Source organism: Notamacropus eugenii, chromosome 1 (genome assembly GCF_028372415.1).
Source record: "Notamacropus eugenii isolate mMacEug1 chromosome 1, mMacEug1.pri_v2, whole genome shotgun sequence".
Classification (NCBI taxonomy): domain Eukaryota; kingdom Metazoa; phylum Chordata; class Mammalia; order Diprotodontia; family Macropodidae; genus Notamacropus; species Notamacropus eugenii.
In genome coordinates this window covers 523,777,649-523,885,211 of record NC_092872.1, presented here as the reverse complement: position 1 = coordinate 523,885,211, position 107,563 = coordinate 523,777,649, and the positions used below count along the sequence as shown (strand labels likewise).

The 107,563-nt window shown below is 38.5% G+C and overlaps 1 protein-coding gene across 2 annotated transcripts; it reads right to left on the bottom strand.

Annotated features, from left to right (window-relative positions):
* Nucleotides 1-221: 221 nt before the first annotated feature.
* NUGGC (nuclear GTPase, germinal center associated) lies at nucleotides 222-88,325 on the bottom strand. 2 transcript variants are annotated; one of them, XM_072633821.1, is made up of 18 exons: nucleotides 88,005-88,320; nucleotides 77,683-77,772; nucleotides 75,020-75,128; nucleotides 72,835-73,057; nucleotides 66,175-66,402; nucleotides 62,938-63,147; nucleotides 56,287-56,462; nucleotides 51,574-51,592; nucleotides 48,569-48,658; nucleotides 47,228-47,333; nucleotides 45,293-45,426; nucleotides 36,596-36,760; nucleotides 26,529-26,686; nucleotides 22,915-23,053; nucleotides 17,559-17,667; nucleotides 14,839-14,975; nucleotides 12,011-12,101; nucleotides 222-626 (listed from the first exon to the last, which is right to left on the bottom strand). In XM_072633821.1, exons 1-18 carry the CDS (start codon nucleotides 88,237-88,239, stop codon nucleotides 466-468), a joined length of 2,580 nt encoding a protein of 859 aa, XP_072489922.1. In that variant the 5' UTR covers nucleotides 88,240-88,320; the 3' UTR covers nucleotides 222-465. The 2 variants fall into 2 exon arrangements, 1 of the variants encoding a protein (XP_072489922.1); XR_011972402.1 differs by lacking the exon at nucleotides 17,559-17,667 and having other exon boundaries at nucleotides 88,005-88,325.
* Nucleotides 88,326-107,563: the final 19,238 nt, after the last annotated feature.

The following is a 107,563-nucleotide window of genomic DNA, read 5'->3' as shown; positions in this document are numbered from 1 at the left end:
CTGGGAAACTAATCAAATCAACAGTACCATTCCTGAAAAGGACATGCCAATCAACTGCCCTATGACTCCATTCACTATTCCCTGGCCAAAACATCCTTCTCTAGCCACCATTCTTTCATAGGTATTGTCTTCCCCTTTTAGAATGAAAACTTCTTGAGAGCAAGGACTATCTTGCTTTTTGTCCCCAGATCCAACATACAGTATCTGACACACAGGAAATATTTAACAAGTACTTTTTCAATTATTCATACATTCATTCACAGGGATGCAGGCATCCAGTTTATTTACAGACTCAAAACAAAAATCATGTTCATCAGAGAACAAAGACAGCCCAGATTATCCCAATGACCACAAGAAATATTGACTGGCAGGCTGGAAAAAATTATTTTCTGATATTTCAGTATACAAAAATATACAAAAATCAATTTTTATTTTGTTTCAGGCTCAATTTCTAAATCCTGCAGCCTAATCACAAAGGATAAGTGCTGAGTTTTTGGAGGAGCCAAATTTTCTAGGTGACATTCTCATGAGAAATTCTTGCATTCCCCTCCTCATCCTGGCATTCTCTGCAATTTCTCTCAGGCTCTTATACAATTTTTCCATTTCTCTGTATTCACTCTTGACATCTACAAAAGAACAGAACATGTAGGAGTTAGACATTTTTTTCAAAGTTTAATTTTGTCACAGATGACCACAAGGAACTTGTGTGAAGAAATACACTGGTTCATTGCTCGTTATTGTACTGTGGGATCTTGAAAATCCTGGCTCTTATCCTTACTATCTGCATAACCATGACCAAGTCACTTAACTTGCAGAAGCCTCAGTTTCTTCATATATAGAATGAGGGGCTTGGATCAGATGGTTCTAAGTTCCCTGAATCTAAACTCTAAATCTGTGATACTATGAAATACTTGAAGGAAGCTATCATGTCCTCTCCCAAGGCTTGTCTTCTCTGGCCTAAACATTCTTGATTCCTCAGTTTCCTCATTTGTAAGGCAGAAGGATTTTAAACCAGCTATTCTGACTACTAATCCAAATGCTTTCCACTGTTTGAAGATGATGCCTATGTAAGGTTCATTCCATTTTCAAGGCTCTCAATGAGCCAAATTGTAACTCCTCACCTGTAACTCCTACTCCACAGATTCAGTTATATTCTGAATCCATATCCTAGCTTTGGAAACATAGTAATTGCATACAGCTGCAATCTAACATAACAGAGTAATTTTAAATTTTTCATCCTCACATGAGAACATGCTGTGATATATCGTGAACAAAAAATTAGGCAGGAGAACTGGAGCAAAGGATTTCATCTAAGAATGAGTGAGAGGGAAGATAAGCTAGTCACATGGAGAGAGCAAGAATAATTGGTGGACAACCTGTCAGCTTCACCGGAATCCTTGTGATGACCAGAGAAAATAAGGAAGGTCCTAACACATGGGGTGAAATGCCTGTGTTGGACTTAATATGGGAGGACATATGGACAAGAGTCATTCCAGATGGGTAGGCAGGGATGCACTATCATTGACACTGTGGACCCACTGAAGAGAGTCCTCTGGCATTATCTCCCATATACATTGTGTTGCATTGAGCTAAGATGTACATAATTAATTATGTGTTGTCTCCCCCTTTAAAATTTGAGCTCCTTGAGGTCAGGGACCATGTTTTTTGTCTTTCTTTGTATCCACACTGCTTAGCACAGTACTTGGTATACAGTGAGCACTTAATATATGCTTAATGAATTACTAATTTCTTGAGGCAATTGTAGCAATTCTATACTAATGAGAGTTGGGAATAACTGCTTTAAACTGACATAAGAAGATAGTGTTCAGATAAAATAAGATCAAACACAAAGCCAAAGCAAGTAAACTTTGGGACCATGCAAATCTAGCCACATCTTTGGAGCAGAGTGAGGGGAAAAGATCATGAGTTTTATATCTATATATGAACATCTTATCGCAGGGCATGGGAAAGTCACCAGTGATCTTCTGACCAACATAAAGGCTTCATGAAGGTTTCAGGAGCAATAAAAGTTCTATTACAGACAACAGTTCTAGGCCTACCTGGACTGGTTCCATAAAAACACAACATCGGGGAAGAACAACCCATCAAAAGAAGTTGGGTCTGCTTCTTCCTTTCCTTATGGTTATATTGGTTTGTAGAGGAACCAAGGACACACGTCCTCGAGTAAACAAAAGCTCTGAACAAGGACTTGTAGAGGAAAGGGAAATAAAGGGCATGTAGGAATGGTGGCCATGAGGAATGGGAGCTTCAAGGAGCACAGACATTACATATCTGCACCAGTGAAGATCCCAGAGAGAATGAGGGGAAAGCTGACAACAGACCAGTCTCAACAACATATGAGCTAGAGACTTGACTACTCAGTACTATAAATTTTGTGAAGCTGTAACTATTTCCTTGCTAAGGGGGCTTGGAGATGAGCCCCTTTTCTGTTCTTTCCATGCCTTTCAATAAACCTGTTCTATGTTTGTTTACTTTTGGCCTACAGTGCTTTCAAGGGCCTGCAGAAGAGCCCAAAGAGGAACACATGAGCCCAAATCAGAAGTTCCCAGGGTCTGAGCCCTGGGTGAGGGTAAAATGAGCCATAGAGTTTTCATTATTGTTATTATTACTCTTATTATTATCACTAATAATTATAAGGTAACAGGTTAATAAGGGAAAGAGTCAGGATTTGAATCCAAGTCCTTTGATTCCAAATCAATATTTCCCAGGAGAAATCTATACTGGAAACTGTATAATCTTAAAGGCACTTTGGAATCAATCTATCAATAAGCAGTTGATAAGTGACAAGCACTGATCTACGTGCAGGAGATTCAAAGACAAAAGTGATACAGTCCCTGTCCTCAAGGAGCTTATGCTCTTTCAGGTGAAACAATCTATACATCTATAAGTAAATAAAAAGTATATACAAGGTTAACATAAAGTAATTACAGGGGTCTCTACTAGCCAGGGGAATTAAAAAGCATTCTGTAAGAGGCTGAATGCTGAAAGGAGCTAGGGATTCTAAGAGGCAAAGGAAGGAAGGAAACAAATATTTATTAATTTATTTATTTGTTACTATGGTCCAGGAACTGTCCTAAGCACTTTATAAATATTATCTCGTTTGATCCTCACAATAACCCTATAAGGTAAGTGCCCATTTTACAGTTGAAAACAATGAGGCAAACAGATATTAAGTGACTTGTCCAGGATCACACAGCTAGTAAATGTCTGAGGTCAGATTTGAGCTTGGGTCTTCCTGACTCCAGGCCCAATACCATCAACTGTAGCACCTAGCTGTCCAGAGGTGAGAATTCTAGACATGGGAGACAACCAACCCACGTAAGGCATGGATATAGGAGGTGCAACGTTATATATGAAGAACAAGAAGGAGGTCAGTTTGGTTAGAATGTAGAGGAAATAATGTGGAATAAGCCTAGAAAATTAGGCTGCAACCAGGCTGTGAAGAGCTTTACTTGACAAACAGAGGGATCAATTTTCCACATATTTCAAAAGCAAAGAAGACTCCAAAAGGATAGAAAAGCTCTCCAATATTATTACACAAACCAAAAATGCATCAACTACTGACCAACACACCCAATTTCTCATGCCTATAAAATCTTTCATTTAATTTTATACATTTTAATCACTTCCACTCACAAGCTGAAGTATTTAAATCAATGTAATCTTTGTTGCAATTGATGGCATCTATGTGGTTTTCTCCCCCACATTTTTCTAGCTCCTTAGGTATCAAACACAAATTGAAGTATAAGGTAGCAGGGTCTTAGCACAGTTGCCAGAGACCTTGCTGGTATCATACTAACTGGAAGGACTTTTAAAAGGGCAGGAACAGTATTTTGCAGTGTTCACTTTAGTTTAATCTTTCTAAATAACTTGTTCTCTTGTAGTAAAGCCATAATACTGGGAGAGATTTCAGGCATCCAACAACTTGAGCAACCAGGGTGGGGAGGTGAAGATAATATTTCACAAAACCCATGGAAGTATTAAGCAGCTGACTCACTCTCAAACTTCCAGTCATATCAAAAACATTTTGGGAGTCGAAGCAAAGAAGGAAACTGGACCATGTGAGAAATTCTCAGCCTTGGTAACTTTCCCAGGGTCAGTGGCTAAAGTATAAGACTGTAGGTTTCACTTGACTGGTTTCACTCCACTGGCTATATGTGATGGTAGGGAGAGACAGAACATGGTGGAGGGCTTCCTCTTCCCTTTCTGATAATCTTAATAATGACAATACTTGATAATACCTATCCACTAAGAAAGTCCTGCAGGATCATCCATGACTCCTCCCTATACAAAAGCAAAGAAACCTGACAAAGACAGGGTCAGGTTAGGGGACAAGTCAACTATGCTGGGATCATCTGTTCACCACTTTGGAACATACTACAATGCCTTATTTTCTGTTTTCCTTACAGTAAAATCATTTTGCCTGTACACTGATTGAGAAGGGAAGCAAGATTGAAATCTACAATAGTAAGGGCACAATTAAAGAGTATTATAAGTTATTGTTGGAATTTATCCATTGGCCTAGATTCGAAACATAAAACCCAGGAGTACCCAGAAGGCTGAGCCAGCTGGTACTTGCTATGCATGTACAGTAGGAAGTTCAAGCTTCAAGTGCCACCTGCTGGTTTTCACCAAATGAGTGCCCCAAGAAGAGACCTGAAGTCACATCAGATACAACCAATAAGAAGGAAACATTGTCCTGTGGGACTGCTGCTTTCTCCATACAAAGTGACTCCTTTATAATATCCCTAGCAAGAGGTCTTGATATATCTACTTAAAGACCTTCAGTGAAGAGGCATCTACTACCTTTTGAGGCAACACAGTCTATTTTTAGATTGAGCTCCAATTACTCAGAAACTTTTCCCTACATTGAGTTTAAATCCATCTTTCTGTAATTTACACCCATTGATCTTAGTACCAGCCTCTAGGGTCAAGCAGAATAATCTAATCTACCTCCCACAGAGCTATCATGTCACTTCAATCCTTCCCTACCCCAGTGTTCTTTTCTCCAAATTAAGCTTCTCCATATCCTTCAATTAATCTTCAGTTGCCATATTCTCTGGTTTTCTCATGATCCTGATCAAGCTTTTCAGGATACACTCCCATTTTGCAAAGATGTGGCACCCAGAACTGAACACAATAGGGTATGAATGGTATAGAGGAACCTTTATCTCTTTCAGTAGGTATCATGGCATATTAATATAATATGTCATTGTACCATGAGATAAACAATCAATTAATCAATGAGCATGAATTTTATATGGAAAGCAATGAAACATAATGAACAGAAAACCAGACTTCCTTATGATTCTTCATTTAATGCAATGAGCATGCACATTGGTCTTTTTGGTCTGTTTTGGTCTGCATTATTTCATGTAAGGTTTCCATATTGTTTTTTAAAAGTAGCATGGAAGAGTGAATAGTGAGGTATACTTCAAGTCAGGAAAACATGGGTTTAAATCCTTCCCCTGTCACTATTGATCTGACAAGCAGCAAAACATTTTCTAAGTATCATCTGGAAAATGAGAATAATACCCATCTTAGAGTATCTACCTCGTAAGGTTGATGTGAGGCTCAAATGAGATAAGATATGTTAAGTACATGACAAACCTTCAAATGCTATGCAACTATCAGTCATTATTAACTGTGCCTGGTATATATCTTTATTCAGATCTGTGATTCCGTTGGTGTGCATAATTCCAGGTGAGGAAATGCCCTTTACCAACACCGAGAGGCAACTGTCCAATCCATCAGTCAAAAGCACATGTGAAGCACCTACTACATGCCAGGCACTGAGAATGCAAAGAAAAAATGAAACAGTTCCTACCCTCAAGGAGTTTATATTTTATCTAGGGAAACAAAGTATATGTATGTAAATATTCACAGAATAAATATAAAGATATTGCGCAGGTGGGAGAGTAGGTATATGGATCATTAGTTATTGATATCCCTTTGGTTACATTTTGTCACCAATAAGGTGTAAGATTTTCCCCACACATTTGATATATATGTTAGTCTCTTATACTCTCACATTTGTATTGCCTCCACCACAGATCTCCCCAATACACATTTGGTCAAATTCAACTGTTTTTCTCATTTGTACTCTATTTTATCCCTTGTCACCTTAGTCCATGAGCATATCCACAAATGTTTAGTTAGAATCCAAGTACAGTATTATCTTGAATACTTGCATGACAGAGCAGTAGGTTGAAAAATAGTTTTTGTAAATCTTTTCCATTTTTCTTCTTGTGTGTGTAATCCCCTTTCAGTGTTTACCCTTGAATGCCCTTGAGATGACTTTGCCTTGTTGAGTATCTTGTCAACCTTTCTTTAAACTGGCTTTACCCTTCATTATTTCTCTTTGATTTCTGAAGCAATATTACTTATAATCTCTCATCCTTCTTCATAACATTTTCACAAACAATTTTACATCCTAACCTGTGTTGTCATTTGGCAAGCAAGTCAGATATTTGCTGACTAAGGTGTTTTCTGGGTTCTTTGGTGATCTTGTGGAGATTGATTTACATTGGTTAAACTTCTAGATAAAATTGTTACAGTTCATAACAATTCCACCTCTGTTGTCTAGCATAAGCATGTGTACATATAAACACAAAGTAGTTAAATACAAGGAGGTTACTCAGCCATAGTATACTTCAAAGGAAGGACCTGAACCTAAACCTTCCTAACATTAAGGAAGACTGCTTCTCTCTCCATTCTGCCATGTTGCCTTTCTTATTGAATTCATGTTGACTGACTGATTGTTTGTATCATGACAATGATAGTATATTAATATACCATAATCTAGTCAAATTTTTGTCAGTTTATTTACAGGATTATGCTAGTGAGATGATGCTTCTTTTATGCCAAAATAAATCATTTTCCTCTGTTAATAATTTCCTTTGAATATAATTCTTGCAGTGGATTCACTGGGCCAAAGGGTATGAAAACTTTTTATAACTCTCATTTTTAAATTCAATATTGTTTTCAAAAAGAGGTGGGGACAATTCACAGCTCTGCCAACAGTATATTAGTGTGCCTCATTTACCACAGTAATACCAGCACCAAAATTTATCATATTTTATTATTACCTTTGCCTAAAATTTCTTTGTAAGAATTATATATGCATGTATTGAGGGTATTCTTGATGAAAATGTAAGAAAGAAACATGCAGGCACTTTCAGATGTTTTTCTTCAGTAGAGTATAGCTTCATATTCACATAATTCATTGGAAAATATAAGGAACGTAAGAACCCACTGTATATATTATTTGTTAAATACTAAACAGAGAAAAGATGACTTGGCAGAGTAAAAAGAAGTTTTAAATCAAAAGTCAAATTAATTATCATTAAAGTCAAATAGAAACAGGAGCCACTAATCTGTACATAAGGATCCTTGTATATATTAACTTGAGTTTAAAATGTAATGTTATCTATGTTTTATTATATTTTTATTTGTTTTGTTAAATATTTCCTGATTACATTTTAATCTGGTTCAGACCTTGTAGACCACTTCTGCTTGAATAGATATCCTCAAATAATGACTATATTAAGATGATTTTTGAAAATTCCATGACAAATAGGACTATAGAAATAATTCTGCAAAGCCATCCATAGATAATCAGTATCAAGAACATTGTCCAACAGGGAGATATATACTGATCAAAGGTGCTCATCAGTGTCTTCAAGGATGTCATGCCTCAAGTTCAAATGGAAGAGGGATTTCTTAGGGATGGAGAGCTTCTCCAGATGCTCCTGTTTACAGGTAGCATTATGCCATCAACAACCAGAATGCCATATGGTCTTCTCAATGAGATCCACATACATAAGAATAAAACTGATCAGGAACCTGTGTTGCCCAGATTATGACATGCAAAGGGATGCACAACCCATTGAAGTAGCCCACCAGTACATTTATATTGACCAGGCACTGCAGATGGAACATGAGCTGAGGCTAACATTTAATAGTAGGAGGAGATCAGGCTGGACTCAATTTGGGAAATTGTGCAATATTTTTAATGATCCAAAGCCACTTCCTGGTGTAAAAACCCATCTTTTTAACACTAGCATTGTCCCACGGGTATTATATTCTCCAAAGAATCAGAACAGCAGATGACCCAGACAGCAATGGAAAGACACATGGTGGGTGAAAGTAGAGTATTGCACATTAGTAACAATACCTTGCATGGGAAACATTTAATTTTTGTTAAACATGTATAACATACATAATATCGAATGGGGTAGACCTTGTGTGTGGCAAAAATAAACTATGACAGATGAACCATCTAAAAGTTCTGCTGATAGCCACAGAATTTTAAAAGAATGAAAGGAAATCCTCTAGCATGCCAGGCAGATCCTCTGTGGAAGATTAATGAAAAAAGAATCCTACTAGTTGAGATGGAATGGAGCTCCAAGTTTCCTGGACACTCTCACTCTCTCCCGCATACATAGACTCATTTCTCCCAAATGGCTCCTTTCACATTGTACCAACTCACAAACTATCTCATCGTAATTATAGTTCTTTTGCTCCAGACATCAATTTCTCATACTCATTTCTAACCAATATTGCTATCATGACGTCTCTTATATAAGCCAGGGGAAGAATTGAAACCCATAGGCAACATTTTTCATACACATACAAATCCCTCCCTTTGGGGAAGTGGGTGGAATTGATTTTCTCTGACCATAGTGTCTCCACCCACTGGGGCCAGCTCAAAGCATGACTTTCTCATGAGGTCTCCACCAAGTACCCAACCCCTCTCCCATCATGCCTAGGAGAGGTAGTGGAGAAGACAAAATCTCCTGGTAGGGAACTACCTGTCTGTTTAGACATAAAGAGATTCACTAGTGAGAGTTTTAATCTAGGGCAGAGGTTCTTAGCCTGGGGCACATTAGCCCCTAAGAAGTACATGGTAAGGTCCATGAACTTGGATGGAAGAAAAAAATATTGCATCTTAGTATTTACTAAGCTTCTATTTCCTTAGTAATCCTACGTATTATATACATTTAAAAACATTATTCTTAGAAGAGTCCCATAGGCTTCATGAGACTGCCAAAGGAATTCATGATACAAAAAAAGTTTAAGAACCCCTGACCCAGGGCAAGGATTTTAATCTAGTGCAACCTGGTCATCTCTGAGCTCCATCACAAATGCTATGTGTTAGTTTGTTGTTGTATACCCAATAAAAAAAAATAATTGGGTAGGAAAGAATCAGTCTGTAGATCTGCAACATTGTGCCATTTCCTTCAACTGAGTGGGAAGGGGATGTGGTTTCCACCCACCACCATAAAATCAGACTGCCCTAAATTGATTTTTTACGTTAAGTGCCAACTCCTCCCTACATGTTATTCTCTCAACCCTGCTTTGTGTGTACCACTCCCATCCCCACCGAGATTGAATTTGGACTCATTATTCCTAAACTCAGACCATATGCTTCCACCTATTGGCTTGCATCTGGCAGCACATGAATTTCTGTCCTTGACTATGCTACTGACTGCTCATTTGATTCCTTGTCAGAGTCACTGTCTTGGGACGATGTCATTCAACTCTCTCATTTGTTCTTATCCCCTTAATCTTCTGCACACACTGATTCTCTACCATAAGAACAAGGACATATGGTAGAAAGTGCTCTGATGAAATGTGTATGGCTGGCATAACTTTATAGGAGAGAAGAATCCATCAGACTATGGTTTAGAGGTTATATTTTTAAGGATCTGTCCCTTAAAAACATCCAGTTCTCTGAGTTTTGTCTCAACTTCTCCGAGAAATTCATTTGGTTTCTCAGGAAATCTCTCCTACTAGGAAAAAGAAGCATTGACCAGACAACAGTTGTACTCCAGCTTGATTGAATTAATCTACACTGAAAAATAGTTGATAAGATGGGATTTTGACTTAATAAATCTGTCTCTTATAAGCTTAGCTAGTATGAATCAGTCTCCCAAGTGTCTGTTTACTTCTGGGGAAACTGATCAAGTCAAGTTCCAGAGCCCACAAAACTAAGAACTAGACTTTGGACCTGAAGTTACCCCATCCATCAAGAGAGACATAAGGCTCAGCCTGAGAAATTCTCTTGTTGCCACCTCTTAAATGTAACATTAATTCAGTTAATTTCTGAGCCAACTTTGAACTTACTTCATTCTATTTCTCTGAAGAGTAGAAAATTTATATAAAATATAAGCTCCTTGAGGGCAGAGACTGTCTCACTTTTGTATTTGTGTCCCCTGTGCCTAGCACAGTGTCTGGTGCATAGTTTGTACTTCTTGGTTGAATGATTGATGACAAGAAAGACAGTATGGCATAACAGAAAGATCATAAGATGTGGTGTCATTTGGGTTTGAATCCTAGCTTTGTCATTACCTATGTGAAACTGGGCAATTTATATATCTATAAAATGAAAGAATAATTCTTGTAGTAACTACCTCATAGATGGCATGGACTCTCTCTCTCTCTCTCTCTCTCTCTCTCTCTCTCTCTCTCTCTCTCTCTCTCTCCCTCCCTCCCTCCCTCCCTCTCTCTCTCTCCCTCTCTCTCTCTCTCCCTTGTTTTTCTGAATCTTCTTCTGCCCCACCTCCTTCCCTCCCTTCTCTTCCCACCCCTATGTTCTCTTTTTCCACATAGAGACTGAGGTGGGCTCAGTACTGTACCATTCAGATCTCACCTTTGCCAAGGCTTGTCATCATTATCCACATACATAAGAATTATTCAGTGGAGATTGATACCAGGACTCAGTTTATGACCAACATCATTCTGGATACCACATTTAAACTGCTAGCTCCTCCTTGGGGCAAACCCAACCCACCCAGAAATCTGCACCCCAAAACTGCCAGACAGCCACACCCAAACACACTCATGAAGAGCTTTAAAAGCCAGAGGATTTTGTTTTGTAGTTTTCAGTCATATCTAACTCTTTGTGGTCCTATTTGGAATTTTCCTGGCAAAGATATTGGAGTGGTTTGCCATTTCCTTCTCCAGCATTTTACAGATGAGGAAACTGAGGGCAAATCAGGTTGAGTCACTTGCCCAGGGTCACACAACTAGTGTCTGCGGCCCAATTTAACCTCAGGTCTTCCTCACTCCAGGCCTGGAGCTCTATCCACTGTACCATCTAGCTGCTCCAGAGGATTTCGCATTTTATGCCAAATACAATGGTGTTAGATTTGGAGCCAGGAAGACTTTGGTTTGAATTCCATATCAGACATTAACTGTATGAGCCTGGATAAGTCACTTAATTTTTCTGCAGTGCCCTCAGTCCCCTATAACTGAAATACACTCCGTCCTGCTTCCCTCTTTCCTTAAAGTGCAACTCAAACACCATCTTCTGCATGCAACCTTTCCAGATCTCCCCAACTGCTAGTAGCCTCCCTCACACAGTACCCTATATTTAACTACTTTGTGTTTGCATCTGTATATATATATATATAAACTTCATAATTGTATTGCACATATTTTTATATGCAATTGTCTCCCCACATTAGAAGGTAGGTTAATTGTAAGTGTGGATCATTTCTTTATTTGTTCTCATATCCCTGGTACATAATAGGAACTTAATATAAATATTCATTAATTGATCTCTAAAATAAAATCTTTAAAATCTCTAAAATAATAGCACCTGTCTGACAGGGTTGTCATATAGATCGTAGTTTATAAACCTGAAAGCATTGCCTAAATACCAGTCATTATTATCTCCTCTTCTACTTTTCACTTGAGTCCTGCTTAGGAAGATGCTACAGGGCTAGGTATGCTGGGACAGGCAGGGTGTGCAAGAGACAGTTTTCATTCCATTGTGAGCATTTACACCTAAGAAACCAACAAACAACCATAAGTCAGGGCTTGGTTTATTGTTCTGTTAATGGAGAAAGTGATGGAGAAAGTACAGATTAAACTTAAATGTATATTCTACATACATTTCCCCCCAGAGTGCCAGTTGTTAAACATTTACTAGCATGCCCTGGGTGGGAGTGTCACTCACTTATAGAAAGTTCCATATCTTTACCTGATAGCTCCATGTAGAGGCTTTCTCCCCTGGGTGAAGCAAGGATCAGCATGGTGGACACACGTCCCTTTACTTTTTCAATGATTCCATTCTAAGGGATATGAAGCATTCTGTTAGAACATTCCTGTTCAAAGGGATGGAAAGCCTTGCAGATGAACCCTCCCCATCCCCTAGACATGAGGGCAAGTGTGCAGACTGGACCTGGTAAACCCTGTAACGGCTATAAAAAATCATGTCCATGATCCTCAAGTCCCAATGTAGAGTAAAGGGAACTTCTCAGACAAAGAAAAGGAAAAGTGTAGACTGTTAAAGGAAATCTATACTGAAATTAGGTAGGCTCTGGGTGCTGTTCAGGTGTGTTAAACCAAACAAATCAGCAAGAATTGTGTCCTAAAGCCAAGAGAACAAAAATGCCTGAAATTAGAGCTATCTATAGTCATATGAAAAAATGCTCTAAATAACTATTGATTAGAGAGACGCAAATCAAAACAACTCTGAGGTACCACATCACACCTATCAGATTGGCTAACATGACAAAACAGGAAGATGATAAATGTTGGAGAAGATGTGGGAGAGTTGGAACACTAAGTCATTGTTGGTGGAGCTGTGGGCTGTTCCAACCATTCTAGACAGCAATTTGGAACTATGCCCTAAGGGCTACAAAAATGTGCATACCCTTTGACCCAGCAATATCACTTCCAGGGCTGTATCTCAAATAGATCATAAAAATAGGAAAAGGTCCCACATGTACAAAAATATTTACAGCAGCTCTTTTTATGGTGGCCAAGAAATGGAAAACAAGGGGATGCCCATCAACTGGGGAATGGCTGAACAAGTTGTGGTATATGAATGTAATGAAATATTATTGTGCGAAAAGAAATGATGAACAGTTGGACTTCAGAAAAACCTGGAAAGACTTATATGAACTGATGCTGAGTGAAATGAGCAGATGCAGAACATTATACACAAGAAAAATCACAGTGTGTGAGGATTATTTCTGATAGACTTAGACCTTAACAACAATGCAAGGACATAAAACATTCCCAAAGGACTCTAGAGACAATATGTCATCCACATCCAGAGAAAAAACCATGGAATTGGAATGCAGAATGAAGCAGACTATTTTCTCTTTTGTTATGTTTTGGTTTGGTTTGGTTTTTCTCATGGTTTCTCCCATTCGTTTTACTTCTTCTATGCAATATGGCTAATGTGAAAATATGCTTAGTAAGAATGTATAATAAGAATATAATATTGCATGCCATCTCAGGGAGCGAGAGGAAAGGGAGCGGGAGAAAATTTAAGACTTATGGAAGTAATTGTTGAAAACTGAAAAATTAATTTTGTTAAAAAAGAGAATAAAAATTCCTACAGGGTGGGAATAGTTTCATTTTTGTGTTTGGACCTCAAGCAATTAATACTGTGCCTAATACAGTTTTTGTTGCTATTTAGTCATTTCAGTTGTATCTGATTCTTTGTGACCCTTTTTGGGGTTTTCTTGGAAGAGATACTGAAATTGTTTGCCATTTCCTTCTCCAGCTTATTTTACAGAAATAGAGGTAAACAGGGTTATGTGACTTGCCCAGGGTAACACAGCTAGTATCTGTGGCCAGATGTGAACTGAAGAAGAGAAGTCTTCCTGACTCCAAGACTGGTACTCTATCCACTATGTGTAAGGTGATATGGAGATGGCTCTGGAGGAGAAGTGAGGCTAGTGACTTGCACAGCCCTCCCTCACTCAAAACAAAGTCAAGTGCAAGTCATGTCATCATTTCTCTGATGGCATGGTATTCTTTGGCAACAAAGGACAAACACAAACAATCAAGGTGATATGGATCTGTTTTTTGGGGATTTTTAAAGATGCAAGTTCCCAGGATCATGGCTCATAAACAGTCCCACTGCACTTGCATGTCATTATATAACCATAGATAATCTAAACGTCTGAGCTTAACCTGTAAACACAGCACTGCACCTGCTCTATGCTGACACATTGTGATATAACCAAACTTAATGTAAACCTATGAGCTTATTGTTGGCATGATGCCTTTTTGGTCTGTTTCTCTACAAATCAAATGAGCACTGGTCAGTAAGCACAGAATGAGGAATGCTGGGGATATTGTAGGAGTGAATGGATGCCCCAACCAACCCATCTGTCTCAACCTGCTGCCATCAAGAATAAAGTAATATGACCCCCTTATCTGTGGTCTCCACTATTGTCCTTCTGAAATCTACCCAGATCCAGAGTGAACCTGCAGGGAACTGAGGAGCTCCTGTCCAGCAGGCACCTAGCTGCCCATCTACCACAGAGTAGGCACTTAATAAATGCCTGTTGAATAAATGCATGTTGGACAAGCTGGACTCTCTCTATATGCAATTAGTTCAGTGTGTGGTATAGAATAGGTGCTTAATAAATGCATGTTAAAAGAATGACTGCTGAATGACAAAGCTAGATTCTATAATATCTATATTGTGTATCTATTTGCCAAAGCTACAAACAATTTGCAGTCAGGTGCTTATCATCATTGTACAAAGAATAACTTCTATTCTATCTGGGGACATGTTGCTGGGGTCATCAGTTAAGGAGAGTAGGATACAAGAAAGCAGGGTCGGGGAGCTATGTTCCTAAGATTATTGTCACAAGAGCGCTAAAAACCAGGTTTTGGCAGTGAGAAAAGAGATCAGAAAGCAAGCTGGCCACCATGGCTCATTGTGGACCATGGAAATTTGCTCTTGGAAACTGTTCAGGCCAACATTCCAGTCTTTCCCCTGAAACCCCAACACTACCCTGCCACCTCCCTAGAATCAGAAATCAAGAGAGGGATGTGGAATACCTTCAATTGCTGGAACTGATTCTTCATACTTTCTTGGGCCCTTTCAAATAAACCCTCGGCCACTTGTCTGTCCACACCTCTTCTGATGGCATCTTTCATTCGCTCACACGCTTTCTTGCCAGTTATGTGAGCTGCCTCTAGTGAAAACAATAACCATAATTACACCCCAGTTGAAAAAATAAGTATGTATGAGTTTTCCCGGGCGTTAGAGAGAAAAAAATTACTATTTCTATGAGAATTAAAATAAATTATAAAATAGGGGGGAGGAGAGAAATTATAATTTTGTTATTTATATGATGATTGTCACCAAGGAAATCTCTGATAACAGCAAAGTTAGATTGATCAGGATACCCAGCACTTAACAGTGTCTGACTGTTTTCCCTTCTCCCTGTCTCCCTCTCTCTCTCTCTCTCTCTCTCTCTCTCTCTCTCTCTCTCTCTCTCTCTCTCTCTCTCTCTCTCTCTCCCTCTCCCTCTCTCTCCCTCTCTCTCTATCTCTCTCTCTCTCTCTCTCATACATACAAGTTTAACAATACAAGTTTAATAAATATTTGATTAAGCTCATCCAATCTGGTCCTGTCATAGTGAGGAAGGATTGTGAAATATTCTTTTTCATAATTAAGAAAGACAAATCTAGTCCTTTCCTTTTTTTTCACCTTTGTAAGAGTTATTCCGGCAAAACTTAATGGACCTAGGTCACTAAAGACCTTGGGGGTTATATTTCTTTCCATCTCAAGAAGAGATTTGTGTATTATCACAAGATCAAAGTTGAAGAACAGAGCTTTCTGTTACAGCAGCAGTTTTTAAATCCCTCTGGGAGGGGAAGAGGAAAGTTGGAGAGAGAAGGATGGATGGCACTGGAAGCAGCACCTGAGCATCATAGAGCCACAAGTGTCAAACATAGGGTTTATAGGGCACGTTGTGTCCTGCACTATACCCTAGTGCAGTGAGAACCAAATTAAAATGCAATCAGGAAATATTTACAAAATAAAAGAAAATGCAACAGAATATAATGTTGTCAGTTTAGTGCCCTCAGCAGTCTTTATGTATGATTTCAGTTTGACCTGACTAGCCACTTGGCTGAGCAGGAAGTGATAATTTTGCCTACTTAAGAAACCACTAAAACAATTGCAAATTTACTGCACTCTCTGTATTTCATTTCTTTTTTTATTTAGACATGACATAGGCAGCATGGTTTATTACTATGTGCTTCTCTGGTATTTTATGTTTTGCTTACCAGTTTTGTTTTGTTTTGTTTTGTTTTTAAATAATGGCTTTCTAGAAAATGAGATTATTTCAAGTGTGTTCTGAGTTGGTGCAGTTGTGAGAAAGAGAGACAGAGAGAGGGAGAAGGGAAGAGAGGGAGGGGGAAGGGGAAGGGAAGGAGGGAGAGGGAGAGGGAGAGGGAGAGGGGGAGAGAGAGAGAGAGAGAGAGAGAGAGAGAGAGAGAGAGAGAGAGAGAGAGAGAGAGAGAGAGAGAGAGAGAGAGAGAAACCTGTGGATAACTGATTACACCAAATTGAACTGCCTAGGAAATCTTTACAGCCTAGTGATCAAAAGAATCACCTAGGGGCTCAGAGTCTTATGAATTTTGTTAATATCTACTTTCAAGCTTTCTAACATTGCAGAGGGGAGAAATTATAAGGAGCTGGGTCCCTAACCCTAGATTAAAATCCTCATACACTAAAATCATTACCTCTAAGCTAACAGGTAACTCTACACTAGAGACTTTAGGGTTTTATCTACTTTCCCCACCCCACTCTCAGGTGAGAAAGGAAAGAGACAATGAAGGTGGAAACATCAAGAGAATATGGGCGGGGTTAAGGGGAAAAAAAAGAAATTTACATAATAAATTTTTTATATATTTAAAAGGAATAGCAAGTTGTACATAACAGATTTGTAGTTTCATGTGCAATCATCTTTTTATTATTCTACTAATGTTATGGAAATGCTTGTTTTATTTCATAAATTAAAAATTAAATACATTTTTAAAAGAGAGAGAAAATCATTCCTTGAGCCAGCCTCTTGAGAATGGAAAGGGTTCGGGTATGAAAAGTGCTCATCCCACTTTCACCACTACATTTGTGGGGCATCACTTCTCCAATTGGGGATAACCAGCTGTTCACATTTAAATTATATGTGTTTTAAATAATTAAAGCACAAAGCTATGGGAAAGGAATGCAAAATATCAGCAGAGCATGGTAACATGGTATAAGGAGAGCTTTACTGGGAATATTTGCACTCAAGGCAAATACCACAAATTACCATACCCAGGACAAGCCACATGAAGCACAGGCTCATTTGTGAGAAAGAACTGTATGAAGAAAAAGAATGACTGGGAGAAGAAATCCATGCTGTCATCTGTTAGCTTCCTATTCAAGTTGCTCTTGAAAACTAGGTGCTAAATTCTGTCATTCCTATTCCTCCTGAAGGACTGAAGGTGCTTTCAGCTCCCTCTAAATTCAAGCATCCTGGGGAAAAGCTCTCATTCTCCTAGCCTAGTTACAGTTCTAGTGATAAATTTTCTTAAAACTAGAAAGGCAATTAGTGCCCAAAGACAAGATAGATAGCTCACCTGTTTACTTTTTCCTCTTATTATCTGGTTTTTTTGTGTGTGTGAAATAAGCTATTGTGGTGATCTGGGAAGAAAATAGGACGCTAGTCTTGGAGGAATTAATGAAAAAAGCACAAAGTGAACACAGGACCCCCACAAGCTTATACCTTCATAACATGGCTTCAGATCATTCTGAACAGAGTTGCAGAGAGATTCATAGATTTTCTTCTTCTTTCTGAGGATGTGTTCTTCCAAGCCTCCCAAGATAGCATTTATCTATGAGAATTTATTTTCAGAAAACATGAATAAATCGTTCATTCAGTCATGTGTCAGACTTCCCTAAAGGTCAAACATCAAGATCTGGAAGGGTTCTCAGAGGTCAACTAGTCTAACACCCTTATTTTAGAGATGAGAAAGCCAATGCCTAGAGTAGTAAAGGGACTTGGCCAGCATCACACAGACTATAAGGAACACATCATGGAGTCAAAGACATCACTGATCCTCCAAAACACTAGCATCATGAGAGGTCCATTCACAATCAACCTTTTTAAACTTCTGCAACCTTGGGGGGCAAGGGGGGAAGGGAGGAAGAAGGAAAGAAGGAAAGAAAGAAGAAACTTTTGTTTAAATATGTAAATAGGTGTAAGTGGCACCTTCTGTTTCTTTCCTTTTTGTATTTAATTATTTAGCCCGGGTTAGGATAAACTGGGTTGAGCCTAAAAGAAAGCAAAGCCAGATTTGAACAACAACTAAATTCTGATTCCTGGCAAGTTCTGCCTTGGGGGGAAAGAGTGATTGTAAAAGCTTTGCAAAGTTGGGCCAAAGGTAACCCACCAAATTCCAAATTAGAAGATATGGAAATGCCAAGGCTAAGAAGAAGACTATAAAGCCTGTCATTGTTCACTTGTGTTCGACTCTTTGTGGCCCTGTGGACCAACTGCTCATGGGGTTTTCTTGGCAAAGGTACAGAAGTGGTTTGCTATTTCCTTCTCTGGTTGTATGCAAACAAGGTTAAGTGACTTGCCCAGGGTCATATAGCTAGTAAGTGTCTGAGTTCATATTTGAACTCTGGTCTTTCTGACTCCAGGTCCAGTGCTCTAACCACTGTGTCACTTAGCTGCCACAAAGCCTGGTACCCCCTTTAACTATTAACTATATGGTCCATCTAGAATCTTAGAACCAGAATCACAGAATCAGAATCCCAGAACTAAAAGCAATTTTTAAATGTCATCTAATCAACCGCTCCAACAGTGCTATCAAAGTCAAATGGAAACAGAGGTCCCTAATTCACACATAAGGATCAATCAGTCTCTCTGCTTTGTAGATTTTCAGGGTCGCTTTGTCTCCTGGTTTTCCTCCTACCAATCTGACCACTCTTCTGTCTCCTTTGCTGGCTCTTCCTTCAGATCACACCCTCTAACCTGCCAGCCTCAATTCAGCACTAAAGTGGTTTCCTAAAGTATGGTCCAACTATAAAATCCCCTACTTGGTAATCTCCAGTGGATTTCTTATTACCTTTAGGATTAAATAATAAATGTTCTGTTTGGCATTCAAAACCCTTCATAACCTATCTTCCTCCTACCTTTCTAGGTTTTTATGCCTACTCCCTGACATGTACTCTTTGATCCAGTGACATTGGCCTCCTGGCTGTACCATGAATAAGACACTTCTATGTCTTGGCCCCAGGAATTTTCTCTGACTGTCCTCCATACCTAGATCCCTCCTCCACTCTGACCACTGACCTCCTGGCTTCCTTGAAATCCCAACGAAACTTTCCCCAACTTCTCAATTCTAATGCCTCCTCTCTCTTAATTATTTCCTATTTATCCCAAAAATAGCTTGCTTTGTATGTATTTGTTCACATGTTATCTTCCCTCATTCATCAGCATTGTACATCAATTTCATGATGGCATGTTTGCCTGGGTTCTGGATAATGGACAATGTTCTCGTGCTTTCCCAGTCACCAATGAAGTGAAACAAGGCCAGGTGCTTGCTCCCATGCTTTTCAGCATGATGTTTTCAGCCATGTTGTCAAATGCTTTCAATAAGGATCTAAACAGGTTGGTCAGTTAGCTCACTGATGGTAAATTCTCCAACTTGAAAAAACTACAAGCCAAGACCAAAGTGGAGGGAGTTTTGGTGCATGATTTTCTGTTTGCAGATGATTGTGCTCTCAATGCAACCTCTGAAGCTGAGATGCAACAAAGTATGAATCAATTCTTGGCTGTTTGTGCTAATTTTGGCCTAATAATTAACACCAAGAAAACCCAGGCACTCCATCAGCCACCATCGCACCATCCATATATAGAACTATTAATTACAGTAAATGGAGGATGTTTTGAATGCTATAGATAAGTTCATTTACCTTAGTAGTATACTTTCCAGGGATGTACACAAGGATAATGAGGTTGATTCACACACAGCTAGGTCAGTGTTTGGAAGGCTCCCAAGGTAAGTATGGGAGAGAAGAGGTCTTAGACTGACTACCCAAATGAAGGTCTACAGAGTCATTGTGCTAAGCTCATTGTATGCTTGTGAAACCTTGATAGTATACCAGTGTCATGCCTGGAAACTGAATCACTTCTATTTGAATTGTCTTAGGAAGATTCGGAAGATCACCTGACAGGATAAGATATCAGACACTGAGGTCCTTTCTCAAACTAAACTGCCAAGCATTCATATGCTACTGCAGAGAGCTCATCTCTAATGGGCTGACCGCGCAGTTCAAATGCAAAACATACTCTTGCCAAAAAGGCTATTTTATGGAGAATTCACACAGGGCAAGCATTCACAAGGTGATAAGAAGAGGCGATACAAGGACACTCTCAAAGTCTCTCTTAAGAATTTTGGAATTGATTGTGTGACATGGGAGACACTGGCACAGGACCACTCAGCATGGCATGCCCACTTCAGAGTAGGTGCTGTGCTCTATTAGCAAAGCAGAATTGAAATAGTACAAAGGAAACACAGGATTCACAAATTTGGAGAATCCATCCCAAATGTTCACACAGACTATTTGTGCCTGATCTGTGGTAGAGGATTCCAAGCTCGTACTGTTCTGTTCAGCCACAGTCAGACACAATGAAGCTTGACTCTAGCATAGTGATGTCTGCCATTTTGGTCCTGGAAGAGGAACAAAAGACAACAACCAGTCTTTGACTGCTAGATGGTAAACTCCTTGAGGGCAACGACTGTCTTGTCTTTTGTCTCTTCTTGTATCCCTAGCACTTACTGGCACATAGTAAGCCCTTCATAAATACTGATTGACCCCTGATCTACAGCATTTCCAACAAATGGCCATCCAACCCACCATTTCCCTTTATTTTATTTTTGTGGTTGGTGTTCAGTCATTTTTCAGTTGTGTCTGATTCTCCATGACCCGGTTTAGGGTTTTCTTGTCAAAGGTATCAGAGTAGTTTGCCATTTCATTCTCCAGCTCATTTTACAGAGGAGGAACTGAGGCACACAGGGTGAACTGACTTGCTCAGGGTCACATAGATAGCAAGTATCTGAGGCTAAATTCAGACTTAAAAAGATGAGTCTCCCTGACTCCAGGCCTGGCACTTCTATCCCCTGTGCCACTTAGCGGCCCCATTTTTTTTTTTATTTTTCAGGCAGCCCTAATTGTAAGGAAATTCTTCCTTCCCTTGACCTAACATCTCCCTCTTTTGTGATCAATTTCTACTCTCTGGGGCCAAGAGGAATAATTCTCATTCTTCTTACATACAATGATTCACATGGTAGGTGGAAAGAGCACAGAATTTGGAATCACATGGGTGCTGACATGGTTTAGGGGGGCTGAGGTCCCCAAAATGTCAGAGCACAAGGTGAAGTTGCCTTGAACAAATTCATACATACAAACTCTCTTAGACAAGTGCAAAGTTTACTGTAACACTTAACAAAGCTGGCAACGGTTCTTAGGGAACCTGCAAACTAGTGAGGATGGTGCTAGGGCTTATATGGAAAAGGGACTGGGAAAAGAATGTCAAGGATGCTAATTAGGGAATCTAAGGACTTCAGAGGAATATGCAAGGGGTCCAGGTGCCTTGAAAGGAGGCAACAATGATCTATGGATGGGAAAATTCAGGGAGTCAGCAAAGATAAGCTCTGTTGATACCAGACACTGAGGGAGAAGACAAGACAGAAGGGTTGCCAGAGCATGATCCTTGGGGATCTGGCATCAGGGGAAGAGTCCTTGGGCCAGGCACCCCTGATAGCCTTTATCAAAGGATTTCCAAGGTCAGGCCTGTATGTGCTTGCACCAAAAATAGAGATTTTCTCCCAAGAAACTAAGTTGTTTCCAGAGATATGGTCTTAGGGTTGGGGCCCAAGCACAAGCATCCCCATCAACAGAACTCAGGTTTAAACTCTGTCTTTGCCATGTACAATCTCAATGACCTTGAGCAAATCTCTTCACTTTCCTGGGGTTCAGATTCCTCCTCATTGGTAAAAGGAGAGGATTGAATCAGAGGGCCTAAGAGGCCTATACAGCTCTAAATCTATCATTCCATGAAAAATTTGAAGAAAGCTGCTGTGTCTCGCTTCGACCTTCTTTTTTCGAGGCTAGCAGCCTCAGTTCCCCAGTTTCCTCATCTGTAAGGTAAAGGAGTTGTTCTTGATGACCTCCAAGGTCACCACCAGCTCTAGGTCTGTGATCTGATGTCTCCATGCTTTTTTTTTTTTTAAGCTGATCCTCTACAATATGTTAGCTTACATCCAGGAAGGGACTTCAAGTGTCATCTAATCCAACCTCCTCATTTCACAGTTGAGGAAATAACTCCTTGGAGAGGTGGCAGGACTTAGAAGTTCCTTACAACTATTTAATGCCAATCCACACTACAACCCAGATCTCTTGCTGCCCAGTCTGGGACTTTTTTCTCTAAACCACATCAATATCTCTATGACCCTGGCAAAAAATATAGGAGCAGCAGTTGAAAATGTTACGTGTCAATGAGTATTTCTGTGGGTCAAGGAACCTTGTGAACCATTCTACAAAGTGTAACCTGTCTCTTCTTTACAGAGGCAGCATTTACCGCCAGCTAATCTCATGTCGGGATAATGTTCAGTTTTGGTTTATAGCTCAAATGCAGTCTTAGGACTGGTTACTTCCTTTAACTTGTGAAGAGTTTTGTTGTTCAATTGTTTCAATCCTTTGTGACCCCATTTGGGGTTTTCTTGGCAAAGATTGCGGAGTGGTTTACCATTTCCTTCTTCAGTTCATTTTATAAGATGAAGAAACTAAGGCAAATAGGGTTAAGTGACTTGCCTACAGTCACACAATTGATAAGTGTCAGAGGCCAGATTTGGAACTCAGGAAGATGAGTCTTGCTGACTCTAGGCCTGGTTCTCTATCCACTGTATCAATCGGTATTTCATTAGTTAAGTGTTCCATTAATTTCTCTTCTCCCTTCCTTTGAGACTCTGGCCAACTCCAAGGGGGCAAGACATCAGATTAGAAGGCCAAGTTACATAGCTTGAACAAAAAATTAATCATAAGCCAATAAGACTGAACTTTACTCTCACCTCCTGGATCAGAAAATTATGCTTGCAGCCGTCAGGTTTCCACCCTCTTTTTATCACCACTTCTGTTATTTTCTGCTGCAGAGAGTACTTGAAAGTATCTATGTGAAGGATCAGTGTAGAACCGGTGTCCTTTCCAGTCCTACAGAAGGATGCCAAGTTAGATGGCAAGCAAGAAAGAGCTAACAATGCGTGGACCTGAGAACAGACTTGGTGCAAGTACGATTTACCCATCGGCAATAATCAGCAAAACCAACAAGTATGGCCTAATCAATACTACTTCCTCCTTCCAACGTTATTATTCCTTATACTATAATAACTATTACAGTATAGTTATATAATATATATAATTCCTCATACTATAACACTTTATACATTTGTTGTTGTTCAGATGCGTCCAACTCTTTATTCATGTCCCCATTTGGGTTGGGTTGTTTTGGTTTTGGTTTTTTGCAAAGATACTGGAGTGGTTTACCATTTCCTTCTCCAACTCATTTTACAGATGAGGAAACTGAGGCAGGGTTAAAGTGACTTGCCTGGGGTCACACAGCTAGGAAGTATCAGAGATTGGATTTGAATTCAGGTCTTCCTGACTCCCTGATCCTCATTGTCTTGGTACTGGGTTTAAAGGATTCCTGTGGTCTGGCATAAGGGAACATACTCATCAATGGTTGGCTGCCATTGAAGGATCTTTGAAGGTAATAATAGCTAGCGTTTATACAGCCCTTCAAGACTTGCAAAGTGCTTTCCAACTTATCTCGTTTGATCTTCACAACAATCCTGTGACATAGTATGAGAAACAATTCATTTGGACCCTACTCTATTCCAATCAGTATAAATCAGTTCATTCTGATTCCATAGGGGTAGTGATTATAAATTCTGTATATTAGGCCCCAGAGCTGTGAGCTACAGATTGTAAGTTCATTTGTTTAAACATAGGAAGCTAACTAGAGGCTCTCCACCCTTGTTTTTCCTTGTTATGGTGACCAAGCCCAGTGTGGAAGAGGTGACTCAATTACATATAAAGTCCCCCAACTTATTTTTGCACCTCTGGACCATTCTCTCTCATCCAACATGAGTGAGTGACCATCTTACGCCCACTTAGTGGTGATGCCCCACATGTCACCCAATCTGACACCCTTCTCCTTTCCCCTCCCCCACTCCGACTGCTGACATACCATTTCTAACTGATGCATCATGTGTTGGCCTACGAAGCAAGATCTATCAATCAATGGGATTCTGTACTTTGGATAGCCTCTTTAAAATGTTCAAGTATCAAATCTGGTATCAAACCTCTTAAAAATAAGGCCCTAGAAGAAAGGAACCTCTCAGATTGTGAGAAAACTCTGAGGTCCACTTCATTAGAAAGAACCAAGGACCCTTTAATAAAGCACCATTGGCTCTGAGCTTTGCCTCAGTCTCTTTTATTGTAGGTTGGACAATTTTAATTCCCACATTAGGTACTATTATTATTCCCATTTTACAGATGAGGAAACTGAGGCTGACTAAAACTAAGTGACTTTCCCAGGGTCACATAACTAATACATATAGAAGGCAAGATTTGAACTCAGGCCTTCCTGATTCCATGTCCAGTATTCTCTCCCCTGCACCAGAGAAAAGTAAATAGTCTCTAGGTGAGCCTAAATAGCCATGACTGCCCCACACAATTAGTTCTCCAGTCCAGAAATGCCCCAAGACTCCTACTACCAGGCCTTAGTTCTATATATCCCAGGATTTCTGTTAGAGATAAGGAATCTACTCTTGTTGGGGAGGGGGCACTTACATAGTGTTTCTAAACAGAGGGACTCCATGAAGTGGATTTGGCTTAACTCAGCCTAAGTCAAGTGTTTTCTCCATGGAAGTGGGATATCAAGCAGAAAACTAGGTGATAGAGACCATGGAGGTCCTGGGTTCAAAGCCACCTCAGACAATTGGTTGATAGCTGTGTTACCACAGGCAAGATGCCTAAGCTCTCTGGGCCTGTTTCCTCATTTATAAAAGAAGGGAGGTTAATTCAATGATGTCTAATGTCCTTCCCAGCTCTAAATCTATGATCTGTGATCTATGATCTACAATCTAAAGTTATCTGGAGGCCTGATGAAAGCTGGGATGGTTTCTGGCTGGAACCTAGGTCTATAAGCCCACAGTAGGGAATGAGTTTCCTATTTAGACCTCACTTTGTTCTGCAGATCTCTGTTGGATATATCAGACACAATTCTCCATCACAATTATCTGTGTTTTTGGTCTTGGTCTTTTTCCACTAGGCATCATGAGGGAAGACACTGCAGTCTTGTCTAAATTTTGTATCATTTGCGGTGTTCTGTTGGTATTGCATAAATATTTCTTGATGCCACCCACCTTCAAGAAATGGAAATAATGTATATCTGCAAGAAAATTTCTAATTATAAAGAATTCTTTTGATTGAGAATCTACTTAGCCTTGGTAAAGAAAAGTAGAGTTAAGATAAACAGTGACTGAAAATAGTTGAAGTAGATAAAAAAATGTACCATGTTGTACCTAGATGTTTCTGTTTCCTGGAATCTTGCTCTATATTATATATATACACATATCGTTTATGTGTTTGTTTGTGTATATCATTTACATACAGTAAATAGAGATACATGTTGACAGTAATTTATTTTTAAAAGGTAATCTGATAATATAGCAACATGATTTAATAAATGTAATAAATTTTCCTGTATTTTATAAGAAAACACAATTAACTGAATTACATGGCATTTCTGTCCTTTATCAGCTGTCCATGAACACCTAATAGTTTGTTCATGCAATTGCAAGTGCTCACTTGGAGGTACTTAATTTTTGCTTGTTGACTAAATGATTTGTGAAAAATTAATCCAATCACTTTCTCAAAAGCCAGTCATGCAGGAGAATGCTGAAGACTCTCAGACTTACTGGTTAAATATTCAATGTGAACATTTAAACCTGAGAATCTCACTACAAATCAGGGTTTTGTTTATTGTTTTGTCAATTATCTAGACTTAGGAACTTGATGGAAAACATGCTAAAAATGTAGATTAAACTTAAAAATGTGTCCTATATTTTTGGAGAGTTGATTGTTAACATTTGCCAGCATACTCCTGCATCACTTTCACCTTTGTGTATAATAATGGTTTATATAAATAGAATATCTTTCCTAAAGTTCTGCTAAAGAGTTCATTTCATTCTTCATAAGAAGACAGTGAGTTGTGGCACACACAGAAGCAAAAGTCACTTTCCTCTAGTTTAGCTAAAAACATCGGTGTGTTTTCTTTAACTACATTTCCTCCAACTGAAACACCCTTTATTAGGCTCACATTCTTAAAAGAGAGCTGTAAGGTTATGATAAGCACAACGTTCATACCCATGTGACATCTTAGGCTATACTCTAATTCCCTATAAGAAACTATTTAACAAACAAAATCAGTAAGGAGGTATGGTCAGCTCAGCAGCCTTGACCTGACATTGGCCAACCCTTAACTGTACCAAAGTCTCTGAGTTCCCAAAAACATATCCCAAGACTTGGCCCAAAGTAAAAGTTCCTAGAGAGGTGTCTGCTCTGATGTACCTAGTAACTTTGCTTTCTAAAAGGAAGCAAAGAAAAAAGATGGTGCACTTACCTGAAAATGTTTCCAAAAACAGGGTCCACTCTGTCATAAATAGGTTGAGTGATAGCTTCATTGAGGTCTATTCTGGCAAGCGTCCTGGAGGCGTAGATACCATCTTTCAGACAAACAGCTTTCAAAGTCTGGTGGAAACCTTGATTTCCCTTGCTCCTCTAGATAAGAAAGTGGAAAATTAGATGGCAGGCAACAAGCATAGACTGAGCACTCATCAAGCACTGGCTAAGCCTGGTGAGTATGAGAGCCAGGATCCTGCTGCTTTTGGTCAAAAGCCATCATTAAGTCTTCAGAGTAGATTAAATGTTATCTTAGAATAAAAAGTCATCAATACAACAATGTAAATGGAAAGAATGGAAAAACAAAACTGAACACTGCATAATTACAGTGACCAAGCTTGGCTCCAAAGATAAGTTGAGAAATTCACATTTCTTCCTTCTTTGCAGAGGGTGAAGACTATGGGTGTGAACTGTCATGTGTACTATCAAATTCAGTTGATGTGTTGGTCAATTTTGCTAAATCCTTTCTATTTTGTTCTTTGTTACAAAATACAGCTCATTAGGTAAAAGGGGGAAATTTGCAATTGGACATAGAGACAGGAGATGGCATGTCATGTGTGAAGGACAGAAAAAAGGGCCAGTTTGATTGGATTGCAGAGTGTAGAAGGAATAATGTCCAGTGAGGATAAAAACAGAGTTTGGAGTCAGGTTGTATAGGACTTTAAAACCTAAACAAAGGAGTTTATGTTCTAAAGGCAACAGGAAGTCATTGGAATAAGTGAGTAGGGGAGTCACAGTGGTTAGAAGCTTTTGAAATAACCTAGGTAAGAAATGATAAGGGCTTGAACCACGGTGTGAATGAAGAGAAAGGGTTAACTGCAAGAAATGTTGAGACAGCTATGTCTGATTGGTTGCTGTTTCAGGGATGAGGAAGGGGAGGGAGTGAGGAACAGAATTTGGACTTCAAAACTTTAACTAAAAATGTTTAAAATTGGAAAAAATAAATTAAAACTAACAATATTCTGGAGTTTCAGATATAAAAAAAATAAAATAAAATCCTGCCAAGTATAAATGAGTTAATGTCAGAAGGAAGGAGCTAGTTATGCAGGAAAGGCCTCTTGCAAAAGGTGTAATTTGAACTGAGTCTTGAAACAAGTCAGGGAAGTTAGGAGGCAGAGATAAGGAGAAAGGGAACTCCAAACATAGGGGAAAGACAGTGCAAAGCACAGTGGGGAGATTGAATGAGAGCAGCAAGGAAGCCAGCTGGCTTTTTTGAAATGTGAAGCTAAGGGAGTAAAGGATAAGAAAATTAGAAAGGTAGGAAAGATCCAGGCTATGAAGGGCTTTAAATGCCAAACTCAGGAATTTTACATTTGATCCTAGAGATAAAGAGGAGCCATTTGAGTTTATTGATAGATGCACATTAGGAAACTCAGTTTGACAAGTTAAGTGGTGGCTGAATTGAAGTCAGGAGAAACTTGAAACAGGAAGCCCAGTTAGAAAGCTATTGCAATAATTGAGGTAAAAGAGTGTGAACAGAGAAAGAGGGTAAAATCAAGAGAAGCTGCAAAGGTAGAAATGACTAAAAAAAATTTTTTTCCAACTTTATTGTTTTATTTATTTTTGATTTGGTGTTTTGTTTTACCCCAGTTAGATGCAGAGACAATTTTGACATTCTTTTTTCAGGTTTTGAGTTTCAGGTTCTCTCCCCCCATTGGGAGGGCGAGTAATTTGACATGGGTTGTGCATGTGTGGTCATGCAGAGCACATTTCCATGTAGGTCCTGCTGTGAGGGAAAACATGGACAAGGAAGGACCTGGGAAAGATGGGTAAAGTAAAGAAAAAGTATCATCTTTAAAATAAAGAAAGAAATGTCAGAAGAGTAACAAGATTTGACAGCTGACATACAGGGTAAAGGAAAGTGAAGAGTCCAGAACAATGCCAAGATTGAGAAACTGAGAGACTGGCAAGATGGTAATGTTCCCAACAGAACTAGAGGAGTTTGGAAGAAGGGAGATGTTTTTTGGAGAAATATAAGTTCAGTTTTGAACATGTTGGATTAGGTGTCTTTAGGACATCAAGCTTGAAATATCCAATAGGTAGTTGGGGTGTGGGACTGAAGCTACGGGAGACATTAGAGACAGACAGATAGATACATAGATAGATATAGATAGAGGCATTTAACCCAAGGAGACCAAAGGCAGAAACAAAGGTCTCAGATATAAGAAAATATTTATAGCAGTACTCTTCATTGTAGCAAAAAACTGGAAACCAAGTGAGTATCACTGATTGAGGAATGACCGAACAAATCATGTTATGTGAATAGTATAGAATGGCATTGCAATGTAAGAAATGGCAAACATGATGAATCCAGAGATTCCTGGAGAAAGGAGAACCAAGAAATCAATATACAAAACTATAATAATACAAGCATTAAAGGTGGCTGAACTCTGCTCAATTATAATAAATAATTTTGTTCTGGAAGCATGGCATGGTAGAAATATTAGGGCATAGAAGTTAAGAAAAACCTATTGAGACCTAACAAATTGTGGAATGGGCTGCCTCTAAAAGTAATTTGCTCCCCATTGTGGAAGGTCTTCAAGCAGAGACTGGATGGCCACCTACTGGGGGCTATTGTAGAAGTGATTCCTGGTCAGTTCATGGTTCCTTCCAACTCTGAAATTTTATTTAACTCCAGTTTTCTTGAGCTTTTAGGCAGCAGAACTCTAGCTATTCTATCATAGGATCTTTAGAGACTTTAGAGATAATTTAGTCCAATTGCATGGTGCTAGAACCAGCTCAAACTGTCAAGAGCCGGCTGTTAAATGATCAAGGTGAACATTTCCACCTGAGAAATGAGCAACCACTACAAATCAAGGCTTGATTTGTTACTGTGGTTTTTTTAAATTGTCTAGACTTAAGAAAGTGATGGAGAAATATTGACAATTCAGGTTGAACTTAAAAGTGAGTCCAATGTTTTGTTTTCATTTTGTTTTGGGGGGGTAGGGGGCAAGCTGGTTGTTAAATATTTACCAGCATGCCAATCCTTTTATTTTACAGATGAGGAAAACTAAGACCCAGAAAGAATTAAAGCAACTTACCTGAGGTCACATAGGCAGTAATATCATTGCCTGGACCTGTGCTCTCATTCAGTACTCTTCCCACTCTGCCATGCTGTCTCCATGTTCTACAAAATGCTTTCAATTCATTCACCCCTTTTTTTTCCTTTACTTCTTTTGTTTTTCCCTTTTTACCTCCAGCATCTCCCTGATGGATGATATTGCTGGACCAGGTGCCAGTCTGTCTTAATCAGTCTCCTCCTAGCTCATGCCCATCTGCATACCTAAACTATTCATTGGTAGAGAACACCTAGTAGGAAATTTCCTGAAAGGTATATGTGATACAGGTCACTTCATGGAAGCTTATAGATGATAAAATCTTTAGAAATACCATATTTATACTTTATTTCATGGACAATAATCCAACTTTAAAAACCAAATAACATCTTACTTATAGTATTATTACTAGAAAAGGAAATTCTGTGCACCTTGCTTATATCTCCATCACCAGTAGTCTGGAGACAGAAATACTTAGTGAAAATGGAATGTGCTTTGTTGACCTGCGGACTGTTACGTTTGCTTTTCTTCATTTCTGACATTTTTGTTTTTGGTGTTTTTAGCACTTAGTCTTAAATATATGCTATTTGTTGCCGTTGTCATTTAATTGTTTTCAGTCATGTCTGATTCTTTGTGACCCTGTTTGGGATTTTCTTGGCAGGATACTGGAGTGGTTTATCATTTCCTTCACCAGTTCATTTTACAGATGAGGAAACTAAGGCAAAGAGGGTTAAGTGACTTGCCCTGGGTCACATTGCTAGTAAGTATCTAGGGTCAGATTTGAACTCTGGAAGATGAATCTTCCTGACTCCAGACCTGGCACTTTATCATGCCATCTAGCTGCCCACACTGTAAGTAACTGCAAATAATAATTGTAAGTTATACTTGGTTGTTGTTCAGTCATTTCAGTCAGCCCAGGGACACACAGCTAGTAAGTATCTGAGGTCAGTTTTGAATTCAGGTCTTCCCGACTCCAGACCTGGAACTCTATCCTCTGTGTTACCTAGCTGCCCAAGTAATACTTACCCTAATCTGTTAAGTTTGTGCCTTTTCTTTCTTTTCTCATTCTCTATCTATCCTTATCCTCAATGTCTTCAACCTTCTCATTTCTATCTGTCCTGCATTTCCTCAGCTTCCACTTCCTCAGTTACAGCTAGTAAAGACTCAGAAAAGAAAACCCTTCCTTCTATCATCCTCCCCTTCTCATCTCCTTCCCCTCCTATGGTGTTGTAGGGTAAGATAGATTTCTATACCCAATTGTGTGTGAATGTCATTGCTTCTTTGAGTCAATTCTGATGAAAGGCTCACTCATCCTCCCTCTTCGCCTCCACTATAAAAGGTTTTTCTTGCCTTTTCTTATGTGAGATAATTGAATTCTTAAGTAAAGAAGGAATATAGGTGATTAGAAAAAAATAGATCATTTCAATTACATGAAATTGAAAAGCTTTTGCACAAAATTAATCCAACTAGAAGAAGTAAACAAAAAAAGATCAACTACGGAAAGTATTTCTATCAAAAATCTCTGATAAGGGTCTGATATCCAAGATAAATAAGCCGCTAACAGAACAATATAAAACCAAAAACCATTCTTAAGTAGATAAATGATCAAAGACTATGTACAATTTTCAAGAGAATTGCAAGCAATTAATGACCAAATAAGTGAATGCTTCCAAATGATTAATAATAAGATAAATGCAAATCAAAACAAATCTGAGGCTTTACCTCACTCAAGCAAACTGACAAAGATGCCAAAAGATGTAAATAGTCAATGCTAGAAGGGTTGTGGGAAGAATGAGAATGCTAATTTTCTCTTAGTAGAGCTATGAATTGGTCTAAACATTCTGGAACCAATTTGGAATGACGCAAATAAAATGAGTAAAACATCCATACCCTTTGATAAAGAAATACCACAGTGAGGCACAAACCTTAAGGAGGTCAGTGATGGAAGAAGAGGCCCCATATACAAGCAAAATATTTATAACAGTACTTTTTATTGTAGCAAGGAACTAAAAACAATGTAGATGCTCATCAACTGAAAAAAAAACTAAATAAGTTGTGGTCTATGAATATAGTGAAATATTACTGTGTTATGAAGAATAATGAATACGATGAAAACAGAAAAGTATGGAAAACCTTCTATGATCATTGTAAAGTAAATATAACCAGGAAAATAATATATACAACCATGCTGTTCTTTCTAAATAGAAATGAAGTCAAATGCTGTGAAATTATAATTACCAAGCTTGGCCCCAAAGAAGTCTAATGAGAAGGTACCTTCACCAGTTCTTTGCAAAGGTGGGAGACTATGGACATGAAACACTGTAGAAAAGTCAGACTCTTCTCATATGTCAGTTTGGCCAAACTGTTGTTTTTCTCCTTATTATTATTTGTTACATGGGATGACTCTCCCAGAGAGAAAAGGAGGATATATTGGGAGAAAGTAAGTGATATAAAAACAGAAGGTACCAATAAAATTTTATTTTTTAAAAAGTAGAAGCGTTAAAAGGCATTTTTTCCTCAGTGAAGAATAAATAGTTAAGGGGGACAGAGCCAAGATGGCGGAGTAGAAAGACGCACATACGCTGGCTCTCCCCCCACAGCCCATAAAATACCTGTAAAGAAAGACTCAACAAATTCTAGAGCAGCAGAAGCCACAGAACAACAGAGTGGAGGAGATTTCCAGCCCAGGGTGATCTGAAAGGGCAACGGGAGATATCTGTCCCACCAGGACGCAGAGCAGAGCCCAGCCCCGCCTTGGCGTGGCATGACTCAGCTCTGGGAGGAGGACACGAGCCTGCCTCAGGGGCAGAGTCTCCAGTCGCAGTAGCAGCAGTTCCCAGATCCCTCAATCCACAGGCGCCACAGGGTTTTTTCAGCTGGCTAAGAAGGGAGAAGGGCCTTCCCATAGCTCTGGCCTCAGGCAGCGGCCATGGAGGCCACATCGGGCAGGTGGTAGCAGTTTCCACAGCAGCCCCTATAGCGGGCTGTTAGATCGTAAAACCTCTGGGGGCACTGAGCAGCTGACTCTTACCTCAACCCTGTGTAGAGGCCCTGCTGCAGCTGATCTTTATCCCATACTGAATGGCGGCCCTGCCCCCACAGCTTTTCTGAATCTCACCCCCCAGTGCTGGCTTGGCTAAACTGCAGGCAAGCTGGTTGTGAAGAGGAAATTCTGCTAAGATTCTGGGCACAAATATTTCTACCTGCTTACCTGCTCCCAGACCAGTGTACATGCTTGATTGTGCCACCTTTGAGGAACTGAGATTTTACAGATCCCCAGAGTATACCCTACTCTTGACAAAGGACTCAAAAGTCAAGTAATTGGTTAGGAAAATGCGCAAAAAAGGGGGAAAAAATAAGACTATAGAAAGTTACTTTCTTGGTGAACAAGTATTCTCTCCCATCCTTTCAGGGGAGGAAGAACAATGCTTTCCATCAGGGGAAGACATAAAAGTCAAGGCTTCTGTATCCCAAACATCCAATATAAATATTCAATGGTCTCAGGCCATGGAAGAGCTCAAAAAGGATTTTGAAAATCAAGTTAGAGAGGTGGAGGAAAAACTGGGAAGAGCAATGAGAGACATGCAAGCAAAGCATGAAAAACAAGTAAACACCCTGCTAAAGGAGACCCAAAAAAATGCTGAAGAAAATAACACCCTGAAAAATAGGCTAACTCAATTGGCAAAAGAGGTTCAAAAAGCCAATGAGGAGAAGAATGCTTTCAAAAGCAGAATTAGCCAAATGGAAAAGGAGGTTCAAAAGCTCACTGAAGAAAATAGTTCTTTCAAAATTAGAATGGAACAGATGGAGGTTAATGACTTTATGAGAAACCAAGAAATCACAAAACAAAACCAAAAGAATGAAAAAATGGAAGATAATGTGAAATATCTCATTGGAAAAACAACTGGCTTGGAAAATAGATCCAGGAGAGACAATTTAAAAATTATGGGACTACCTGAAAGCCATGATCAAAAAAAGAGCCTAGACATCATCTTTCATGAAATCATCAAGGAAAACTGCCCTGAGATTCTAGAACCAGGGGGCAAAATAAATATTGAAAGAATCCACCAATCACCTCCTGAAAGAGATCCAAAAAAAGAAACTCCTAGGAACATTGTGGCCAAATTCCAGAGTTCCCTGGTCAAGGAGAAAATATTGCAAGCAGCTAGAAAGAAACATGTCAAGTATTGTGGAAATACAATCAGGATAACACAAGATCTAGCAGCTTCTACATTAAGGGATCGAAGGGCGTGGAATAGGATATTCCAGAAGTCAAAAGAACTAGGACTAAAACCAAAAATCACCTACACAGCAAAACTGAGTATAATACTTCAGGGTAAAAAAAATGGTCTTTCAATGAAATAGAGGACTTGCAAGCATTCTTGATGAAAAGACCAGAGCTGAAAAGAAAATTTGACTTTCAAACACAAGAACCAAGAGAAGCATGAAAAGGTAAACAACAAAAAGAAATCATAAGGGACTTACTAAAGTTGAACTGTTTACATTCCTACATGGAAAGACAATATTTGTAACTCTTGAAAACTTTTTTCAGTATATGAGTAGTTGGTGGGATTACACACATACACACACACAGCACAGGGTGAGTTGAATAGGATGGGATCATATCTTTAAAAAATGAAATTAAGGGATGAGAGAGAAATATATTGGGAGGAGAAAGGGAGAAATGGAATGGGGCAAATTATCTCTCATAAAAGAGGCAAGTAAAAGACTTTTCAGTGGAGGGAAAAAGGGGGGGTAAGAGAAAAAACATGCAGCTTACTCTCATCACATTCGACTAAAGGAAGGAATAAAATGCACACTCATTTTGATATGAAAACCTATCTTACAATACAGGATAGTGGGGGAGAAGGGGATAAGCAGGATCGGGGAGATAAGGGAAGAGAGAGCAGTGGGAGGAGGGAGCACTCTTGGGGAAGGATAGGATCAAAAGAGAGAATAGAAGAAATGGGGGGGGCAGGATAGGATGGAGGGAAATAGTTAGTCTTACACAACACGACTATTATGGAAGTCATTTGCAAAACTACACAGATATGGCCTATATTGAATTGCTTGCATTCCCAAAGGGAATGGGTGGGGAGGGAGGGATGAAGAGAAGCTGGAACTCAAAGTTTTAGGAACAACTGTTGAGTATTGTTCTTGCAACTAGGAAATAAGAAACACAGGTAATGGGGTATAGAAATTTATCTTGCCCTTCAGGACAAAAGAGAAGATGGCGATAAGGGAAGGGAGGGATATTAGAAGAGAGGGCAGATTGATGATAGGGGCAATTAGAATGCTTGGCATTTTGGGGTGGGGGGAGGGGAGGGATGGGGAGAAAATTTGGAACTCAAAATTTTGTGGAAATGAATGTTGAAAACTTAAACAAATAAATAAATAAAATTTAAAAAAAAGAATAAGTATTTAATTAAAGGCAACTATAGAAATACAAGGTACAAGCTGTCATTAGACAACTATGACCAAACAAAGCCCAGAACATAACTTAAAACCTTCTTCTTTAGGAGGATAAGAGTCAGAATAAGCAGCAAAAGAAAATATGTGAAGTTGAGAGAAGTGGTACTTAACTTGTACGTAGGTGTTTGTATTGGTTTTTGAAATTCAGCAATTGTTCTATATTGTATCCTGACATATTTGTCACGGCACAGGTACTAATTAGTAAGTAGGTAAATAATTTATACTGTTCCTTAAATAAAGAGTTCTTTTTTATAGCAGAATCATAAACCATGCTAGAGGCAGCAAGTTGTAATAAAACAAGCCCTAGTCTTTGAATCATCAGAGTTGTTCACATTCCATATCTGATATTTACTAACCACAGAACATGTCTGAGGCTCTTTATCTCATCTGTGAAATAAGGATTGCATTATCTAATGGATTTATCATGAGAAAATCACATTATAAGTTACCTTTATGTATATTATGATTATTTTGCACCCTGGTGTTTCATTTGTAGTTTCCATTGCTGAATCAGCATCCATCTCCCACCCCATAACCACGAATATCCACAAGACCTAGTCCTAGGCCCTCTTCTCTTCCCTCTCTGTAACTCTCATTTGGTGATATGATCTGCTCCTGTGTGCCAAATTACCATCTCTACACAGATGATGCTCAAATCTATATATCTAGCCCTAATTTCTTTCTTGAACTTCAATCTCTTCATCACCAGCTGCCCATTAAGCATTTTCACCTAGAGGTCCCACAGGTCACTCAAACTCAACATTTCCTAAATAGAACTCACCTACCTCAGACTTTACACTTAATAAATATTTATTCAACTGAATGCAATCCATGCTAATTAAAGTAAACTATGGGTTTAGTTTAATTGCTTGGTCTATGGGCCTAAATCCAAGAAACAACCATTCTGTCAGTAATAACTCCAGAAACTGAGGATAGACTATTTAGGAGGAAGGAGAAAAGAAGGGAATAAATATTTATATAGCACCTACTATATGCCAGGCAATGTGCTAAATGCTTTACATATATATGTAATATATATGTGCATATATATGTATATATATATATATATATAAATGATACACACACACACACACACATATATATATATAATTTCATTTGGTAGGTACTGTTATTGTCTCCATTTTACAGCTGAGAAAACTGAGACCAACAGTGATTAAGTGACTTGTCCAAGGTCACCCAACTAATAAGTGTCTGAGGCCAGATTTGAACTTATGTCTTCCTGACTCCACAGGAAAACCAGACCTGTTAAGTTCCAACTATCACAATCACTTTATACACTTAAATTGGTAGATTCAACATTACTCAAAGGAGGTTCAAAACTGATAGGTGCAGGTAAAACCACCAGTGATCTTCTTCCAAAGGAGCACCTAAAATAGGTGCAAATAAGATTTTCTCACTCCAAATCTTAATAACATCATAATTTTTCTCTGGAACATAGGGGAAAAGAAGTGTCACTCACAGTTAGACATCCACTGAGGATTCTTCGGTAGGAATCCCTTGCATCTCTCACCCCTTCCTGCAGAGGCTGTTCTACTTGGGCAAAACACTGGTCCACATCCTTCTCCAGCAACTGTATTCTGTCTTCCACAAATCTCCGAAGGCTGCTCAAGTGAAGGAATTCATTCTGAACAGCAGAAACCACAAGAGATATTACCCCAAGGAAAGCAACAGCAGCCTTCCATCCAGGGTATCCCCTCCTGGCTAATCAACAAAGCCATAACTAGGTCATGGTGCCTTAGAAAAATGAGGACAACCAATAGCTAGGGGCATTCTCTCTTTCCATGGAAGTGCTCTGTCCTAGACTGCAAAGGCTCCCATCACCCCACCACCCTCCTCCCTTATCTGGTTCTAGGCTATCAGGCCTTGAGGGTCTATCACCATGAGGGGCCCTTTCCCAAAGCCCACATTCCCATACCACCATATCCCCTGCCTGTTGACACCTTCCCCTTCCCACATCCTCTTATTGTTTGAGGAGTTAGGGTTACCACAGGAGTTAGTCAGGGCTATACCCAACTAGGAAGAAATGTAGTCCTCACCCCATCTCATCCCTCTCAACTTAACTCATCCTAGCCATAAATTTTCCTAGCTATAGATCTGCTAATCATCAGTTACTCTCAAAAAGATCTTGGAATTTTAGTGGACTACAAGTTCAGCAAGAGTTAGCAATTGATATGACAGCAAAAAAAAAAAAAAAGGATAGTCTAATTAGTCTAAAAGGATCGTGGAATACATTGCCTTATACATGGTAAAGGAGAATAGTGATTGTCCCATTATACTCTCTATCCTGGTTAGAGCATTATGTTCAGTTTTGTGTGGCACAATTTAGGAAGGATATTGATCAACTGGAAAGTGTTCAGAGAAGGATGATGAAGATCATGTCATAAGAGATGAAGGGACTCAAAGTTTGCACCATTTAAGAGCCACATGAAGGAACTGGGGACATTCAACTTGTAGGGGAGAAGACTTAGGAAGGAACATGATAGCTGTGTTCAAGCAGTTGAAAGGTTATCACCCAAAAAAAGGATTAATTTTGCTCTGCTTAGACCTAGAGGGCAGGATCAAAAGTGAGGGGTGGCAGCTACAAAGCAGCAATTTGAAACTTGATGTCAAGAAATATCTCCTAATAAACTCAAGAATGGAGTGGGAAAAGATGGGCTCCCTCTCACTGGAATTGTAAAAGCAAGGGCCAGATGATGATTTGCTAGGTACTTTACAGAGAGCTATTGTTATATTCATTTTACAAATGAAAAAACTGAGTCTCAGAGTGGCTAAATGACTTGCCCAAGACCACACAGCTAGTAAGTATCCATGGCAAAATTAGAACTCAGGTCTTCCTGATATGGAATCCAACTTCCCTTGTAATAAAGTAGTTCAGTTAAGCAAGACAAATTAACATATTGACCTTGACTGACAACGGATGTCTCATTCTGTAGCTAGGATCGACCATCTCTCTGTTGAGAAGAAGTAATTTCACTTTACTATCAGTCTTTGCCTTGAAGGTCTTTTCATTTTTTTTTCAAATGAGAGGGTTAGATGAGGTAATCACTAGGATCCCTCCCTATTCTAAAGTTTAATGATTCAAGAAAAACAGACTTGCAGAAGCTCCCCCACATAGCTAATAAAATACCTGTAAAAAATGACTCTAAACAAATTCTAGAGCAGCAGAAGCCACAAAAAGACAGAGTGAAAGATTTCCAGCCCAAGACAGCCTGGAAGGTCGACAGGAAAGGTCTATCACTTTGGGTGTAGAGCAGAACGCAACCCAGCATGGGCCGTGTGGCTTGGCAGGGACAGGACTAGGAACAGGCTTCAGGGAGCCACCAGCAGCAGTAGTTCCCATATTGCTCAACCCACAAATGCCAAAGAGAGCTTCAAAGGTCAGTGAGAAAGCTCCATCACGCAGAAGAGAATGTGGTCTGGACCAATGGGAGCAGCCACTGCAGTGGAACCATCCATTTTTGGAGCCCTCCACCTAAAGCCCCTGGGGGAATTGAAGAGCTGATCTATATCTCAGCCCTGAGCATGGCCCTGGGGTGAGGAGGAACACTGGTTGGCATGATGGAACTGAAGGCTTGCAGATTCTGGACAGAAAAGTGTTTGGTTGTTTCCAGACCAGTGCACAGGCCAAGAGAGGAGTAAACTCCTCTCCCTGGATTGTGCCACTTTGGAGGAACTGAGAACTTACAGGTCCCCAGAGTATACCCTCCTCTTGACAAAGGACTCAAAAGTCAAGTAACTGGCTGGGAAAATGCCCAAAAAAGGGGGAAAATATAAGACTATAAAAGGTTACTTTCTTGGTGAACAGGTAATTTCATCCATTCTTTCAGATGAAGAAGAACAATGCATACTATCAGAGGAACTCAAGGTTTCTAAAACCTCCAAAATAAATACACAATAATCTCAGGCCATAGAAGTGCTCAAAAAGGATTTTGAAAATCAAGTAAGAGAGGTGGAGGAAAAATTGGGAAGAGAAATGAGAGAGATGCAAGAAAATCATGAAAAACAAGTCAACAGCTTGCTAAAGGAGACCCAAAAAAATGCTTAAGAAAATAATACCTTTAAAAATAGGCTAACTCAACTGGCAAAAAGAGGTTCAAAAAGTCAATGAGGAAAAGAATGCCTTAAAAAGCAGAACTGGCCAGATAGAAAAGGAGGTTCAAAAGCTCACCGAAGAAAATAGTTCTTTAAAAATTAGAATTGAAGAGATGGAGGTTAATGACTTTATGAGAAACCAAGAAATCACAAAACAAAACCAAAAGAATGAAAAAATAGAAGACAATGTGAAATAACTCATTGGAAAAACAATTGACTTGGAAAATAGATCCAAGAGAGATAATTTAAAAATTATGGGACTACCTGAAAGTCAGGATCAAAAAAAGAGCCTAGGCATCATCTTTCATAAAATTATCAAGGAAAACTGCCCTGATATTCTAGAACCAGAGGGCAAAATAAATATTGAAAGAATCCACCAATCACCTCCTGAAAGAGATCTGAAAAGAGAAACTCCTAGGAATATTGTAGCCAAATTCCAGAGTTCTGAGATCAAGAAGAAAATAGTGCAAGCAGGTAGAAAGAAACAATTTGAGTATTGTAGAAATACAATCAGGATAACACAAGATCTAGCAACTTCCATATAAGGAATCAAAGGACTTGGAATATGATATTCCAGAAGTCAAAGAAACTAAGATTAAAACCAAGAATCTACTCAGCAAAACTGAGTATAATACTTCAGGGGAAAAAATGGTCATTCAATGAAATAGAGGACTTTCAAGCATTCTTGATGAAAAAACCAGAGCTGAATAGAAAATTTGACTTTCAAATGCAAGAATCAAGAGAAGCTTGAAAAGGTAAACAGGAAAGAGAAATCATAAGGGACTTACTAAAGTTGAACTGTTTATATTCCTACATGGAAAGATAATATTTGTAACTCTTGAGACTTTTCTCAGTATTTGGGTAGCTGGAGGGATTATACACACACACATACACACACACACACACACACACACATACAGACAGAGAGAGCAAAGGGTGAGTTGAATAAGAAGGGATGATATCTAAAATAAATTAAATTAAAGGGTGAAAGAGGAATATATTGTGAGGAGAAAGGGAGAAATAGAATGAGGCAAATTATCTCTCATAAAAGAGGCAAGAAAAAGCTTTTTCAATGGAGGAGAAAAGGAAGGAGGTGAGAGGGAAAAGTGAAGCTTATTCTCTTCACATTTAGCTTAAAGAGGGAATAACATGCTCACTCAATTTGGTATGAAAATCTATCTTACATTACAGGAAAGTAGGGGAGAAGGAGACAAGTGAGGTAGGGGGGATGATAGAAGGGCAAATGGGAGGAGGGAGTAATTAGAAGTAAACACTTTTGGGGAGGGACAAGGTCAAAGGAGAGAATAGAATAAATGCAGGGCAGGATAGGATGGAGGGAAATACAGTTAGTCTTACACAATATGACTATTATGGAAGTCTTTTGCAAAACTACACATATACAGCCTATCTTAAATTGCTTGTCTTCTCAGTGGGGATGAGTGAGGAGGGGGGAAGGGAGAGAAGTTGGAACTCAAAGTTTAAGGAATGAATGTTGAGAACTGTTTTTGCATACAACTGGGAAATAAGAAGTACAGGTAGTGGGGTATAGAAATCTATCTTACCCTACAAGAAAAGAGAGAAGATGGGGATAAGGGAAGGGAGGGGTATGATAGAAGGGAGGACATATTGAGGGAAGGGGTAATCAGAATGTGAGGTGTTATGGGGTGGGGGGAAGGAAGAGATGGAGAGAAAATTTGGAACTCAAAATTTTGTGGAAATGAATGTTGAAAACTAAAAATAAATAAATATTTTTTTAAAATTCCACCCTCCCCATTTGGGGGGAGGGGTAGGGTGGGGAGGACATTAAAAAAAATAATAAAGTTTAATGATTCTACATACAAGACCCTGTGCTAAGCATGAAGAAGTGACCAAGGGAGTGAGTTCTCAGGACACAAAAGAAAACAGTGAATAACTGGGGGGAAACATTATTATTTAAAAATTATTTATTTCCTAAACTCTCAATTTATCTGTTATAATGTAAAGAGGTGCAATTTTAAATTGGCCTTGCACATCTTTAGGGCTTTTTTCCCCTCAGAACTAAAAATAACCGACAAGAGTCCCTCTCCAAACTTTCCAACAAAGGGTTGAAACCAAACATCCAAATCTAAGGCTAAGGAATTTTTGGAAAATTTACTGTTCACTTCAATCAGATAGCTATCACAAAAGTGCCATGGAATATTCATCTCCCTACCTTTCCCACCTCCACTTTTATCCCTCTACTTCCAATCACCCAGTGTCTAGCTCCAAAGACAGAAATATGTCCTGGAACTTGGCTATACCTCAAAATTAGGAGAGAATGTCATGTAGTGCAGACCTTTCACCATTTATTTTATAAGATACTTTTCCTTGTATTTGTAAAAATAAACCAGCCTTGCAGGGGACCACAACTGCATGGTTTTCCATAAATGTTTCCAAAAGCAATCTATTGCTGGGTGGAAAACCCTGGTTTCATTCCAAAGGAAATTTTTTCCCAGAAAGAAGTTCAAATGTTCTTCCAGAAGCTGTAGAGAACCAAGGATGAATATGAAACATGTCCTTTCCCAAGGATTTTTTCCCCACAAATCATATCCAAACTAAAGATCACAAGAACTGAACTTGAAAGACAAAAAAAAAGTGTACCAAAAGTCTTAGTGCAGATTTAAGCTTAAAACTTCACTAAGACTTTTGAGAAACTCTGTACATTTCGTTATTTAGTAAGCTATAAATCATTAATTTATTAGATGACCTTATAGGTTATCTAACGCAATAATTATCTGAAGTAGGAATTTTCTCTACCATGTCCCCAGCAAATAGTCATCCAGTCTCTGCTTGAACACCCTAATGACAGAGACCTCAGTGCCTTTAGAAACCGATCATTCCACTTTTAGACATCTCAGACTTTTAGGAAGTTCTCCCTTATATTGAGTTGGTATTTGCCTCTCTATGAGACAAAACTAATCCCTCTTATACATGATAAGGCTTCAAATACTTGTTATTTTCCCTAGGTCTTGTTTTAAGTTCATTCTGTGATTTGGATGGGGGATGGGAGTAGACAGGAAGACACAGATTTCCCCATAAATGCTCACCATGTTCACCTGTCTCTCCTTGGCTTCATCTACACTAGTCTAAAAAGTGAACATCTTACTAAAATTGCAGAGCACATCTGCTTAGCTATTGTCACTTTTTAATCACCAGCTGTGTGACCTGGATAAGTCATTTCAATCTCATGTACTGGATTTCATTATCTGTTAAGTAAGGTGCTTTTCCCCAAGCAACTCTCTAAAGATTATAAGTTACAGGAAAGGTGCCAGTCTGCATTGGTAGGATTTCCTCATCAGAAGTGCCCCCCAATCAAATAAATCAAAGGTCATTTTTTTTAAAAAGGCAGTTGAATTAAATAATGATCCTTCTCCATTACTGACATGCAGATAATTAACACAGTGTGGAAGCCATCTCTCCTTCCTTCATCTCTTCTCCCATCCCACCTTCCTGGCCACACTCCTGGGGCCAGCCATCCCTATTTCTTTTTGCATCAGCTTCAAACCTTATTGCTTAGTTTTAACACAGTCACCTGAGATGTGCCTCTCTGAGGAGAGAAATGAAGGAAGCAGCATGGTGGGTAAGAGGCATCAAGTACTGAATCACATTGAACTCAAAGGGATCCTAGGGATCATTTTATTTCACATTTCATTGCAATCTTACATTTCATTGCAGCAAGTCTTTGATACTCAGTGTTTTTCTCCCCATTTTCCTGCCACCTCAAGAGAGAACTTGAAATGTGGAGGCTAAATTATCCATAACTTCTAATATAAAGAGTGCTGCAAAAAATCATTTAAGTGACTTACTCTAAGTCACAAATTAGGAGGTAACAGAGCTTTGGGGCCAATTTTCTCCTGACTCTCAACCTAAGACTCTTTTCACTCTCCTATCTCATCATCAAACCTATTCCATATTCTTTATGAGGTTCATAATGCCCTAGACCCCTTCTGAAATCTAAAAAAGGGTGGGTTTTGGGGGTGCTCCCCAAATCACAATGACTAAGTCTATTGGTGCAAGAAAAGGAATGGGAAAAAAGGATAATTTAGAGGAGAGTAATTGAATAAGGTAAAAGAAAGTCTCCTGACTCTTCCCTGAAACTATCTTCCCACTTCCTCTATCTCTCACTATACAAAAAGACATGCAGTATAAAATTGTGTTACAGAGGGACCTTTAAAAATCAGTCACTGGATTTGTTGGTAACAAGCCAGAAAGGGGTGAATAGAAAACATGAGACACAAGAGAGCTCGCAGCATGAAGCAATCAGCCAGGGACCCCATACCATGATGGTAGCACAGGGCAATGTGAGAGGAAACCTTCAGGGACCATCAGACTCCAGATTTCACCTCGTCATTGGCAGGGAAGGAGATGCTGTGCTGGGTAGAGATCTCTACCTGCCACGAGGACAGACTTTTCTCTTTCCCCTGTTGTAACTTTGATATGGGGCTATATTTGATAGTCCTCCTCTGCAGGTACCTTCTGTGTAGAGATGTTCTCATAGACTTGGCCATTCAGGAAGTTTAATGACATTTTTTTGTTCGTTTTTTATTCCATCCATTCAGTAATTGTACTTTAATCTATTGAATGAGCCTGTGGCATGTGAAGCTGGAAAGATGATAACAATTTTAATGGGGGTAAGCCTTTTCAATAAAATTATGAATTTTTGAATCCTCATACTTCCCAGCCCCTAGCAAATAAGAAAAGATAGAACTAAGCCAGTTTCTAAGGCACAAGAAGCTGGGAACCTAGGGGAACCTCCAGCTTGCAGAGAGAGACTAAGGCCAATGACTTCCAGCACAGCTCTTTCCTACACTACACTACCAAACTTCTTTCATATTCTTTAGGAGATTCATAATGCCCTAGACCCCTCATTTTAGGCAAAAAAAAAAAAAATTAGTCCAAGAGTATATCATCCAAGCCATCTCATTACTTGTATTCAATTTGTACAAAAAAAGGAAATAAAGAGTAACATAAGGGAAAGTCACTGACTGGTTAGTCATTAACAGAAATTATCTGAAGTATGCCTCCACAGTCACTAAACTGTATATTCCTTCTGATTCAGCAATGCCACTACTAGGCTTGTACCCCAAGGAGATCAAAGAAAGAGCCTTATTAACCCATATATACAAAACTATTTCAAGTGGTTATTTTTGTTAGATCAAAGTACTGGAAACTAAGAGGGTCCCCATCAATTGAAGAAAAGTTAAACAAACTGTAGCATATGAATGCAATGGAATATTATTGCACCATAAGAAATAACAAAAGGGATGTTGCAAAGAAGCTTGTGAAAATTTGTGTGAACTGAAGCAAAATGAAAGAGAAGAATTTAGTTGTAAAGAAAAGTTCTTTGAAACACTTAAGAATTTTTATCAGTGCAATAACCAACCATGGTCCCAGAAAGATGATGGACTCGAGATGCCAGACTGAGACGTAAATTTTTGGACATGACTAATGTAGGAATTTGCATAGCTTGAGTAGGTATATCTGTTACAATGATTTTGTAGAGTTTTTTTTCCAAGTTTTAAAAAAAGGAAAAGAAAGAAAAAAGGGTCATTAAAGCATTTTTAATGCTTAGAAGAGAAGAGAAACTTTGAAAATGACTTGTTGAATTTATTATTTGCTTAAAAGGAAAATCAATCCACAGTTTCATGTAAAAATCTTCATTTTCTGTTCTACTTTATACATAGAAATGCTGGTTTTATTTTATTGTTAAGTCCAAAATAAGAAAAATCAAAAAGAAATTTTAAAAATGTAGGCTCTTTCCTCCAACTGCCTTCCCCTTCTGATTGCTTCCTGTCACTTCCCTCCATCTCTCACTACTGGATGGATGTGTCTCAGAACTACAAGAAAAATCATTGTGTCACTTTTCCCTAGTCCATTTTGGGAATATTTTCCAAGCCTCTAATCCTTTTTTGTAGCCCTCTTTTAGATTCCTTGAATTTATCTCCTTCTTTGAAAGAGAAAGAAGAAAGTATCAGAAGGTAGTTTTCAGTAGGCACTTAGCTGATAGGATATAGGAGCAGGGCATTGCATCGAGATCCTTCCATACCGTCAGACCATCCTGAGAGTTAAAAGTGTCTGTGAGTAGCAGGATTCCAAAAGCCTCTGTAACATACTCAGTCACAGTTTTCCTCTTCTTCTCCAGAAACTTTTTCCTAATATAATCTCTTAATTTTGAGATTTCTGAAATTTATCGAAAACACAATTAGAAATATCCCCAGAAGCACTAGTATAGTTTACTAAATAGAAAGCTAGCATGTATATAGTACTTCATGATTTACAAAGTACTTTAAGAATATTTCATTTTGTCTTCTCAATAACCTGGGAAGTTGGTGCTATTTATCATCCCTATTTTATACTTGAGGAAACTGAAGCATTCAGAGATTAAGTGGTTTGCTGTGGGTTATATAACTAGTGTGTCCAAAGCTGAACTTGAACTCAGGTCTTTTTGACTCCAGGTCCAGTGCTCTAGCCATTATACCACCCAGAGGAGCACAGGTCCTCTGATTACAAATTCAACATTCTTTTCATAGAAATTGGAAGAACAGTTTGCCACAGGATGATGAGTCAGGATGGGACTAGGTTTTGTCCAGAGCCTACCAGGGGGGTGACACTAACTACGCTAACCTTACAGAGAGCCACATTTTTCCATGCCTAAAGTCTGTAAGAGGACATGAGAGGTCAATACATACAAAATATTCATCTTGTGTATTTATCTGCATCGAGTAAAGCAGAGGCATCAAATGTACATTTGACTGTAGGATCAGATAAAAATGTAATTATAAAATATTTAACCAAATAAATAAAAATACAACAGAATACAGATAATATTAATATGTAGTTGTCTAATTAAATATGTGGCTCACGAAGATCCTTATGTACAGTTTAGAGGCCCCCCCCCCCCCATTTCTACTTCAGTTGGACAGCATTGGAATAAAACATGGAGTTTAGAGAAAGAAAGTCATGTTCAAGATGGTGTGAATTAACATTTATCAGTCAGGTTAGTCCAAGGGCCTATACAGGTAGAGTGTTTTGGTAATTACTGTTGTAATTACTGTTTTTCTATATACTTGTAGCATCATAGAATCATAGGATATGGAATATTATGGAATCATAGGATCCTAGATTTAGAACTGGAAGGAACCTTAGGAACCATCTAATGTGATCCTTTTATTTTATAGATTTAAAAAAATGGGAATCCAGAGAATAACAGACCCAAGATTACACAAGTGTTGAGATTGGAATCCAGTTCATCTGACTCCAATTTCAAAATAACCTCTGCTTGTCAAAGATAGGTGAAGTAAAAATCCCTGGTCAGGAGGATTCTAGTTGAGAGACCCAACTTAGTCCTAAACCTCTACCAAATCAGAATTCATAAGATATTACATCCACTCTAGTTTCAAAAGTGGCAGTATAGTATAATGGAAAGTATTTTGACTTTAGAGTCTTAGGACCTGGATTCAAATTCCACTTTTGATACTACCTCTGCAAACCTTGGATAAAAAACAACTTCCCTGGAACTCAGTTTCCTTATATGTAATGGACAAGATGGCTCCTGAAATCCCTTCCATGTTTAAATCTATTTTTCTAGGAAGAAACAGACAGGGCCACTAAGTCTCTTGATACACATGTCCATAGACCAACCAAGCTGGTGAATATCAGCCTCACCTGCCTGTTCAAGCTATGTATTTCCTTACACACAGGTAACTAAACAGGTAACTCATTTACCTATTTATTAAATGTTAGCTTGTTCAGGGGACTATGGTAGGTACTGAGGAAGGCAGTTTAAATTATATTAAATTTAATTTAATCTATTTAAATTTAATCTAAATGAATTAAATTTTAAATTAGATATGGCATCTACCTTCAAGCAGTTTATCATCTAGTACAGGAAATACTTAGAAAGAAAAAAACACTAAGGGTCAGGCTTAACCTTGGTGGATTAAGCACTTGAGGAAAAAGGAGGTAAAAAAGTTCACGTTACCAGTCTCTTCCTCATTGAGTAACTCCTGCCGCCAATACTCCTGAGCACTGACTGTGTATACCAAATCTGAGGCTTCTAGAACCCTGGAGTCAGTAGGTAGTTTTCTCTGAAATGAAATAGATACTCACTGAATACAATGACTCAATTCGTAGAAAGCAAAAGCAAGAAGTCAATGGACACTATAATACCCTCTAGTAAACCCTAACAGGCTCACTTCTAGCTCCTTAAGAATTCCGGGAGAGATAACAATGTAACAAGGACAAAGTAGTTGGGGTTTCGTGTCAGGGTAGAAAATTTAGAAGGTGCTAACAACATTATCTTGAGAGAGCATCTTTGTCTATCCAGCTGCACCCATGCCAGTAATGGCATCTTTATTTCCCTCGGTGGCCATACTTTTAGAATATAAAAACCTTGAGGTATCCCCAGGCTGCCCTTCCTCCACCAAGAAGAAAAATCATGTGCCAAATATTCTTCCTCATGCTATATGCCTAGGTAAGCCTAGCTGACTTATAGCTAGCTGGCGCAGTGGATAAAGTCCCAGGTCTGGAGTCAGGAAGAGTCATCTTCCTAAATTCAAATTTGGTCTTAGACACTTACTAGCTGTGTGACCCTGGGCAAGTCACATAATCTTATTTGCCTCGGTTTCCTCATCTGTAAAATGAACTGGAGAAGGAAATGGCAAACCACTCCAGTATCTTTGCCAAGAAAACCCTAAATAACTGAAAATGATTCAACAACAAGTTAAACTACTCGTCTTACAAAGCCATAAAGTGATGATAAAACTCACACTAGAGACTTTAGGCCATGTAACAAGAACAAATCTACTATGCTGTATTGAGTTCTTCTGGACACGATGCCTCTCAATGAACAAACTAAGCCATGCCATTCCCAATGGGCCACCATAGCTGTTGTAGATGACAGCTCACAGTACAAAGTTTTTGCAGAGGTTTTCAACAAGCGCCATATAGTTATTCATAATGCCCCCCCCCCCACCTCATCCCACTTTACCTTTTAAAGAAATATTTTGCTACTACAGAGGAACTGTAAGTTAATAGTTCACCAAGCCAAGCCTCTAGAGGGTGGAGAGGGGAAGGGGGAGGGGGAAGCTAAAGCTGTATGTTCCCTTGCTGCTAACAAACAGGGTCATCCACAGTTTTTTTTCAATCATTTCCACATAGTCCCCAGAAAAGATATTGCTGCTGCTAAGAGTAGCAACAGCCTTCTAAGAAAGAGATTATTTTGAGAGAAAAAAATTAGAGATATCCTCAAAATTTCAGGGGAAGGGGAGGAGATGTTGAAGAAGGATTAATTTACAAAAGAGAAAATACACAGTGAACGCACCTTCAGTTTTTCCTTGAGTATCCTGTTCTTTTGCAGATTCACAGTCTCATTTCTTTCTAAAATTGCCTCACGCTGACTTTCAATCATCCGCTAGATGGTTAAAAGAAATGCAAGTATGTGAATAATTATTATGATTACAAATAGCTATGATATATTATTTATTCTATATGATACGTTATTACAGTTTATATTATATATTAAGTAATATACTAATGCTACATATTATATTATTTACATAACACTGTTAATTATTACTAGCTAATGCTAATATTATGATGATTATATTATCATATGCTACATATTATATTATTTATATAATAGTATTTACTATTACTAGCTCAGCTAGGTGGTGCCATGACTAAACTCTTGGGCCTGGAGTCAGGAAAACCTGAGTTCAAATCCATCCTTAGACACTGACTAGCTGTGGACCCCAGGTAAGTCACTTAATCCTGTTTGCCTCAGTTTCCTCCTCTGTAAAATGAGCTAGAGAAGGAAATGGCAAATCTAATTTCTTTCCAATATCCTTGCCAAGAAAACCCCAAATGGGGTCACAAAGAGTTGAACATGACTGAAAATAACTGAACAATTTATTGTTATTAATGATTATATAATTGTGCTATATAATTACAGCAATTATATTTTTGTAATACTATTATCATTATTAGGGGTAAGTGAATGGAACTTTGAACCTGGAGTCAGAAGATCTAATTTCAAATCTAGCCCCAGACGCTTACTAGCAGTGTGACCCTAAGCAAGTCCCTAGTCAAAGCTCTCTCAGCCTCAGTTTTTTCACTTGTGAAATGGGGATAATCATATCCATTATCTCATAGGGTCATTGAGAGGATCAAATGAGATAAAATAGGTGAAGAACATTGAAAACTTTAAAGAGCTAGATAAATAGTAGTTACTGTTATCAAGTATATTAAATAACAATGACTTCCATTTACATAGTATTAAGGTTACTGCAAAATATTTTACATATATTCATATATAATCTCATTTGAATTTCACAACAACCCTATGTGGCAGTTATAACATTTTATTATCCCCATAAAGAAAATAAGGCTAGTAAAAGCTGAATAATATGCTCCAGGTCATGCAGCAAGTAGGTGCTGGACAGAGGATTTGAGCCCAGGATTTCTGGCTTCCTTTTCCAGCTTACCATCCACTATATTATGCTGCCTCTCCCATAGTCTGTTAAATCTTAATTGAATGTTTCTGCAACCATAGCTAACAAGTAATTGATAAAGATGGACTATCAGACAAAATGAAGTTTACATAGTTTATATTATATAATATATGATTGCATTATATATTATTACATCATATACTATGTTTCTATATTATATACTATACTACTTATATATTAAATATGGTTTATATTACAATAGATCATATAAACAGAATAAATTTTATTCTGAAGTCACAGAATCTTAAGAATTAAGGAAAGGATCTCAGACAGAATCTAGCTCAAACTCCAGTCCACTGCCAAAAGGCCCTCTACAGAACCCCAGAAAGATTCTCATCTTGTTGTTGTTCAGTAGTTTTAGTCCTGTCCAACTCTTTGTGACCCCATCTGGGGTTTACTTGGCAATGATACTGTCATTTTTTTCTCCAGCTCATCTTACAGCTGAAGAAACTGAGGCAAACATGGTTAAGTGATTTGCCCAGGGTCACACAGTTAGCAAGTGTCTGAGGCTGGATTTGAACCCAGGTCTTTCTGACTCCAGGATCAGTGCTCTATCCACTGCATCTGCTAGAACATTTCCCATGAAAGGGAGTTCACTGCTTTACAAGGTAGCTGGTACCTTTGTTGAACACATCTAATTTTTAAGATAAAGTTCTTTCTTATAAAGGGCTGATATTTGCTCCCTATAATTTCCACTCAGCCTTACTTCCATAATCCAGAACAAAACAAAACATATCTAAACCCTTTTCCAAATGACAGCCCTTCAGATATTTGAAGATCCTATCCTATCTCCCTTTAGTGTATGCTGCAAAAGTATAGTACAGGGAAGTCCTCTTACCCCACCCCTGCCCTGACTTTTATTAAGTACCTATTATGATTTTAATTTTTTAAAAATTTTAATTTTAATTATCTATTAATATTTTGTGCTAGGTATTATGAATACAAGATGAAATTGACAGTCCCTCTTCTTAAAGAGCTTATAATCCATGAGAAAACATGTATAGGAATGGTAAATAAGTAACCTCAATAATACAGCTGTTTCTATTTGAAGGTATAAGGAGAGACATCATAAAGAGGCCAATGCTAGTTACAACACTGTGTAAGAACTCTCTCACACTGGGTCTTCTGCCTTCCCTAACAACCTTGCCTTGAGCTCTCTGGCACTATGCCCATGAAATGGTACTGCCACCTGGAAAGACAAAATCTTACTATTTCTTTCTCTCTTTTTTTTCTCTTTTAGGAGCATTATTTCCTTCTACCCCAAAATACAGTATCACAGGATTTATAGCTATAAGGGATAGATAAGGAAACCAAGACCCAGAAAGGAAAAGAAACTCACTCAAAAGTCACTCATTCATCCAGGTAGTAGAAGAGTTGGACTTAGAACCTGTATATAATGTAGATTATTGCTGCTCCTCATGCATGGCAATATGACATCTCCTAACTCCATGTCTTTGCACAGGCTATGTTCCATATTTGGCATATTGTCCTTCTTCACCTCCACCTCTTGGAATCTCCCTTCAATGCTTGGTAGCTCCTAATCAAATCCCTTTCAATTCTCCCATTTGCTAGTGCTTCTCTCCACCTTCCCCACTCCACTAAACCACTTTGCTTATATTTTGTGTTTATCCATGTAAATTATTTCTTCCCAATAAACTCTAAATTCTTTGAAAGCAAGGGAATATTTTTTTATCTTTGTATCTATTCCCTGAACCTAGCACCATACCTGGAACAAAGTAGGCATTTAATAAATGATTGCTGAATTGCATCAAATTATATAAAGGGTTTCATTTGAAAGGAAATACTTCATACTCACATTTTCCCCTTTTCTTTCCCTAAAAAAAAAATTAGAAAGAAAAAGAAAAATCTTTTTAGTAACACATTTATGGTTTTTAGCAGAACCTCTGGATTTGGAATCAGAGAACCTAAGTTCAAATCCTGTCTCTGTCACTGACTACCTGTCTGATCTTGGGACATCACATAAAATCTCTGGGATTCAGTTTCCTCATCTGTTAAATGAAAGGGTTGGATTAGATGGCCTCAAAGCTCCCTTTCAGCTCTATATTTGTGATCTTAAATAAAGAAGGACAAACTCCTCTGGCAGTAGACACCACTTCTCTGTTCCCCATCTGGCTCTGGATAAGTCATAAGTCATAGACTGTAATCTCCTGGATAGCAGGGCTTATCCTTCTTTTTACTAATTGTATCACCAGCTCTTAACACAGTGCCTGGAACATAGTGGGTATTTAATAAATGTGTATTGACTACCAAAAGTTTATTTTATAGAGCTAGAAAAAATAATATCAAAATTCATCTGGAAGAACAAAAGGTCCAGAATATCAAGGGAATTAATTTTAAAAAATGCTAGAGAAGGTGATCTAGCTATACCAGATCTTAAACTGTATTATAAAACAGCAATCACCAAAACTACTAGGCATGGCTAAGGAATAGAGGGGTAGATCAGTGGAATAGGTTAGGTACTCAAGACAAAGTAGTCAATGATTATAGGAAACTACTGTTTGATAAACCCAAGGACCACAGCTTTTGAAATAAGAACTCACTATTTGGCAAAAACTGCAGCAAAAACTGGAAAATAGCGTGGCAGAAACTGGGCATAGACCAATGTCTGACACCATATGCCAAAATAAAGTCCAAATGGGTACACAATTTAGATATAAAGGCTGATACTATAAACAAATTAGGGGAGCAAGGAATAGTTTATCTGTCAGATTTATGGAGAATGGAGGAATTTATGATGAAACAAGAGATAGAGAACACTATGAAATGCAAAATGGATAATTTTGATTACATTAAATTGAAAACTTTTTACACAAACAAAGCCAATGCAACCAAGATTAGGAGGGAAGCAGAAAACTGGAAAACAAGTTTTACAACTAGTGTGTGTGATAAAGGCCTCATTTCTACAATATATAGAGAACTGAGTCAAATTTACAAGAATACAAGTCATTCCCCAATTGATAAATGGTCAAAGGATATGAATAAGCAGTTTTCAGAGGAAGAAAATAAAGCTGTCTATAGTCATATGAAAAAATGCTCTAAAGGACTATTAATTAGAGAAATGCAAATCAAAGCAACTCTGAGGTACTACATCACACCTATCAGACTGGCTAATATGACAAAACAGGAAGATGATAAATGTTGGAGAAGATATGGGAAAGTTGGAACACTAATTCATTGGTAGAGTTGTGAGCTGATCCAACCATTGTGGAGAGCAATTTGGAACTATGCCAAAGGGTTATAAAAATGCACATACCCTTTGACCCAGCAATACCACTTCTAGGTTTATATCAAAGTCCAAAGAGATCATAAAAATGGGAAAAGGACTCACAAATATAAAAATATTTATAGCAGCTCTCTTTGTGGTGGCTAAGAACTGGAAATGAAGGGGATGCTCATCAATTTGAGAATGGCTGAACAAGTTGTAGTATATGAATGTAATGGAATCCTATTGTGTTATAAGAAATGATGAACAGGCAGACTTCAAAAAAACCTGGAAAGACTTATACAAACTGATGCTGAGTGAAGTGAGCAGAACTACGAGAACATTGTACACAGTAATAGCCAAAGTGTGTGATGACTAACTTTGTAAGACTTAGCCCTTCTCGGCAATGCAAGGACCTAAAACAATCTCAAAAGACTCATGATGGAAAAATGTCATCCACATCCAGAGAAAGAACTAAGGAGTCTGAATACAGAGCAATGCAGACTGTTTTCTTTGTTTGTTTGTTTGTTTGTTTTTCTTTCTCATGGTTCCTCCCATGATTCTAATTTTTCTATACAACATGACTAATGTGAAAATATGTTTAATAGGAATGCATATGTAGAATCTATATCAGCTTGCATGCCATCTGGTGGGGGGGAGAGAAAGAGAAGGAGGAGGAGAAAATGTAAAACTTATAGAAGTGAATGTTAAAAACTAAAAATAAATAAATTAACTTAAAAAATAAAATAAATGTGTATTGGATTGGATTGGATGTGCCCATTTGAGATCTCTTTCTCTTCAAAATACTGACCCAGGGTCTTGGTGACTAATGAAAATACAAGAGCCTTTGAAAGCTGAAAAAAAATGTTGATATAGGAAAGGGTGATTATGAAAAACAATAGAGTTGGAGGTTAGGAGGGAACATTTTCAGGAAAAATATTATCTTGAATGTGGAGTAATTTGGATCCAGTAGGGCAGAAGGATAAAGGGAAAACTTAAGTGGGAAGCAACTATCTCTCAGAAATAACTTCCCCATCCAGGGCAATTACATGTCTGATGTCCATGTTACCTAATTATATGTTCCTGAAGTTGCCATTGTTTAGTTGTTTTCAGTCATGTCTGAATCTTTGTGACCTTTTTGGGGTTTTCTTGGCAAAGATACTAGAATAGTTTGCCATTTCCTTCTCCAGCTCATTTTACAGATGAGGAACTGAGCTAAACAGGGTTAAGTGACTTGCCCAGAATCACACAGCTAGTATTTTAAGGCTGGATTTGAACTCAGGTCTTCCTAACTCCAGGCCCAGAGTTCTATCAACTGCTCCACCTAGCTGCCCTGAAGAGCTGTATGTACATATTGCTTGGAAAATAATATTATATCATGAAATAGAAAGTATGAAGAATTCAAGAAAACTTAGGAAAGTTTGTATGAGTTGATGAGAAATGAAATTTTTGAACTGAAGTTTTGAAAGTAATTTACATGATGATTACCATAAGCAAAGGAAAAGAACTCTGAAAGATTTAAGAATGTGATGGGATATTGCTTCATTATAAGAAAGGATGAAACAATAACTATACAGAAGGATGGGAAGACATCATCCTCATAGCTAGCATTTATATAGCACTTTAAGGTTGGCAAAACTCTTCACAAATTTTATTCCATTTGGGATATTATATTTCTTGACTTCTCAATGGGTAAGGACAGGGTAGAGAGAAGAAGAGAATTTGGGACAGAAAATTTAAAAATAGATAAATAAATGAATGTATGATACTGTGAAAAAATTAACTCATTTCACGCTCACAACAACCCTGGGAGGTAGGTCCTGTTATTATTCCCATTTCACAGACGAAGGAACTGAGGCAGCCAGAGATTAAGTGGCTTGCTAGACATATTTAATGTCTGAGGCTACATTTGAACCCAGGTCTTCCTAACTCTAAGATCAGTGCTCCATCCTCTTTACCTCTTACCTGTCAAGTAAAGTAAACAGAGTCAAAAAAACAATTTGTACACAATGAGTATGACAATGTAAATGGAAAGAATAATTGAAACTGAATGCTGCTAAAATATAATGATTAAACTTGGCCTAAAAAAAAAAGATAAAAGAAGGCACCTCCCTCCCTTATTTGCAGAGATAGGGGACTATGGGTTTGGAACATTACATAGAACTCTATCTATAATATAACATGCAACATATATTACACATGGACTTGGGTGGTGCACTATTTAGTTTTGTTTAACATTCCTTTTGTCTTTTTTATTATTTGTTACAAAGGATGGCTTTCTGGAAGGACCAGGGTAAAAGTTATATTGGGAAAGGTAGGAGATATTTTTTTTAAAGCTATCAATTTTTTTTAAAAGACTGGGAATTCAAGGGAGAACTATAACTGGCAACTAAGAGCCAAAACTGCCAAAGAGCAGTGCCTGGGGGGTCAGCTGAGAAAGCTTCCTAGCAGATACCTTTTCCTTTGTCCAATGAAGAGCTGAGGAGAGGACTCCATGAGGAAAGAAAGGCCATTGAGACCCTGAGATACTAGAGACAGGAGCTACGTTGGCCACAAGTATGCCTCGCCACCACTGTACTCTGTTTGTGTCCACAGATAATGTGTATATTTGTGAAAGAGAGTGCCCTATGTTTATGGGGGAAAGTTTTGAACACTATGTAGTTTTTTTTGTTTTTGTTTTTGTTTTACTGTGCCAAATTGGTAAATGTTAGTTGCTATGAGTTACCTGGATACTGGCTGATTGCATATTACCTACGGTTATCCCTAGAATTTCAAGTAGTCGCCCCATTGAGAACCCAACCTGACAATCTTTAAGCACCAAACTGGAGAAGCAACCTACACAGGGTACTAAACTAAGTATGTTAGAGCTCAGAGGAGACTCAGAGATCACCTAGTCCAGTCTTCCCCATTTTACAGATGAGGAAACTGAGATCCAGTGGGCTTTAAATAACTTACCCAATGTGATAAAGTGAGCCAGAATAAAGCAGCAACTAGAATCAAAAGTTGCATTCTTTGCCTACTATATTTTACATGCTTTAGCAACTTGCATTTTCTCACAAAGGATTTGGACCTGAAAGAGACCTTGGAGATCACCTAGTGCAACTCCCTCCCCTTCATTTTATAGATGAGAAAAATAAAGCCCAGAGAAGCTAAGTCACTTACCCAAAGTCACACAGACAGAAAATAGCTGAGATAAGATTGAAATTCAAATCCTCTGGTGCCAAATGCAGTGCTCTTTCCATTGCACCCCACTGACTCTTTAAAGAAGTGTGAGTGAGCAGCACAAAGGGAAACCCAAGACCATACCTTAAGTATTCTGGCAGATAGAGTTTATCACACTTTGTGACCACCAGGGCAATATCTTGGCAGACTCCCCGCTGGCAAGCTTTGATACTTTCACAAAGAAGCTCTTCATGGATATTTCCGCCAGAAATTCTCTCAATGTCACTGATCACCCAGATCACAGAACACTTATCAATGGTCTGGAAAGCACCAACAACACATTCACTTGAACAACAACTGTAAAATACAAAGAGTTAGTTCTTGGGCAATATCCAGCAGTCCAGAAAACTAGTTTGAGATCCAGACATACAACCAGGAGAATGACGGAGTCAGTTCAGACCTGCTGGAATGCCAATTGTGAAATTTTCATTGTGAGTGTTCACACCTGGGAAATCGGCAAAAGTTGCAAATCAGGGCTGGGTTTATTATTTTGTTGACTGTCTCAACTTAAGAAAGAGATACAGAAACTGTTAACAATGAAGATGAAATTTTAAAATGTGTCATGCTGAGCAGACAGATTTCAGAAAACCTTGAAAGGCTTACATGAACTGATGCAAAGTGAAGTGAGCAGAACACTGAGAAGAACATTGTATACAGTATCAGCAATGCTGTGCAATGATCAACTATGAATGACAGCCCTTTTCAGCAATGCAGTGACCCGAGATGATTCCAAAGGATTCATGATGAAAAATGCTATCCACCTCCAGAGAAAGAACTGGAGTCTCAATGCAGACTGAAGCATACTATTTTCTTTTATTTTTTTAACATGATTTTTTTCTTTTGGCTTGTTTCTTCTTTCACAACATGACTAATATGGAAACATATCTAAAATGACTGCACATACATAACCTATATCAAATTGCTAATTGCTAGGGAGGGGGTGGAGAGAGAGGGAGACCTATTAGAACTCAACATTTTTTAAATGACTGTTAAAAATTGTCTTTATGTGTAATTTTAAGAAATAAAATACTACTTAAAAAAAGTAGTACTTTTGGGGAATTTTGGTATTTTGGAGAGCCATTGTTAAATAATGATCAACACAGCCCTGGTCCTTTTATATGCTTTCTGTATTTGTATGTGTGTTCTTGTGAGTCTTTTGCACCATATGTGAGATGAAATAAAAACTGTCCTATTCTTCTTAAGTATTTATTGCCTTAAGCATTTATAAGGGAGGTGATGACCCTGCTACCTACACTAGCAGAAATCTATACGCAAGTTAGACATATGCCACAACTGAAGATTTTCCTGAAAAAACTCTGGGTGGAAGCCTAAAGAGGCAAAGAAAATAACATTATTATGGGGTGACATCAGGGTTTGGGCCCCCTTTGTATCTGTGAGAGAGAGAGGTAGAAAGGATACAGAATCACAAAATTTGAGAGTTGGAAGGGACCTCAGTGGCCAAATAGTCCAAACAATACACGAGAGAGGACTGAGGAATTATTTAGATGGGAAAGCAACAAGTAGTCCGAAATACACTATTGGACTGGTCTTCCCAAGTTAACTAAGTAGACGTTGATCTAAAGATGAGGAAATGGGACCCAGAGAGGAGTGACTTTCTTAAAATCGCCCTGCCAGACAATCAATAACGAACTTAGAAACAATAGGACAAGGGATCCCAGAGAGTTGCTTAAGGGACTTGCCCAAGGTCACATGGGTAGTTTTATGCTAAGGGGCAACTAGCAGAAATTATTCGCAGTTATGCCAGAACTCAGCAGGAGATGATGAAGGAGAGATGATTGAGGCAGGGAGGGAGGGTCTCATGTGTCAGTCTCAGATCACACTGTTCAGAGGAAAAGAATTTTTTACCTCCACATGTAGATGATATCTCCAAACCACAACTATTCTAGAGAGCAGTAGTCCAAATGCAGTGTGGGCAGGACTAGGGAATTAGTTCAGACTGTCCTTGGTGGGGCTTTTTTTCTCCCATCTGGATCAGTTTATTTTTCTGTTATTAGTGGCCTCTGAAAAACTACCCAACTGAGTAAGGTAAATGCTTGGCTGTACTGCCAAGCCAAAATAACCACCACATTGGCATAAATCAGGTGTCCCTTCCCCCCTCCACCCTACCCCCACTCCTCTGTGCCCACCCTGGAATTCTCTCTCTCCCACCTTCCAAGTATAGACAACCCTAGGTTCCTTCAGGGCTCAGCTCAAGCACCATCTGAGTCCTAACACCCCGAGCTGTTAGTGACTTTAGGGGAGCCACTTCAGTTACCTTCCTGCCCAATTTTCCTCATCTCTGAAATGAGGGGTTTGGATTAAATGACCTTTAACCATCACCACCACCCTCCAAATTACATTGTATATTATTTGCATTTACTTATCTATGTACTTGATTTCACCTGCCACCTAGAGGCAACTAACTAGGTGGTGCATCAGATAGAGTGATGGACCTGGAGTCAGAAAGACCAGAGTTCAAGTCCATCCTCAGATACTTACTAGCTGTGTGACTCTGGGCAAGTCATCTCAGTCTACCTCAACTATAAAACAGAGATAATAATGGCACTTCCTTCCCAGGGTTGTTGGGGAGATCAATGAGATAATATTTGTAAAGCATTTAGCATAGTGTCTGGCACATAGTAAGAGCTTAATAAATGATTGTTCCCTTCCCTACCTCTCCCTTCCCCAACCCCCAGTAGAATGTACACTCCTTGAGATTAGGGACTTTTTCTTTGTATCCCCAAACAGTATCTAGCAGAATGCCTAGATAGAACATAGTAAGCATTTAATCAGTACTTCTGAGATTGAATTCAATTGAACTCATAACCACTCTCATTGAGGGCCTGCACATGAATGTGTAGAGATGCCATTTGGGTCTACCTCCCTGAGCTCTGTCTCTGCTCATAATGCAATAGAAATAGTATCGACTCTGGAGTCAAGGGGTCTTTGGTTCAAACCTCTCCTCTGCTACCTAATTACCTGGGTGATCTCAGGCAAGTCACGTAACATGATTCTCAGGGCCTCAGTTTCCTAAGAAAAAGCCTGGCTTGAAGAGAGAGGTTAAAGCTCCAAACACCAAACCAAAGCCAGTCAGGGCTGAACACAAATAAAGGCCCCACAGCCCCACAAATTGCCTAAATCCTAGAATTCTTTTCCCAGGAAACAAATGCTCTGAGAAAATGGTTTTCATCTTCCTTCAAATGACAATAGCTCACATTTTTATAGTGCTTTTCTCACTAACACTTTAGAGGGCAGCAAGAATACTTAGTATTATCTCCATTCTACAGATGAAGAAACTGAGATCCAGAGAGGTGAAATAACATGCTAGAAAGAGCCAATGCCAGGACTCAAACCCACATCTTCTGATTCTAAGGCTAGTATTCTTCCAACTTGCCATTTGTTAAGTCATTGAGCTGAGAGACATTTATTAAGTGTCAGGGGTCATGCTAAGCCATGGGGACACAAAGAAAGGTGAGAGATGGTCCTGCTCTCAAAAGGCTCACCTTCTAATGGGGCAGAAAATACACAAACAACTGTGAACAAACAAACCATAGACAGGATAAATTGGAGAGAATCAACAGAGGGAAGGCACTAGAATTAAGAGGTATTGGGGAACGCATCCTCTAGAAGGTGAGATTTTAGCTGGGCCTTAAAGGAAACCAGGAAAGCCAGGAGATGAGGAGGATGAGTATTCCAGGCGTGGGGTACCCCCAGAGAAAATGCACAGTCAGGAGACAGAATGTCATGTTCGAGGAACAGAAAGCTGGCCAGTGTCACCATTGCTCTAGAATCATAGAATCTAAGATTCAGAAGGGACATTCCACATCAAATGGTTAATCCTCCTTATTTGAGAGATAAGAAAACTGAGGTGCAGAGAAGCTAACTGACTTTGGACAAGTCACTTACGGTCTCCAACCCTTCACTTTCCTCTTTTGTCCAAATGGGCATGATTATACTGAACCATCTCCTTCCCAGGGCTGTTGTTGACTAAAAAAAGTCCTCTATGTGTGTTACTTGGTAAACCATAAAGTCTTATGGAGATGTTTAAGTTGAGAGGCATTATAGAGACTCAGTCTCAAAGGTAGGAAGACCAGGTTAAAGACTCCAATTTGCAAAGTAGGTGCCCATCTGCATTGGTAGAGGGAGCTCACTCACTTCTTTACACCAATGAAATCACAGGTCCAGTCCCTATCCACAAGTCTTACACACAGATATGTATGTATGTACGTATGTATATATATATATATATATATACATATATATATATATATGTATATACTTTTATGAACAGACAGAGAATGATATATATATGTGTATACACAAGTATATATTTGAATGTTTATATATATGGGTATATCTGTATCTGATATGTGCATGTGTTATATAAATACATATTTATATGCATAAACATATCACATATCAGATATATTCATCAATATATGTCACAGATGAAGGTGATAGAGATATATACATATATATATATATCACATATCAGTTGCATATACTCCTATATATCACATATAAAGGTGAAATATTAGGTACATATAATATATAAACACCCATATAGATCACATGTAAATGTGAGAATATATATCAGACATTCAGGAGTGTTATTATTTAGTCCTGTCCAACTCTTTGTGACACTATTTGGAGTTTTCTTGTCAAAGATAATGGAGTGGTTTGCCATTTCCTTCTCCAATAGAAGGCAGCTAGGTGGCACAGTGATTGTGCCAGACTGGGAGTCAGAAAGAGCTGAGTTCAGATCTGGCCTCAGACACTTACTAGCTGTATAACCCTGGGCAAATCACTTAATCCTGTTTGTCTCGGTTCCCTTATCTATAAACTAAGCTGGAGAAGGATATGGCAAACCACTTAGTATCTTTGCTAAGAAAATCCCAAATGGGGTCATGAAGAGTCACACATGACTGAAAAGCAACTGAACAATATCAGATATACATACCCATAAAGATCACTTACAAAGATGAGATATATATGTCACATATATATCAGATACACATACTCTTAAATGTCACATATAAATGTGATATAAATATATCAAGTATATATCACACCCAAATATATGTGTATATAGGTATAAACACATATGTATGAGATTTAGGGATAAGAACTGAACCTATGGTTTCATTGGCAAAGGGAGCTCTGTCTACTAATGTCAGCCTGTACTTCTCTGCTACTCATGCTGCCTGTCACAGTGCTCCCTAGATACCTGTGAGTCTAAGTGACTTCCCCATGACCAAGTAGCTGATATGTGCCATAGGCAAGACTTTTACCTGGGTCTTCCTGACTGCAAGGGCAGCTCTCTATCCACCTCAGCATAAAGAGCTGGCTTGGAACTCAAGAAAACCTGGGTCAAGTTTCCCTTCTAACACCAGCAGGCTGTGAGACCCCCTGGGCATGGCACATAATTTCTCAGTGCTCCAGGCAATTCTTTGAGATTAAATTGCTAATCTGGACTGGTAGAGGGTTTCCTATTCCTATAAAATATAAGGAGAGAAATACATAAATGTTAAGTTACTATAAGAAAGGCAGCGTGCTATAGTAGAATGAGCATTGAACTTAGAATCAGATCTGGGTTCAAGTCCCAGCTCCAATATTTATTAAATGACCTCATGAGTTTAGGTCAATCAGAATCTCTCTGGGCATCAGTTTCTTCATCTCTAAAATGGGCATGATAATAATATACTGCCTACTTTATAAGGTTGTCTTGAGGTTATCCACATTGTTGCTGTTCAGTCATTCAGTTGTGTCTGACTCTTTGAGACCTCCTGTGGTTTGTTTGGTTTTTTGTGGGGGAAGACCATCAGGTTTGGGTGGCTAGTCCAGAGTCACTCATCTAGTAAGTGTCTAAGTTCCTCCTGAGTCCAAAGCTAGTATTCCATCCATTGCATCACCTATCTGCCCCCATATGGGGTTTTCTTGGCAACAATACTAGAGTGACTTGCCATTTCCTTCTCAGTAGATTAAGGCAAACAGGGTTAAGTGACTTGCCTAGGACCACACAGCTAGTACATATCTAAGTTCAAATTTGAACTCAAGTCTTCCTAACTCCAGGTCCAACATTCTATCCATTGAGCCATCGAGATGCCTCTTGCTTGGCACATAGTAGGTGCTTAATAAATTCTTGTTGACAGAGGACAAAGTAAGATAATGCATGAAAGGGCTTTGTGACAGTTATTATAATGATATTACCTGAGCTCACACAGTTTACTAGTGGCATATGAAGGATTAAGTTAGTCCAAGCCAAGGGTATGTTGGAGCCAGCACTAACAAGTGATTGTTAAATTTTCAACGTGAGCATTTACACCTTGGAAATCAGCTATATATTGTCACAGGGCTTAACTTGTTTTGTGGATTGTCTAGACTAAAGAAAGATGAGATTTTTTTTTTTTTTGCCAGACAACCCATTGTTGTAACATCCACCTTCTTCCTTAGGGTTTCGCTCCCTCCTCCCTCCTTGACTACTCTGATGCTAACTCCTAAACTCTTCCTGTCCCATTGGCTGTGGGCCACTCCATCTCTGGCTCTTGGAATGTGTGTCTACTGCTCCCAACTCTATATCAACGCTGTGCTTAGTACTCAGAGGCCAGAATGAGAAGAACATATTTTCATGAGCGATTAAAATTCCATAATCAAGAAGCAAAGCACCCTTTAATAAGGTCTGAGGGAAGAGATGATTGAAGAGGTTGAAAGAGTTGAAAAATAAGGAGAAATTACCCTTTTCCACATTTCGTCTCTTTTGCTATTAAAATCACCTGTTCCAGGTAAGTCTACGAGCACCACACCTTCTGGAAGAAGCCCTGACCTGGGAAGAGTCACTTCTATGTATTTAATCAAGGGCCAGATTTGGGTCTTCTCTGGCCCCCCATCTGTATTCCTCATCTGAGGCCGGATGTAAGGGTCCAGTTTTACAGAGAGCTCATTTGCCTGAAAAACAGAGAAAGAAGAATAACAGACATATATTCCCATATCCCCATGGCCCATCTTTTCCTGGCATTGATGGTTGCCCAGATGTGTCAAAAGAATATTATATATGAATCATATTAGGTAAGCATGAGAAATCTCACACCAGTCTAGCTACATGACCATGATCATGTCATTTAATTTTTTATCGTTCATTTTATTTTATTTTTCAATTAAAAAGCATTTATTTTCTCTCCCTCTCACTCCATGCTCTATTCAAAAGAAAAACAAAATTATTGTAACAACATATGTACAGGCAAACAAAATGAATTTCTACCTTGTCCATGCCTCATTCTGCATCCTGAGTTTATCTCCTCTCGGTCAGGAGGCAGTTAGTCATCGAGTGGATCAGTTATTAAAGCTGTTTCTCTTTACAATGTTGTTGTTATATAAATTGTCCTCCTGGTTCTGCTCACTTCACTCTGTATCAGTTCTCATAAGTCTTTCCAGGTTTCTCTGAACCCATTCCTTTCATAATTTCTTAGAGCACAGTAATATTCTATTGTATTCTATACCCTAATTTTTTCAGCCAGGAGATGAGCATCTCCTTAGTTGCTACTTCTTTACCACTGTAAAAAGCATTCAAATCACTTAAACCTGACCTCGAGAGTCAATCCTCTCCCTGAGCCTTAGTAACAAAGTAAGAAAGGGAGTCAGTCTAAATGACCTCTGCCACAATTCTAATTAGAGAATCTTCAAAAGAGTTCTAGAGTCAGGTGAAATACACTCTATGTCACTGTTTCTAGATAAAAGTGGTATCACTGGGAGCATTCACATAGTGAGAAAGAGGTGAAATTATTTCCAGTAGACAAGTAGGCTTGCCACATTTGGGGTCCTAAAGCAGTATGGGTTGTTTCCAGAAAGCAGAATCTGGACTAAGTATTCTCTGGGGTACAGGAAAGGAAGGGCTGCATTTAGTGATGTGCTGTTAAATATTTAACACCCAGCTATTCAGAGGGGGAAAGAAGTATACATGATATACTTTTAAGTTTAAATCACATTATTAACATCTTCTCCATTAATTTCTTAAGTCTTGACAATCAACAAAACAATAAATCAAACCCTGATTTGTACTTAAGTGACTTCTGAGGTGTAAATGCTCACACTAAAAATTTAACCGTGGGCTCTGAGAACCTGTAAGAGCTGGCTTAGCCCTGGCTATACTGTTTGGATCCCTGAGAAGTCTCAGATGGGAGTGTCTTTGTGTTGCTTCTCTGGTACTCTATCCAGCAGGAAGGAGGCTAGGGAATCCATCTGTAATTATGTTTCTCCCTCCCCACACATCTAGTAACTGAGGGAGGGAATTTAGGAAGTTATTTGTAGGGGGATGGCTTAGTCTGTGATTACAAAGCAACTGTGATCCAGACTAGGCTATCTCCCTGATAAAGTAACTGTCTGAGACTCTACCCAACTACCTCAGAGTAGGTTTGAATATCTATGTTGTTGTTCATTTTCAGTTATGTCTGACTCTTTGTGACCCCATCTGGGGTTTTCTTGGCACAGATATTGGAGTGGTTTGCTGTTTCCTTTTCCAGTTCATTTGACAGATGAGGGAACAGGCAAACAGGGTTAAGTAACTTACCCAAGGTCATACGGCTAGTAAGTGTCTGAGGCCAGATCTGAACTCAGGAAGTTGAATCTTCCTGACACCACCCATGGCACTCTATCCACTGTGCCACCTAGCTGCATTCTGCTATAACAGAATTCTAAAGTCCCTTCTAGTTTTATAATTCAGTGATCCCATGATAATGGAATCCTAAAGCTCAGGCTGGAAGACACCTCAGCGGCTATCTAGTCCAATCTACTTATTTTGAAGGTGAAAACCAGGGAAGTTAAGTGATTTGCCCAAGGTCACAAGAGTAGGAAGTATTGCCAGAGGGACTTGAATCCAGTCCTCTTTAGAGCACTGTTTAACTGATTTAGATTTCATAATAAGACTCTTCTTTTTTCCTGTGGCTGATGTGAAAATTCCAATAACCAGTATGACATAGATGACCGGAATTTGGGTATACTTCTTAGTCAATCAACAGCATTTAATCAGCACCTACTATGTGCCAGGCACTGAGAGCTAAGCTCTGGAGATGCAAAGAAATGCCCTATTGAACCAAAAGCATTTGATACAGCATCTAGCCTCAAGCCCTTTCTTTTACTATTTTATACATTCAGTACAGAGAGGCACAGTGGATAACGGCTAAAGCTGGCATCAGGAAGGCTACCATCTAATCTCATGCCTGTTACTACTACCTGTGTGATCAGCTAAATTGCTTAATCTTTCTAATCCTCAGTTTCCTCATCTGTAAAAAAAAAAAAAAAAAAAGGATATTTGGATGAGAGGGTCTCTAAGATTCCATCTCAACTCTAAATATAATGATCCTATGATCTTATGACCTCTCAGAGCCTCAATTTCTTCATCTGTAAAATGGGGATAATAATAAAAACTGCTTCACAGGATTGTCATGAGGATCAAATGTGAAAATATTTTCAAAGAGCTTCACATATCTTAAATGATAGGTATTATTACTACCTATAATAATAGCACCCATCTCAGGGTTGTCCTGAGGTTCACATACATTCACTATACATGAAGTGCTTTGCAAATTTTAAAGTGCTATAAAAATATAAATTATTATTGAATTGAGTTATTATTAAAGATTCATAGTCAGAATTTTCTTTAAGCTTTATGGTTTATAGAGCTCTTTCCTCCTAACAATTTAGTGAAGTAGTCAGCATAAGAACTATTATGTCCATTTTCCAGATGAGGAAACTGAGTTTCAGAGAAGTTAAATGACTTTCCTAAGGTCACAAAGCTAGTGTCAAAATTAGACTTTTAACTTGAATCTTCAGGATTTAAAAACTGGTATAAAAAAGCTCTGACTAAATGACCTAAGTTCAATTTTTTTTAAAAGTTAGCCACTTAGAGACGAAAACCACATCACATCATGGAGTGTCACACATGTGATGTATAAGAAGATAAAAGAATTCAGAAGTTACCTCTTCTCCCTTGAGAGTGATGATCCTGGAGGCAGGGATCTTTGCTCGGGGCTTTGCCCTCAATAGTTCCTCACAGTTCTTCCGTTCTGCTCCATTTCCATAGAGTACCTGCAATTTCCAAGTGGCTTCCTCCACTGCATTATCTCTGTCCCAAGAGTCTTCTTCCCCATCCTCCTCCTCTGGCTTTTGCAAGAGTTTGGTGAGGTTCCGAAGCTCCTCCTTCCACTCCTGTCAGTGCAGACCAGGAGCACAGGTCTCAGTACACAATCTCAGATCAGTAGGACAATTTGCTCTCTCACCTCCCTGCCTTGTCCCTACAATCTCGATTACTTCTTGGGAAACTTTGAAGGTCTCGTGGTCTAAGGAAGTATAGGCTGTGCTATGTTTGATGTGAATGTCACTGACAAAAAAATCACAGAACTTTAGAGCAAAAGGATCTCAGAAGCCATGTAGTCTAATCCATACCTAAATAAGAAACCCCTCTACAATATATGTACTCACCAAGTTGTCATACAGATTCTTCTTGAAAACCTCCAGTGAAGGAGGACTGATCACCTCCTGAGGACAATTGGTTCTCAGTATTGGAGAGCTCTAATTGTTAGAACTCTATATGAATTTCAAAAAGATCTGATTGCAGTAGGAAGAAGTACAACCGAGTTCCGCACATAAAACCTTCAAACAGATCTTTAATATGCATCAGAGTCCTGATTGAGGAATCCAAGGGAGAAAAAAGTTATTTTTCTAGCCCAGGTCAGCCATAGGGAGATACATTTGCGGACGTTGGGAACTGGAACTGCTGCAGAACATTCTATCATAGGGAAAGAATTAGCATAAGAAGAGGTTCCAAATCCAGCAAAAAGTAGCCCAGCCTTGTACAAGGTGCAGAAATAGATACCACCGGCAGCTTTCTTGTTCACTATCCAATTCTAGGTAACAGACAGAAGGATGACTGAGAAGGGGAACTGCACCTAGGGTTGTGCTCTAGAATGAGGAATGATTGAGGGATACTTAGGCTGTGCAACAAGCAGGGAGGAAATTGAGAAGCAAGCAGCAACTGTATAGTTCTGACCCCCAGAACAAAGCAGGGTCTCAGTTCCTTTCTCCAGCCCAGGCTAACATCAGCACTAAATCAGCACTAAAATGTAATAATAAGGACAGAAATCCCAGATCAAAGGGAAGCCTATAGTTGTGTCACACTGAGTCAGCAGTTTTCCAATGGGCTGACAGTGACTGAATCCAGTCTATGGGACTAGTCTACTGGAACTCCAACCACGGCAAGTCTATTGTTGCCTTTCTCAGATTCAAACCCAGCACAGGAATTTGCAAGATTCAGCCCAGAGGTCCAGTGATCAGACTTTGTCCTGAATCCAGCTATGTTGGGATCACTGAAAGCTTGCAGGTCCCCAGCCCAAGCTGTCCTTAAGAGTCACAGAATAGGGGCGGAGCCAAGATGGCAAAGTAGAAAGACGCACATACACACAGCTTCGAGCCCACAAACCACAGAGCGGCTAGAGGGGACCAAGCCAGGGCGAATTCTGCACCCAGAGACCACGGAGTATTGGAGCAAGGGAGATTTCTGCTCCGGAGAGACCTGCAAACCTCTCGCGGGGGGTCCTTCGCGCCGCGGACTGGGCGCCAGGACGGGGAGCAGAGTGCAGTCCCGCCACGGCCACGACACCGAGGGGAAGAGATCCGAGAGGGCTACGGGGACGGGACCTCCAGCGGCCACGCGGGTGCCCCCACCCACAGAGGGACCTGCAAACCTCTCGCAAAAGGTCCATCGCGCTGCAGACGCGGTGCCCAGCCCAGACCTGCGGCCGCGGCGGCGGCCACGGCTCCGAGAGACACGGATCTGGGAGGGCTCCGGAGGCGGGATCTTCAGCGGCAGCACAAGCCTCCCCACCAACAGGTGACTGACGGGGGTAGGTGAGAGAGTCTCTTTGGCGGGTTGAGAGGGGAGTGGGGTGCTCCCGTGGCTCGGGCCCCGCCAGGAGATGGAAGCTGAGAGGCGGCTGCAGACAGGGGCTCCCCAAACGGGCGGGAGCCTGGATCCATTGTGGAAGGTCTATGCATAAACCCCCTGAGGGAACTGAGCCAGAGAGGCGGCCCTGCCCATGACCTCAGCACCTGAACTTAATTTAACACTGAATAGCAGCCCTGCCCCCACCAAAAACTCTAAGGCGGGAAGCAGCATTTGAATCTCAGTCCCCAAACACTGGCTGGGAGGACCAGGAGGCGAGGTGGGTGTGAGGAGAACATTCAGAGGTCAGGCCACTGGTTGGAAAAAATGCCAAGAAAAGGGAAAAGAAATAAAACTATTGAAGGGTATTTTAGCGGAGAAAAGACACTTCCTCCCTTCCTTTCTGATGGGGAGGAACAATGCTTGCCATCAGGCAAAGACACAGAAATCGAGGATTCTGTGTCCCAGCCCACCCAAAGGGCTCGGGCCATGGAAGAGCTCAAGAGGAATTTTGAAAATCAAGTTAGAGAGGTGGAGGAAAGACTGGAAAGGGAAATGAGAGGGATGAGGGAGAAGCATGAAAAGCAGATCAGCTCCCTGCTAAAGGAGAATCAAAAAAATCTTGAAGAAATTGGCACCTTGAGAACTAGCCTAACTCAGCAGGCAAGGGAAGTGCAAGGGGCCAATGAGGAGAAGAATGCTTTCAAAAGCAGAATTAACCAAATGGAAAAGGAGATTCAAAAGCTCACTGAAGAAAATAGATCTTTTAAATCTGGAATGGTACGGATGGACGCTAAGGACTTTTCGAGAAAGACAGATATCTCAGAACATACTGCGCAGATTCGAAAAATGGAAGATAATGTGAAATATCTTATTGGAAAAACAACTGAGCTGGAAAATAGAATCAGGAGAGACAATGTAAAAATTCTGGGACTACCTGAAAACCATGATCAAAAGAAGAGCCTAGACATCATCTTCCATGAAATTATCAAGGAAAACTGCCCTGAGATTCTAGAACCAGAAGGCAAAATAAATATTCAAGGAATCCGCAGAACACCGCACGAAAGAGATCCAAAAAGAGAAACTCCTAGGAGCATTGTGGCCAAAATCCAGAATTCCCAGGTGAAAGAGAAAATATTGCAAGCAGCTAGAAAGAAACAATTCAAGTATTGTGGAAATACAATCAGGATAGCACAAGATCTGGCACCCTCTACATTGAGGGATCGAAGGGCATGGAATAGGATATTCCAGAAGTCAAAGGAACTAGGACTGAAGCCAAGAATCACCTACCCAGCAAAACTGAGTATAATACTTCAGGAGAAAAAATGGTCTTTCAATGAAATAGAGGACTTTCAAATTTTCCTGATGAAAAGACCAGAGCTGGAAAGAAAATTTGACTTTCTAACACAAGAATGAAGAAGAACCATGAAAAGGTGAACAGCAAAGAGAAGTCATAAGGGACTTACTAAAGTTGAACTGTTTACATTCCTACATGGAAAGACAATATTTGTAACTCTTGAAACATTTCAGTATCTGGGTACTGGGTGGGAGTACACACACACACACATGCACACACGCACACATACATAGAGACAGAGTGTACAGAGTGAATTGAAGAGGATGGGATCATATCTTAAAAAAAAAAAAATGAAATCAAGCAGTGAGAGAGAAATATTGGGAGGAGAAAGGGAGAAGTTATATGGGGCAAATTATCTCTCATAAAAGAGGCAAGCAAAAGACCTATTAGTGGTGAGATAAAGAGGGGAGGCAAGAGAAAAACATGAGGTCTACTCTCATCACATTCCACTAAAGGAAAGAATATAATGCACACTCATTTTGATAGGAAAACCTATCTCATAATACAGGAGAGTGGGGGACAGGGGCACAAGCAGGGTGAGGGGGAGGATGGAGGGGAGAGCATGGGGAGGAAAATGCAATACGAGGTTGACACTCATGGGGAGGGAAAGGACCATAAGAAAATAGAAGTAAAGGGGGACAGGATAGGATGGAGGGGAATATAGTTAGTCCTATACAACTCAACTAGTATGGAAGTCATTTGCAAAACTAAACAGATATGGCCTATATTGAACTGCCTGTCTTCCAAGGGGAAGGGGTAGAGAGGGAGGGAGCTAAAGAAGTTGGAACTCAAAGTGTTAGGACCAAATGTAATGTTCTTACCACTGGGTAACAAGAAATACAGGTTAAGGGGTCAAGAAAGCTATCTGGCCCTACAGGACAAAAGAGAAGACTGAGACAAGGGCAGGGAGGGAGGATAGAGCAGAGAGCAGATAGGTCACAGGGGCAATCAGAAAGCTCGGGTTTGGGGGGTTGGAGGGGATAAAAGGGGAGAAAATTTGTAACCCAAAATTGTGTGAAAATAAATGTTAAAAGTTAAATTAAAAAAAAAAAGAGTCACAGAATAATACAACACTCAATTCCTAAAGAAAAGAACAAGACCAGCCTAGACCTTCCCTTCAGAAGTGTGCAGAGCCTGATACTAATATCAAGTCCAAAGTCAGAAGGTAATCTGGGAAAATGAGCAAACAAACAAAGGGAATCCCACCATAAAAAACTATTTTAGTGACAGGGATGCCCAAGACATATCAGGCGTGTTAATATTTAATATAAATTTTAGACTTTAATAAGGGCCAAAGTTTGAATTAAGAAGAGTCTGGACCTAATAGTCTCCTTTGTTTAGAGGATGCCTACACCTTGGGTTGTGAATAAACAATTTCAAAGGCCTGTTTAGGACAGGATGTCTGCAATCTGGGTGATGGGACTTTTCCTTACCTTGAATCACAAAGGCATGCTATAGAAGGAAGATGCCCATAGCCTGGGATCACAAAACCTAATTACAATGTGTTTACAATGTGAGAACTCCTTTCTCATGGCAAAATGTACTTAAGACAGTCAATTTCTGTACTAAGACAGCCAGTTCTGATCCTGGATCCATAGCACTATGTAACCATTTTCTTTATGGGGAATTGATTAATTAATTAAATCATAAAATGTATGCATTTAGCCTGTTGCCTTTTCTCTAACCAAGTTTTCAGGTCAACAGGGGAATTGTTTGTTTTTCTACCCTGCTTTTGGAGGTTGACTTATAAAGGAGCAGAGAGTATTTCAGAAGGCAAAGAATACAGACTTACACCCAAGAAATACTTAATCTGCAAAACTAAGTATATATAACCCTACAGGGGAAAAAGGACTAACAACTTTTAAAGATTTAGGAACTCTGATCAACTGAATGACCAGTCAGGGAACTCACGGTGAAACATGCTCCCCACCTCCTAATAGAGATGTGATAGATGCAGAGTACAACCCATCACTTGTGTTTTGAACATGGCCAATACAAGAATTTGTTTTGCTTGACTATAGATGATTATAACAAGATTTTTGCTTTTTATTTCTTTCCCAATTTGGGGGTGGAGGAAGGAGAGAAGGTGGGTTTTTATTGATTGAAAATAATAAAAATTAATTTAAAAAAATTTAAAGATCTGGCAGTTTTTATTGGACTAAAAGAATAATACAACTTTTTTCTTTAATCAGACCTGTGATTTCACCAGTATAGGGAGCTTCAAATGCATATACTCCTTCTACCCATGCAGATTACTCTGTGACTTAGCATTTTAGACACTTTATTTGTGAGAATGTAAAAGCTGTCTACCATTCGTCCTTTTGATCTCTAATTTCCTCAGGGATAGTGAAGTGACTTTCCTAGAGCTGGTATCAAAAGTGGGACTTGAATTCAGGTCTTCCTTACTCCGGGGCCAGGTCTCTATCCAGTAAGTTACTCTGCCTTTCACAATAGTGTGATATGGCAGCCAAAAAAGCTAACACCGGAACTAAAAATAAAACAAAATTGAATTTTTTTAAAAAGCTAATATGACCTCAAGGTAACATTAAGAGAAACAGCTATTCCAAGAATAAGGAAGTGACAGTTCCTCCATATTCTGCCCTGGTCGAGCCACATCGAGAGTACTATGTTCCATTTGGGGAGCCACATTTTAGAAAGCACACAGATAATCTGGAGAAAGTCCAGGGGAGAACAACCAGAATGGAGAGTGCCTTGAGCCCAGTAAAGATCAGTTGAAGAAATGGGATATTTAGCCTGAAGGGACTACTATAACTGATTTAAAGCATTTGAAGTGCATATAGACAATGGATTAAACTTATTCTATTTGACCCTAGAAAGCACAATGGCGGGAAGCTGCAGAGGCACATTTGGGCTTGAAATTAGGAAAAACTTCTTAACAATGAAAGCTGTCCCCAAACAGCATGGACTGCCTCAGTAAAACACTTAGTATTAATCTTAAAGTGAAGACTAATGATCATTTGTTGGGTGTGTTGTGGTATGTGTCCTTTTTCAGGTATGGATTGGACTTTTTAGCTAAGATTTCTTCTAACTCTGAGATTCTGTGTGGTTCAATGTGTGATCTTCTCAATCTATTCCACAAAGCCTCAGTTTCCTCACCTATAATATTGAGAAAGTCAGATTCCATGACCTCTAAATCCCCTTTGAGCTCTAAAGGTAGGATTCTTTGATTTTCTTGTACTATTATCATAATAATAGCTCTCACTGAAAAAGGCACAAACTCTATTATAATTTAAAAGCCAGTTACCATTTGTCCTTATGGTCTCCTAATTTCCACAGGGATGAAGGAGTGTCAGTATGAATAGTAGATGCTCAGAACACTTACTTGGTCAGAAAGAAGATGAATTTTAGCTTCATACTGTTCACAGCTGCTGGAGCTCACTTGGACTATGCAGGATGTATATACACTCTCTCCTGACACAGGTAGAAACATTGCCTGATGGATGATGGCATTAAGGAGGGAACTCTTGCCTGCTCCAGTTGCTCCAAAAAGTCCAATGTAGATGGGGTCTAAGGATGGTTTTTCAATCAAAGCAAGAAGTCGATTTCTATACAAATAAAACAGATACAGATTTTTTTTAATGTTATTGATTTCTTTTTTCTTTTTTTTTTTTTTACATCATGAAATATATCACCTCTGGAAGGGAAGGAAAAAGAGCAGGAGAAAGGAAGGAAGGAAGAGAAAGAGAGAGAGAAAAAGGAAAAGGCAGGGTTTTTCCCCCTAGCACATCAGTATATTAAATATATACAATAGATACCATATTTCCCCACCTCTGCAAAGAAAAGAAGGAGGTACAACTTCTCATGCATTTCCTCTGCAGCAAAACTTGGTTATTATAATTACCTAGTATTCAAATAGTTTCTTTTCTTTTTCTATTTTTTTTTGTTCCATTTATATTATTGTATTATGAAGCTACTGAAGACCAGGAAAAGAAAGTTCTCACCACCAAAGTCCTTGACACTGTCAAATGACCTATTATCAGAGATAGATATGGTTTTATTGGTGGAAATGCCATTAAAGAAGGATTATTTGCCATTTGTTTTGACACTCCACCATAAGGAACATGGGTCTTTCTAGTTGACTTCCAGCTAAAATCTTCTATATGTGTTGTCTCCTCCATTAGAATGTGAGCAGGGATTGTCTCGTTTTTCTATATGTATCTCCAGGGTTTTGCACATAGTGAGAACATCATTGTGGATACGTACTCACAGTACTGCTTACTGAACTATGTATCAGTTCACATAACTCATTTCATGTATCTGAATTCTTCACATTAATAATTTCTTGCTCTACATTATTATTCTATTGCATTCATGAACCATGGTTTATTTAGCCATTCTCCAACTGAAGAACATTTACTTTGATTCCAATTCGTTACTACTACCAAAAAAATGCTGTTATGAATATTTTGTTAATCACAGAACTTTTCTTTTTATTTTTTTTTCTTTTGTGATATAGCCTAGTGGTAGTATCTCTGTATCAAAAGGTATGAACATTTTGGTCAATTTCTTTGCATGATTAAAATTCATATTTTTTCATCTGAAAGGGCTTCCCCTTCAAGAAAAACTGAGCTGAATCAGTGTACCTCTAAAGGGTAGAACTTCTAGAGCAAGGGTTCTTAACAATTCAGGGGGCCCATGAACTAGGATAGGAAAAAACTTGAATCTTTATTTCAATATAATTGGCTTCTTTTAAAATCCTAGGTATTTTATTTTATGAATTTAAAAACATCATTCTGAGAAAGCATCCCTAAGCTTCACCAGATGGCCAAAGGGGTACACGACATAAATGTAGTTAAGAATCTCTGATCTAGATCTAACAGGTGGAAGTTGCAAGGAGGAAGACTTTGACTCAATATGAAGAAGAAATTTTCAACAATTAGAAGTGTCAAGAGATAGACTAGGCAGCTAGGTGGCTCACTGGATACTGCTAGACCTGGAGTCGGGAAGGTCTGAGTTCATGTACAATCTCAGACACTTCCTAGCTGTGTGATTCTAAGCATCTCCCTTTCCTCTATCAGACTCAACTGTAACAATAGTACAGGGTTGCTGTGAAGATAAAATAAGATGATATTTATAAAACATTTTGTAAACCTTAAAGTCCTACATAAAGGAGAGCTATTATCATTATGAGGGAGGGAGTTCTCCATTACTAGAACTTTTCATGGAAGCTTCCAGTTAGTGGTGTTGTAGAAATAACTCCAGGATTGGGTTGAACTTGATCCCTAAGGGCCCTTTCCAATTATGTTTGTATGCCTGTGATCTATTGCTTTGTCTTATCTACACAGAGATAAAAGGATAGTAACAATAACAAAGTTTCTAGAATAGAAGGGGCAGCAGACAATCCCACCTCAAAACCAACATCTCAGAACAAACTCATTCCTGATTCCTCCCTCCTTCAGCAGTTTCTGTTTTAAAGTTCCTTCCTCTCTCTCTTTCTCCCTCTTACATTCCCCTAGTCCCAGCCCTATGTAAGATATAAACAATTGATTTTAAACACGTGGACTCACATGAGATACTTGACCCCACCAGGGATGCCATCATCCAGGAAAGCAGATTGGATAAGTTTCTGGTAAGTGTTACTCAGAACCCTCCTGGTTCTTAACTCCAGCTTTTCATCTGGAATAAGTAGATAATATGCTTACCACCTGGCATACATGGTTGAGGACCAAACCCCAGCTCCCTAGGAGTGAAGGTTGAAAGGGAAGGTAGAGGTAGGGAATTAGTTTTTCTGAATATTATTGTAACTCTAGATTAAATAGTCCCTCTCACAAAGACCAAATATTGTTACTTTATAATTAAAGGGGGAAAAGCATTTTAAGAAGGCTGACAGCTTGTCATTCTTTAAGGAGTCTGTGAAAAGACTGTAAGAGTGAACTGTCATCTTGTGAGAGTCTGAAGCTAAGGAAACTGTCATCTTTGAGAGAATATGAAGGAATATTCTAAGGAAAAGATATCCTGTGAAAAATCTTAAGAAGAATTCTTGAAAGATTTTGACTATTATCCTGAGAGCTGCATTGTTTTAAACAATTGTTCCTATGCTAGCCATATTCTTTTTCACAGTTGATACATTATTGAATTATTTAAAAGTCTTTGTGGGGTTTTTGTTACATTGCTAATAAATTATATAGTCAGTAGTATCCATGTTTATCTAATCCTATAAAACTGAGATTGGATACTGAAAGAGGAGAAAGAGGTTATGGGAGCTCAGAGCTAATTAGCTAATTAATTAAAGATATTGCAATTTTAGTAATTTATGAGAAAATATCAGAACATAACTGTTACTTACCTTTGCGTACATTTTAAGAGAATTAATAAGATAACAAAGTAGCAGGCTGAGGGATGGAAGTTGATGTATTTGTTTCTAATAGCACCTTGCCACACACAGGTACTTCCTAATCCAGGTGAGGAGTGATACATGTTAGCAAAAGCTCACCTACATGTATCTTCTATCTATGTGAGGCTCATCTATAAACCTGTCATATTATTAAAATAAATGAATAAATAAATGATTTGAATAAATATATATAAATAAAAATAAAATAAATGTGAATCAACCAAACTCAGCAAAACCATCTGGTACAAGGAAGTACAACAGGAATTTTCTCAAAGAGTTTACATGTTAGCAAAAACACAATGTGGTACTGTGCAAAGAGTGCTGAATTTAGATCCAGAGGACCTGGGTTCCAATGTTGGCTCTGTTACTACCTGCATGACCCTGGACAGTTTTTTTCATCTGTAAAATAAGGGAAATCAGACTCGCTAACCTTAGACCTTAGCCTATGTTCAGTTTCCTAAAACTAGTGATACCTACTATAAGAAAGGTTTCCATCCAAAATGATAAAAGGACAATGACTTTTAAATGTTTGAGCACCCAGAAAGGTAAATCCTTAGCAATCCTGAGTGATTCTTTTGCTAAGAGTTCTGGATGGTTGAAGCTTTACTGTAATCAGAAGAAAGAAAAACAACTTTTTACTAGATCTCTATTTACCAAAAATAGTTGGGAACATTTAGTGAAGTTTCCTAACATTGGCATCTTTCAGTTACAGACAATATCTATTATTAATTAGCTATTGATTAATTAATTTGTATTTCTTAGGCAAATCCTATAAGAGTTGGTTAAATGCTCCTACATAGAGCTATTCGGATGGTTAGAATCAGATAAACACAGACTAGTTTTTAACAGCTTAGATCACGTGGCTAAGCCTTTCATATGTGTAGCTGGTTAAGTATCTGGGCACTTAACAGTTGATTTTGCTAAATACACTTTTTAAAATAAACAATATAATTCTATTTTAAAAATTTAAAAATTGAAATAATAACAATAGCTAGTATTTCTATAGTGCTTTATGGTTTATAAAGTACTTTACTAATATTATCTCATTTTATCTTCACAAACAGTTCTGGGAGTTAGGTGCTATTTTTTTCCCCATTTTATACATAAGAGAAACTCAGGTAAATAGAAGTTAATTGACTTGCCCAAGGTCAATCAATCAATCAAAATTTATTACGCACCTACTGGTTACAGGCACTGTGCTGAGACCTGGGAATACAGAAAAGAAGCAAAAGATTTCCTACCCTCAAGGAGTTTACAATTTAGGGGAAGATAAACATATGCAAAATATGCAAATATACACATACAAAGCAAGCTATATTCAGGATTAGTAGGAAATAATTAATGAGGGAAGACAATGGAATTAAGAAGAATTGGGGAAGACTTCCTGTAGAAGATAGAATTTTAGTTGGAACTCAAAGGAAGCCAGAAACATACAGCTAGGACGTGTTTGAAGTGGAATTTAAACTCAGATCTTCCTGACTCCAGGTTCAGCTCCCTATCCGCAGGGCCACAGAGCTACTCATAAATTAGTAACATTTGCATTAAAAAAAAAAAGTAAGATAAAATTTAGAGGAAATTGTAAAGAAATACAAGCCCCTAACTACAAGTTGAAGACCTTATCTTCCTAGACTTTAGCTGTCATTAATTGCTATTTACTCTACTCTTGGGTTAACTTCCCAGGCTAAAATAGAGTTCATTCTCCTTTCCATAGGGTGGCACCATTTGACTCAAGGCTTCACTCCTTTTTGCAACTGATTTGGGAGTATTAATCTTCCCTGAAGCTTAATGTTGAGAGAAGAGTTTTTAAAGGTTATGCAGTGGTTTTCTCATACTCACACTCCTTAAGAGCACTTTGTTCTGCTGGGGAAAACACTCGGCACTTCTGATCTAGTCTTCTCCTCTTTCTTGGTGATCCTTTGAACAGAGCTTTATCAAATAGAGACAGACAAGAGTTAGGTGAGGTATTCCAGTACATTTGGTTTCTGAGGGTTTTTTGACATCTGCCTTTATGCATTCTGGACCTCATGTTCTGAGAAGACCCTGGCATACTTTTCTGTATTCTCCATGTTGGGACAACATTGGTGCATTCAAGTTAGGAACCCTCTATCCTGGCTCCTCTAGAGAGAGTCCCCTGCCAGTTTCTCCAGAGATTCCACTACAAATTGGATTCTAATGTTCACTCTACCACATGATACCTGTGGGATCTTAAGGAAATCACATCTCCTATCTCGACTTTTCTCATATATTATAAAATGAGGGGTTGGACTAGGTGACCTTTAAGGTCTCTTTCAACTCTACATTTATAATTCTGTGATATCTTTCAAATAGCTTGGAGTTTCACTCTTACCCTAAGTTTCTAAGGAACCCAGTTCCCAGTAAAGGTCCAGGATAGACGTGGGTAGGAGGGGCAGTAGAGGCTAAACTGCAGGCTACAGACCTTTGAGGAACCTAAGTCTAGGGAGGTTTTTCAAATTTATGGAGGAATCTGACTGAGCCCACTCAGCAACTATAGGTGGCCTCAGATTCCTCCACAAATCTGTAGGCTTAAGTAAGGTCCTTCATCCATTCAACAAGCTTTAGTTAAGAAATTTCTATGTGCCAACTATTACTATAGGCCAGCATACAAAGAAAAAAATAGCTCCTGCCCTGGAGGAGCTTACATTCCACAGCAGAGGTTCTCAAACTTATTTGGCCAACTGCCCCCTTTTCAAAAGAAATTACTCAGTGCCCACCTGGAAATTTACTTTGTTTAACCCTTTAATGCTTTTTAAAAATTTGCATCATTTCAAAAAAATATAATTTTTTAAATGACATACCTTAAATTTAATAATATATTGTAAATTTGTGGGATTTTCCTGCATTGAAATTTTGATGATGCAATATTTCACCATGCAACTGTATAGTATGATATTATAAACAAGGTATTACATGCACATATTCCTGCCAATATATGCAGGACTTCCCAACAATGCATGTGACATCCTTGCCTGCTAACACTTGCTTGTTAAGACCTGTTGGAGGACTTGACCACTGATTAATTATAACTTGCATTTTGTGTGTTCATTTGGAAAATAATGTAATCTCTATGACTTTAACTCTGTTACACAACAGATGAAACATGTATGTGGCAGAGTCAAGATGGGGGTGCAGAGTGAAGATGGTGGAGTGAGAGCACATACTCACCTAAACTCTACAATAAAATCCTTCAGATACCTCTAAAAAGAGAATCTGAACAAATTTTAGAGTGACAGAATGCACTAGAAGAGAGAGTGTGGCAGATTTCCAGCCCAGAACAGCCTGGAAGATCAACAGAAAGGATCTGTTACATGGGAATGGAGAGCACAGAGCACACAGGCTACACCAGTGCAGACATCTTAGCAGAGTCAAGCAGGAACTGCCAGGGCAGACTGAAGCAGAAGCAACAGTGTGGGTTCTCAAACATATCAGCCCAGGGCAAGAGTCCAGTGGAACTAGGTGAAAGAGAAGTGCAGCAGCAGCTGCTCCTGAGACTCTCAGCCTGCAGATTAAATATTTGTAAGTTACCTACTTGAACCCTGGAGCCAAGATGGCAGAGTGATCTGCAACTGCTTGTACCCTCCCCTTGCTGACCTTGAAAAACCCAGAGAATATTTCCCCAGGAAAAATCCTGGAATAGTGGAATCAGTCAAAGGGGTAAACAGTCCTTTATTAGAGAAGCCAGGAAAATCGTTAAGGAGAGACCATCTTGCTATGGTAGAACAGGACCAGTACAGAACTGGAGCTGTCCCAGACAGCTCCACCTCAGCAAACCAGGAGATCCTGCACTCCAGGGGGATAAAGCCCGAAAGTGTCAACACCAGGACCCCAGGAGTGCCTTAGCACAGCCAGGGGAATCAGGAATACACTAGCACAGATGGGGGTTTACCAACTGCTGAGCCTGCCCTGTGCTGTAACTCAGGAGAGGAGACTTCCTGTGGCCAGACCACACACACACACACACACACACACACACACACACACACACACACACACACACACTTCATGCAGCAAGCTCCAGGGTAACTCCAGGAAAACTCAGAAAGACTTCATTTGGGCTCTACCTTGCCAGCTCAGCACCAGGTAAGCTGCAACATTCTAGCTTCTAGCTGAAAGTACTAGAGGTCATAACACACAAAGCCTCAAGTTCTCAGCACAAGAACCGTGGGACAGAGCCCCCAGTGCCCCAGAAGCAGAGATCCACTTTAAAATCCAGGAAAAAGCAAGAAGCAAGCCAGAAAAGAAAAGACCATAAAATCTTACTATGGGGACAAAGATCAAAACATGAATACAGAAGAGGTCAACACTGAGACTATATGCCCATCTGAAACCTCAGAAGGGAATATGAACTGGTCTCAAACTCAAAGAGCATTCTTGGAAGAGCTCAAGAAGGATTTTAAAACCCAAATTAGAGAGGTAGAAGAAAAATTGGCCAATGATTTTAAAAATATAAAAAAAAGAATTCACAGAAGAATTTAAAAGGAAAACTTGGTAAGTGGAGAAAATAACTCCTTAAAAGGAACAATTGGACAAATGGAAAAAGAGATACAAAAGTTAACTGAAGAAAATAATCTATTAAAAATTAGAATTGGGGAAATAGAAGCTAATGACTCTATGAAACATCAACAATCAGTCGAACAGAATCTAAAGAATAAAAAAAATAGAAGAAAATGTAAAATATCTCATTGGTAAAACAACTGACCTGGGAAATTGATCCAGAAGAGAAAATCTAAGAATTATTGGTCTACCAGAAAGCCATGATGAAAAAAGAGCCTGGATAATATCGTCCAAGAAATCATCAAGGAAAACTGCCCAGAGGTCCTAGATCCAGAAGGCAAAATAGTCATCAAAAGAATCCACTGATCACCCCCTGAAAGAAGCCCGAAACTGAAAATATCAAGGAATATTGTTGCCAAATTCCAGAGCTATAAAGTTAAGGAGAAGATATTGCAAGGAGCCAAAAAGAAATAATTCAAATATCGAGAAACTACAATCAGGATCACACAGGACCTTGCAGCTTCTCCATTAAAAGATTGGAGGGATTGGAATATGATATTCCATAAGGTAAAGGAGCTTGGACTACAACCAAGGATCAATTACCAAGCAAAATTGAGCATAATATTTCAGGCAAGGAAATGGACTTTCAATGAAATAAGGGATTTCCAGACCTTCCTAATGAAAAGGTCAGAGCTCAATAGAAAATTTAATCTTCAAATAGAGTCTCAAAAGAGGTATATAAAGGTAAACAGGGAGAAAAAAAAACTTGTTATTCAATATAGGCAAACTGCTTACATCCCTGTAAGGGAAGATGATACTTGTTAATCTTGAGAATTGCATAATTATTATGATATTTAAAAGGAACATACATAGAGGGAGTGGATATAAATTAACTGATGTGATGATAAAAAATGCATTCTAAGGGTGAGAAGGAATTGTAATAGGACATGTGAAAAGAATGAGGCAGAAAAAAGTAAATCACATCACAGGAAGAGGCACAAAATCATATAGAGGGAAAAGGGGGAAAGAGATGAGCACTGTTTGAGATTTATTCTCATCTGATTTGGTTAAAGGAGGGAACAACAAACTCAGTTAAATACAGAAATCCAAATTGTCCTATAGGCAGTAGAAGGGGAAAGGGGAAAGAAAAGGGAGGGGAGATTAAAAGGGAGGGGAAAAGTAGTAAGGGAAAAGGGGAACAAAAGGGAGGGGGGCTAATAGAAGAGAGGGAAGACTGAGGGAGGTGGTGGTCAAAAATTAAAACTCTATTGTAGAGGGGAAGGGAGAAGGGAGAACTAAAAGCTTAAGTGGGGGGAAATAAGATGGAGAGAAAGATTCAGATAGTAATCATAACTGTGAATGTGAATGGGATAAACTCTCCCATAAAATGAAGTGGATGTCAAAATGGATTAAAAATCATAATCCAACAATATGTTGTTTACAAGAAACACATTGAAACAGGGGGATACACATAGGGTAAAGACAAAAGGTTGGAGCAAAATATGTTATGCTTCAGCTGATGTAAAAAAAGCAGGGGTAGCAATCCTAATCTCAGACAAAGCAAAAGCCGAAATAGATCTAATCAAAAGAGATAAGGAAGGAAACTATATCCTGCTAAAAGGCACCATAGACAATGAAGCAATGTCATCACTATATGCACCAAGTAGTATAGCATACAGATTCTTAGAGGAGAAGTTAAGGGAGTTACAGGAAGAAATAGAGAGCAAAACTATACTACTGGGGGACCTGAACCTCTTTCTCTCTGAAGTTGATAAATCTAACCTCAGAATAAACAGGAAAGAACTCTGGATAAGGCAGATATGATAGCTCTCTGGAGAAAATTGAATGGGGATAGAAAGAAATATACCTTTTTCTCAGTGGTACATGGCACATATACAAAAATTGACCATGTACAAGGGCATAAAAACCTCACAATCCAGTGCAGAAAGGCAGAGATAGTCAATGCATCCTTTTCAGATCATAATGGAATAAAAATTATGTGTAATAAAAGGCCCTGAAGAGATAGACCAGATCAAAAGAGAGAATAGAAGTAATGGGGGACAGGATAGGATGGAGGGAAATATAGTTAGTCTTATACAACACGACTATTATGGAAGTCATTTGCAAAACTACACAGATTTGGCCTATATTGAATTGCTTGCCTTCCAAAGGGAAGGGGTGGGGAGGCAGGGAGGAAGAGAAGATGGAACTCAAAGTTTTAGGAACAACTGTCGAGTACTGTTCTTGCCACTAGGAAATAAGAAATACAGGTAAAGGGGTATAGAAAGTTATCTGGCCCTACAGGACAAAAGAGAAGATGGAGACAAGGGCAAAGAGGGATGATAGAAGAGAGAGCAGATTGGTGATAGGGGCAATTAGAATGCTCGGTGTTTTGGAGTGGGGGAGGGGACAAAAGGGGAGAAAATTTGGAACCCAAAATTTTGTGAAAATGAATGTTAAAAGTTAAATAAATAAATAAAAGAGATAGACCAAAAATTAATTGGAAACTAAGTAATCTAATCCTAAACAATGACTGAGTTAAACAACAAATCATAGAAACAATCAAGAATTTCATTCAAGAGAATGACAATAATGATACAATCTACCAAATCTTATGGGATGCTGCAAAAGCAGTTCTTAGGGGAAGTTTTACGTCATTGAACACCTACATGAATAAAATAGGGAAAGAGGAGATCAATGAATTGGGCATGCAGCTGAAAAAGCTAGAAAAAGAACAAATTGCAAATCCCCAGGTAAATACCAAATTAGAAATGCTGAAAACCAAAGAAGAGATTAATAAAATTGAAATTAAGAAAACTATTGAACTAATAAATAAAACTAAGAGTTGGTTTTATGAAAAAAATTAAATTGACAAAACTTTGGTCAATTTAATTTTAAAAAAGAAAGAAGAAAACTAAACTATCAATATCAAAAATGAAAAAGGTGAACTCACCTCCAATGAGGAGGAAATTAAAACAATAATTAGAAATTACTTCACCCAACTGTATGCCCATAAATATGACAATCTAAGTGATATGGATGAATGTTTTAAAAAATATAAATTGCCCAGATTAACAGAAGTGGAAGTTAAATACTTAAATAACCCCATCTCAGAAAAAGAAATTGAACAAGCCATCAATGAACTCCCTAGGAAAAGATCTTCTGGGCCAGATGGATTTACAGGTGAATTCTATCAAACATTTAAAGAACAGTTAATTCCAAGACTATGTAGAGTATTTGGGGAACTTGCCAAAGAAGGACTCCTACCAAATTCTTTTTATGATACAAATATGGCTCTGATACCTAAACCAGGAAGAGTCAAAACAGAGAAACATTGGTACAGACCAAATTCTCTAACGAATATAGATGCAAAAATTGTAAATAAGATATTAGCAAAGAGAATACAGAAACTTATCATGAGAATAATATATTATGATCAGGTAGGATTTATACCAGAAATGCAAGTCTGGTTCAATGTTAGGAAAACTATCAGCATTATTGATCATATCAACAACAAAACTAACAGAAACCATATGATTATCTCAATAGATGCAGAAAAATCTTTTGACAAAATACAACACCCATTCCTAGTGAAAACACTGGAGAGCATAGGAATAAATGGAGCCTTCCTTAAAATAATAAGCAGTACCTACCTAAAACCATCAGCAAGCATCATATGCAATGGGGAGAAGCTAGATGCATTTCTAATAAAGTCAGGGGTGAAACAAGGATGTCCATTATCACCATTGTTATTCAATATGATACTAGAAATATTAGCTTTATCAATAAGAGAAGAAAAGGAAATTGAAGGAATTAGAATAAGCAAAGAAGAAACTAAGTTATCGCTTTTTGCAGATGAAATGATGATGTACTTAGAGAATCCTAGAGAATCAGGTAAAAAAACTACTTGAAATAATAAACAACTTTGGCAAAGTTGCAGACTACAAAATAAACCCATATAAGTCATCTGCATTTTTATGTATTACTAACAAAGCCCAACAGCAATAGAGAGAAACAGAAATCCCATGTAAAAGTAAGGTAGACACTATAAAATATCTGGGGGTCTATCTGCCAAAACAAATCCAGGGACTATATGAATACAATTACAAAACACTTTTCACACAAATAAAGTCAGATCTAAGTAATTGGAAAAATATCAATTGCTCACTGGTAGGGTGAGTTAATATAATAAAAATGACAATCCTACCTAAATTAATTTACTTATTCAGTGCCATACCAATCAAACTACTAGAAAATTATTTTCTAGAGGTAGAAAAAATAATATCAAAATTCATCTGGAAAAACAAAAGGTCCAAAACATCAAGAGAATTAATGAAAAGAAATGCTAGGAAAGGTGTCCTAGCTCTAACAGATTTCAAATTGTAGTATAAAGCAGCAATCATCAAAACCATTTGGTACTGGCTAAAAAATAGAGGGGTAGACCAGTGGAATATGTTAGGTACTCAAGACACAGCAGTCAATGAATATAGCAGTTACTGTTTGATAAACCCAATAACCCCAGCTTCTGGGATAAGAACTCACTGTTTGACGAAAACTGCTGGGAAAACTGTGTGGCAGAAACTGGGCATAGACCAATGCCTAATATCATACACAATAATAAAGTCCAAATGGATACATGATCTAGGTATAAAGGCTGATACTATAAACAAATTAAGGGAGCAAGGAATATGTATTTGTCAGATTTATAGAGAATGGAGAAATTTTTGACCAAACAAGAGATAAAGAATATTAAGTAATACAAAATGGATAATTTTGATTACATTAAAAAGTTATCTATAGTCATATGAAAAAATGCTCTAACTCACTATTGACTAGAGAAATGCAAATCAAAACAACTCTGAGACACCACATCACACCTATTAGATTGGCTAACATGACAAAACAGGGAGATGACAAATGTTGGAGAAGATGTCGGAGATTTGGAACTAATGCACTGTTGGTGGAACTGTGAGTTGATCCAACCACTCTGGAGAGCAATTTGGAACTATACCTAAAGGGCTACAAAAATGTGCATACCCTTTGACCCAGCAATATTGCTTCTAGGGCTATCTCCCAAAGAGATCATAAAAATGGGAAAGAGTCCCACATATACAAAAACATTTACAGCAGCTCTCTTTGTCTGGCCAAGATCTGGAAATCAAGGGGATGCCCATCAACTGAGGAATGGCTGAACAAGTTGTGGTATATGAATGTAATGGAATACTATTGTGCTATAAGAAATGATGGACAGGAAGACTTCAGAGAGGCCTGGAAGGACTTATAGGAACTGATGCTGAGTGAAGTGAGCAGAACCATGAGAACATTGTACACGGTAACAACCACAGTGTGTGAAGAATTTTTCTGGTAGACTTAGCCCTTTGCAGCAATGCAAGGACCTGGAAATTCCCAAAGTTCTCTTGAGGCAAAATGCCATCCACATCCAAAGAAAGAACTATGGAATTGGAACACAGAATGAAGCAGAATATTTTCTCTTGTGTTATGTTTTGTTGTTTCTCATGATTTCCCCTATTTATTTTAATTCCTCTATGCAACATGAATAATGTGAAAATATGCTTAATAAGAATGCATGTATAGGAACCATATAAGATTGCATGCCCTCTTGGGGAGGGAGGGCAGAAGGAGGGTAGAGAGAGGGGGAGAAAATCTAAAACCTATGGAAATGATTATATAAAACTGAAAACAAATAAATTAATTTTTTTAAAAAAGAAACATACGAATGGTTTTCCAAAATTTTCTCTTCTCTTCTTTCCTTATGCTTCCACTGCCCTCTTATTTTTATTCAATACCCCTAATTGCACCTAAGGCTACTGCTACCCCCCTGGATCATTCCAGCATCCCTCAGGGGGTAGTATCACCCACTTTGAGAACCTATATAGGGATGGGGGTGATATATACACAGAAAAAAACCAACATAAAATAAATACAAAGTAAATGTAAAGTAATTTTCTGTGTACCAACAACAAGGGTCATGAAAAGAGACCTCATGTAAGAAGTAGCTTCTTGGCTCACGCTGAAAAGAAACTAGAGATTCTAAGAGGTATAGATGAGGAAAGAGTACATCCCAAGCATGAGGGCACAGCCTGTGCCAGAGATGGAATGCAAAGTCCAAGAGCATCAAATAGACCAGGTTGGTCAGCTGAGGAGTGATGTGTAATCATCCTAGAAAGATAGGTTAGAGCCAGATTAGGAAATGTTTTAAAAGATAAATTGAGGAATTTGTATTTGATCTCCAAGGAGCAATAGAGAGCCACTAGAGTTTGTTGAGCAAGGGAATATGTAATTAGAACTGTGCTTTAAGACTGTCAATTTAGCAAGGGTAGAATACCTAAAAATTGGTCAAGGAGTCAAGGTTCTCCAAAGTAATTCAGTATAGTCTAAGTGTCAGGGGGTTCCCACGACTACTCTGAGTAGAACTAGCAAAGGGGTGCCAAGCCCAGAGTCCAAAAGAACATCCTCCCAAATTGTTTTAAGATGTGCTACTAGAGTATCTTGGCCACCCCAGCACCATAAGGTGTCAAGGCTGAAAATTCTATCATCCCTAATCTCAATTCTATTGCATGGGACAGTAGCAAGTCTAGAGTTTGGATACTTATCTCTCAACTAATACAAAATTCAAAGAAGTAGCAAGTGAGTGTGTAGTAAAGTGACTAGCATACTGGACTTGGAATCAGGAAGACCTGAGTTCACCTCCTCTCTCAGACACTTAATAGTTGTTTGAGTTTAGGCAATTTAGTTAACTTCCCTGGGCCTCAGTTTACCCATTTATAAAAAAGGGAATAATAATAACACTTAGTTCACTGGGTTATTATGAAGGTCAAGTGAAATAATGTATTAAAGCGTTATATAAATGTGAGCTATTATTGATTAAACTGTAAAATAAGGATTCGCCTAGAAAAATCAGAAATGTAGGATATTATGGTGAAAGTTATCCATCTTTACTTTAAGACATTTTGGTAATAACCCAAATAAAAAATTATTATTCCACAGCTACGAGACTGGTGACCTTGCACATCCCTCCCTCACTCAAATCAAAGTCATCTGCAAGTCATGTCATCATTTCCCTGATGTCATGGTCTTCTCCAAAAATGAAGGATAAACACAAGTAGTCCAAGCTGCCTGAATGGGGACCCAGCCAGCTGGGTAACTCAGCCCATCCTCTCCCTCTCCCTCTCCCTCACCCTGTTTTTCTCCTTCTCTCCAAAGGAAGGTAAATTTTGATGACCAGAAGCTGCCCAGTTAACTTGGGGTTTACTGGCTAGATTCCTTCCTTCCTTCCTTTATTCCTTCCTTCCTTCCTGTCTTTTTCTCTTCCTTTCTGTCTCTTTCTTTCTGTCCCTTCTTCTTCCTCCCTTTCTTTCTTTCTGTCTCTCTTCTCAGAGACCAACCTTTAAATACACAAATCTGAGTAAAGGAGTAGAAAACACAGAATCCTAGAACATAAGAGCTAGAAGAAACCTAAGGAACCATTCACTGATTGTAGATGAAACCCAGCCTAGACAAGGCTATCACAACCACTTCAATATGATGGCATAGTGGTCCCTACTCAGTACTTGAGATATATTACCATCCCCCAAAGTGGTCCAGCACTAACAAGGGAGACAAGGGAAACCAATAACACAAGACACCTAAATGTGGTTCCTGACTGACAAAGTCTTCGGCCTCTGCCATTTTATGCAGCTGGTACTGTTGCCTCTGTCTGTAGATTTGACCTTGCCTGGGCAGGTATACACAGGATCTAAAAAAAAACAAAGAAAAAAGAATATGAGTCATCAAAAGAAATAAAGGCCTATTAAATGTCTGCTTCTGTTTTGTCTCTCCATTTAGATCAGAAGCTCCTTGAGGGGATGCACTTTTATTCATCTTTGTATAATTAACACTGGCCTCCTTATTGTCCCTCACAAAATATACTCCATGTCCCAACTCTTAAGTATTTTTACTGGTTGTCCTCTACTTCTGGAATGCTCTCGCTCCTCATCTCCAATTCCTAAATTCCCTGACTTCCTTCAAGTCCCAGCTAAAATGTACAAGAAGCCTCTTCTGATCCCTTTTAAAGTTAGTCCCTTCCTTCTGTTGGTGACCTCCAATTTATCTGTTCTACAACTTGCTTACACCGTTGTTTGGTTGTTGTCTCTCCCAGTAGACTGAGTTCCTTGAAGGCAGGATTTCCCTTTTGCCTTTCTTTTCATTCCCAGTGCTTATCACAGTACCTAATAAGTAGTAAATATTTCATTTATGTTTGTCAACTTGTTGACTTGACTTGTATATCTAATAATACCTCACACAGTGCAGAACACATAAGCTCCCCAAAAGTACTTCATCTTTTTATTTATTTAAATTCTATCTCCTTTGATAGAATATAAATTCCTTGAGGACAGGGACTAGTTTATCTTTGGTTTTGCATCTTCAGAAACTAGCAAAGTGCCTAGTACGAATAGGCCCATAATAAACACTTGCCAGATTGGCAGACTGATTACGGATGAGGCTTGAATATGACAAAAAGCCAAGCTGCCAATCTGTTTGGCTAGTGACTTTCAGCTGTCAAAATCTTCACAGAACAAGAGTGAAAGACAACAGATGAATGACCAGAAGGCTACTTTGGAACCCTAGTATAAGCATTAAAGGAACAGAGGGAACTCTTAAACATACTTAGGTGGATAGATCTTTTAATAATAATATGAATAATAACTGGCATTTATACATTTGAGGTTTACAAAGGGTTTTACACACATTATTTCATTTGACATTACAACCACCCTATGAGGTAGGTACTACATGTTAATAGTTGTTTGAGTTTAGACAATTCAATTAACTTCCCTGGGTCTCAGTTTACCCATTCATAAAAATGGAAATAATAATAGTACTTAGTTCACAGGGTTGGTATGAAAGTCAAATGAAATAATGTATTAAAGCACCATATAAACGTGAGTCATTCTCTTCCGCGTTTGTGTCTCCATGTCCCTGCTACCATCATAACTCATGACATCATTCTCTTTTTCTTTGCCTTTTCTTCCGACTATTTCCTTACTTTGGACTTGATGTCAGGTCTGGGTTCTGCCACATTTCTGGAGAGAAGATCTGGACTGGTTCTGTTGCTGCTTTCTTGGATATTCAATGTTGGGCTATGCCAGGGACTTGAAAGCTTTCATTGATCTCAAAAGAATTTGATCTAGGCCCTACATCCCAAATCCAAATTCACAGAACAAATCCTCTAAATAAAAGGATTTGTTCTATAAAACAGGCTCAATCAAAAGGCCACACCCAAGGACTTAGAATGTCACATATAGCCTTGAGGTCACAGGTTCCCCACCCCTGACTAGGGGAAAGCTTGATTATCACCATCTTGGTCAGAGCTGTGCAAGTTCCTGACTTGGACCTGGGTCTATACTAGAGTACAGTTCTGCTAAACTCTACACCTAACAGCCAGCAAAAAAGTTCTGTTGTTTTGAGATAGAAGAACTGTAGGTTTCCTTTGGCCTGGGTTTCCTGTCTCGGTTGTTTCTCTACAAGCTGGGCTAAATGCTAGATGTGAGAGCCTGATCTCCGCTCTGGGTCTGAGCCACAGCACTGCTAATGCTGGCTTCTGAATTTCCTCCTTTCTTGGTATAACCCCCAGGGCCTCTCTCTACCTCGGAAGGACAATACCACTGCTGTGCTGAGCTATGCTGTGCTGTGTGCAGGTCTCCTCACTCTGCTTTGGATCTGTCATCCAGAATTGAGTAGTGAGCAACAAAGCTGCCAGTTGACACTTGAACCCTCTGAATATCCTCAGTATGGGTCCAGGACCTCCTTTTGTGCTGGAGTACAACCTCTCCCTAGGCACTAAATTGTTTCACGTATCATGTGCTCCTGTCCTGACTCTGTTCCCAGTGTCTGCAGACTTCTCTGTCTGTCTCCCTATGCTCACCTGGGCCAGACAAAGGACTCATTGACTTTTTCTGGATTCCTCCATCAGGATTCGGTCTAGTGCATTTTATGGATCTCTTTGGAGTTGTGGACAGGAGCTCACTTGTATTTCTTCCCTCTATTCCACTGCCCTCCAAATATCTAAGGAATGATTTAAGAAACTGGGAGTGTTTAGCCTAGAGAAGATAAGACCAGGAGATGGGATCACTGTCTTCAAGAATTTGGAGGGTTGTCATGGAGGAGAGATTAGATTTGTTTTATTTGGCCCCAGAGGGTAGAATACAGGTGTTTGTTCTTCATTGTTTTTAGTCTCTCTGACTCTTTGTGGCCCACTTGGGGTTTTCTTGGCAAAAACACTGGAGCAGTTTGCCATTTCCTTCTCCAGCTCATTTTACAAATGAAGAAACTGAGGCAAACAGAGTTAAATAACTTGCCCAGGGTGACCCAGTTAGTAAGTGTCTGAGGCTAGATTTGAACTCAGGGAGATGAGTTCTGACTCCAGGTCTGGTGCTCTATCCACTGCACCACCTACCTGCTGTAGAACACAGGTAAAAATTGAATTTAAAAAAGCAATGCAAAAAATTTATTTCTTGATATTAGGAAAAACTTACTAACAATCTGAGCCATCCAAAAGTAAAATGGCCTGAGTGGTGTGGTAAAGAGAGCACTAGATTTGGTTGCAAAAAGTCATGAGTTCAAATCTCACCTCAGACACTTACTAGCTTTGGGACTATGGGTAAATCACTTACTCTGACTCAGTTTACTCATATGTAAAATGAAAGCAATTAAATCAATGGCCTCTAAGCTACTTTACAAATCTCAGTATTTAGCTTTGAGAGGTGGTAGATTCTTCCTCCTTGAAGATCTTTTAGCAAAGATGAGATGACTACTTCTCAGTTATGAGACAGTGGGGATTCCTTTCATGTATGGGTTGAATTAGATAGTTGCTGAGGTCCCTTCCAACACTCAAATTCTGTCATTCTGTGATTATGCTTTGTGTCATATTCCCTTATTAGACCATAAGGTCTATGAGAGTAAGGATCATGTCTTATATAAACCTTGTGTATTCCCTAATGCTTAGAAAAGTGTTCTCTGTATACTAAACATTTAATAAATGTTTGAGAAATTTAAAGAGACAATGGGCATGGTGGCCCTGCTATTGGAGAGGCTAAAAGTGGTGAGTTCGGTTCTGAGCTGCAGTAAAACTACAGACAATTTGGTGTCTGAATTAGGTAGCTAACTGACGCAGGTCAAAAACAGGGCAGGTCAAAACTCCCATACCGATCAGCAATATGGGAGGGAAGGAAGGAAGGAAAGAAGGAAGGATGGGAGGGAGGAAGGGAGGAAGGAGAGAGGAAGGAAAGAAGGAAGGAGAGAAAAAGAGGAAGGAAAGAAAGAATGAAGGAAGGAAGGAAGGAATTTTTTAAAAGAACACAGAAATTCCTCTGAGTTTCAGATGCAGCATGATCCAGGCCAGACTCTAGACCCTGAGCAGCACCAAGATGTGTAGAATTAAAGGGGACTTTTCCATTTAGGGCACTCCTTTCCTTCTTGAATTTCAATAAGTTATGAAAAGTAGCAATAGGAGGGATGGGGACATCTAGTACTCCCTTCTCCTTAACAATCAAAGGAGAACCACAGAGAATAGGTCCAGATACCAAAGTGATTTCTTACTCAGGTGCAGCCTCTCTGTTCCCAGTACAGTATCTCAGAAGCAGGAAGCCATTGACTCTTCTGAAACGTGCAGAACTTCACCTGACCTAGCCACCCTTTACTAGCAACAGACCATGACGCCTCATTTGAACAATGGAGCAATTATTTTTTTTAAATCACAGTTCAGTTTCACATTTCTTGCCCATGACTTCTCTAGGGGTTGCACCCTGTGATTTTTAATCAGACAGACAAAACTATTTTCTTAATTTAACACTTCCAACTCTCAAATTCCTGTGATTCTTAATTTTATCACCTATAACAAAAAAGGATTTCCACTACCTACTCAGAGTTCTTGTGGCCATCTAATGAGATGCCAACGTTTTTGTAAAGCTAGATGAAATATATGGTTAAATATCCATATCTTCACCGAACCATCAAGTCCTGTGGCTCAAGTCAGCCTAGATTATAAAGCTGAAAAGCTGAGGAGAGTAAAGTGACAAGGAGGGATGTGAAATAACAATAACAACATTTAGATAATACTTGGAGGTTTACAAAGCACTTTAGAAATACTATTTCATTTTATCTTCACAATGACCCTGGGAGCTATTATCATACCTATTTTTTAAAGATGAGAAAACTGAGACAGAAGTTAAGTCACTTGTCAAGGGTTACACAGTGAGTAAGTGTCTGGAACTGGATTTTGAACTTAGATCTTCTTGACTCCAGGTCCAGTGCTTTAACTACCATGCTACCTCGCTGCCTCTATTATACCATTAATATCCAGATACAAGCTGACATAACAATCAGTACCCAAAAATGGAATCACAAGGTCAGAAAGACATGCGTAGAAGAATGGCTGACTCTCCCAGTCAGAGCCTCCCTTCAGGTCTGCTTCCTGTGCTACACAAGCAATGAGTTAGGAACCTGAAGTCATCAGAAGTCCCTCATAAAACAGGAAAGCATCAGGATGTAGAAGCCTTATCTATGCCAAGGCTCTTCCAAGTTCATGCCTTGTGCTCTGAAGAGGAGCCAGCACCTAGACCCAGAGTTCCTGACTTCTTCATTTAATTACTTGCTCTACTGATGCTGTGCATGGAACATTAGGCAAGAGACTCATTTTCTGCATTCTTTTGCCTGCTCCTAGGAAGGAAAGTTATAGGTAGGCAAATGACTGAACTGTGTCTTTCCTGAAACTCCTGGATTCTGAGCATGTCCATATACTGTTTGGGGATGGCCTGGGTTTAAGAGAAGCTTTGGGTTCAGAACCTTATGGTAGTTGTTCTATTACATACTGCTTTCATTGTATCTATGCAAAGAGCAAATTTGACACACATCCAAGGGTGACTTCACCCTTGTTGGCAGATCAACTCCATTATGTCATGATTATATGAACAGAGTTTAATGAAATAGAGCAAATTCAGGAAAGGAACAGGTTTTTCACTAAGTGAGGGTTTAGAGCTATTCTGATTGTGTAAATTCATACTAACCTCACCACTAACTGTGTGAACTTGTACAGGAAGTCATTTAATCTCTGGATTTCAGTTCTCTTATCTATAAAATGAAAAAATTGGAATAGATCACCTTGAAAGTCTTCTAGTTCTAAAGTGCTAAGATTTGGGGGAATCATGAACTCATAGGTGAGAGTTATGCTCAAAGGAAGAAAATTTGTTTTGAAATTGTATCATGGAATCATGACACTGAAGAGCAGAAAGGAACTTCGGATATGATATAATACAATTCTAATACTTTATAAGAAGAAAATGACCAGAGAAGTGACTTCTTGCCCAAAGTCACATAGACAGTGGCAGAGCTGGTTAACACCATTTTTTTCCTCCCTTCATTCTTTCCTTCCTTCCTAACAGAGATAATAGGGCTCAGCAAGTTCTCAACCTCCTCCTGGTGACACGTGAGTTTTGGCCCCTTACAAATGTCACATAGAACCAAAGATTCTTGCTTGGTGCATGCCCTTTAGCAAGGGAGCAGAGTACAAGTGTCATCAAAAGTGGCCAGAATGTATGTTCAGTCCCATCACACCATTACACTTTCTTCTTCCTTCTCCTTCCCTTCTTCCCTTCCTTTTCAATACAAAGGTCATACATCTAGGATTACTGCAAATTAAAATTCAGCAAATAGAAAAGTACCTTGCAAAATACATGCCCCTTTTTCTGATCCATGAAACTACCTGGGCATCAACCAGATCTTCTTATCATCCACACATCCCAAGAAAATGAACGTTCACCCCAGAGAGTAGAGAAGTGTGCTTGTTTCCACATTCTCTTACCTTTTATTAGGAGAAAACTATTAAGTGAGATCCAGCTCTGGGCCAATGTGAGCATGACCTGCCCTGGAGACAAAGTGTATGGAAAGTCATCACGGAGTTACCCTTTCCCTAAGCATTGGCGGTAGAAATGTGGTAAAAAGTAAAAACTTCTGATGCCAGGCCAACTGAAAATTATCATAAATTATTGTTAAAAAAAAAAAAGTGATTGGTGTCTCCAGATGTTCAGACATGCATGACTCTGCCCCTGTTGCTTATTTTCCTTATTGTAAAACTATGGTTAACCCAGCATCCGGTATCACCAGCTACTATTACCCTTTCTGTCTGTTGTCTTATTTATCTTGGTGAGTACTGAACCTGAAAATGGCATTTTTTAAAATGAAACCTTCTGGGTTAAATAGTGTTGGGATTGGGAGTGGTGCACAATCCTCACTGACATACAATAATAACTCAGAGTGGGGAGGGTTGGTCTCTATTTTTCCCCCAATGCTTCCCTTCTCCTCTCCCTCTTCTCCACCCTGTTCATTGATTTGGTTTTGACCTCTATCCATTTGATCTTAAAGATTTACTCTTGCATCATAGGATCATAGATTTAGAGACATTCAAGATCACTTAATCCAACAATTTACAAAGGCCAAGCGTGGTAAATTGAAATACAAAAGTAATTGTTGGCCTCTTAATAGAATACCTGGATCTCTAGTGCTTTTGTGTTAGAAGGATTTGATAAAAACATTTTAATCTCTTCATTTTACCAACAAGGAAACTGAGACCCAGAGAGATAAAAATAATTTACCCAAAATTATACAGCTAGTTAGGGACAGGGCTATAAATTCATTCATTTATTCATTTAGCAAGAATTTATTAAATGGTTCCTCTGTGCCAGGCACTGTGCAAGATCTTGGTAATAAAAAGACAAAAATGAAATATTCTCTGTTCTCAAAGAGCTTACATTCCACTGGGAAGAAACAATATGAACACAGATAAGAAAATATAAACTATATTCAAAGTTAACACAAAATAATGTTAGAGAAAGAACTCTAATAAGTAGTGGGGATCAGTAAAACCCTTTAAGCTGGACCTTGAAGGAAGCTATGTATTTCAATGAGCAGTGAAAAGAGAGAGTTTTAAGCAGGGGGTATAGTCTGACACCTGTGGTCTTCATTTTATAGATTTAGAAATCTGGAGGCCAGAGACATAAAATAACGTGTTTGAAATTTACACAGCAAGTTCATTGAGAAGCCAAGAGCCAAGACTAGCACCCCAGTATCCTGACTGCCACCCCATCATTCTGTTGTACCACATTGCCCTCTAATCCACAAAACCTGCTTCTTCCCTTGATAAGACAACCCTATGCAGAGCACAGTAAAGTGGAGACAAGAAAAACACTAACCAGATGTCATTGAAGAGAAAATTCACTTTTCACTCTTTAGCACCAAAAAGCACCAGAAGAGGTTCCATCTGCTTTGCCTTGGAATGCAGATATTGGGGACCATGCAGTTCACGTTAATTTTGTGGCCACAGTTGCAAAGTCACATTTAGAGAAAGAGAAGTGAAACTGACACACTGTCAGAAGGCTATTTATACCAAACTCCACCCCACTATTTTGACGTCCACTGGGCTTTTCCTTTTTTCTTTTTAAATTAGAATTTTTAAATTTAGGCTGATGAAAGAAATCAATTTGATAACCTGGGTATGGCCCTAATTTCTCCCTGCAAGTAGGTAGTTTTAGGATGGCTCCCAGGGAAGCCAAGACTGGTGGACTGTTTGAGCTTAGGAATTCTGAGCTACAGTAGACCTAAAGCCAATTGGGTGACCAAACTAAGTCCAGCTCCAATATAGTGAACCCCTCACCCTCACCTCAAAAGAACAGGGGGTCAGTTAGTTGCCAAAAAAAAGTGCAGAACTAGTTTAGGTTAGAAGCAGAGCAGGTCAAAGCTTCCATGCTGATCAGCAGCTGAGGGGCAGCTACACTTCCAGACAAGACAGAGACCCAGAGTCACCCAAAATAAAATAAAAATGATACTGATCTTCTTGCCCAAATCCCTCATTTTGTATATGAAAAAACCAAGGCTCAGGGAGGAGAAATTATTTGCCAAACATCACACACATAGTGAATAGCAGAATCAGGATTTTAACCCAGATACTACGATTCCAAATCCAGTGTTCATTCCACAACATCACTGTTAATGGTATCAAAGGTTTTCACAAAGATGTCCACCATTAACCATTCATCTTCAGGAATGGGTGATTGAATTCAGTCATGAAGGATCAGATATATGGCTCTGATGCTAAATCTGCAGTTCATGTCATCAGTGCTTACATCCTATCTTTGTTATACTCTGTGTCCTGGTTCTCAAATGGTACATGTACAATACAACATATTAAGGAAAACACAAACATGCCACATATGTTCCTGACTGACTGCCTTCCTCAGAGCCTTCCCTAGCATTCATTTTCCTATTTTCTTATATACCTTATTATAACATACACAGAGTTGAGCCAGTCTCACCAGGACACACCAGAAATGAAAGCAGTGCAAAGATGGTTTTAATTCCTATTCCCAGCCTACCAGATATGGATGAAGACCTCACTACTTACTGCCTAAATAACTCTGACCAAGACATTTAATACTGTATTTGGCAGAATGCTGAACTTGCAGTGTGGCAGATGAGTTCAAATCTAGCCCTAGACATTTACTAGCCATGTGAACCTGGACAGTTAGGTATAGAAATTATATTACCCATCAGGGAAGTAGGAGGAAAAAAGGATAAGAGAAAGATGAGGGGTGAAAAGGAGGATAGATTGATGGAGGCAATGGTCAGAAACAAAACAAACTTTTGAGGAGAGACAGGGTAAAAAGAGAAAGAAAAAATCTATTATGCCTTAGCTGAAATTAAAAAGACAGGGGTAGCAATCATGATCTCAGACAAAGCAAAAACAAAAATAGACCTAATTAAGAGATAATTGGGAAACTACATTTTGCTAATAGGTACTAGGACAATGAAATAAAATCAACATAAAGATATATATATATATGCGTATATATATATATATATGTATATATATATATCTTTATATTTTATGTGGTATACACACACACATATACATACCAAATGACCAACATCTAAATTATTAAAGGAAAAGTTGAATGAGTTTTAGGAGGAGATTGTAAAACTATACTAGTAGGGGACTTCAGTTTCCCCACCTCAGAACTACATAAATCTAACCACAAAATAAATAAAAAGAAGTTAAAGAGATGAATAGAATGTTAGAAAAGTTAGATGTGACAGACTTCTAGAGAAAAGTAAATGAGGCAGCCCAGCACAGAGGCAGAGGGAGAGGAGCGCAGCCCAGCATGGGTTGTGCCGCAGAAAGGACAGGACTGGAAATGGCTTCAAGGTGTCACATCACTGGTAGCAGCTGTGGGTCCCAGATTCCTCAATTCAAAAATGCCAAAGACAGCTTCAGGGGCAGTGAGAGGGCTCTTTCACTTGGGTGAGAAGGGAGCACAGTGGCATAGCCCCGGCCCCAGGCAGTAGCAGCTTCCATTGTTGAAGTCCTGGCCTGGAGCCCCTGGGGGGACTGAGCAGTTGATCTGGATCTCAGCCCTGATGGACTGCCCAAGGTTGGGGAGGAGTGCTGATGTGGTGGAGCTGGTGGGGGCTCTGGAGAAGGAATCCTGCTCACAGACCAGAGCACAGGTCAGGAGAGGAATAAACTCCTCTCCCTTGATTGGACCACCTTGGAGGAACTGAGAACTTACAGGTCCCCAGAGTATACCCTCCTCTTGACAAAGAACTCAAAAGTCAAGTAACTGGCTGGGAAAATGTCCCCAAAAAAAGGGAAAAAGAATAAGACAATAGAAGGTTATTTTCTTGGTGAACAGGTATTTTCTTCCATCCTTTCAGATGAGGAGGAATAATTTAGGTCTTCATAGGAAGACCTAAAAGTCAAGGGTTCTGCATTCAAAACCCCCAAAACAAATATTCAATGGTTTCAGGCCATGAAAGAGCTCAAAAAGGATTTTGAAAATCAAGTAAGAGAGGTGGAGAAAAAATTGGGAAGAGAAATGAAAGAGATGCAAGAAAATCATGAAAAGCAAGTCAACAGCTTGCTAAAGGAGACCCAAAAAAATGCAGAAGAAATTAACACCTGTAAAAATAGACTAACTCAATTGGGAAAAGAGGCCCAAAAAGCCAATGAAGAGAAGAATGTTTTAAAGAGCAGAATTAGCCAAATGGAAAAGAAGGCTCAAAAGCTCACTGAAGAAAATAGTTCTTTAAAAATTAGAATGGTACAGATGGAAGCTAAAGACTTTATGAGAAACCAAGAAATTACAAAACAAAAGCAAAAGAATGAAAAAATAGAAGACAATGTGAAATATCTTATTGGGAAAACAACTGACCTGGAAAATAGATCCAGGAGAGACAATTTAAAAATTATGGGACTACCTGAAAACCATGATCAAAAAAAGGGCTTAGACATCATCTTTCATGAAATCATCAAGGAAAACTGCCCTGATATTCAGGAACCAGAGGGTAAAATAATATTGAAAGAATTCACCAATCACCTCCTGAAAGAGATCTGAAAAGAAAAACTCCTAGGAATATCATAGTCAAATTCCAGAGTTCCCAGGTCAAGGAGAAAATATTGCAAGCAGCCAGAAAGAAACATGTCAAGTATTGTGGAAATACAATAAGGATAACACAAGATCTGGCAGCTTCTACATTAAGGGATTGAAGGGCTTGGAATATGATATTCCAGAAGTCAAAGGAACTAGGATTAAAACCAAGAATCACCCACCCAGCAAAACTGAGTATACTACTTCAAGGGGGAAAAAATGATCATTCAATGAAACAGAGGACTTTCAAGCATTCTTGATGAAAATACCAGAACTGAATAGAAAATTTGACTTTCAAACACAAGAATCAAGAGAAGCATGAAAAGGTAAACAGGAAAGAGAAATCATAAGGGACTGAACTGAACTGTTTACATTCCTACATGGAAAGATAATATTTGTAACTCTTGAAACTTTTCTCAGTATTTGGGTAGTTGGAGGGATTATACACACACACACACACACACACACACACACATACATATACATATACATATACATATACATATACATATATATATATGTATGTATGTATAGATAGATAGATAGAGGCCACAAGGTGAGTTGAATAAGAAGGGACAATATCTAAATAAATAAAATTAAGGGGTGAGAGAAGAATATATTAGGAGGATAAAAGGGCAAATGGAACAGAGCAAAATTATCTCTCATAAAAAAAGCAAGAAAAAGCTTTTTCAGTGGAGGGGAAAAGGGGAAGGTGAGATGGAAAAAGTGAAGCTTACTCTCATCACATTTGGCTTAAGGAGGGAATAACATGAATAAGTGGGGTGCAGGGGGGATGATAGAAGGGAAGGCAAATGAGAGGAGGGGGTAATTAGAAGTAAACACTTTTCGGGAGGGATAAGGTCAAAAGAGAGAATAGAATAAATGGGGGGGGCAGGTATAGGATGGAGGGAAATATAGGTAGTCTTTCACAACATGAGTATTATGAAGTCTTTAGCAAAACTAGACATATATAGCCTATATTGAATTGCTTGCTTTCTCAGTGGGGATGGGTGGGAAGGGAGGGAGAGATGTTGGAACTCAAAATTTTAAGAACAAATGTTGAGAACTGTTTTTGCATGTAACTGGGAAATAAGAAATACAGGTAATAGGATATAAAAATCTATCTTGCCCTACAAGAAAAAGGAGAAGATGGGGATAAGGGAAGGGAGGGTAGGTGATAGAAGGTGATAGAAGGGAGGGTAGATTGGGGAAGGAGGTAATCAGAATGCATGGCATTTTGGGGTGGGGGAAGGGAGAGATGGGGAGTAAATTTGGAACTCAAAATTTTATGGAAATGAATGTTGAAAACTAAAAATAAATAAATAAAGTGGGGGGGGAAAAGAAAAGTGAATGGAATAGAAAGGAGCATACCTTTTTCCCAGTTGTATATGGCACCTTCATAAAAATTAACTACATTTTAGGACATAACAACCTCATAAACCAATGCAGAAAAGCAGAAATATTAAATGCATACCCCACAATGCAACAAAAATTACATTCAGTAAAAGATTGTGGAAGTGTTTATTAAAAGTTAATTGGAAACTAAATAATCTAATCCTAAAGAAAGAGTGAGCCAAAGTACAAATCATAGAAACAATAAATAATTTAATTAAAAAGAATGACAACAAAGAGACTATAGAAAGTGTGTGGGATGCAACCAATGTAATATTCAGAAGAAAAGAGCAGGCCCGCTAAGTAATTAGAAAAAAAATTTTAAACCCCCCCAATTAAACATCACAATTTTGGAGGAAATCCCCAAAATCAAAGGGGAGAGTAATAAAATTGAAAGTTAAAAAAATTGAACTAATAAATAAAACTAGAAGTTTGTTTTATGGGGGAAAATAAAATAGATAAACCTTTGGTTAATTTGATTTAAAAAAAAGTCCAAATTACAAGTATCAAAAATGGTAAGAGTGAATACACCACCAATGAAGATGAAATTAAAGCAAATAATTATTTGCAGCTATTTTCCTAATTATATGCCAATAAAACTGAAAGTCTAAATGGATGTGAAAGTGGAAATGGATGGTGAAATGGATGAATATTTACAAAAACATAAATTACCCAGATTAACAGAAGAGGAAATATAATATTTAAATAACCCTGTCTTAGAAAAAGAAATTGAACAAGCCATAAATAAGTTCCCCCCCCCCAAAAAAAATCTCTAGGATCAGATGTATTTGCACATTAAGGTCACCAAACATTTAAGAAATAAATAATTCCAATGTCACATAAAATCATTGAAAAAAGTAGGCAAAGAAGGAGTCCCACCAAGTGTTTCTTATGACACAAATATAGTCTTGATATCTAAATCAGGGAAAGAAAAGAGTAGGACAATTTAACCTAATGAATATTGATGCAAAAAGGAAGGAAAGTATTAGCAATATATCACAAGTATTATACACTATGACAAGGTGGGATTTATACCAGGAATGTAGGGCTAGTTCAGTATTAGGAAAACTATAAGCATAACTGGCCATGTCAATAACAAAAGCAACAAAAATAATACAATTAAAACAACAGACAGAGAAAAGTCTTTTGACAAAAATATAACCACCATTCCTATTAAAGGCACTAAAAAACATAGTAATAAAAGATTTTTCTTGTTAACTATTTTATTTCTTTTACTTAATTTTTTTAAATTTTTCTTTTAAATTTTCATATTTTATTTTTCCAATTACATATAAAAAACTATTTTAACTCTTTTTTATAATTTTGAGTTTCAAATTCTCTCCCATCCTCTCTCTCTTCCCCCCTTATTAGTAGACAAGCAATTTGATAGAGGTTATACATGTGTAGTCATGCCAAACATATTTCCATAAAGAAATAAAGAAAACACAAGCCAAAAAAAAAGAAAGTATGCTTCAATCTGCATTCAGATTAAATCAGTTATTTTTCTGGAGGTGGATAGCATTTTCATCATATGTCTTTCAGAATTGTCTTGGATAATTGTATCGATTAGAGGAGCTAAGACTTTCACAATTGATCATCATTACAATATTGCAGTAACTATGTATAATGGTCTCCTGGTTCTGCTCACTTCACTTTGCATCAGTTCATGTAAGTCTCTTCCAAGTTTTCCTGAAAGCATCCTGTTCATCTTTTCTTATATCACAATGGTATTCCATCACAATCATATACCATAATTTTTTTAGTCATTCCCCAATTGAGGGGCATCCATTCAATTTCTAATTCTTTGTCACCACAAAAAGAGCTGTTATAAATATTTCTGAATATATAGTTCCTTCCCACCCACCTTTTTTAAAAAATCTCTTTGGGATACAGACTTAGTAGTAGTATTACAGGGTCAAAGGGCATTCACAGCTTTATAGCTCTTTGAACAGAGTTACAAATTGTTCTCTAGAATGGTTGAAGCAGTTAACAACTCCACCAACAATGCATTAGTGTTCAAATTTTCCCACATCCCCTCTAACATTTTTCATTTTCAGAAGGAGCTTTTCTTTAAAAGGTAAGTAGTTTCTACCTAAAGCCTAAGTCTTATTTGCAATAAGGATAAACTAAAAGAATTCTCAATAAGATCTAGGTTAAAGATGTCCAATATCACCACTATTATTCAATATTGCATTAGAGATGCTAGCTATAGCAGTAAGACAAGAAAGAAATTGAAGAAATAGGAATAGGCAATGAGGAAACAAAACTATTGCTTTTTGCAGATAATCTGAAGTTACACTTAACAGAACCCTAAAGACTCAACTAAAAAACTAACTGAAACAATTAACAACCTTCCCAAAGTTGCAGGATATAAAATAAACCCATATAAATCATCGGCATTTCTATATATTACCAATAAAACTCAGCAGGAAAAGACAAAAGGAAAATTCCATTTAAAAATAACTGCAGACAATATAAAATACCTGCCAAGAAAAAATCCAGGATCTATATGAACATGATTATAAAACACTTTTCACATGAATAAAGACAGATCTAAACAACTGGAGAAATATTAATTACTGCTGAGTAGATCAAACCAAGATGATAAAAATGACAATTCTGCTAAAATTTATTTATTTATTAGTACCATACCAATCAATTACCAAAGAATTATTTTATAGAATTTAAAAAATAGCAAAATTCATCTGGAAGATGAAAAAAATGTGAAAGAAAGTAGCCTAGCAGTAACAGATTTCAAACTAAATTCCAAAGCAGTAATCATTAAAACAATCTAAAATAAGAGTGGTATATCAGTGGAATAGATTAGGTACACAACAATAGTAAAGGACTATAGTAATCTGGTGTTTAATAAACCCAACAATCCAAACTTTTGGGACAAAAACGCACCATTGGACAAAAATTGCTGAGAAAACTAGAAAGGAGTTTAGCAGAAACAAGGCATAAACCAATATCTCACACCATATACCAAGATAAGGTCAAAATGGATACATGATTTAGAAATAGAGTAAGATCATAAGCAAATTAAGGGAGAATGATAAATTTTACCTGTCAGATCTATGGATAAAGGAGAAAAGATCATGGTAAATAAAATGGATAATTTTTATTACTTGAAATTTAAAACCATTTGCTCAAACAAAACCTATATAGTCAAAATTAGAAGGAAAGCAGGAAACTAATAGGAAATTTTTACACCAAGTTTCTCTGACAAAGACCTTATTTTTCAAATATTTAGGGAACTGAGCCAAAATTCTATAAGAGTCATTGTCCAATTGATAAATGGTCAAAGGATGTGAAGTTTTCAGAAAGGAAAATCAAACTTCTCAAAAATCACATTAAAAATACTCTTAAATTACTACTTTTTAGAGAAATGCACATTAAAATTACTCTGAGGTGCCATCTCACATCTATCAGATTGGCTAACATGACAAAAAAGGAAAAAGATAAATGATGGCAGGGCTGTGGAAAAACAGGGACACTAATACCCTGTTAGTGGAGTTGTGAACTGCTCCAGTAGTTCTCAAGAACAATTTGGAACTATGCCCAAGGGGTTATAAAACTCCATACCCTTTGACCCAGCAATACCACCAGTAGGTCTATATCCCAAAGAGATAAAAGGAAAAGGACCTATATGTCCAAAAATATAAGCAGCTCTTTTTGTGGTGATAAGGAATTAGAAATTGAGTGGATGCTCATCAATTGGGGAATGGCAGAACAAGTTGTGGTATATGATTGTGATGGAATACTGTTGTGCTATAAGAAATGATGAGCAGGATGCTTTCAGAAAAACCTCAAAAGACATTTGAACTGAGGCAAAGTAAAATGAGCAGAACCAGAATATTATACACAGTAACTGCAATACTATAACTATGTAACATGACAAAACAGGAAGATGATATGTGTTGGAGAAGATGTGAGAGAGTTCGAACATTAATTCATTGTTGGTGGAGCTGTGAGCTGATCCAACCATTCTGGAGAGCAATTTGGAACTATGCTCAAAGGGCTACAAAAATGTGCATACCTTTTGACACAGCAATATTGCTTCTGGGATTCTATTCCAAAGAAATCATAGAAATGAGAAAGGGTCCCACATGTACAAAAATATTTATAGCAGCTTTCTGTGGTGGTCAAAAATGGGAAATCAAGGGGATACCCATCAATTGGGGAATGGCTGAACAAGTTGTGTTATATGAATGTAATGGAATATTATTATGCTATGAGAAACGATGAACAGGAAAGCCTGGAAAGACTTATATGAACTGATGCTGAGTGAAAGGAGCAGAACCAGAACTTTGTACACAGCAACAACCACAGTGTGTGAGGAATTTTTCTGGTAGACATTGAAATACATGGACTTTAAAAATTTCCAGTGAACTCGAGGCAAAATGCCTTCCACATCCAGAGAAAGAACTATGGAATTGGATCACAGATAGAAACAGATCATTTTATTTTGCATTTTGTTTTGTTTTGTTTTATGGTTTCTCCCATTCATTTTAATTCTTCTGTGCAACATGCATTTAATAGGAATTTATGTGTAGAACCTATATAAGATTGTACACGGACTCAGGGAGGGAGTGAGCAGGAAGGGGGGAATGACAGGGAGGGAGTGGGAAAAAAAATCTAAGATATATGGAAGTGATTGTCGAACACTGAAAACAAATAAAATAATTCAATTTAAAAATGCTATAACGATGATCAATTGCAAAAGACTTAGCTACTCTAATCAATACAATGATCTAAGAAAATTCTGAAAAATGATGAAAAATGCTATCCATTTCCAGAGAATGAACTAATGAACTCTGAATGCAGATCAAAAAATACTTTTTTCACTTTATTTTTCTTATGTTTTTTTTTGTAACCTAAAATGAAAATGTTTTTAATTATTTCACATGTATTATTGATATCATATTGTTTGCCTTCTCAATAGGTGAGAGAGGGACTGGGAAGAGGAAATTTGGAATTTAAAATGATTATTAAAAATGAAGGTTTTTTTTTTTTTAACAACACACTTTGAACATGGAAACTCTACATGAGTTAAAATGACAATGATTTGTTTACTTTTTCAGGAAGAGTCTGCGATTGACCCTTCCATTTTTAGAGGCAACTTGCTTTTGTGTTCTAGTTTTAATTATATAAGGAATGTTAATTTTTATACAATTTAATTCATCCAGGATCTCATGCTTAATGCTAATAGCTCAGTGAAATTCTTTGCACCCTCTGACCTTTTTTGCAACTATGCTGCCAACATTGGGAAAAAATAGGACTCACATAGAACTCTGAGGACCATTTTGTATTTTTCTTTCATAACTTTTCATGGCTAAGGTGTAACCATCTTACTAGTCACAAGCTTCCATATATATTTTTAGGTTGTATGTTAAATAGCAGACAGAATTTTTTAATTTTTATTTATTTTCAATTAAGTAGTATTTATTTTCCATCCCCACCTCCCACAGTCTTTGGGGGTGAGGGGGAGAAATCCCTATCAAAAAATATGCAGTCAAGTAAAGTAAATTCCTACATTATCCATGTGAAAATATATATCTCATCCTGCATCACAAGTTCCTTACCTCTTTGTCAGGAAGCGAATAGCATATTTTACCATTTGTCTCCTGAAATCATGACTGGTCATCGCAGTGATTATTTGCCTGGAACCCAATCGTGACTTCTTATCCTTTCATTTTAAACCCCACTTCTATAATCACTCTGTGATTAATTTACTTAATAATAATCCTTCTCTTAAATCTATCCTCCCTCTTATTGCACCCCTCTAATTTCCCACTTACTCTATTTCTCTGCTGATTGAAATGTATTTCTGCACCCACAAGTGCATGTGTATTCTTCTCTCCTTTGATCAGGTTAGATGAGTGAGATTCAAGTGTTTCCTGCTTCTCCCACCCTTCCCTTCCCTGTAGGGATTTTTACTTGTACACCCCAATTATGTAAGATAATTTTCCCCATGTTCCCTCTGCCTTTTGCTCCCCTAGTGTATTCCTCTTCCTACCTTGACTATTCGGCTACAGCCTAAGGTCTTCAACCATTCTTCTCCCTGGACCTAGGTGCAGGTTCTCATCTCAATCTGCACAGGATCTGTGATCCAGCACTAGGTAATGAGTGACAGAGCTTCCAATCAGCACCTCTTCCTGCCTCCTGCACAAAGGCAGGACCTTCTGTACCAGATAAATACTCCTCTGGTCCTTGTGTACAACTGCAATCAGGACTCTGTTCAATCCCATCTGGAAGACTGTGTGGCTATTCCTAAATAAATCCTATTCCAACGTCCACAGATTTCTGTCACCCTAGGCTGAAAGGGGCAGTTTTGAAAAAATTGTGCACTGTTAATTTTTTTCTTGTTTTCCCCATCAGGACTTATTCTGGTGCGTTTTCTAAATCTTTGTAGGATTGTAGGGGAGAGCTTTACTGTATTACGTGTTACTCCACCACGTAGCTAGGACCTTAATCAAAGCCTGTCCAACAGAATAAAATGATTGTGCCCTTGTTTTCTTAGCTTTTTTTTCTTCCACTTAAAGACAAAAACAGCTGGGAGACAGGAAGGAGGTACAGTCACACCAACAGGCTGAAGTCTGGCACTCATCTCTGCAGCAGCTTTGGAGGAAAAGGTGGGCACTGAAGAAAAGCACTATAGTGAGAAGATCCCCAAGATGGTACTTGTGTGGCAGTATGTGACAGTGAAAGACTACAAAGGGAGGCACAGAAACAGTGGTCACCATGAAAAAGTAAACTCTCTCAGAAAAGCATATTACCCCAGATGATGTAGGAGCCCTGGGACAAAACCCCTTTTCATTTTGTGAACTCATTATTCTGCAATCAACTCTGAATGAAACCCAAGTCTTCTCAGTACCACCTGCCCCTGGGATCCCTCCCTCCCTTTAATTGAAGAAAGTGGAGAGGTTGGATATCAGGGAGCTCCTCCCACACTCTGTTTGAGGCCACCCAGGGCATTCATTTCATCACTTTCCACCAGGCTGCTCTCCTGGTGATTTCATGATCTTCAGAAACTCATCACTCTGTAAGATAAAATAAACTCTGAAACTCATACCTCCTCAGATAATTTCCTACCAGCATGTACCCTCTTTCTACCCCTGCCCTGCCCCACAACCACACACTTGCTCCTCTTTTTCAACTTCTCTTTATGTGTTGTCTTCACCCACTAGATTGTGAACTCCTTGAAAGCAGGGACTATCTTGTTTTTCTTTGGATCCTCATTGCCTAACACAGTGGTTACCATAGTAGGCACTTAATATCTTTATTGACTGATTCTGTGCTAGTCACAGTTCTGGTCTTATAGTTTTAGGACTTAG

Excerpts from the sequence above, each read along its gene's own strand:
- NUGGC (XM_072633821.1), bottom strand. The coding sequence starts at position 88,239 with ATGAATAAAAGTGCATCCCCTCAAGGAGCTTCTGATCTAAATGGAGAG. Across the intron at positions 63,148-66,174 it reads TCACTCTCAAGGGAGAAGAG|GCAAATGAGCTCTCTGTAAA; the intron begins GTAACTTCTGAA and ends TCTGTTTTTCAG. Across the intron at positions 23,054-26,528 it reads GTTTTTGGAAACATTTTCAG|GACTGGAAAGGACACCGGTT; the intron begins GTAAGTGCACCA and ends ATCCTTCTGTAG.